The 144,179-nt window shown below is 42.3% G+C and overlaps 1 protein-coding gene across 1 annotated transcript; it reads right to left on the bottom strand.

Moving 5' to 3' along the window:
* Positions 1-9,699: 9,699 nt before the first annotated feature.
* On the bottom strand, positions 9,700-109,413 carry LOC115166490 (metabotropic glutamate receptor 4-like). Its single transcript, XM_029720384.1, has 3 exons — positions 108,868-109,413; positions 14,888-15,104; positions 9,700-9,743 (listed from the first exon to the last, which is right to left on the bottom strand). Exons 1-3 carry the CDS (start codon positions 109,411-109,413, stop codon positions 9,700-9,702), a joined length of 807 nt encoding a protein of 268 aa, XP_029576244.1.
* Between the last annotated feature and the right edge of the window lie 34,766 nt (positions 109,414-144,179).

Raw genomic sequence — 144,179 nt, forward strand, 5'->3', positions numbered from 1 at the left:
AGGACGGCTGTTTCGCAGGCTCAGATGCTTTCTCCGGTGAGATACATTCAGCCTCTTGCGAATTGAAGGAATATTATGAAAGCAGAAAGATGTCATTTTTGAGGGGCTGACTGGCTTCCTTTGGCATCCACGAGTACACGGAACTGGCAGTGCAAGTACATCACATTGAAAACGTTATTTTATCCCTGGTCCATCTCTAGCGAATATGCTTTGTAATATGACTCCAGCACCCCTTTATCCATCAGGAATATTTAAACATACACATGACGGGCAGTGAGAAATGGCCATGTACTGTGTGAAGTCTCTACGGGGTCTATAGGTGCAGCCAGGTATCATTGCTCAACATGGTAATGTAGAGGGTACTACAGGTTTAGTGTCTTCATTTGATCACTCTTTTGTTGCTGAGAATTTGCATGAAATGCAGATGAGCTTAGTGATTTACATAAATTCACTGAAAACCCACACTAACAGGTGGTTATATCAACAGTATTACACTTTTCATGTAGCCTACGTTTGGCCAGCTAATAGCATAACCACAGATCAAGAGACATTATGGACTGCAGGATTATTTTGCTGTAACAAAATAGGTCAAATTAAGATCCTACAACTATCTGAACAAGAGGAGGAGGGTCATAAGAATGTATCTTCTTGCCTTGTGAACTATAATGAACCAGGCCGCCAATCAGAAGATGGTTAGAGATAAGGAGCCAAAGGATCCTGTGGTTCAAGTGGTAAAGATATAGTGGCCCATCTAATATCTTTCCATATTTAGCCCATTTCCTTGTTTTTGTACGAAGAAGATTCAAACCAATTACATCTGCCTCTGTGCCTTGGGCAGGCAGGTGTGATGCTAGAGGGTTGCAAGGAAAGATATATGATTAGAGCTGAATCTTGGCCAACAGCTATACCCCACATATACACACATGCACACAGATGTACTCACACGTGCACATCTAGCACTGAATAATCCTGGAGTTCCTTACCCCCTGTGTACAGATGCACAAGTGAACAGGTGCAGTGTTCTGTTATAATTAGATAAAATAAACCCTGAATATGCTACCATACAAGACTATCTAATAACAATATACGGTGTGGTGAGTGGTGGGGAAGCTGTTAGATAACCCCTTGAAACATGGAATCTGTTCCTCAACATAAAACATACATGTACACCATGCATTTTTAACCACTGTAAAACGTATGAACCACAGAGCCAACTCTTGGTCATAAAATACAAATTGCATGATTATAACACCATTGAGCACATCATGGGGAACGTTACTCCCATAATGAATAACCTGGAGCCCCTGGTCTGACTATATAAAGCTGGGGAGTCCCCAGACCCTGATCATTCCCTCAGCTGTCACAATGAAGCAATGATACTGAACTACCATCCAGCCTCATACTGTACCAATTCAGTTCTTATTCTCAGCTTATGCATATACAGTTGAATTTGGAAGTTTACATACACTTAGGTTGGAGTCATTAAAACTCATTTTTCAACCAGTCCACAAATTTCTTGTTAACAAACTATAGTTTTGGCAAGTCGGTTAGGACATCTACTGTGTGCATGACACAAGTAATTTTTCCAACAATTGTTTACAGACAGATTATTTCACTTTTAATTCACTGTATCACAATTCCAGTGGATCAGAAGTTTACATACACTAAGTTGACTGTGCCTTTAAACAGCTTGGAAAATTCCAGAAAACTATGTCAGGGCTTTAGACCTTGCGAAGATGCAAGAGGAAACAGGTACAAAAGTATCTATATCCAAAGTAAAACGAGTCCTATATAGATATAACCTGAAAGGCCGATCAGCAAGGAAGAAGCCGCTGCTCCAAAACGCCATAAAAAAGCCAGACTACAGTTTGCAACTGCACATGGGGACAAAGATCATACTTTTTGGAGAAAGGTCCTCTGGTCTGATGAAACAAAAATAGAACTGTTTGGCCATAATGACCATCGTTATGTTTGGAGGAAAAAGTGGGAGGCTTGCAAGCCGAAGAACACCATCCCAACCGTGAAGCACGGGGGTGGCAGCATCATGTTGTGGGGGTGCTTTGCTGCAGGTAGGGGCTGGTGCACTTCACAAAATAGATTGCTTCATGAGGAAGGGAAATTATGTGGATATATTGAAGCAACATCTCAAGACATCAGTCAAGAAGTTAAAGCTTGGTCGCAAATGGGACTTCCAAATGGACAATGACCCCAAGCATTCTTCCAAAGTAGTGGCAAAATGGCTTAAGAACATCAAAGTCAAGGTATTGGAATGGCCATCACAAAGCCCTGACCACAATCCCATAGAAAATGTGTGGGCAGAACTGAAAAAGCGTGTGCCAGCAAGGTCCACTAACCTGACTCAGTTACACCAGCTCTGTCATGAACTTCTGACTCACTGGGAATGTGATGAAAGAAATAAAACCTGAAATAAATCATTCTCTACTATTATTCTGACATTTCTCATTCTTAAAATAAAGTGGTGATCCTAACTGACCTAAGACAGGGAATTTTTACTAGGATTAAATGTCAGGAATTGTGAAAAACTGAGTTGAAATGTATTTGGCTAAGGTATATGTAAACTTCTGACTTCAACTGTATCTGTGTTTGATAAGTAGCATATAATGTGGTATTAAGGCAACATGAGTCAGTGTAAAATAATGCTATTATTCACATTTCTCAAGTGGTGTTAAGTAACTGAAGCAGCCCTCTCAGAGACAGAGTGCTATCAACAGCTGCGTGAGCAACCTGTCAGACTCTGAATTTGTATCCTTAAAAATTCCATTAGAGAGAGAGAGGGTGAGAGAGAGGGAGAGAAAGAGGTTGAGACATAGAGAGTAATCAATGAGTTATATGCTTGCAAATCACCTTGTAGCCCAAACTGTAGCGCATACAATCAAGTGACAAAGCATGCCAAAGAAAGGTTTCTGAAATGGCAATTTGCAAGAAGACTGCAGAGACAAAGTAAGAATGATGGCTTTGATTTAAGGTGGGTCGACGTATAAGGGGCTTTTGTCTCAAATAAGGCATGCAAACAATGCTATAAATGATCTTACAGAGCCTAAGGACAGAGGCTGGGATTCAACCTCACCTGCCATAACAATGTTTACACAGTGACTTTGTTTACAAACGAATGCCCACACACACAGTCCATTATGTATGTTGAAGACGACACATTGTGCTGCGTCAATATAACGTCAAAGGTCCATAGAGAGAATGAGTAAATTATTTCCAGAATAATCAATTCAAGCACATAAATGTAGCCTAATCAGGATAATAAAGTTCACCAGGTGGGCCTTTCTCCACTTAGCCAGATTTGATAGCTGTTTTATTGCCACCGGGATCAGAGAAAGACTAGTAGACCATCTCCAGATCCAACAGATTTAACGTACTGTATGTGGACACAATATCATGAATTATTCCAGCTCCCTCTTACATCACTTTCGATTATTGCTACCTCACATTGACGTTTGCTCGTGAGTTAACCTTTGAGCCGCATCTTCCCTGTTTTTCACATTTCATTTGTGAATGTTTGCTGTGTCTGTGAGTCTCTCTCTGGTTATATGTGCTTATATTTGCTTCGGGCTCCTTTCAGCAAATAAACTACCAACCAACTGTCCTTTTGTTGATGAAACAGCCACAGCTGTATAGATACATTCTATAAAGCAGTACCACTTTGAGAAGAAGCTGCGTTTCAGGTGGCGAGATAGTTTGCGGCAGCTCTGTGGAAATCCTTATGTACTGTGAACCCTGACCAATATCCTAGAGGGTGTAATGGGATACACTGTGATTGGGAACAGAAATGGGAAAACAACTTGCTCTCTGGTTTTCAGTTGAGCTGTATATAGTCCATATAGGGCCCCTCTAGACTAGGATATAGGTTTGTCCAGTCACAGCAACACAGCACTATACTCCTGTATATAAAAACAAGTTACTCTAATGGAACTACTACAGTACACCAAACTATCTAAATCTAAATTCCACCCACAACCACTGAATGTTAAATTTAGTGGCATACTGTGGCTCTTTTGCAAAAAAAGACATTCAGTTGAAAAGAAAAATGTTAACTTGCTGCACCATACATTCCAGCACAGTCATTTTTGGCCATCTTCCAAATTATGTTTTATTCTACCATCTAAGGCAAGTAAGACAAATACACAAGACGCTCTATATCACAGCAGTAGCAGTCTAATAGAGATGTTGGGTACTACATGTCACAGCAGCAATCTGCTTATCCCTAACGCTGGGCAGAGGAGCTTTCTGATCACCAGTCACCAGACGACACATTATTCAAAGGCCTCAGATCATCAAGAGGCTGATTACTGCCACCCCTCGGTCTAATAATTACCACTCCAAATTAAATTACATACAGTAAACACATTGCTACAAGACACATTGGATTAGAGTCAACAGTGGGGATGTTGGAGGAATCTGAGATGGTTAATAAACAGATGTAAATGTGATATTTTTTACAAACTGAGTGAACGGCTACAATCAAAATGACTGTGTAGAAATATATAGAAAGTCAAGAATATCATGTGAAAAAGTCAATAATGCTAACATGTATAATGACAAATCATTGTAAACATTATATAAAAGTAACTGATCTTAAGCAGTTTGACTTGCACAGTGCACTTACATACATGAACATACATGTTCCCTTACTATGCATTTTCCACATTGTGATGTGGGGCAGCCCCTCTCTGTGTACCTTGTCAGGGGGGTTAGGCCGTGGTGGGACAGAGTAAAGCCCAGCAGTACAGACTCTGTCTCTGTTTTGCTGATTAATGAGAGGCCACATCCCTCCATCTCTGTGCTGGCCACTCCCTCTATGATGAAACGGGGCCTCTCTGGAGGCTTTGTACAGGGCCGGCTCTAGACATAAGCGGTTGCCTTCAGAAAATATTCACAACCCTTAAAATTGATAAAATGGCAACAACAAAAAAAATTACTGTGGAATTATGTTTTTGGAATTTTTTACAAATTAATTGAAAATGAAAAGCTGAACTGTCTTTAGTCAATAAGCATTAAACCCCTTTGTTATTGCAAGCCTAAATAAGTTCAAGAGTAGAAATTTGCTTAATTTGCTTAATGTCAAACACATATTCAACCACAAAGACCAGGGCGTTTTTCCAATGCCTCGCAGAGAAGGGCACATATTGATAGATAAAAAAAAGCAGACAGAATATCTGTTTGAGCATGGTGAAGTTATTAATTACACTTTCGATGGCGTATTAATACACCCTGTCACGTCCTGACCAGTAAAAGAGGTTGTTTGTTATTGTAGTTTGGTCAGGGCGTGGCAGGGGGTGTTTGTTTAGAGTGTTTTGGGGTTTGTTTGGCTATGTTCTAGTATGTCTATTTCTATGTGGTGTTTATTGGGTTGACCTTCAATTGGAAGCAGCTGCTCCTCGTTGCTTCTAATTGAAGGTCCTATTTAAGAGGGGTGTTTTTTGGTGGGTAGTTGTTTTGTGTATAACTGTATGCCTTACAGGACTGTTTGTCGTCGTTGGTTTTTGTATACGTGTGTTTTGTTTTGGTTTTCCTTCTTTCAGCCAAATAAAAAGAAGCTGAGTATACACATTCCCGCTGCATTTTGGTCTAATCAATACGACACCCGTGACAGAACTACCCACCACAAACGGACCAAGCAGCGGAGGAAGGAGCAGCAGCAGAGCTCTGTGGAGTCATGGACATGGGAAGAGATTCTGGATGGGGCAGGACCTTGGCACCAGGCTGGGGAGTATCGGCGCCCTAAGGAGGAGCTGGAGGCAGCCAAGGTGGAGCGGCGCTATTATGAGGCATTATACGCACCGAGAGGCAAGTGCGAGAGGCAGCCCCCCAATTTTTTTTTTTGGGGGGGGCACATGGGTAGTTTGGCTGGGCCTAGGGTAAGCCCTAAGCCAACTTCCCGTGTTTATTATGGGGAGCGTTTGGCAGTGAGAGGACCGGTGTATGCGGAAGTGCGCACGATCTCGCCCATGCGCACGCACAGTCCGGTGCGAGCGATCCCAGCTCCTCGCAAGTGCCGTGCTATAGTGGGCATCCAGTCGGGCAGGAGTATGCCTGCACAGCACATCTGGCCACCAGTGCGCCTCCTAGGCCCAGGCTACCCTACGCCTGCTCTACGCACGGCAGCCATCAGGCCTCTGCACAGCCCAGTTTGCCCTGTGCCAGCACTCTGCTCGTGCAGGGCTACTGTTACCATCCAGCCAGGACGGGTTGTGAAGGCGGTGCGCTCCAGACCGCCGGTGCCTACTCATGGTCCAGTACGTCCTGTTTCCGCTCCTCGCACTAGCCTTGAGGTGCGTGTTTCCAGTCTGACGTCTTCAAAGCCAGCACCACGCACCAGGCCTCCAGTGCATCAGCCCAGTCCAGTACGTCCTGTTCCCGCTCCTAGCACTAGCCTTGGGGTGCGTGTCCCCAGTCTGGTACCTCCAGTACCAGCCCCACGCACCAGGCCTCCAGTACGTCAATCCAGTCCAGTACGTCCTGCTCCTGCTCCTCGCACTAGCCCTGTGGTGCGTATAAATAGTCTGGTGTCTCCAAAGCCAGCCCCACGCATCAGACTTTCAGTGCGCAGTCCCCGTCCAGAGCTTCCGGCGACAGTACCCCGTCCAGAGCTTCCGGCGACAGTTCCCCGTCCAGAGCTTCCGGCGACAGTTCCCCGTCCAGAGCTTCCGGCGACAGTTCCCCGTCCAGAGCTTCCGGCGACGGCCTACAGTCCGGAACCGAGAGAGACAGCCTACAGTCCGGAACCGAGAGAGACGGCCTACAGTCGGGAACCGGCGCAGCCAGAGTCGCCCTCCAGTCCGGAGCTCCCAGAGTCGCCCGCCAGTCCGAGGTCTTCAGCGATGCGCCTTAGTCCAGAGACTTTGGGAGGAGTAATATATAATAACCAGTTAGCGGGGGTGGACAGGTTAGGTTGGGGAGTAAGGCCGGAGCCTGAGCCACCTCCGTAGGAGGAGGTTGTTTTTTGTATACGTGTGTTTTGTTTTGGTTTTCCTTCTTTCTGCCAAATAAAAAGAGGAGTATACACATTCCCGCTGCATTTTGGTCTAATCAAAACGACGCCCGTGACACACCCATTCACTACAAAGATACAGGCGTCCTTCCTAATTTAGTTGACGGAGAGGAAGGAAACCGCTCAGGGATTTCACCATAAGGCCAATGGTGACTTTAATGTGTTTAATGTGTGATAGGATAAAACTGAGGATGGATCAACAGTATTGTAGAGTGAAAAGAAATCCTGTACAGAATAAAAATATTCCAAAACATGCATCCTGTATGGCACTAAAGTAAAACTTCAAAAAATATGGCAAAGAAATTCACTATGTCCTGAATATAAAGCGTTATGTTTGGGGCAACACAACACATCACTGAGTACCACGCTTTAGATTTTCAAGCATGGTGGTGGCTGCATCATTTTATGGGTATGATTGTCATCGGCAAGGACTAGGGAGTTTTTTAGGATAAAAATAAATGGAATAGAGCTAAGCACAGGGAAAGTCCTAGAGGAAAACCTTGTTCAGTCTGCTTTCCAACAGACATTGGGAGACAAATTCACCTTTCTGTAGGGAAATAACCTAAAACACAAGGCCAAATAGACACTGGCGTTGCCTACCAAGACGACATTGAATGTTCCTGAGTGGCCTAGTTACAGTTTTGACATAAAATCGTCAAACCAAGCCTTAAATACTGAGTAGGGAGGGATGTTTTTTCTGTTTGTCAAGATTGACATACTCTACTTGATTGTGGTGTTGAAACTCAAACCATAATAAGTGCTCAAAATTGGTAACCGGTATGCAGTTATAAATTGTTTATTGGTTGTGTGTGGTGCATTGGAACAGAAACCTGTTGGTGGAAAATTCTTTGCATAATATTTTTATATAATTATAAATATTGCAGCAAAATGTTAAATCTGATTCCCCTAGATGATCATTGTCTTCATCCGACTCTGATCGTAATGTAATCATACAGGCAGGGAGAGTGAGCTCTTCCGTGGTGGTTGGCGAACCCTCAACCTTATGGCCCGTTAGCCCTGTGTGGCATTGACTATGCCACAAAACCATGCTGAAGTGGTAAAACGATGTTCATGAACACAGGATTGCTACAGTTATTTATGGTTGTAAAAAATAAAATAACAATTAATTTTATGAGGGGGAAGAGTGTGATAGGGGAGAGTGTGCAATTTGTTTTGCAGGGGGAGAATCACGTGAAAATATTTTTCACATGGTGGAGGGGGTGCATTTTTTTTATTACCTCGAGTTAGACCAACATACCTTGTGACATAATCTACAGTATCAATGTACTCTGAGTACAATGACAAGTCCAAAGTATGCTGACTTCAATATAACATCCTACAAACAGTGTAGTTTGGGTTGTTATAAGGATCAGTGAAAAGGGCCCTGCTGTCAATATCATTAAAGTGCAGGGTGTAATGGTCTGGCGCATGGAGACTTGGAGTGCAAGGACCTTTTGAAGTTGAGTGCTCACAACAGGGAAAATTCAGCAGTACAGGGCTGGGTGAGAGGAATGCTAATTGGAGATGTCATGGTTTGGTGGGTATTCATAGACGTGTTGGATTGCTTCCTGTTGCCACAGTGAATAAGAAGCCAAGTAATAATGATGGTTCAGCAGGTTGGCTTGGCAGCTAGATGGTGTTTTTACTTTCAGGCAGAGATGCTTGAAAAGCTACAGTACATTAACCTACCATTTTGTCTGTCTATCGGTGAAATGAAGTGAGTTTGGAAGTTGCTGCTTCAGTTGAACTGAGCTCAACCTGCAAGAAATGAGCTCCATCCTGGCTAATCTATGGTAGCCTATACTTGGAACTCCCTTTCTGGAGGCTCCCCATGGTGCTCTCCACCTAGGGGCTCCAAACTATAAATCGCTGAGCCGGCTGAACTCTCCTCATATTAACTCCTGCTCCACAGGGCTGAGCCAGGGAAGCAGGAGGGCTCTGCAGGGACACTCCTCCGCTCCCTCCGCCACTGGTCTCTCTCCAGAGATAGTTACGGTACAGTATAATGTGCTACAGCTTGGCGCTGGCAGAGGAAAGTGGTGCAGTGGCACAGAGAGCAGTAGGCATGTCGGTAGTGATTACATTCAGCCCCAGCGGGGGTCAGAGGTCAGGCTGAGCGTGTGTGGTCTGCTCCCTGCTCGGGGCTGACTGTATTCCCAACGCTGTGCTACGCCCACTGTAGTTCCGGGGCAGACATGCTCACTTCTACTTCTCCCTCTCAGTTCTCTCTTGCTTGCTCACTTTCTAGCTATTTCTCATTAACGATTTATTGTCGCTTCATCAACACCTTTGCAATCCCATTGTAAAAATTGCTTTGGTTTAGCCAGAAAGCTGAAGATAAATGTGGCCCATTTTAGGACACTGACACTCGTAAGCTGAGAGGACATGGTGTCAGCAAGGACAAGCTTCATCAGCACATGAATCAGTCATAATAATGACAAAATACACACGCACAACAGGCCATTTGTGCACATGGGGGACAATGTACACAAACAATTATCCTCTATGAAAAATGTGAATAAATAAATTACTGTTTTCTATTAAGATATAAATTCATTAACATGGATAATTCATTCAGAAGCACTGACCTGTTTTGCCTCCCCATATTTGAATAATTCATGCACATTACATTACAAATCAGTATCCACTTATTTTAAGATTACGCTGCCAAATACCCATCAACCTGGGGCAGATTTGAGGCCAGGGAGGCAGAGCTGAATGGCTAGCAAACAAAAAGAAACAGAATCAGTTATTCCTTACAATGTCCCAGGCATGGCTATACTACTGCAATGTGAGAACACCTTCCAGACCTGTGCAGAATATAGTTGTATTTTGAAGTTTATTTGAAAATACCAACTTTTCAAGTACTCGTGCCATGGGCGTCGTAAGGATTGGACCAAGGCGCAGCGGGTAAGGTGCTCATACTTAATTTATTTGATGAAAACACTTAAACAACATGAACGTACGTACAGAAAATAACCACCCGCAAAACACAAGTGAAACAAACCCCAACTAAATATGGCCTCCAATTAGAAGCAACGAAAACCAGCTGTCTCTAATTGGAGGTCCTACCAAAACCCCAACATAGAAATAGAAAACATAGAACCTAAACCAAAAACACACAAAACAAACACCCCCTGCCACACCCTGACCAAACTACAATGACAAGTAACCCCTTTTACTGGTCAGGACGTGACAACTCGAGGTAGTCGAATATACTGTAGTTTATATAGAGTTTCAACTAACTATTTTCTTTGATTTTCAAATACAGGTCTCAGAAAAACAAATATTATTTGAAAGTATGTTGCAAGTTATTTAACAAAAAAATATGTTTTTGATGGCTGCCAGGTATGAAGAACCAAAAATTAGGCTAAATATATGATCATAAGCACCTGGTCTGGAGGGCTCTTATATACACTGCTCAAAAAAATAAAGGGAACACTAAAATAACACATCCTAGATCTGAATGAAATTATCTTATTAAATACTTTTTTCTTTACATAGTTGAACGTGCTGACAACAAAATCACACAAAAATAATCAATGGAAATCCAATTTATCAACCCATGGAGGTCTGGATTTGGAGTCACACTCAAAATTAAAGTGGAAAACCACACTACAGGCTGATCCAACTTTGATGTAATGTCCTTAAAACAAGTCAAAATGAGGCTCAGTAGTGTGTGTGGCCTCCACGTGCCTGTATGACCTCCCTACAACGCCTGGGCATGCTCCTGATGAGGTGGCGGATGGTCTCCTGAGGGATCTCCTCCCAGACCTGGACTAAAGCATCCGCCAACTCCTGGACAGTCTGTGGTGCAACGTGGCGTTGGTGGATGGAGCGAGACATGATGTCCCAGATGTGCTCAATTGGATTCAGGTCTGGGGAACGGGCGGGCCAGTCCATAGCATCAATGCCTTCCTCTTGCAAGAACTGCTGACACACTCCAGCCACATGAGGTCTAGCATTGTCTTGCATTAGGAGGAACCCAGGGCCAACCGCACCAGCATATGGTCTCACAAGGGGTCTGAGGATCTCAGCTCAGTACCTAATGGCAGTCAGGCTACCTCTGGCGAGCACATGGAGGGCTGTGCGGCCCCCCAAAGAAATGCCACCCCACACCATGACTGACCCACCGCCAAACCGGTCATGCTGGAGGATGTTGCAGGCAGCAGAACGTTCTCCACGGCGTCTCCAGACTCTGTCACGTCTGTCACGTGCTCAGTGTGAACCTGCTTTCATCTGTGAAGAGCACAGGGCGCCAGTGGCGAATTTGCCAATCTTGGTGTTCTCTGGCAAATGCCAAACATCCTGCACGGTGTTGGGCTGTAAGCACAACCCCCACCTGTGGACGTCGGGCCCTCATACCACCCTCATGGAGTCTGTTTCTGACCGTTTGAGCAGACACATGCACATTTGTGGCCTGCTGGAGGTCATTTTGCAGGCCTCTGGCAGTGCTCCTCCTGCTCCTCCTTGCTGCTGGGTTGTTGCCCTCCTACGGCCTCCTCCACGTCTCCTGATGTACTGGCCTGTCTCCTGGTAGCGCCTCCATGCTCTGGACACTATGCTGACAGACACAGCAAACCTTCTTGCCACAGCTCGCATTGATGTGCCATCCTGGATGAGCTGCACTACCTGAGCCACTTGTGTGGGTTGTAGACTCCGTCTCATGCTACCACTAGAGTGAAAGCACCACCAGCCTTCAAAAGTAACCAAAACATCAGCCAGGATGCATAGGAACTGAGAAGTGGTCTGTGGTCACCACCTGCAGAACCACTCCTTTATTAGAGGTGTCTTGCTAATTGCCTATAATTTCCACCTGTTGTCTATTCCATTTGCACAACAGCATGTGAAATTTATTGTCAATCAGTGTTACTTCCTAAGTGGACAGTTTGATTTCACAGAAGTGTGATTGACTTGGAGTTACATTGTGTTGCTTAAGTGTTCCCTTTATTTTTTTGAGCAGTGTATGAGTCTTAATATAGCCTATAGCCTTGAATTAAATACATGAGAGACATGGAATCACCTCAACATTAGAGTAGACCACTTTTCCGACTCAAAATGACCAACACATATATTTTCATAATGCGTGAGACACAAGGAGGTACACTTGATATCAAATTCTTATACATGTGTAGTAACTTTATGATTATTACAATAGCAACATAGTTGTTACATAGGATGTTCCTTTGTAAATGCATAATAATGTAGTACTTACATAAGTGGAATAAGGAACAGTATTTACAAAAAGTCTCAGCTTATTGCTATGCAACTAAAATGCAATAACCAAAGTATTATGTAACCTAACATGCTATTAAAATGTTGCTCCAAAAGTAATTACAGTTTTATTACACAGGCACAAGAACAGTTTAATGTTAATTGTTACTGAAAATGCTTACAGTAACAAAATGTGGCTAGTAGGTGCAAAAAGTAAACAAAATAATGAGGCACGATTTCGCCTGGTATTGAAAATGTGCTCTCTCGTAGGGACAGTTGGAGATCGAATTTGAATATTGAAACAATGTTGCAAATGTCGGAGAGACAGACAGTTCAAGGTTTATTAAAATCTCCGATGTTGAAAACTAAATGTTAGTCTAAAAGAAATGTGAGATAATGTCTAGATGCTTTTTCTAGTGGAGATCAAGTGTATAACTTCCCTGGCTGGGCTGATGAGACAGTGGATTGCGCAGTCAGATGGAACAGAGTAAATAGGCATTTTAACGTCATAGATGTAGCCGGTGGTAACTTGTATAATAGACAACGGCTGGAATCCGCTTTTAACCAATCAGCATTCAGGATTAGACCCACACGTTGTATAATACTATTATATTTAACAGTTGTTGTTTGATCTGTGGATGGAATGCTCAAATGGAACAGGTATTTTATGATTGTCATTTCCTTTCATTTGAATTCTGCTGGGTCACAACATTTGAACTACCCTGAAAACTACAGACCTCTGCCTCTAATGCTTCCTAAGGAGACACAGCTAAAGTGGCATAATGCCATACCTGAGCACCTCCAAAGTAGATGCAGGCCGTTGAGTCAAATAATACTGCAGAGATACAAGCACTCAAAAGGTAAATTGTAATTCCCAATGAGTTCCCCTGATTTGTTTGGTTCTGTTCCTTGAACAAAGCAATTATTCAAGGACTATCTCTCACCATGACATCTGCTATACACATAAAGGGTCAAGTGCCATTCAATCTATGTTAGTGTTTGCATTGCATAGAGATGGAATCATTTAGCAGCAAACAATTGATTGCGCTTTCAAGCCAGTGGCTCTTAGGTAAATGAAAGTGCAACATTATGTACAAACATGGCATCTATGGTAGCCCTTGACATACGTACCCATATACAGGTTGAAAATGGCAGATTTGGAATGTAGTGGCTGTACAGTAAAATGCTATACATGACATCAGAGCTCTGGCTCTGCGCTTCAAAGCGTTGTATTGGTTTTGACTGACAGCCGTTCTGAACTTGACCACCGCACATGACAAGAAGTTGCCCCCATCCCTCCCGGTAATTGGGCAACTTTTGCAAATGTTTTGTTGTCTGAGTGAGGGAAATGCTGTAATTCAAGATGACTCAATGTATTTTGAAGGATGAGACATTGAGGATTATAATAAATACTGCTTTGATGTCATACAAGAAAGCCAAACAGCTGTGAGTCCAAATGTGCACAATTCCAAATCATAAAACTCATGCCATATACTGTGTCACTATGTTTAATGTACAGTTACAAGATGACACAGTGTCATACCCTTGGTTGTTCTGAACAGAATGAGCCTATGTTTGTTTTATTACATCTAAATGCAATCATGACTCCTTTCTATGCTCACCAAAATTACAATCTGTTTCTCTGAATTGCCTTGTGACAGTTTAACACTGTAAGATTGTATTTTATTTGGCAATAGAACAAGCTTTCAAATGATGCCCACCTGACCCAGATTGTGATTTAAGATGGCCGTTATTGTATAGCGTAAACAACAACTGTAACTGCGTGATGGCGGGGATGCAGGGTTGTGCTCCAAACAAAACAACAAGTGTGATAGCTCTAATTCCTCAACGGCACAGCTAGGTAAGCTCAAAAAAGTACCTTGTAGTTGATGACTCTTCTTTGAGTCATAAAAGTGCATTGAAATTGCTTAGGGACAGTGCCCACTTTGGAGAGGTGTGTGGCCACTTGAAGACACCAGTTAGTCCTCTCACTCAAACCCTTGTTGTTTTTAGGTCTTATGTTGCACCTACCCCACATTTTACAGGAATAGTCTTGTTATGTTACTGAATGTATCCAGAGTATTTTCAGAGTACAGTAAATGTAAAATGCACATAAAATCAACAGTGTAATGTTTAGATTCAGTCAGTCTTGTGTCAGATTTACTCACATTTGATCTAGAAATGTTCCCATTATCTCCAAACTGTTCCCTTTCAATTGCTACAATGATTATGCATTTCATATTTTCTGTAAGAAACATTTCAATTTAGCCCTGTCCATATATGCCAATTCCCACGAGTGTAAAGGGTTAAGTGATTGGTTTCATTGCAATATGCCAAATTCAACCATGATAATGGTGTATCCATATAACTAAATGTAGCTTTTTCATGCCCATAAACTACAGAACTTTAGCATTGCCACTTAAAAGCATATTCCCCCATCAATACAAATCTACCTCATTTATCAGACAAGTTATCAGGTTAGCGACACAGGACATCGGTAAGTTTCCATACCTGACTAATTTGTGAAGCCATGTGATGCCATTATAGGTTTCTGATTGCAGGAGCCAATAATACATCATATTTCTCTAAATTAGACCCAGCATGCATGTGGAACAGTGAAAATAATGTTCAGGAGAGATGGAGATGACTCACCGTCTTCACGGGACTTCTGTATGAAGGCATCCACACCGCTTTCTCCATAGTTACCCTCTGATGCTACTGTGGAGACGTAATTCCAGCGCATGGCTTTAACTATGTCCACCATGGCCTGTGCCTGGTAGGTGTCCGGGGGCACGACGCGGGAGAAGAAGTCGTAACGCGTGTTATCGCTCAGCTCCGGAGCCGTGGAGGCATAGCTCACCTGGGGGATCTGAGGAGAGAGTGAACAAGAGAACATGGTGTGAGCACATACTGTACTTCCAGTTTATAGCACAGGAGGTTGGTGGCACCTTCATTTAGGAGGACAGGCTCGTGGCAATGGCTGGTGTGGAATGGTATCAAATACATCAAACACATGGGTTCCATGTGTTTGATGCCATTCCATTCGCTCCTTTCCAGACATTATTATGAGCGGTCCTTCCCTCAGCATTCTCCACTGGTTTATAGTATTGCGATATGCTAGGAGGAATGTTGGAAGTTAGAACATCTGAATTATTCACAATTATTCATTAATTGCCACTTATTACAATTGTTATGAGATTTTGTTGTTATGAGTTGTTATGAGATTTTATCAAGTCGGCTCTTGTTCAAGATTAGTACTGTAGGTAATTTCTAATTTACAGAGGTAATCAACACCTTGGTGAAAGCCTTCGCTTTGTGAGTAGGCTGTCAGCTCTTTGTTTTCATATTAGTCCTCTGGCTTACAGAATATATGTTAATAGCTGAGTTGCAAAATGTAGAGGCTTGATTAGCTGTGTTAAAATCGGACTTATATAATGTTGAGGCTTGATTGGCTGTGTAAAAAGCTGACTTATAGAATGTAGAGGCTTGATTGGCTGTGTTAAAATCGGACATTATTTAAGGGGTAAGTGCTTGTAATAAAAGAGACAAGAGATCCATTGTAATAAAACTAGTTTGTAAGGGGTAATTTCATATAAAGTAAATCTAGTACCTAAAGGGAAAGGTCTTTGGTCGGATGATGGTAACATAATTGAGCACAGTGTATCACACATTTATCTGAGTTGTTTCATTAACCACCCCTCTCATTTCTCTGATGTTGATCAATACTATCAAACGATAGACGTACACCATGCTTGTAGGGTCAAATGATGAAGTATAGAGATACATTCTGGGTTTATCAAATTTATATGGGAATAGTGTCAAATAGCTGATGAAGAGGTAGGCTTTCCTGTTCATTCAGGTTACCGCTGAGTAAATGGACTGAGGTGATAATCTGGATTTTACTCCATCTATGGAGGGTGTACCTCAGAATAATGTCTACTGTATTATTCTTCTGGGATATTACACTTCTGTACACTGAAAGTTTGACACCTAAAGAGAGTTGATATAACTGTTTCAAAAATGAAGAAAATCTACCACAAACATTTTGCCTCTGTCTGCTCACTCTCACAACTATACCTATACCTACTATACCTATACCTACAGTACTATTACCTCAATTAGCCCAACAAACCGGTGCCCCCGTACATTGACTCTGTACCGGTACCACCTGTATATAGCCTCGCTACTGTTATTTTCACTGTCATTTTACTGTTTTCTTTTTAAATTTGTATTTCTTACTTTATCTATTGTTTACCTAATAGCTATTTTTTACTTAAAAATGTCACTGTTGGTTAGGGCTTGTAAATAAGCATTTCACTGTAAGGTCTACTACACCTGTTGTATTCGGTGCAGGTGACAAATAAACTTTGATTTGATTTGATTTGAACTATGTGCACAGACTTGGAGCTGCTATGATGTTATATAGTACTCTGCAAAAGTGAGCACAGCATTTCTCAAGAGTTAAAAAAAACTCTGAGATTAAAGCTCAAAGTAGAGATGTTGTAGGCAAAGTGGTATTCGAGTCAATCAAGTAGCACAAAAGCTATGAGCAAATTAAAATGTGATTCTCACAGACTAGTAGTGATTCATTTGTGGGTGAAAGGTGTTAAGAGACAAGGGCCTTTGTTCCAGGGCCTGTGATAACACATTTTAAAGAGCAAATTAAGGCAATTAACACCCTCTCTAGTAGAAAACTACCTATGTGGAATATTAGAAACATTTCTTCTAGTGTCAAAATCGACTACAAAGTGTAAATAGGATAATTCTGGTCATAAAGTCAGTCTCGTCCAAAACTGAGATTAGCGAGATAATTAGGAAAAAAATGGTATGTCACAGAATGAAGTGTACCGTAACAGTTTTCATTGGGTTGGGTTTATTTCAACCCTGCCCACAGCAGGCAGGACCCAAGTAATCATCAATTTCAGCGCAGCTGCACAAGACCCAATCGTAATGCTCATGGTCAATTTGGTTTGACAGTCGATATACCTATGGGGCTAGTTAAAGACCATCAGTAAATAATGCAATTTATATAGGACAATATTTCAAATACACTTCAAAACCTAAAACCAACCATAAATTGTATAAAATAATTTCAAAATATTGAAAGCATTTAATGAGACAACTAAAACGTTGTTCCATCTACATTAGTGCCGGGACGATACCAGTAACGCGATACTCGTTAGTATCGTGGCAAGGAAACAAAACACGAAGCGGAATTAAGGAAAACAGCTCCAATGTTGTAAACAAACATCTATGTTGTCACCCAGAGTCACATTTATTTATTTTCCAAGCTATAGTGCACAATATTTTACATCTATTTTTTAAACGACCAAACAGTTTGTTCTGCTTCGTGTTTTCATTTTTCCATGGAAATAATATTGCGGTACTGGTATCGTCCCTGTCCTAATTCACATTATTGTAATTTATTGACCGTCGCTAACTAGCCCCACAGATAGACTATCCAAAGTCAAACCAACTATTCCACGGTTGCACACCAGCCGGCTGAAGCTAATTGGTGAAAAAATATGACTAGCCTGCTAGCTATTCTAGGTGACTTCAAGACATAACACCTGGTTAGACTGTTTCAAGTTATCTAGAAGGGTGAGTGACTGTAACTGTGTACTGTTTTGGCAGAGTGAAAGTGCCAACACTTCCCATGTTCGAACAAACACAATAGACACTCGCATAAAAGCACGCCTCCAAGACCCAAATCTTGATCTCAGTTGAACTTCCTAATGAGGAGAATTCAAACCAAGGCTAAATCAAGAACTTCAGTCCTCCTTTAAAGTAACTTGACAAGGCAGTCTTGTGTTTTCCCAGCATTCACAAGGGCAACATATAGACTTTTTATTAGTAGAGAGAACAAGAATATGGTGTTAATGTACAGTGCATTCAGAAAGTATTCAGACCCTTTGACTTTTTCCACATTTTGTTATACTACAACGTTATTCTAAAATTGATTAAATTCTTGTTTTTTCTCATCAATCTACACACAATACCCCATAATTACTAAGCAAAAACAGGTTTTCAGAAATGTTTGCCTTTTTTAAAATAAAATATCACATTTACGTAAAGTATTCAGACCCTTTACTCAGTACTTTGTTGAAGCACTTTTGGCAGCGATTACACCCTTGAGTCGTCTTTGGTATGATGCTACAAGCTTGGCACAGCTGTATTTGGGGGATTTCTCCCATTCCTCTCTGCAGATCCTCTCAAGCTCTGTCAAGTTGGATGGGTGAGCGTAGCTGCACAGCTATTTTCAGGTCTCTCCAGAGATAATTGATCGGGTTCAAGTCGAGCTCTGGCTGGGCCACTCAAGGACATTCAGAGACTTGTCCCGAAGTCACTTCTGCATTTTCTTGGCTGTGTGCTTAGGGTTGTTGTCTGTTGGAAGGTGAACCTTCACCTCAGTCTGAGGTCCTGAGCGCTCTGTCTCAGCCTCCAGTATTTATGCTGCAATAGTTTGTGTCGGGGGGCTAGGAACAGTCTGTTATATCTGGAGTATTTCTCCTGTCTTATCCGGTGTCCTGTGTGAATTTAAGTATGCTCCGTCTAACTCTGTCTCTTTCTCTTGGAGGACCTGAGCCCTAGGACCATGCCTCGGGACTACCTGACCTGATGACTCCTTGCTGTCCCCAGTCCACCTGGTCGTGCTGCTGCTCCAGTTTCAACTGTTCTGCCCGCTGCTATGGGACCCTGACCTATTCACCGGACATGCTACCTTGTCCCTGACCTGCTGTTTTCGACTCTCTTTCTCTACCGCACCTGATGTCTCTAACTCTGGATGATCAGCTATGAAAAGCCAACTGACATTTACTCCTGAGGTGCTGACCTGTTGCACCGTCTACAAGCACTGTGATTATTATTATTTGACCCTGCTGGTCATCTATGAATGTTTGAACATCTTGGCCATGTACTGTTATAATCTCCACCCAGCACACCCAGAAGAGGACTGGCCACCCCTCAGAGCCTGGTTCCTCGCTTGGTTTCTTTCTAGGTTCCTGCCTCTCTAGGGAGTTTTTCCTAGCCACCGTGCTTCTACATCTGCACTGCTTGCTGTTTGGGGTTTTAGGCTGGATTTCTGTATAGCACTTTGTGACATCGGCTGATGTAAAAAATACTTTATAAATACATTTCATTGATTGATTGATTGAAATTTGATTTTAGTTTTGGAGGCTAGGCTACCTATTTCATTATTTCATTCATAGATCAAGCATCAGCACTCATTCTGATCTCGTTCTCAATGATCAGTGCTTTAGTTTATCATGTTGCTGTCAACCGGTTCTGAATTTGCGATGCACCTGACTGTCCATGTTTTTCTCTGCAACAGCCTTTGGATTTGAACGTTTGAAAAGTTTCGGTGTGTGTACTAGGCTATTTGATTTAATTTATACACATTACATAACCAAAGCATGTAGACACCTGCTCGTCGAACATCTCATTCCAAAATCATGGGCATTAATATGGAGTTGGTCCCTCTGTGCTGATATACTGCAACACCCTCCAATCTTCTGGGAAGGCTTTCCACTAGATGTCGGAACATTGCTGCAAGGACTTGCTTCCATTCAGCCACAAGAGCATTAGTGAGGTCGGGCACTGATGTTGGGCAATTAGGCCTGGCTCGCAGTCGGCCTTCCAATTCATCCCAAAGGAGTTTGATAGGGTTGCGGTTAGGGCTCTGTGCAGCCCAGTCAAGTTCTGCCACACCGATCTCAACAAACCTTTTTTGTATGGACCTCGCTTTGTGCACTGGGGGCATTGTCATGCTGAAACAGGAAAGGGCCTTCCCCAAACTGTTGCCACAAAGTTAGAAGCACAGAATCGTCTAGAATGTCGTTGTATGCTGTAGCGTTAAGATTTCCCTTCACTGGAACTAAGAGGCCTAGCTTGAACCATGAAAATCAGCCCCAGACCATTATTCCTCCACCACCTTTACAGTTGGTACTATGCATTGGGGCAGGTAGCATTCTCCTGGAATCTGCCAAACCCAGATTCATCCGTCGGCCTGCCAGATGGTGAACCGTGATTCATTACTCCAGAGAACGTGTTTCCACTGTTCCAGAGTCTAATAGTGGCAAACCTTACACCACTCTGGTCTACCCAAGAAAGCCATTTGTCAACTGCAAAACATACATAATTCTTCAGCACGGGTACTCTTGGTCTCTGCACTAGTTTTAAATCAATCCACAATTGTGCACCCCAATACATGTCAGACATACTGTTATGTTATGTACCCAGTAGGTCCCTCAGGTCCTCTGGCACTGGCCTTTTAACTATCCCAAAGCCTATGACCAAGAGTCATGGAGAGGCAGCCTTTAGTTACTATGGCCCCAGCCTCTGGAATAGCCTGCCAGAGAACCTGAGAGGGGGCCGAAACTGTGGACATATTTAAAAGAGATGTTAAAACACATATTTTTATATTTTTATTTTCCTTAGGGTGCCTTTTAGTTGTTCAGTTTGTGTCATTCTTTTGTTTTTTATGTTATGATTGTCGTGTAGTAAATATTTCCGCTTTTATTTTCATAGATTTTTATTCGTTTTTTCCTTTAAAGCACATTGCATTGCATTCCTTAGTCTGAAATGTTCTGTATAAATGAAGCTTCATTTTATTTTATTTGACAAGTTGAAAGTCACTGAAGTCTACAGTGAGGCCTTTCTACTGCCAATGTTTGTCTATGGAGATTGCATGGCTGTGTACTCAATTTTATACACCTGTCAGCAACGGGTGTGGCTGAAATAGCCCTATCCACCAATTTGAAGGGGTGTCCACATACTTTTGTGTATACAGTGTATGTTACTGCACTTTGGTTTCACTAATAAATATGTTGAAATGGAACCAAATTATCTGTTTCTGTCTTCAGTCCTTTTTAAATAGCATAGATGGGCTATATGAGCTAAGGTTGAATGTGATAGTCTGCCTATAACCAGCCTGAATAGGCCTATATCTCCATTTGTATTCTACTCAGAGTTAAAAGAAGTTAATCAAATTGGAAATTAGCTATTATCAGGCTGGTTAATGCGATTCATGTCTGTTGAATTTGGAAAAATCCACTCGCACTCGGCCCCATCCCACCTACTCAGCCAGTCAGGATCCGATACGTGCTAAATAGTATGTGACGATGAGTACATAGTATGCAGTTTAAGTATGTAGTACCCTAGTATATGTATTCGGACAATGCCAGTATCACTAATATTTGTATAAATCTGCTCATATTCTAAAAAATCCTAAACAGAAGTCCCATCTTTTAAACTGGAAGAACTTGTCCCGATTGGTATTTTTAAATCACTGATGAATGATCTTGAGACTAATTCCCTGACCTGTCAATGTTTTTGATTTTGTTATACTCTTGTGAATTCTATGGTTTTTACTAGATTACTTGTAGTTTTTCATGTTGTTTGTCTGTAATTTTTGTAGTGACTTGGTGCTGCCTATCTTGGCCAGGACGCTCTTGAAAAATAGATTTTAAATCTCAATGAGCTCTTCCTGGTTAAATAAAGGTTAAATAAAATTAAAATACAAAAATACAAAAATCTTTGTACACTGAAGCTACAGTACCACTCTGTGTCTGTTCACACTGAACTGTAATAGCCACTGTCCGTCCTGAATCATTTATTTGAAACAGGGTGAGTCGTGGTTACCTGAGGAGAGAGATATGTGTGAGCTATGACTCATGCTGCTGAGTTCAGCTCTGCGTACTATGTTCCGGAATGAACTGAGGCATTTTCGCCAGTCTGTAGATCAGCGGCAAAACCTCTGCAATACAGGAGTAGAGTTAACCTGCCCAAAACCTGCAACTACAGTACAGTATTCCTCTGTGGTCTAGTCTGACTGCTGTAGCGCTATCCTCCTTCCCTTCTCTCCTCTCCTCTCCCTGCCTCACACTGTAGTTGGCTTTGATGTGTTCAGCTGCAGCTCCCATTGATCCTGCCACTAGTGTGTTCACAAGCTGCGCCCAGTGCCTGCAGCCCCTAACACCCACGTCAGCCTTCCTCCCGCCCCATATTCCTCCATCCACACGGATGTAGCGTTTAAATTATGCAAATTAACAACAGCACCACAGTAGAGCCTCATTTCAAGTGACACCTGGAAAGTAAGTCACTATTTAAGTATGGTTTTGTCCCTTAAGAGACATCATCTTAATCCTTGGAATGTTAGAGCAAAGATGTGTCATGACTCGTCTTGTGTGAGCAGAATACCATGTAGGTGGATGTGCTTGATGTGTAATGACTGATGGTAGAACATGAGATGAGTCTGATAGGAATGGTCCTTAGTCCTGTCACCTCAACTCCTTGCTCTACCCTGACAACAGGCCAAGCCATCCTTCCAGCCTGAAAAGGCCACTGTGTGTGTCTCTCTGGGCACTCTGTGTCTCATCATTTTAGTGCTTATGGGGACAGTCCAAAGTCAGTCGTGTCTGTGGTCTATGGCACATGTCCAGAGGGCTCCCTAGGAACCGACAGAGGTCACCAGACTTAAACAGTTGGCTGTGATGGAGGGGGCAGAGGACGACAGAGGAAGCATCCTACAGGACACAGATTCAAGGAACACTGTCCTCACACTTCACCTCCCAATCTTTGCTCCACTTTTGTCTCTTTTGAGGTTAATTGAAACTGTTTCCTGTCTCCTTTGAAAGGAAAATAAGTGTTCTGGCTTTGAAGAAATGGAGAAACTTCAATCTGTGTTCTGCTCTGCCTCCTAACTGAACATCATTAAAGGGGCTGCTAAACTGTATTTGGAAACTGCTAACAATGTCTTATTTTAGAGCGCTTGAATATTCACTATTTCACTTTCATTTAACTCATCAAAGACTTTCACCTACATCCAACAGAGTTCTCTCTCAAGGATGTGATTGCATTGTACTGCACAATTCTTTTTACTATCCTAGTGTGTTTTCACCTGTGCTTTTGTGTTACTTTGAAAGGAAATAAATATATAATAGTATGTCAGAAAAGACAATGGACTGTTCCTGTCACACGTTGTGGGGTTGCGGTGCCACCCACGAGGATCACTCAGACTTTCCTCCCAGGGGAGCTTGTCTAAACACAGAACACACATAAACCAGGATAGCTGCTGACATCACGCATCAATGTAGACTACCTGCAAGCCTCGCTTCTATTGTTCCTCTACAAAATAACCGTTCTTAGCTCTTCAAGCTTTAAGAAAATGGCTCAAAACTTTGCTAGAGTAAAGATGTATGGGACTATCCAAATGAAGTATTACCAAGACTATGAAACATAGCATTTAAGTTTTGGGGTGCTTCATCAATCCGGTAAGAGCAAATGGACTCCCTATACGAGTTGGAGTTGATTACAGGGTAGCACAATGACATTAAGCTAAATGCTGTTAATTGCTAAATGTTGAAGAGGGAAGAGGGATATATACATGTTTTTGTTTATTTTTCAAGCAATGTATGGTGGTGTTACCACGACAACTCTGGGAAATATATCAGCCAAATAAAATGGCTGTAGATATTCAGGGACTATGTGTAATGTTTCATTTCTCACATGATCGATTTTTCCTCCTGTAACAATCACTACATTTCAGCATCATGGCAAGAAGCAGGATAGGCTGAGCTTATCATGTTTTTCGTTTGTCAGATTTCTCACTCTCTCTCCCTCTCTGGAGTACAGTGATAGTACTGAAGCCGGATGTTCTCATTGAACACAGGCACTTCCATACTTTGACAGAAGGAATTAAACTCCCCAGCCAAGCTCCTCTCTGACCCATGAGAGAACATGAGTTAAGACAAACTAGAGAAACCTTTGCTTGGATAGAATATTGTACCATGCACACATACAGCCCAGAGAACACATTTTCCATCTAAAACCATAGGCACTGCCAGGTGTATCAATGTGGCTTGGAATCCTATCAAGGTCAAAGACAGATACCTAAAAGCAGATTCCTATATATAGAGAGTTGGGCCAATGTGGATTCTGTCTGAACCTACCGAGAGAGCTAGTTTGTCTTCCATAGCCGTTGCTAAGTGAAAATTGACACTTCCTCATTGTACTGTTAATTTCTGATAGTTTTCACAACCTATGAAGTGAAAGCAGATATGCAATTTGTTGACACCACAACACAGTACAGACTTGGACACACATTACCCCGAATGCAATAGAAACACTGTGTTTTGCTTGTTTACAGTGGGTCATTTCATAGGGAATTGTCAGAGGAGCTCTCATATTGTTACATCACCAGAATTTCAAGAATAAAAGTGTATTGTAAAATACAACGGATAGGTGCAGTAAAATACTCTGTTGTTTAACTGGGTCAGCCATAGTAGGACTCATGGTGAAATGTTTTCAGCTTGTCAGCTCAGGGATTTGAACCTGCAACCTTTTGGTTACTGGTTGAACACTCTAACCGATAGGCTACATGTACCTGTCGCTAACATGGAAGTTGTTCTAAGACCTGGCCAAACTCCTCATCCACTTTCTCTTGGACTAAATCAGCAAAGCTTTTTGCCCTCAATAGCCAGGTGTCCACTGACATAAACCTGATCTCCTTTGCTGAAAACTGACATTTCCCACAGATTTGTTATAAACATGATCAGAAAATTGAGGGAAAGGCAATGGTGTCTAGTATCCTCCCCAATTTGGGAATGAACCCCCTTACCCCTCACCCCTCCCTCATCCCTCCACATCCATTTGATTTCTAATGGGCTTGTGGGAGAAATGCTTAATTACAGCGATGGAGTCTCGAGCAGATTTTTTTTATGCAGTTTTAATGTTCAAATCGCTTGCTTTTGAGTTCATTTGGAACAACATCAATGCAGAAGTAATGATGTTCATTAGAAGCCTACAGAAATAATATACATCTGAACTGTGTGGCTGGCAATGTAACATCTGAAGCATTATGGCTGGCACTGAAACTATTTTGCTTGGTGAATATTTCAGTCAAGTCTGTTTGTCTGACTGTGCATTTGCCAGCCAGGCAGTGAAACAAATAGTACAGGTTTACGACTTGAAGTGATTCATGTCTATTTGATATGGATGTCTGAGACTGGTGAAGTTAGCTACCAGTCTGCCAGGTGGCTGTCTATCCAATGAATTGTGCTTTACTGCTGTTCCAGATAGTGCTTTCTGGCTGTCACTATATATCCTTAATATGTACTAAAACGACCGTCCGAACCTAATACCCAGGGTAGGCTATGTCTGTGGCTCTCTTTGTCGTGGTAGAGCAGCACATAGGGATTTAGTCAGATGCCCCCACCAACCCTGTACCATGACGACACACACAACGACAGTTTCACTTTATCTGCCAATCTCCCAGTAGGGGTCTGCAGTCGAACATGGGCTAGATTGTTAGTGGTACGCGGGGGGCTTCACACATGTCTGTCAGGTTCAGTTATTGGCAAACCCTGTCACGGCAAGTCCATCTGCTCTCAGTCAGCTCTCAGAGGGTTCCTGCAGAGCTGAACACCACATGCTGCAGCCTCCTCATTCGCCTCAGTCCCCAAGCTCAGGTTACAAACGATGGAAACTTCAGACACCTTCAGACACAGAGCAGACTCCTCCAATAAATTAAGAAGCCTCCAAGGAGAGGTACTGTAGCTACTGGGTGGGATTCAAGGTCTCCCATTGCCTGGTGTTTGGCTGACACAGAGTGAGGGATACTTTTGAGAGGAAGGAGAAAAGGGTTGCTCTACAGTGTCCCTGAAGTGTCAACTAGTGTTCAAAAAGCATTAGCCTTCAAATAATGGTATAGACGGCTTCTATGGTTGATGATGTGTCCCACCTTGCTTCCTAACTGCATCGTCAACATCAACTCATCTTAAAAAATATATATATGGTATGTGGCAGAATGAGACAAATTCTGCCAAATTTAGAACTGACTCAACAGACCCACAGTCCTCTACACAGGAACATGAACAAAATATATTTCTCTCTCCTGTCATTTTTGCAATCCTCCAAGCAGCAATAGCTTTGTCATAAAATGCCTTGTTTGCTCTGTCTCAGGGTATGAGAGATTCCTTAACACAAACTCCTCCAGCAGCAGGCAGGTGACTAGAGACCCTGTGCTCCAGTCTGTGCTACCGGTGTTGTCCATCCTGGTTATAATGCTGAATCACAGAAGATTTCTACTTCTACCAGTAGACTCTTTGGCTTGACCCTATACTGACTGTATGCCGCAGACCCATTCTCCCATCTGGGACAATAAAGTAACTGCTATTACTTCTGTCTAATCCTGTGAACTACTGGAACCAATGCACTAAATACTATGAAAACCACACTATGATATTTCATTGTGTTTAACTATGATGGATATTGTGAGGCTTGGGGAGAAAGATGAGGCCTGGGGACCCAAAGAGGACAAGTCCCTCTCATAGGATCATTTGCAGCTCTTGGCTCGGAGTCCATAATTAATAGATGTTCTGCCTAGAAAGCTGAAGACTCGAGAACAGGTTTTGCACTGCATAATATCAAAAGGGACACCTTTTTATCACCACCGTTTCAACTTGTGAAAATGTCAAACGCCCAAGTATAGGGAATCTCTTTATTTTATACCTACTGTATCTCTGACAGTTATTGTGTACTGTACTTTTCTCTAAAGCCCATTGCAGTGTTAACTGGGTGATGAAAACTGAGTGGTGAAAGTTATGAGTTATTATTTTTTTATTAAAAGTTTAAGAAATGAATAGCTCTGACAATGAACTTTGAAATTTGTTGCTAGCCTCCTAAATATGATATATACTACCCTCTCACATGGCATTTCAGGTGATATACAGTAATTACCACATATACAACGACAGAATGGTTATATATTAGAGTATTACGTCAAATGATTTGTGAGGCACTGTCAGCACAGGTATTATTTGATGTTAGTCATCACACCGCACTAGGCTACCTCTAGTAGCTCTTATCCCATCTTAAGAGCCATTGAAATGTCACTTATTAACCACTGTGCATTGCACCATTTAGGATCACCTGCGTAAATACTGTATACTATTCACTGAGTAGATGAGAACACTCACATTACAGAAAGCATCACTAAGCAAGTCATGCCTGAATAAGCTAATCTTCCAGCTCACTCCAGAATGGCGAAAAAACACAGCTTTACAACAGGTTTGGAAGGCAGTCAGTCTATTTCCGCTCCGTAGCATCATAGCCCACAGCATAAGACAACTGGGTAACCTGAGCCAAGTGGAATAATTACTATGACCAATAGTGACGATGTAGGAGACTGATGCCAACATTTTTTAAATTGTGTCTGAACAAATCAGCGCTTCCTCTTCCCTGTTCAGTGGATGACACCCATGCTGCTTAGCTTCAGGTCTGTGACAAGCGTTTTCACAGGATATGGGAGATGACAGATGTTGTAGCATTATGGTGAAGGGTCTTACTAATCAATACTACGTGAGCTTCTCCTATATTTCATGAAAAAAAAATATTGGGCCATGAATATGCATACTGTAGCTGTGTGAGGGCATAAAGGGACTGCCCACATTAAAAAATACTATAGTATACTATGTTATAAATACTATAGTATTCACTGTAGTGCTTTTGCTGACTTTACTGTAGTATTCACTGTAGTATGCTGTAGTATTTACAGTTAACTATAGTATTAAGTGTTTTTGTATACTACAACATTCTATAGTAAGTACTACACTTGATCAAGGGATACTACAGTGTGTAGTATAGTATTCTACAGTACACTACAGTTCACTATATAATTCTACGGTAAGTACTGTAGTATTCTATAGTAAAATCTAGTATTTTTTCATGTGGGTATGGGCATGATGTATTGTTACAGATACTGAGCAGATGATATAGGGTCTTCATCTTAGACCTGCTCAGGTAGTAAACTGTTGTATGCAGTAGTCTTACTTAAGTCTTAGCTATGTGATTGTTGAGTGTTCACTAACCAGCAGGTTGATTTAGAGGCATGCAGCCATTACCAGAGAATGATGGAATCCATTTGGCGCCATGGTACATTGTTTCCTCCTTTAAAAGTTGTGTCATACCTTCTGTGGCACGTCATTTAATTGTCAGCCATTTTTTCTGTTACTGCAAATTATTGCTAGTTTGACCACCAGAGAGCATCTATGAGAAGCATTTGGTAGTATTCCGTTTTGGCATTACCAGAGATTTTAAAACCTTTTTTGTAATAACATAATACAGGGGATTGATTTTAAGAAATTTGGATTAATTAATTGTATTAATATAATGGTGTTTCTATTCAGTGAAAAATGAACAATGAAACACTCAGGGTTTCCGTTAGGATGGAATGGAAAATATGGCACAGTACAACGTGACGGTCGGGAGTAGGCTACAGGATTGGAGGATTCTAAATTGTTTGCCTTCATTAGACAACATTGTTTCAATATTTCTGTAAATCAGTGATATTTATACCCATAGTAATTCGTTATGGATCCATAACTAAATCAACATCTGCATTTTGAAAGAGTATTTTTGTATCATTATTTTATTAAGGAAATATGTTTATTTGTTTATTAGGCTACTGTGCTGTCTACAATACATACTGTAGTAAACATGGGAAAGTACCTTATTCCTTACATAAGGGAGAGCAGGCCATGTCTGTACTACAGAATGCGGGCACGCGGGGGACTGGTATTATTTCAGAGTTGTGATGTCTTCACTATTATTCTACAATGTAGAAAGATCCTGGAATGAGTAGGTGTGTCCAAACCTTTGACTGGTACTTGCTTAATTCATTTGATTAATATTATGTTTTTTCTATTCCAACAAAAACGAAAAACCCTCTGGGTTTCCATTCGGATGGAATGGAAAATATGGCGCTGCACAACATGACGGTCGGCAGTACAGTGCTGGGCTATTTAGCTAAAGAATGCCCACAGGGCACGAGGAAGGAGTAAGCTGTTCTTAACTGACTTGCCTAGTTAAATAAAGGTTCCACTAAGAGCATAACATTTGTGCACCCTAATTTTCTACTTCTTGTCTAACCAATACCCACACTGAGATTTAGTGAAAATAAAAATCTCATTGATTTATCAAGACCAGTCCCCATGCTTGCCTTAGAGCAGCGTGAAACTGTGCTAAAATAGTTGTAGGCTTTTGCTTTTAACTTCAATATGCTCTTTTAATAAATAAGACCTACACCATTTTTAACAGCACATTACTCAACACTAGTGAGACTCATTTTGCCTATGGTAGGCCTACAGTATATCAAAACCTTATTTTTTTCAATGACATGACTCTCTGCCAATAATTACATTTAGAGGATTGGAGGATTCTAAATTAATATCTAAGGGGCATTTTCCGTTAGGATCTGTGAGAATATCTGAGAATATCTAAAGGGCTTTTATATCATTCTAAAATAATTAATAATAATAATAATCGGTTTGTTTAGAAAGTAATGATATTTTGGAGATTTAGTTTTCATTTAACCTAGAGTGAGCGAGAAAAAGGCAATTCTTTAACATGGGGTGAGACATTCTCACTAATTTGTAAATAATTTCGACCTAATGATTCGTCTGACAAACAAAGAACTTTGCGTCCTGCAGGCCCAGGCATGGCTCAACGCTGGCGAGACATTCAATAATGTCATCTTCACAGACGAATCAACCGTGGCCCTTGAGGAATTTGCTCAAAATTGCTTAAAAAAAAGGAAGAAGATCAAGCAAGCCGAGTCCTAAGCATCCGCTCAAACTCCATGTGTGGGGGGCAATTTCTCACCAGGGACCAGGCCCATATTTCATTTTTGATGGTAAATTTAGCTATTTACAAAGCAAAAGGTACATAAAATGTTGTAGCCTACAATTTACGGACTGTTATGTGTTCCACAAGAATTCACTCTTGTCTCCTTTTACAGGTATCATGGCTCAAGATTTCTTTGAGGAAGAAATCATCAAGAGATATGCTGGACCCTATGTCAGAGAGGTGTTTCTGGGTACACATCGTTTCTTTCAAGGTAGGATTATTTACATGTATATTTCTACTTTTGTACCTAATGTCTTTTTTTCTTCTCCAAATGCAGACAATGATCCAAAACACACTGCCGCCCAGGTTTGCATTGCAAATGAGGGCAAAAACTGTGTCAAGACACCAGCAGAGTAAGAAGACTTTTATGTAGTACAATAAAGGTTAAATAAAAATAAATAAAAGACCTACAACACCTTCGGTAGGCCTACAGTGTATCTACAAATATTTTCTCATCTCTACATGTAGGTCTCCTGATTTAAACCCGATCAAACTTGTTTGGCATCAACTGAAAACATTCATCCATAACTCTGCCAAGCCGACAGGAGAAGATGAACTGGTCAAGGCCATCAAGATGTTTTGGCTAGAGAAATTGATGATACAACAATGCAACAAATACATTGATCATCTCAGCAAGGTTTTACCTGTGGTCGTGGAGCTGGGTGGAAGTGTGACTAAAATGTAGTTAATATAAACATCCACATTTTAATGTATTTTATTTTATTAAACAACTTCTTAGGGATAGCCCCCTTTTTTCACATTTTCGCCTAAATGACATACCCAAATCTAACTGCTTGTAGCTCAGGCCCTGAAGCAAGGATATGCATATTCTTGGTACCATTTGAAAGGGAACCCTTTCAAGTTAGTGGAAATGTGAATTTAATGTAGGAGAATATAACACAATAGATTTGGTAGAAGAAAATACAAGAAAAAAACAACCAGTCTTTTTCTACCACCATCTTTGAAATACAAGAGAAAGGTCATAGTTATTGCCATCACTCTGGTTATAATTACAATAGTGTCCACAAGATGGCAGTAGTGTATGTGAAAAGTTTCAGATGGATAACTTGAAAATGAGTGAACAACAAGACTTTTAGTTTGAAGTCCCCAGGTACATTTGGGCAAATCGTGAAGAAGACATTCGCATTCATATTACATTTTTCTGCAATAATATCGTCAAATCTGTATACTTGAACTTGGATTTAGCTTTCCAAGTATTAGTAGCCATATTATAAGTTCAACATTTGCAAAACAACCAGTTTTCATAACTTCATAACTCTGAATATCCTTATACTTTTTGTCCAAAATTAAAAGGCTTGCTGTCGAACAAGGTTAGAAGCTACATTTTACGACATATATATGGTTTCCGGAAGCTCCCGTAAAGCCCAGCTCATTGGCTATCTAGCTAGCTTTGTTTGACCCTGATTTGTGCTGATTTGACAAAGATACAGTTGTTCAAGTGATTGCCGCCTGCGTCATCGGCGTGCCATGAAGGCGTCGCTCTCTGACCAAATATGGTGTCCTATAGGATATACTACACCCCTAATGAAATAGTGAAGTCTTGCTACCTTCTAGGATCTCTGAGGAATAGATAGAAATGTGATTTGACTCATTCAAACAACGTTTAGGGTGAGATTTTCACAGATTCCTTTCATTGCAAATTTGATTTGATTTATTTTATTTTTTATTTCACCTTTATTTAACCAGGTAGGTAAGTTGAGAACAAGTTCTCATTTACAACTGCGACCTGGCCAAGATAAAGCAAAGCAGTTCGACACATATAACAACACAGAGTTACACATGGAGTAAAACAAACATACAGTCAATAATACAGTAGAAAAATAAGTCTATATACAATGTGAGAAAATGAGGTGAGATAAGGGAGGTAAAGACAATAAATAGGCCATGGTGGCGAAGTAAATACAATATAGCAATATAGTGCTCAAAATTGCTACAGAAAAAAAGGAAGAAGATCAAAAAGATTAACGAAAGCATAAAGATGTTGGTGAAGAAATGCTGTTTTAAGTTAGAAATGTAACACTTGGATTAGTGATCTGAACGCGCAAACAAAACGGAGGTATTTGGACATAAATATGGAGTTTATCGAACAAAACAAACATTTCTTGTGGAAGTGGGAGTCCTGAGAGTGCATTCTGACGAAGATCAGCAAAGGTAAGTGAAGATTTATAATACTAATTCTGAGTTTTGTTGACTCCAGAACTTGGCGGGTAACTGTATAGCTTGCTTTGATGGCTGAGCTCTGTACTCAGAATATTGAACAATGTGCTTTCGCCGTAAAGCTATTTTGAAATCTGACACAGCGGTTGCATTAAGGAGAAGTGTATCTATAGTTCTTTCAATAACAGTTGTAAATTTTATCAACGTTTATGATGAGTATTTTTGTAAATTCATGTGCTTATTCACCGGCGGTTTTGGAGGCAATACATTTTCTGAACATCACGCGCCAATGTTGGATTCATGAGAAGATTATCTTTAAAATGGGATATTATAATTGTATGTTTGAGAAATTTGAATTATGAGATTTTTGTTGTTTTGAATTTGCCGCCCTGCTATTTCACTGGCTGTTGAATAGTGTGTCCCGCGGGTGGGACGTGTCCCAGAGAGATTAAGTTATTTCATATAGGTCTAGGCTCCGAATAAATAGACTCCAAGCCTTCTTGTTGTTTGTAAAGTCAAATTAAAATGAAGATTATTGTTGAAATGAATTGCTCGACTGGTGTAGGTTTTCTCCATCTGTTGGTGTGCAACACTTGCATAACAAGTTATCTATATTTTCAGCACCAGCCACTGTTCACCTCCTATTGATTACGCTGCTGTTGCCGCCAGTTGTTCTTTTAATTGAACCTTTATTTAACTAAGCAAGAACAAATTCTTATTTACAATGAAGGCCTACCCCGGCCAATTGTGCGTCGCCCTATGGCACTCCCAATCACGGTCAGATGTGATACAGCCTGAATTAGAACCAGGGACTGTAGTAAAACCTCTTGCACCAAGATGCAGTGCCTTAGACCGCTGCGCCACTGGATGTGGAAAGATAGATTCAAATGATTTGTTGCAAGTTGGGGACGGGGGGTTCACACTTATCTCAAGTTGGGGAGGGGGGAGGGGTTTCACACTTAGCTCGGCTATTAGACAATTCTTTAGTAAAGGTTGAATAGTCTATTGTTCAGCTAATAGCCCATCCTGCTACGCTTGTGAAAAACTAATAATAATACTTTTTCCCCTTTACACATGTTAAAGATTCCAATTGATAAAGTATTTTTAGCCACAATTTGCCCCAACCCCAATTAATACATTTGGGCACAGTCGATAGCGTGCTGGACTTCGAGCTAGAATGTTGAGGGTCCAAAACCTGCTCCCTGCTTGTTTCAATACATGATTATGCCGGGCTCTGAGCAAATAGCCTGGATTGTTACTCCCATCTCATTCCTCGCTCTGTTCCACACATCATTAAACACGCTTGTGAGCGTGCTAGCAGGATGTATTATTTTTAATTCTGTATATATATGAATTACAAATCAGCCATTACTTAAATCATGTTTCTAGTCTATTGCATAGTTACAATGTGTAATAATTGATGTCCCAGGGGCAGGAGTGGTAAACACTGTTGAAGTGTATAGTTGTAATACATACATGCAGACACAGCATCATTCAAATAATGGAGTTTGATACACCTGGTATTGGATATAACTGAAAAAAACTTGCTAAATAGCGATGTTCGTAAATTAACTTTATGACCAAAAATATGCACAATTGTTTGTCTAACTAACATATTCCTTTCAATTGTACATTTTTTGCTTGACTCATAATGACTTTATAACTACTTACATTTGCTTCCCCCGTAATGTTTTGTCAGCCATTTTTGCTGAAGAAAGTCACCAAGGACGGGTGGCTCGCGTCAAATTCGTCATTGGATCCACTCGATATGATTGGTCATATAAAAACCTTGGGACCAAATGCATAATGAGTGCTCTAACTCCCCCTTGTGGTGGTCTGGAGCAATGAAGCCGTGACGCTGGGTACCGCAGTGTAAACTCGCAACTTTTAAATGTTATTGACTCTTGGAAACAGGGTGACAGCCCTCTGCATTAGACGAGAAACATCCATCACAACCAAAAAGGGATGTGCACATCAACCTTTCTCATCCATTTAAATCACACACATGAACACACACAAACGCATACACACACAATGTGAGACAGTGATACTACATTGTTTGAGTTTGCATGTATCACTGTGTCTCATAGTGGAAAGAACAGACAGGGTATACAGGATAATAATTGATTTCCCATTCTGGCTGAGTGGGCCATTTCCATTTCATTTCCCACTCTTTGTAACAAATAGGCATCTCATTTTATATACTTTGCCATAACAAAAAATACAAATGCCGGGGATGAATTGAATGTATGAGGTCGCCTGGTACCTATTGTTTCTTACCTTTTGTGAAAGTATCTACACACTGCTGGATACATGGGCGTGGTATTCCATTTGTTAAGGAATTGCAATCATTAATTTGTGTACTGTCAACTGTGATTAATTATCTCATTACAGATTGAATTATTACTTGCATTAAACATGCAAATTATCACAAATGAAGGTTGAGGATGCTCTGAGATTTGAACAAAAATGTCATTTGTGATTAATGAATCGCTGCAGATACAATAATACACTTGTTTACCACATAAAGGGATGGGAGCCAATAGAAAAGTGCAATTAGTGCTAAGAGATGACAACATCAGCTCCTGCCTCTGCTTATGCCGAATTGGACTTGCTGATTGATTCACTTTGATTGAGATCATTCTTTGAATAATAATAACTGTAGAGAAATGTAGGCCATATTCTCTGAAATCTAAATGCATCATTGGTTCCATTGAGGATTTACACTTAATACTTACCTTAATCTGTTTTAGGTATCTGTAAAGTAAGCTATTGAAATGCCACTTTCTTGAGTGAGGGGCCCTGGCAGTTTCATTTCAAACATATGATTAAATCTGACCTGTAATGAACTGACTGGGAGGCCTTGTGCTTAGAGAATATAGATCTATTTTGTATCAAGAATCTCTTGCCACCGCCTCATTCTCTTTCTATTCCCCAGGCAACGGACATTTTCTACTGCGATGGTTTAAAAAATAGCCACTGATGAAACAGAGTAAGCAGCATGCCAAGCTGTCCTTTGAGATGTGAATTAACTTAATGTTTCAGAGTGAGAACAATTCATCTTTCATTCTTGCTCAATGTAAGAGCAGTATTATATATATTCTTAGATCCTCACTAACACAGATACAGCTTGATCCAACACTGAGGGCATTATTAGCATGTATTTACATTGCATATCTTCAGGTGAGTTAGCAGTGAAAGTCAAGTCTCACACATCGAGATAATGTCACAATTAAAAATGTATCCTCTGAAAAACAGTGTTTTTTCATTAGGACAATGTATGAAAATCTCAAATAATTTATAACGTCATTCCTTACCTCAACTCAAATTTCAGCCCACATATAATGCTACCATAAAACTGACACATATATGGAATATATATATACACTGCTCAAAAAAATAAAGGGAACACTTAAACAACACAATGTAACTCCAAGTCAATCACACTTCTGTGAAATCAAACTGTCCACTTAGGAAGCAACACTGATTGACAATAAATTTCACATGCTGTTGTGCAAATGGAATAGACAACAGGTGGAAATTATAGGCAATTAGCAAGACACCCCCAATAAAGGAGTGGTTCTGCAGGTGGGGACCACAGACCACTTCTCAGTTCCTATGCTTCCTGGCTAATGTTTTGGTCACTTTTGAATGCTGGTGGTGCTTTCACTCTAGTGGTAGCATGAGACGGAGTCTACAACCCACACAAGTGGCTCAGGTAGTGCAGCTCATCCAGGATGGCACATCAATGCGAGCTGTGGCAAGAAGGTTTGCTGTGTCTGTCAGCGTAGTGTTCAGAGCATGGAGGCGCTACCAGGACATCAGGCCAGTACATCAGGAGACGTGGAGGAGGCCGTAGGAGGGCAACAACCCAGCAGCAGGACCGCTACCTCCGCCTTTGTGCAAGGAGGAGCAGGAGAAGCACTGCCAGAGCCCTGCAAAATGACCTCCAGCAGGCCACAAATGTGCATGTGTCTGCTCAAACGGTCAGAAACAGACTCCATGAGGGTGGTATGAGGGCCCGACGTGCACAGGTGGGGGTTGTGCTTACAGCCCAACACCGTGCAGGACGTTTGGCATTTGCCAGAGAACACCAAGATTGACAACTTCGCCACTGGCGCCCTGTGCTCTTCACAGATGAAAGCAGGTTCACACTGAGCACGTGACAGACGTGACAGAGTCTGGAGATGCCGTGGAGAACGTTCTGCTGCCTGCAACATCCTCCAGCAACCATTTGGATCAGTTATGATTTTTCTCTCAGGCAGTTTAGTCTAGAAGGTCCAGGCACATTAGCAGGCCAGTATGTTGTATTTTGTCAAGATAATTTGTCTAACAGAAACATGCTAAAGCAGGTGGCATTAGCATGTTTGCACAAGTGCAGAGGAAGTTGTATCCATAGTTTCCGCGTTTGGTTTCCGTGTTTTAAAAGTGTTCGAAAATTTGCTGGATATGAAACGTTTGAGTATCCCCTTAATAATAGTAACCTACAATAACTGGTCAGGAAGGAACATAGACTCTGCAGAAATGCTTGGAGCTATGTAGCAATATGGAGGCTATTATATATTTATGTTGTTGTTTGACTGTTTTTGTCTGCACATGCAAAGATTCCCATTGGAGGTACTAATAGAATTAGAATTAGAACTAATAGAATTTCTTCTGAAAATGAGGGGACACATAAGAACAGAGGTACTCCTAAGTACTTCAGGAACTGGTACATGACTAGAGAACACTACAGGGCAGCCATTATGGGCAAAGCTAAAGCACACAATTTGTAGTTATGGAGCATCTTGTGATTGCAGCTTCTGAGTGCCCTAACAGTGAATAAATGGTGGTTATTGTGTGGTCGGATAGAACAAATATAACCACTGCATGGGTCTCTGTAATCCTTGAGAACACAGGATTCCACACTCACAGAGATACAGTACTATAACATGCAGTAAATACTGCTGCCTTGACCAAACGAGTAGGCTAATTATCACACTGACCATGTAGGAAAGCATATCCTCTAGCCTGTCATTTTGAAAATACACGTTTTACCTGTGAAAATGCTAGGTCCCATACTTCTGATACAAACATTACATTCATTCAGATAATAAATGAATAACACATTCATTCAAATAATGATTATGGTTGTGATGAATCATTCTCAAAGTGAATATTGAACATAGCTAGGGTATATGGCTTTATTGTAGACCACTACTACAAAATACTATGTGAGTCAACCTTGTTTTATCCTCTTGACACCTTGTTAGCTGTGTGTGATTCATGTTGGGGAATCAGTCATAGCAGGACAATAATGGGTCTCCTCAATGGAGGCCCCATCTGCTTTGAAAAAGCAGATTAAATGATGTGTTGAATAATGCATCTTTGGAGATAGTTAGGGGGGAGGAGAGAGAAACGAGGAAAGATTAATGGATACTTGGATGAGTGGTAGCAAGGTGGCTGTAGAGGTGCGGTATTGTGGCTGAGGATCCTGGCTGATTTGCAGCATTATTCTCATGTGGAATTATCACAAACAGCTCTAGCCACCTGCCATAGTGTTAAAGGGGTAAGTACTGTAGCAATGTGACTGGACTCCATAATAACAGCCAGATCATCTATCCTATTGTATGCGAGGCATCTCGGGTGTGAATAAACGGCTGGTCTGACAAAGCTCTGGATTACTATATTTATTAAACTCGTCTGAATCATCACCAAGCTGCGAATATACCATGTTAATTCCCAGAAAATGTGTTGCTTGTTATTAACAACCCAACAACCAAACCATGTTGGCATGCGGTGGCGCTGGGAATGATGTATCACCATTATCAGTGTGATCCATTAAAGCCGGCTGGCCATGCTGTGTTAGGCTGTACATCTGGATCTCTCAGCATGATGAATGGAGATAGGATACTGATGGAAGATGTGGTATGACATCATTATTGCTTGGCCGAAGCAGTGGGAATAGGAATGCTAGTTAGAGACAGAGATAGTGTGGAAGGTAAAACGTCATCTGATGTTGGAATGATCAGCTCTAACCTTTAGGGCCAGAATAAAACTGCTGACTAACCTAAGTCAGCCAACTTGAAGCTAACTATGCTTGTTATAATCCCTCCACAAAGTCTCTCTTACAGTGTAATATGAGGAGAGAACTTGCCAAGCAGACTGCTATCATACACAGAGTAGTATCAACACTGGTCCTAGGCAAAGAGTACACTCATAGAAAAAAAGGTGCTCTCTGGAACCTAAAAGGGTTATTCTGCTGTCCACCATAAGAGAAAACTTTGGAGAACCCTTTTTGGTTCCAAGTAGAACCCTTTTGGTTTGAGGTAAAACCCTTTTCGGTTCCATGTAGAACCCTTTTCACAGAGGTTTCTACATGGAACTCAAAAGGGTACTTTTTTCTAAGAGTGTAGTATCAACACTGGTCTTAGTCACAGAGTAGTATCAACACTGGTCCTAGGTACAAATGTAGTATCAACACTGGTCCTAGGTACAATGTAGTATCAACACTGGTCCTAGGTACAAATGTAGTATCGACACTGGTCCTAGGTACAATGTAGTATCAACACTGGTCCTAGGTACAAATGTAGTATCGACACTGGTCCTAGGTACAATGTAGTATCAACACTGGTCCTAGGTACAATGTAGTATCAACACTAGTCCTAGGCTGATCAATGACAATTTGAAACAGCAATAAATCCTTCAGCCATTGAAACATTGTGAAGGGAAGGGGATAGAAGCCATTAGAATGCAAATTAAGAAAGAAGATGAGCATGTCCTCCCACTAATATCTTCAATTATTGCTTATTAAGATACAAAGGAAGGCAATTTGCTGGTCCCCCTCGCCTCTCCGAGGCAACCACAAAGCTCTCACAGTTTGAGAAATCATTACTACGATCTACTCCCAACCTGGCAGAGAGAACATTTTGCTTGTGCAGAGGACTTTAATGAATCTAGCCACAAATAAGAACATGCTCATTGTTCCTTCAATTCAATTTCAAATAACATTTATTTCCTGCGAGGGAACTTCATGTGTGGCTCACAGCTGCAAATACGGACATTTAATCCAAGTAAAAATTCCCTGTCTTAGTTCAGTTAGGGTCACCACTTTATTTTAAGAATGTGAAATGTCAGAATAATAGTAGAGAGAATGATTAATTTCAGCTTTTATTTCTTTCATCATATTCCCAGTGGGTCAGAAGTTTTACATTCACTCAATTAGGATTTTGTAGCATTGCCTTTAAATGGTTTAACTTGGGCCAAACATTTCGGAAGCCTTCCACAAGCTTCCCACAATAAGTTGGGTGAATTTTGGCCCATTCCTCCTGACAGAGCTGGTGTAATGGAGTCAGGTTTGTAGGCCTCTTTGCTCACACACACTTTTTCAGTTCTGCCCACAAATTTTCGATAGGATTGAGGTCAGGGCTTTGTGATGGCCACTCCAATACCTTGACTTTGTTGTCCTTAAGCCATTTTGCCACAACTTCGGATGTATGCTTGGGGTCATTGTCCATTTGGAAGACCCATTTGCGACCAAGCTTTAACTTCCTGACTGATGTCTTGAGATGTTGCTTCAATAGAGCCAAATAATTTTCCTCCTCATGAAGCCATCTGTTTTGTGAAGTTCACCAGTCCTTCCTGCAGCAAAGCACCCCCACAACATGATGCTGCCACCCCCGTGCTTCACAGTTGGGATGGTGTTCTTTGGCTTGCAAGACTCTCCCTTTTTCCTCCAAATGTAACAATGGCCATTATGGCCAAACAGTTCTATTTTTGTTTCATCAGACTAGAGGACATTTCTCCAAAAAGTACGATCTTTGTCCTCATGTGCAGTTGCAATCGGTAGTCTGTCTTTTTTATGGCGGTTTTGGAGCAGTGGCTTCTTCCTTGCTGAATGGCCTTTCAGGTTATGTCAATATAGGACTCGTTTTACTGTGGATATAGATACTGTTGTACCTGTTTCCTCCAGCATCTTCACAAGGTCCTTTGCTGTTGTTCTGGGATTGATTTGTACTTTTCGCACCAAAGTACATGAATCTCTAGGAGACAGAACGCGTCTTCTTCCTGAGCTGTATGATGGCTGCGTGGTCTCATGGTGTTTATACTTGCGTACTATTGTTTGAACAGATGAACGTGGTACCTTCAGTCATTTGGAAATTGCTCCCAAGGATTAACCAGACTTGTGGAGGTGTACATTTTTTTTTCTGAGGTCTTGGCTGATTTCTTTTGATTTTCCCATGATGTCAAGCAAAGAGGCACTGAGTTTGAAGGTACACCTCCAATTGACCCAAATGATGTCAATTATTCTATCAGAAGCTTCTAAAGCCATGACATCATTTTCTGGAATTTTCCAAGCTATTTAAAGGCACAGTCAACTTAGTGTATGTAAACTTCTGACCCACTGGAATTGTGATACAGTGAATTACAAGTTAAGTAATCTGTCTGTATACAATTGTTGAAAAAATGACTTGTGTCATGCACAAAGTAGATGTCCTAACCGACTTGCCAAAACTATAGTTTGTTAACAAGAAATTTGTGGAGTGGTTGAACAACGAAACCTAAGTGTATGTAAACTTCCGACTTCAACTGTATACTGTAGGTGTTGGTTGCCCAAGCAACCAATGCACACACAATGTATGCTTTATGTCATTCCTCAAAATTAAACAAAATTCCTCATCAAAGTTTTACAGTGAATGTTTGATCTCAAATTAATTGACATTATGTGAAGAAAATATGACCCTGTATTAGTTTTTGTCTTCATATAACTACTTTATGAGGTGTAATAGTGTGCAGTCACCTAAAACAATATGGTAGTTAGTAGTTATCAAATACTGTACATGGGATAGGAGAAGGCCCAAAGTTCTGGTCTATTAAAGGGCTGTATTTCAATGTTTTATGAAACCTCCATTGTGAACCAATGTAATGGACACACTGGACTTATGTAGGAACCTATTCATGCCTTCTTTCCTGCACTCTGTTCAGAACCTTTTTGGAAAAATAACAAGGAGACACAAAAGTATTACATTTCAACACAAAAGAGGCAATGTTCCCTTTTTGCCATAAAATGCAATTTTCCTAAATAATTTCCTGAATCATTCCATAATTGTAATTACCCTGAACTCTACCAGGTGCAACACTGAATAAGGGGCAAAAAAGGGTATGTTATTTGACTATAAATATAGTTATTAGGGACATGGCGTACACATATTATATTTCTGAATGAAAGCGGACTTCTATCAAGGTCTAGAGAAAGTAATTCATTTTCATTTTTTGGGGTAAATAGATGAAGAAAAAAAATTGCCCCAAGACATGTTTAAGGCACTATAACAATGATAACACTGAGCAAGCTACCCACTGGGAACCCACCGGTTTAAAATCAACATTGTTTCCACATAATTTCAATGAAATTACATTGAAACAACGTGAAACAGATGTTGAACTGACATCTGTGCCCAGTGGGTACATTCTTACAGTATGAACCCCCACATTATTTTCACCACTGGAGGTTCCCATTGACACAAAGTTGATCAATGATGAATAAATCAATACTGGCTGCTATCTCATGTATCCCCTGTAGCTCCCAACAAAGAGAGGATAGAGAAAGGGACAGAAATACCGTAGTTATTTTGTGGTGTTGTGGTGTTTTTTGTGATGTTTATCCCAATGTATTATTGTGTGTCTTCCATTTTCATTACCAAAATAATTATACTATCCTCAAGGGATCTCTGTATAAGGGCACAAGGCGAAACCCAGATGCAGACACGGGAGGCAGATGGTTTGAGTATTTGATATTTATTAATAATCCAAAAAGGAGTAGGCAAGAGAATGGTCGTGGACAGGCAAAAGGTCAAAACCAGTTCAGAGTCCAGGAGGGACAGTGTTGCAGGCAGGCTCGAGGTCAGGGCAGGCAGAACAGTCAGGCAGGCACAGAGTCCAGAAAACAGGCAATGGTCAAAACCGGGAGAACTAGCAAAAGAGAATAGAAAAGGCAGAAGCATGGGAAAAACACGCTGGTTGACTTGGAACATACAAGACGAACTGGCACAGAGAGACAGAAAACACAGGTTTAAATACCAAGGGGATCATGGGGAAGATGGGTGACACCTGGAGGGGGTGGAGACGAGCACAAGTACAGGTGAAACAGATCAGGGTGTGACACCCTGGACATATTATTTAAACACTTTTACATCACCTATATTGTTCTAAGTATGCATAACATCGAAACACAATGTGATAAAATGCATCCTATTTGCAACTTCCTCACACAGACCTTGCACCCCAAAGCATGATGTATCTGTTTCCAGATGAACTATTCACACCTTTGGGGCATTTCATCTAAGGAAAAACACCCTAGGTCAGCCGAAACCAGGCTGAAATATGGCTATAAAAAGGAAAGGCACGGAGAAACAAGATGGAGGGAAAGACATTGGTATTTGCTAGAGCATCCCCCTCTCTCCCTGTGAGGCAGTTCATTAGGCAGCCCCTTGACAGCAAGCCCAGCTCAATGCTCTGATACTCTGAAGGAGAAGGAAGATATAAGCTTAGAGAGGTCATAGGTCAGTGTGGCAGTGCTCAGATAAAGACTGAGACAAGGGAAGTGAGTTAACAGCCACACACAACATTACCACAGTACATCCATCAATGTACCTTTTTTAGCTCGGTGCATAAGGAAACATCTGCACTGTGCGGTGTTTTTGGCAACCCAGATCTTCCGAATTGATGAACACAGTGTATGGAAGGAAGCCTCTGAATCATTTGGACTGTGGTCCTCACTACACAGACAGGTCAGTTTGGACTGATACAGGAGTGTGATCTGACGTGATTTCAACTGGAAATGATGTCCATTACTATCGGCAAAGAAATTACACTCTAAGATGAGTCGACTGCTAGTTTTGATATCATTTCTTTGTGGGACATATTGCTGAGCGAAATGAATGACACCCCTAGAGAGTTGGGCTGGTTTATGGGGAGGCTTATAAATAGAGCTATGGGATGATGAAGGGTGTGTGATGGCGGCGTACGATTCTCAGTGGTTTCAGACTGACCCCACAGAAGAAGAAAACTCTCTCTAGTCCTAAGTGGGTCTATGTTGTAGAGCAGGGGTGTCAAACTCATTTGACCGCAATTGGTCTTCACCGAGGTCCGAACAGCCGCACTTAAAATGTTTCTTCGCCGCCAAAATAGTCCCATTTTCATCGCTTTAAGAATTGTCTATGCTCCCTGACTGTCTAGCATTTGATGACTGTCAGCAAGCTGGACAGAGTGAAGAGACTATAAATGTAGGTCCATTATAATTTTTACACAGTTTCGATTTGGTTTTAGTCTACCCCCCATCCCCCTGGATCCGGATCTAGATCTTTGACACCGGATGTAGAGTTTTTTGTAAACACAGCCTGTACAAACATGAAATTTGATCCAACACATGATTCAGCACAACCAGATTCAATCAAATCTGATTCAACACATGATGGCAAGACGGTATGTAGGTATGATTATAATTGCAAAAAGGAATGTCTCAATTCTTAACATCAAGGGAATATATACAGACAAATCAATACAACAGAACACAATCCTACAGGGGAGATGGAAAATTGAGGATTTACAAAAGAGGAAATAGATGCAGCAAAGTATATGTACTTAGTAGTTAAAGGGAAAGTGAAATGAGAGGCTCCTTAAGTACCTTTGTGTCCTGTGAGCTCAACATGACTAAAGTGGCCCCTGGAGAAAGGTTATCCTGTCTGCATTCAATTCTCTGTCTCTTACTGCCAACCGCCTAAGAGCCTCCCCAAATTAGTGCAAGCTAGACAGACTTCAGATATTCTTACAGTTCACCAAGTGTGCATTGATTATTTGAGTTGTGTCTTTGAGTTGTATCATTTATCAATGTGCATATCCACTGTTGTAGTACCCGAGACCAGTCTCAGTCTATAGTCCGGTCTCGAGACCACATATTGAGTGTCTCTGTCTTGACTCGGTCTCGGAAAGTAAGGAACAGAATGCACTTTTTGTAAAACACAAAGGGCCAGAGGTGTAGTGGAGGGTTTATGCAGGTATAAACCATACACCCAATTTCGTTTCAGTAGGCATTGCGTCGACTCACTTCTTAATCTCTACTGATGCGTATCAAAGTACTGTAGTGGAGGTATACGACTTGTCAATTATGGAGTACAATAGAGAAGTCACGCACAAAGTATGCTTTACAATCGCAAAGCACGTGAAATATATTCACATTCGTGCCGCACACATAGCCTAGTTTCAGCGGAATAACATCTGCAGGCAGCAAGGGTGTGCAGCTGGTTTTGGCATGGAGCAGCTCACAGAAGAATGACATCGGTAGGGTAGGAAAGATGTTTCAATTTATGATATCTATCAGTAAATGCTAACTAAGGCAACAATGGGTATGCAAACCAGGTATTGAACAGGTTTAGTCTGAAGTGTTGATTAGTAGGCTATTTGTGATGCGCAATTGTCATCATGCACTATTCGAATCAGCGGCATAGACATAGATGGACCTGGATGGACAGAGGCCCACCCAAACATTGTTTGCTGCTTCCATTCGGGAGGCACTGTTTCAGTTACAATAACTCAATATTTTGGACAAAAATGGACGAATGTAACTAAGGCTGGGAATGTCAATATAATCAAACTAGCAAGGGCAATGATCACAAGTCAGTCATAACATGGCTAATAGGCTAGCATATCTATTTATGTAGCAAGTTAAAAACACGAAACCTAACATTAGGTAGATAGCTAACTAGCTGCTAGGAGGATGTCATCTCATGCCATTGGAGGAGTGGGTGAGTGACTTTTTCCCCTCATATCATTTTTTGGTGGCTATACACAACTAGAGATGCAGGTGTCATTTAATTAGCTGGCAAGAACTTGAACAATTGTTTTCCAGTTAGCCTATCTCTTGAGTTCGCAAATTCACTCTGGCTATCTACTCCAATTTCAGAGCACTCTCGTCTGAGTGTGCCAGAGCTCAGAACAACTGATGAATTTAGGAACGCACAACACCCGCTGAATATGACCGGTGTTAGCAAACGTAGGCAAAAAAAGTCATAGTCAAGAATGCTCCAGATAACATGTAAACAGCCTAACCAGCTCTGCTACGATGAGTGAAATGGTCAGAGTGAGGTGTTCTCTCATTTGTGTCTGGAAGTAGCTAGCTAGCTAGCTAACTTTAGCCAGTTAGCTTGGGTGCTTGATTGGGACAAGCATACATTTGCAGGCAAGCTACAGAAGGACGAGGATGCTACAATTCCCCATCGTTTATCAGTGCAATTTTGAGACAGTTTATCTAATGTTCCTTCATTAGATTGGATCTTATCTTGCTCTGGCTAGCATTAGTTGTTGATCTTGTTGTTCTTGATGTGCATAACTGTCCTATTGTTTGATCAATAGGACAGCGCACCGGTAAAGTTCCCAAATGTAAGAGGACTCCTGTGGTGTTTACATACAGTATTTGCAGAAATCCATTCAGGTGTATTGTGGTTTCTGGTAAATGCATTCTAATGATTTAAAGTTGAGCTGTTGCAACTGCCTGTAAAACACAGTCCAGTTCAAAGTGAATGATGGCAGGCCCGTGTGGCAAATGGCTTGTTTGTATAAAGGCATACTGTAGCTCTGACTGGCTATAGCACACTGGTATGTATATCGTCTGGACCTGGACAAGACATATGTTTTTATTCAGTTTTATTTCCTGCAGTGTCTATTAATTGTCCAAACGCATGGCTGCTTCCCACTCTATATTACGATAGAATTTTCAAACGTCTTAGTATATGTCATTCCCAAACATTATATGAATTTATGAAAACATGAAAATAACCATTTCTAAGAGGTAACTTATCAGAATTTTTTTTTTAATTGTCCTATTCTCCCTGCGGGTGTATATTACAATATTTTAATAAGTTTCATGTTACTAAAATGCTTTCAGTTCCACTTTAAATGCAACACACATAAGTTATTTTCAAAGAGATGGCTAACAACAGCAAGTGCGCTGAAATAAAAATCACAGTTCCAGTCACCAGATGATGATAGTTTGAAACTTAACTTCTTGTTGAAAGTTATTCTTGAAAAGGGAGAAGCTAACAAATTAGCAACAACATCCTCTTTGATAACCCCTGATGCAGCCGCTGCAAACTAGCTGACAACAAAAATTTAGCTTAGACCATGGGAAAACTATTGCTTGCTATTGCACAGTGACCAGAAGTTTCCATATGTTTTTGTAAAAACGGTCCCACCCATTAAGTCAAAATGTGATTGGTTGATTCCAGTCACTCCTAAATTTAGCTCTAGTACAGTTGAATGGCAGATGCCTTTATCTAGCTTCTGATGGCCTAGGCAAGGGCTGAGTCAGCTAGCTAGATTTATCTCCCCAGAGACCAGCAAAAAAAACCTGATTAGATATTTTTTTCTCTTCAGTTGGCAATCGCCTTCTGTAAAAGGAAGGTGACTCAATTACCACCCCATCGACCGGGGGATTGTGCGATAAATCTCCTGGAGGGTGCTGCACTTCCCAGGAGTCACGTGTATCCTCTGTCACAGGAGGAAACGGCGGCTATGGAAACATATGTCGCTGAATCTCTGGGACAGGGATACATTCGGCCCTCCATTTCACCTGTCTCCTCGAGCTTCTTTTTTGTGAAGAAGAAGGATGGAGGTTTACGCCCTTGCATTGACTATCGAGGTTTGAACCAGATTACTGTGAAATACAGTTACCCGCTACCTCTGATCGCCAGTATGACAGAGTCATTGCCCGGGGCGCGCTTCTTCACAAAATTGGACCTCAGGAGCGTGTACAACCTGGTGCGTATCCGGGGAGGGGATGAGTGGAAGACGGCATTTAGCACTACATCTGGGCACTATGAGTACCTCGTCATGCCGTATGGGTTAATGAATGCTCCATCCGTCTTCCAATCATTTGTGGATGAGATCTTCAGGGACCTGCACGGGCGGGGTGTAGTGGTGTATATAGATGATATTCTCATATACTCCACCACCCGCGCTGAGCATGTGTCTCTTGTGCGTACAGTGCTTGGTCGACTGTTGGAGCATGACCTTTACGTCAAGGCGGAGAAATGTCTGTTCTTTCAACAGTCCGTCTCCGTCAGGGGTGGAGATGGAGACTGACCGCATTTCAGCCGTGCGTAATTGGCAGACTCCAACCATGGTAAAGGAGGTGCAGCGGTTTTTAGGGTTTGCCAACTACTACCGGAGATTTATCCGGGGCTTTGGCCAGGTGGCGGCTCCCATTACCTCCTTACTGAAGGGGGGACCGGTTCGGTTGCGCTGGTCGGCTGAGGCGGACAGAGCTTTTGGTAACCTGAAGGCTCTGTTTACCACGGCTCCAGTGCTGGCGCATCCTGATCCCTCCTTAGCGTTCATAGTTGAGGTGGATGCATCCGAGGCTGGAATAGGGGCTGTGCTATCTCAGCGCTCGGGTAACCCACCAAAACTCCGCCCCTGTGCTTTCTTTTCGAAGAAGCTCAGCCCGGCGGAGCGAAACTATGACGTGGGGGATAGGGAGTTGTTAGCTGTTGTCGGGGCTCTGAAAGCGTGGAGACATTGGCTTGAGGGGGCTAGACACCCTTTCCTCATTTGGACTGACCACCGAAATCTGGAGTATATTCGGGCAGCGAGGAGACTGAACCCTCGCCAGGCTAGGTGGGCTATGTTTTTCACATGCTTTTCTTTCACTCTTTCCTATAAACCAGGTTCCCAGAACGTCAAGGCAGACGCACTGTCCCGGCTGTATGATACAGAGGAGCGGTCCACAGAGCCCACTCCCATAATTCCAGCCTCATGCCTGGTGGCACCGGTGGTATGGGAGGTGGACGCGGACATCGAACGTGCAGAACCCACTCCCTCCCAGTGTCCCGTTGGGCGCGTGTACGTGCCGTTTGATGTTCGCGATCGTTTGATCTGTTGGGCCCACACATCACCCTCCTCTGGTCATCCTGGTATAGGTCGGACAGTGCGCTGCCTTACGGGGAAGTACTGGTGGCCCACGTTAGCTAAGGACGTGAGGGTTTATGTCTCCTCCTGTTCGGTATGCGCACAGTGCAAGGCACCTAGACATCTGCCCAGAGGGAAATTACAACCCCTTCCCGTTCCGCAACGACCGTGGTCACACCTATCGGTGGATTTTGTGACGGATCTTCCCCCGTCACGGGGTAACACCACGATCCTGGTTGTTGTGGATCGGTTTTCTAAGTCCTGCCGTCTCCTTCCTTTGCCCGGTCTCCCTACGGCCCTACAGACTGCGGAGGCCCTATTCACCCATGTATTCCGGCACTACGGGGTGCCTGAGGATACAGTCTCTGATCGGGGTCCCCAATTTACGTCTAGAGTCTGGAGGGAGTTTATGGAACGCCTGGGGTTCTCGGTCAGTCTTACCTCAGGGTTCCACCCCGAGAGTAACGGGCAGGTGGAAAGAGTCAACCAAGAGGTGGGTAGGTTTCTGCGGTCCTATTGCCAGGACCGGCCGGGAGAGTGGGCATCATTTATCCCTTGGGCGGAGATGGCCCAGAATTCCCTACGCCACTCTTCCACTAACCTTACCCCTTTTCAGTGTGTGCTAGGGTATCAGCCGGTCCTGGCACCATGGCATCAGAGTCAGATCGAGGCTCCTGCGGTGGATGAATGGTTTCGGCACTCGGAGGAGACATGGAACGCTGCCCATGTACGTCTTCAACGAGCCATCAGGCGGCAAAAGGCGAGTGCCGACAGCCACCGCAGTGAGGCCCCGGTTTATGCACCGGGGGATCGGGTCTGGCTCTCGACCCGAAACCTGCCCCTTCACCTGCCCTGCCGGAAGCTGGGTCCGCGGTTTCTGGGGCCATTTAAAGTCCTGAGGAGATTGAACGAGGTTTGTTATAGGTTACAACTTCCCCCTGATTATCATATTAACCCCTCGTTCCATGTGTCTCTCCTCAGGCCGGTGGTGACTGGTCCGCTCCAGCAGTCGGAGGTACGGGAGGTTCCTCCGCCCCCTCTGGACATCGAGGGGGCCCCGGCATATACCGTACGAGCCATTATGGACTCCAGACGTTGGGCGAGGGGCCTTCAGTACCTCGTGGAGTGGGAGGGGTATGGCCCGGAGGAGCGAAGCTGGGTACCGGCGGAAGACATCCTGGATCCGTCGTTAATCCAGGATTTTCACCGTTTACGTCCGGATCGCCCTGCTCCCCGTCCTCCGGTCGTACCCAAGGCCGGTGTCGACGCGCTGCTGGAGCCGCGCGTCAGGGGGGGGGTACTGTCACGACTCCCGCCGAAGTCGACCCCTCTCCTTTTTCGGGCGGCGTTCGGCGGTCGACGTCACCGGCTTACTAGTTGCCACCGATCGATGTTTCACTGTTCGTTTGGTTTTGTCTTTATTGTGTACACCTGTTTTGATTTTCCCTAATTATGTTCATTATTTAAACCTCTGCATTTCCTGTTTGTCTTGTCGGTGATTGTTTGTCTGTTTTGTGTAGTTGGAGGTGTTTTCTCCAAACTATGTATTTTGATGAGAAGATTGATGGATAATTTTAGTAAACACGTTTTGTTCACCTTTATTCCTGTGTCCTGCGCCTGACTCCTCCACTTATCTAAGAAAACCATTACAAAGCCAGTTAACCTCTAGGGGCTATGTGGGACGCAAGCGTCCCACCCCTGGTACACCCTATCAACAACAGGTGAAATATCAAGAGCGCCAAATTTGAAAACAATTAAATGTCATAATTCAAATTTCTCAAACATACAACTATCTTACACCCTTTGAAAGATAAACATCTCCTTAATCTAACCACGTTGTCCGATTTCAGAAAGGCTTTACGGCGAAAGCATAAAGTTAGATTATGTTAGGAGAGTACATTGACAATAGCTGTGTGTAATGTTTTGTCAATTCAAAGACAGGCGTCACCAAAAGCAGAAAACCAGCTAAAATTATGCACTAACCTTTGACAATCTCCATCAGATGACACTCCTAGGACATTATGTTAGACAATACATGCATTTTTTGTTCTATCAAGTTCATATTTATATCCAAAAACAGAGTTTTACTATGGCGTTGATGTTGAGGAAATCGTTTCCCTCCAATAACCGCCAGTCAATCAGCACAACAAATTAAATAATTACTATTCGAAAACATTGGTAAAATATTATATTGTCATTCAAAGAATTATAGATTTACATCTCTTGAACGCAACCGGATTGCCAGATTTAAAAATAACCTTACTGGGAAATCACACTTTGCAATAATCTGAGCACTGCGCCCAGAAAAATACGCTTTGCGATACAGACTAACCGCCATGTTGGATAGATCTAAAATCGAAAATACTATGTAAATAATCCATTACCTTTGATTCTCTTCATCAGATGTCACTTCCAGGAATCTCAGGTCCATAACAAATGTAGTTTTGTTCGAAAAAGCTCATAATTTATGTCCAAAAAGCTCCGTGTTGATAGCACATGATCTATGCCCGCCGGACTTCTCTTCATGAACGAGGGGAAAAAAATATTTACGTTCGTTCAAACATGTCAAACGTTGTATAGCATAAATCATTAGTGCCTTTTTTAACCAGAACATGAATAATATTCAAGGCGGACGATTGCATTCTCTTTTAAAACGTATTGGAACGAGAGTACCCAACATGAACTCGCACGCCAGAGTCTAATCGGCCACCACCGTTCCAAGGCTCTTGTTCGGTCAGATCTCACAGTATAAGACTCAAAACACTTTGTAAAGACTGGTGACATCTAGTGGAAGCCATAGGAAGTGCTCAACGATTAATAAGCCCCTGTGTGTTTCAATGGCATAGGCTTAAAGGTAATTCAACACATCAGGTATCCACTTCCTGTCAGAATTTGTCTCAGGGTTTTGACTGCCATATGAGTTCTGTTATACTTACAGACACCATTCAAACAGTTTTAGAAAATTCAGAGTGTTTTCTATCCAAACCTGAATAATATGCATATTCTAGCTTCTGAGTTGGTGTAGGAGGCAGTTAAAAATGGGCACATATTTTTTTCAAAATTCTCAATACTGCCCCCTAGCGAACAAATTCTTATTTACAATGACAGCCTAGAAAACAGCCTAGAAACAGTAGGTTAACTGCCTTGTTCAGGGGCAAAACAACAGATTTTTACCTTGTCAGCTCGGGAATTCAATCTAGCAACCTTTCGATTACTGGCCCAACGCTCTAACCACTAGGCTACCTGCCGCCCTAGGTATTTGTTGGTAATAATTTGTATAGTGGCTCTATTTTCCCTCAGCATGCATTTGTTCACTATTCTGAATGTCTAAAGAATCCATATGTTGTTCTGAAATATGAACACAGAAATACTGGACATTTTCAACTCCTATTATGTGGTGATTTGACAAAATTCCAATCATATATTGAATCCTGAATTGGACTCGCATTTTTCTGGTCACGGCCTTGACTTGGTCTCGTACCCCTTGACCCCTCCTGGTCCGGGTCTTGACACGGCTTAGCTGGGGACCATAACAAACCAAATTTGAGGAAAACTCTCAGCCACTCTTACTCTCCCTTCCGGGATGGCTAAAAGGCCCTCCCCCGCTCTTTCTTTGGCAAGTCAGATCACGACTCAATTCTGTTTCTCCCTTCCTATAGACAGAAACTCAGACAGGAAGTACTGGTGCTAAGGCCTATTCAACACTGGTTTGATCGGAATCCATGCTTCAAGATTGTCTTGATCACGCCGACTGGGATATGTTCCGGGTTGTCTCTGAGAATAACATTGACGTATACGCTGACATGGTGACTGAGGAAGTGTATAGGCGATGTTGTTCCCACTGTAACTATTAAAACCTACCCAAACCAAAAACCATGGATAGATGGCAGCATTTGCTCAAAGTGGAGACAAAGTGGAGTCGCAATTCAATGGCTCAGACACGAAACGTATGTGGCAGGGAATCAAGACAATCATGGATTACAAAGGGAAAACCAGCCACGTCGCGGACACCGACGTCTTGCTCCCAGACAAGCTAAACACATTCTTTGCCGCTTAGAAGATAACCCAGTGCCACCGACACGGCCCGCTCCCAAGGACTGTGGACTCTCGTACTCTGTGGCCAATGTGAGTAAGACATTTAAGCATTTTAACCCTCGCAAGGCTGACAGCCCAGACGGCCTTCCCTAGTCGCGTCCTCAAAGCATATGCAGACCAGCTGGAAGGAGTGTTTATAAACATATTCAATCTCTCCATATCCCAGTCTGCTGTCCCTACTTGCTTCAAGATGTCCATCATTGTTCCTGTACCCAAGAAAGCAGAGGTAACTGAACTAAATAACTATCATCCTGTAGCACTCACTTCTGTCATCATGAAGTGGTTTGAGAAGCTAGGTAAGTATCATATCACCTCCACCTTACCTGCCACCCTAGACCCACTTCAATTTGCTTACCGCCCCAATATATCCACAGATGTTGCAATTGCCATCACACTGCACATTGCCCTAGCCCATCTGGACAAGAGGAATACCTATGTAAGAATGCTGTTCGTTGACTAGAGCTCAGCATTCAACACCATAGTATCCTAGCGTCCCACCCGTGGTACATACTATTCAACAGCCAGTGAAATAGCAGGGCGGCAAATTCAAAACAACAAAAATCTCATCATTCAAATTTCTCAGACATACAACTATTATATCCCATTTTAAAGATAATCTTCTCATTAATCCAACCACATTGTCCGATTTCAAAAAGGCTTTACGGCGGAAGCATAACATTAGATTATGTTAGGACAGCGCCGAAACAAGAAAAACCACACAGCTATTTTCCAAGCAAGGAGAGGCGTCACAAAAAACAGAAATACAGCTAAAATGAATCACTAACCTTTGATGATCTTCATCAGATGACACTCCCAGGACTCAATGTTACACAATACATGTATGTTTTGTTTGATAAAATTCATATTTATATCAATAACCCCATTTTACATTGGCGCATGATGTTCAGAAAATGTATTGCCTCCAAAACTAGCGGTGAATGAGCACATCAATTTACAGAAATACTCATCATAAACGTTGATAACATTTACAACAGTTATTGAAAGAATTATAGATACACTTCTCCTTAATGCAACCACTGTGTCAGATTTCAAAATATCTTTATGGCGAAAGCACATTGTTCAATATTCTGAGTACAGAGCTCAGCCATCAAAGCAAGCTATACAGTTACCCGCCAAGATCTGGAGTCAACTAAACTCAGAAATAGTATTATAAATCTTCACTTACCTTTGCTGATCTTCGTCGGAATGCACTCCCAGGACTCCCACTTCCACAAGAAATGTTGGTTTTGTTTGATAAACTCCATATTTATGTCCAAATACCTCCGTTTTGTTCGCGCGTTCAGATCACTAATCCAAAGGCATAATGCATGAGTGCAAAACCCGAGATGAAAAGTCAGATATTTCCATTACCGTTCGTAGAAACATGTCAAACGATGTTTACAACCAATCCTTAGGGTCTTTTTAACATAAATCTTCGATAATATTCCAACCGGTCAATAGCGTTTTCATTACAGAGGAAAAAGAAGGAGCGGGCGCCTGTGTGAGCGCGCAGTAAACAACTCATTGGTCCCAGGCTTGAGACAGCTCTTATTCTCTGCCCAGTAACAGTAGAAGCATGAAACAAGGTTCTAAAGACTGCTGACATCTAGTGGAAGCCTTAGGAAGTGCAAAATGACCACACAGACACTGTAGTTAGGAAAGGCAATCAGTTGAAAAAACTACAAACCAGTTCCTGGTTGGGTTTTTCTCAGGTTTTTGCCTGCCATATGAGTTCTGTTATACTCGCAGACATCATTCAAACAGTTTCAGAAACTTCAGAGTGTTTTCTATCCAAATCTACTAATAATTTGCATATCCTACCTTCTGGGCCCGAGTAGCAGGCAGTTTAATTTGGGCACGTTATTCATCTGAATTTCTGAATACTGCCCCCTGTCACCAAGAAGTTAACCTCTCTAGGGTAGGGGGCAGTATTTGCACGGCCAGATAAAAAACGTACCCGATTTAATCTGGTTATTACTACTGCCCAGAAACTAGAATATGCATATAATTATTGGCTTTGGATAGAAAACACCCTAAAGTTTCTAAAACTGTTTGAATGGTGTCTGTGAGTATAACAGAACTCATATGGCAGGAAAAAACCTGAGAAGATTCCTTACAGGAAGTGGCCTGTCGGACCATTTCTTGGGCTTCTACACTCTTTATTGAAAACTGAGGATCTCTGCTGTAACGTGACACTTCCTACGGCTCCCATAGGCTCTCAGAAGGCGGCAAACCGGTGAATGATGTCTTTGCAGGCCCTGGCTGAAAAACAGTAGCGCATTTGGATAATGGTCGATCAGAGAACAATGAGACTGAGGCGCGTGCACGAGGCGACACCATGTTTTTATTTTTTCATCTTTGAACTAAAACAGGGTTTCCCGGTCGGAATATTATCGCTTTTTTACGAGAAAAATTGCATAAAAATTGATTTTAACCTCTTATGGCTAGGGGGCAGTATTTTCACGGCTGGATAAAAAACGTACCCGATTTAATCTGATTATTAGTCCTGCCCAGAAACTAGAATATGCATATAATTATTAGCTTTGGATAGAAAACACTCCAAAGTTTCTAAAACTGTTTGAATGGTGTCTGTGAGTATAACAGAACTCATTTGGCAGGCCAAAACGTGAGAAGATTCTGTACAGGAAGTACCCTGTCTGACCATTTATTTGCTTTCTTTGACATCTCTTCCAAAAACTAAGGATCTCTGCTGTTACGTGACACTTCCCACGGCTCCAATGGGCTCTCAGAGCCCGGGAAAAACCTGAATGACGTAATTCAAAGCCCTGGCTGAAACAGACAAGCGCTTTTGCTAAGTGGTCTATCAGAGGACAAAGGGCTTAGGCGCGGGCACTGGCCGCCCCCGCCTTTCTGTTTTTCTCTCTGTTTACAGACACGCAGATTCCCGGTCGGAATATTATCGCTTTTCTACGAGATAAATTGCATAAAAATTGATTTTAAACAGCGGTTGACATGCTTCGAAGTACGGTAATGGAATATTTAGACATTTTTTGTCACGTTATGCGCCATGCGCACGACCGTGATTTACCATTCTGATAGTGTCTAGAACTCACGAACAAAACGTCGCTGATGGAACATAACGATGGATTATTTGGGACCAAACCTACATTTGTTATTGAAGTAGAAGTCCTGGGAGTGCATTCTGACGAAGAACAGGAAAGGTAAGACCATTTTTCTTATAGTAAATATGATTTTGGTGAAGGCTAAACTTGCCGGGTGTCTAAATAGCTAGCCCGTGATGGCTGGGCTATGTACTTAGAATATTGCAAAATGTGCTTCATCCGAAAAGCTATTTTAAAATCGGACATATCGAGTGCATAGAGGAGTTCTGTATCTATAATTCTTAAAATAATTGTTATGCTTTTTGTGAACGTTTATCGTGAATAATTTAGTAAATTGTTAGTAAATTCCCCGGAAGTTTGCGGGGGGTATGCTAGTTCTGAACGTCACATGCTAATGTAAAAAGCTGTTTTTTGATATAAATATGAACTTGATTGAACAGACATGCATGTATTGTATAACATAATGTCCTAGGTGTGTCATCTGATGAAGATCATCAAAGGTTAGTGCTGCATTTAGCTGTCTTCTGGGTTTTTGTGACATTATATGCTACCTTGAAAAATGGGTGTCTGATTATTTCTGGCTGGGTACTCTGCTGACATAATCTAATGTTTTGCTTTCGCTGTAAAGCCTTTTTGAAATCGGACAGTGTGGTTAGATTAACGATAGTCTTGTCTTTAAATAGCTGTAAAATAGTCATATGTTTGAAAAATGGAAGTTTTCGGATTTTAGAGGAATTTGTATTTCGCGCCACGCCCATCATTGGATATTGGAGCAGACGTTCCGCTAGCGGAACATCTAGATGTAAGAGGTTAAACAGCGGTTGACATGCTTCGAAGTACGGTAATGGAATATTTAGAATTTTTTTGTCACGAAACGCGTCGGGCGCGTCACCCTTCGGATAGTGTCTTGAACGCACGAACAAAACAGAGGATATTTGAACATAACTATGGATTATTTTGAACCAAACCAACATTTGTTATTGAAGTAGAAGTCCTGGGAGTGCATTCTGACGAAGAACACCAAAGGTAATCACATTTTTCTAATAGTAAATCGGAGTTTGGTGAGGGCCAAACTTGGTGGGTGTCTAAATAGCTAGCCCGTGATGGCTGGGCTATCTACTCAGAATATTGCAAAATTTTCTTTTGCCGAAAAGCTATTTTAAAATCGGACATAGCGATTGCATAAAGGAGTTCTGTATCTATAATTCTTAAAATAACTGTTGTGTTTTTTGTGAACGTTTATCGTGAGTAATTTAGTAAATTCACCGGAAGTTTGCGGTGGGTATGCTAGTTCTGAACGTCACATGCTAATGTAAAAAGCTGTTTTTTGATATAAATATGAACTTGATTGAACAAAACATGTATTGTATAACATAATGTCCTAGGATTGTCATCTGATGAAGATCATCAAAGGTTAGTGCTGCATTTAGCTGTGGTTTGGGTTTATGTGACATTATATGCTAGCTTGAAAAATGGGTGTCTGATTATTTCTGGCTGGGTACTCTGCTGACATAATCTAATGTTTTGCTTTCGTTGTAAAGCCTTTTTGAAATCGGACAGTGTGGTTAGATTAACGAGAGTCTTGTCTTTAAAATGGTGTAAAATAGTCATATGTTTGAGAAATTGAAGTAATAGCATTTCTAAGGTATTTGAATAACGCGCCACGGGATTCCACTGGCTGTTGAGTAGGTGGGACGATTTCGTCCCACATACCACACAACACATTGGTAAAATATAGTACGATCCAAGGCCCTTTTCCCCCGATTGTTCAGTTTGGCCGGGCGACCAGCATGAAGATGAGTCTTGGTGGTTCAAAACTTTTCCATTTAAGAATGATGGAGGCCACTGTGTTTTTGGGGACCGTCAATGCTGCAGACATTTTTTGGTACCCTTCCCCAGATCTGTGCCTCTTCACAATCCTGTGTCGGAGCTCTACTGACAATTCCTTCGACCTTTCGGCTCGGTTTCTGCTCTGACGTGCACTGTCAACAGTGGAACCTTACTGTATATAGACAGGTGTGTGCTTTCCAAGTCATGTCCAATCAATTGAATTTACCACCGGTGGACTCCAATCAAGTTCTAGAAACATCTCAAGGATGACCTATGGAAACAGGAGGCATTTGAACTCAATTTCGTGTCTCATAGCAAAGGGTCTGAATACTTATGTAAATAAGTTATTTACATAAGTAATAAGTTTTATTTTTTAATAAACTTGCAAAAATGTCTAAAATCCTGTTTTCTCTTTGTCATAATCGGGTATTGTGTGTAGATTGATGAGAATGAATATTTATTTAATCCATTTTAGAATAAAGCTGTAACGTAACAAAATGTGGAAAAAGTCAAGGGGTCTGAATACCTTCCAAATGCACTGTATATTCAAGCAGTGCACGGCCTCCCTGACTACAGCTGACTTCCCTGTACCCAGAGAGTGCTGTGAATAATAGATTGTCATTGACATAAGGCCAGTTCTACTGGGGATCTGTCTGTTGAGCATTTTCATCAGCCACTTCTCACAGACACTGTTTTTCCCTTCCGGTCCCTTCTTTGTTTGTCTAAACATTCATCTTATTTGATCTATTGCTTTAGAACAATGCAAGACCTTTAGAAACTCAATTGCATTTCTTTGAGAACCAAAAGTTCTTAGAGAATGAGTGCAAGAGAATCCTTCTCTCAAGTGAAGGCACATATCGATGAAGCAGGCCTGTGACTTTGAGGCCATTGATTTTGGTTTTACGAAAAGGTCAGGTTTAATCACTTACAATTGCTCTATGCCAGCTTTGATCAGTTGAAACGCAAGGAGAACAAACTGTACTGGATGAGGCTGTGGCCCTTTTTCCTTTTTAATATGGAAACCAACCAATGACTGTTATGGCAATGATTCACTTCATTCACAACTCTTCTGAAGCCAAGTGTGAATTCCAGGTACCAGTGGCAGAGAGTCAAAGAATTAGATAATATGTTTTGTCGATGAAATGTCCCTTTGGTCTAATCATGATGTGTATAGGGATAATCCAATTACAGTATGTTCTATCATTAACCCTTCAATTATTAAGCCACACTCTAGAGAATCATAAAATGTATCTACGCTAACAAAGTGCCATTCACTGCATACAAACCCCCTCACACCTCCCACCAAACATCCCAGCCCCCATGCTGTTAGATTGTTGACAAATAATTCAAAGGAGAATCCAGAGGAATGCATGCTCGTGATGCAATTACAGTTGCAAATAAAGTCACAGAATAATGACAAACACTCTCCCCCACAGAAAATCCCATTTGGTTGGTAAACAGCCAGAAGTGGAAAAAACATTTGCTAATGTATGATATCAATCACTGACTTCTGCACTACCCCGCCCCATTATGCTTTTTACTGAGAACGAAGGCAGGCTAATCGCAGTAACTCGCTGACATGTTTGTTGTGAGTGAGCTGCTGAGCGCCCGCTTGACTCAGGCTTGATTTAGACTTCAAACCAGTTTCAGACTTGTATTGACATCCAGTAGTATAGGCTATAGCAGCGTGACTACCGTCAAATCAAATCAAATCAAATTGTATTGGTCACATATACATATTTAGCCATTTTTTTGTGGTTGTAGTGAAATGCTTGTGTTCCTAGCTCCAACAGTGCAGTAGTATCTAACAATTCACATTCACATCTCAAAGTAAAACAATGTAATTAAGAAATATATAAATATTAGGATGAGCAATGTCAGAGTGGCATTAACTAGAAACAGTATAATACATGATATACATATGAAATGAGTAAAACTGTATGTAAACATGATTAAAGTGACCAGTGTTCCATTATTAAAGTGACCAGTGATTCTATGTCTATGTACATAGGGCAGAAGCCTCTAACATGCCAGGTTGAGTAACCGGGTGGTAGCCAGCTAGTGACAGTGACTAAGTTCAGGGCAGGGCACTGGGTGGAGGCTGGATAGTGATGGCTATTTAAGATTCTGGAGTGCATCTTTAACTGCAAGGCATGTTTACATATCAACACCACAGGGGTGAAAGAGTGAAAGTAATTATATCTTAATGCATACCCACTGGGCACAGACATCAATTCAATGTCTATTCCACATTGATTGAATGTAATTTAATTGAAATACATGGAAACAACGTTGATTCAACCAGTGTGTGCCCAGTGGGTAGGTTTTGGTAACCCATTAAAAGTGTTTCACTTTAGAGGGATTTTCCATACAGTTTGGCCTTGAATAAGATGTTTGCAATCCCCTCCACGAACATTGCAGAACTGTAGACATTGGAAAGATTTGGAAAGTTCAAATAAGAACACAATACAGTATATTGTCATAGAGTGGCTGCTGCAGCTAAGAGAGAATTTACTGGGGTAATGTTTCAGAAAACTCTGCAAAAGCTGCAGTGGTAATAAAGACTTAGCTATATCACCAGTTGATTACTTCAGGTTTCAGTGTGTATTGAATTATAGGGTTGCCAGTAATCCTGCCGGTTCTTTATTACACACTGATTATAGAGTATATCAGAATCGACCTTTATGTGAACTTCTACACATTTCCTGCTCTCCATTCATGACAATGCAACCACACTCAAGCTAGCTAATACTCCCTCAGATATGGTAATTGACCATCGGTAAACATTATCTATCAAGCAGTCGCACAAAGAAATGCAACTTCAACAAATTGCTCTCTCCTAATAATAATGTGACATGATATTTGCATGATAATTGGAAACTAAGACGCTTGTTTTTTTTACTTCCCCTCCTTTTGTTATAAATGCCATCTCCTACAAATACATGTGAAGTATTGCAGCCGGTTCTTTATTTAAGTGTGTTTTGCCCATATTGTAACTGCCAAGCTTGGACACTACAGTAAATGGATGAAATTACAGAGGCTGCAGCTTGGCCACAGTGGCATTTTTTTATTTATTTGAAAGCATGTGTGAAAGGTAAAGGTCAGGTATTTTAAAAAGCAGAGAACATAGCATCATGTGGAAGGGCATCATGTCATGTGACACATTGCTCCAAGGTAAAGACTATGTTGAACGTAGATGGACTCATAAGGCAATCTCTGGAACATACAGTAACACGGCAGCTCAACAAAAGAAGTCCTTGCAGACCTCCCGAGTGGCGCAGGGCACTGCATCGCAGTGAAAGCCGCATCACTACAGATCCTGGTTCGATCCCAGACTGTGTCGCAGCTGACCGGTAGACCTATGAGGCAGTGCACGATTGGCCCAGCGTCGTCTGGGTTAGGGGAGGGTTTGGCTTGCCGGGTTGTCCTTGTCCCATCGCGCTCTAGCGACTCCTGTGACGGGCTGGGCACAATGCATGCTGACACGGTCACCAAGTGTATGGCGTTTCCTCTGACACATTGGTGCAGCTGGCTTCCGGGTTAAGCAAGCATTGTGTCAAGAAGCAGTGCGGGTTAGCGTAGTTGTGTTTCGGAGGATGGATGGCTCTCGACCTTCGCCTCTCCTGAGTCCGAACGGGAGTTACAGTGATGGGACATGACCGTAACAACCAATTGGATACCATGAAAAAGAGGTAAAAAATATATATATATTTAAAAAAGTCATTGCAGGCTGTGCCACACTCATCTCTCAGTTATATCCTCACATTTCATGGGGAGTCACAATACACCACAACTTTCTCACTTATTACAGGCTTACAGCAGAGAGAGCAGGTGATGATGGATCAGGGCTGAGGCTGAGCTTATGGTGGCTGAGGCTGTGGGTAATTGAGTAGTTCAAAGACAGAATATGAGTGGAGGTTATTTACAGACAGAGAGTGACTCCTGAGGTAGCACAGAATGAGGTCCAATACTGGTTGCTGCAGGTAATCCTTAAAGATGAAGACCTGGAAAAAGCCCATTGGTCCTTCTCTGACCCGTGAACCATCTGCCATCTTCTGACCTCCACTTATTTTACCAGAGGAGTGATTGTGTGTGTGTGTGTGTGTGTGTGTGTGTGTGTGTGTGTGTGTGTGTGTGTGTGTGTGTGCGTGCGTGCGTGCGTGCGTGCGTGCGTGTGTGCGTGGACAACACTATGACCACCTCAGGGACTTCTCACTCTCGAAACCTCTTTGAATCCTTATCACAGCACCAACATAGAGAGAGTTTGAGAAGTAGCCTAATGGCCCAGCTCAATTATGAAAGCTTGCCATTTCAGCATTCTAAACAACGCCACGGTGCCACTGACTCAGATTTATTAATCTCTGCCATGGCACTTTGTGGTAATGTAGTTTATTAAGGTAATACAATTAAGTCATTGGCATCAGTTCCGAAAAAGGACTAGAAAAAGAACAGAGCAATTTAAATGATTCTCTTCCTGCTTAAAAATTGAAATGCCAGGAAATGCATGTAGTTAATTGATTGAACTTTCAAAAAGTACAATGCACATGGTGTCTCTCAGTCTTGTGACCTTTACAAGTGATCTATAAACTCTATTCTGCTGATTCATAGGTTTTATCCCCAGATACAGACGAAATAGACAATGGACACATACTGTATCGAATCAATACATTTACTGGGTGTATTCCTCACCTCCACCCCATTTCCTCAGAAGTCGAAAGGACAGATAAGTTGCGTAACCACAACCATGTCTAATATCCAGTGGTGTAAGGTACTTAACTCTTAAGGATCGGACCCTTTTTTAACATTTTTGCCTATAATGACATACCCAAATCTAACTGCCTGTAGGTCAGAACCAGAGACAAGGATATGCATATTCTTGATACCATTTGAAAGGAAACCCTTTGAAGTTTGTGGAAATGTGAAATGAATGTAGGAGAATATACCACATTAGATCTGGTAAAAGATAATACAAAGAATACCCAGGCCACTAGATGGCAGCAGTGTATGTGCAAAGTTTTAGACTGATACAATGAACCATTGTATTTCTGTTGAAAATGTTGTGTCAAGACTACCCAAATGTGCCTAATTGGTTTATTAATAAAATTACAAGTTCATAACTGTGCACTCTCCTCAAACAATAGCATGGCATTCCTTCACTGTAATAGCTACTGTAAATTGGACAGTACAGTTAGATTAACAAGAATTTAAGCTTTCTGCCAATATCAGATATGTCTATGTCCTGGGAAATGTACTTATTACTTACAACCTCATGCTAATCGCATTAGCCTACGTTAGCTCAACCGTCCCGAAGGGGACCCACCAATCCTGTAGAGGTTTTTAATATAGAGAATTTTAAATGTTTTATACTTTTACTTTTACTCTCAATACTTAAGTATATTTTAGCAATTACATTTACTTTTAATACTTAAGTATACTTAAAACCAAATACTTTTAGATTTTTACTCAAGTAGTATTTTACTTGGTGACTTTCACTTTTACTTGAGTAATTATCTATTAATGTATCTTTACTTTTACTCAAGTATAACAATTGGGTACTCTTTCCACCACTGCTAACTCAGCAATGTAAAACATGTACTTATTGAAAAGCCTCTGTACTTTCTACAGAACTTAAAAGTGTACAGTATGTAGCCTTGAAAATCATCAACACACAGCTCAGGGACTAGACAAGCTATTCATATAAAGAATGAGCAATTCTGTTTCCAAATGTTGGACTGAATGAGATCCTAGAGCACGAGACTCCTATGCACTTGACGGAGTCTCCATTGAGCGGAGGCCCTGATGACTTGAGTCACACATTACAGAGAGCTTTGTGAGAGAGGACGCCTACTCTGCATACCTGGGAGAGTCTGTTGCGTTGAAGGATCTCTCTCACATCTTACACATCTAATACTCTGCATCACTTTATCTGCCCTCCTGCACTCTGCCAGTTTCAGTCAGACTGATTCAAGAGATTTATCAAAGCGAGGAAAATACAAGCAATATATTGGGCTCCCTATCTACCGCTCCAATATCTCCCTAATAGTGACCTTGGTCACCCTAGTTTCAATGGTGTTTGAGTTTATAGTGGAATCGGAATAGAGGAGACAGGGGTAGAGAGAGGGAGACCTGACCTCTGTTAGATGCACTACCAGATTAGAGTGCCTTGGTGATGGAGACCTCTCAATGGCTACAAAGACCAAAGCCTTTGATTACGTTTATGTTTGATTGATTCCCCTCCCCAAAATATAACAATCCCTCTCCAGGCCATCCATCAGGGACCTGTATGGTGCAGTTTACCCCTTCTCCACTCCAATGACAACACAACTCACCAGAGTGTAATCTTATTGAAATTCCATGAATGGTGTTGAGGCCTGGAGAAAGGTGTTGCCACATAGTGGATATTAACCAACACATAACATCTGCTCAGAAATACTCAATTCTTTACCATTTCACATTTGTAAAACATTTGTATCATATATTGAATCTCTGTACAGTATGCATTGCATCGTAGCTCTGTGAAATGTATGTTAATGCTAAGTTACAGTCTGAATGGCAGCCCCACGGTGTATTTGATACTAGTAATAAATTAAATCTGGTGGTGCTTTTGACACCACAGCTGAAATATGGCAAGCTACACCTGACAAACGGCAGCAAATGCCATGCGGCACTCATTTTGGCTGTCAGCTGTCACTATGAGGAGCTAGAAACATGGCAAACGCCGAAAAGGACCGAAGAAAAACAAACTGCACCCCTGTCACTCTGTTTACAGCGTTGTTTATTTGGTTTCACTCTCATGGATTGTTGGGGGAAGGGTGCAAAGCAGAAAACGTATTGCCTTTGATTGCATCAGTCTTTATGGCATATGTGTACTCTCAATCTGTCAATCTCAACAAAGTAATCCGAGAGGAAACTTGGTTTCTCCATTTCCCCTCCCATCTATCTTCTCATGGCTGCAGTTCAGGATTTTATGAGGCTGAGGAAAATACGGTTATGTCACATCCCAAATCAAAAGATAAATAAATTATATCTCACAAGGGAGCAGGTTCACAATGTAATGTGGAGTGGGGCCTCTATCTGTGGAATGACACGTACCCAGGGCCCAGTTACAGCCCCCCTCTTCCCTCCACCCTATGTGTCTCTCTCAGTCAACAAAGTAGGATGTTACTGGTCGCCCTGACATAAAGGACATCACATAAAAAACACATTAGTCTGAGGTTATGGGCTTCTTATCTGTCTACCACAGCCAGTGTGTGGTGTAATTAATATATTCACCAACCATAGATTATGTGAAAACATTTAAATCCTCGCTATACCCTCACTTTAACAAGTGAGTCATAGCTACCTTCAGACATATCTTTATAACTCAGTTTTAGCACCTTTGTTCATAGGAAATTCTGAAATCAATCTTTAAAGGGGCTGTAACGATTGGCGTCGGGTGATGGAGAAGCGGACCAAAACGCAGCTGGGAGCGAACACATGTTTATTCTTACACTGAATAAAACACTTACACAAAACCAAGAAAATGCCTGATCATTAACTGCTCAACAAAAAGAGACAACAACCCACAAACATCGTGGGGGGAAAAGGAACTTAAATGTGATTCCCAATCAGACATAACTAGCGACAGCTGTCTGATTGGAAATCACCTCCGAGCCCAACATAGAAATAAACCACAAAGAAAGGCTATAACAAAACATAGAAAATAAACCATAGAAATACCACACCCTGACCAAAAATAGCAGAGTTCCCCTGGTCAGGGCGTGACAGTACCCCCCCTCCAACGGTGCGTACTCCCGGCGCACCAACCTAAAGTCTATTAGGGGGGGGACCGGGGTGGGCGCCTCACCCTCGGTGGAGGCTCTGGCCCCGGGCGTGTTTCTCCCCCTGCCTCCACCCTAGCCCTACCCCTCTGGCCCGGACTGGACCACGGTGGAGCGGCATGCTCAGGCTCCGGAGCGGAGCCGCCGACCGGAACAGGACTGGTCACCGGTGGACCGGACACAGGCCGTGCCGGACTGTGGACACGCGCCGTGGGCCTGGTGCGGGGAACAGGGACGGGCCGGACAGGACCGGGGACACGCACCACCAACTTGGTGCGGGGAGCCGGGATGGGCCGGACTGGCCTGGGGACACGCACCACCAACCTGGTGCGGGGAGCAGGGATGGGCCGGACAGGACTGTGGACATGCACCACTAACCTGGTGCGGGGAGCAGGAATGGGCCGGACAGGACTGGGGACACGCACCACTAACCTGGTGCGGGGAGCAGGGACGGGCCGGACTGGACTGGGGACACGCACCACTGGCTTGGTGCGGGGAGCAGGGACGGGCCGGACTGGACTGGGGACACGCACCACTGGCTTGGTGCGGGGAGTAGGAATGGGCCGGACAGGACTGGGGACACGCACCACTAACCTGGTGCGGGGAGCAGGGACGGGCCGGACTGGACTGGGGACACGCACCACTAACCTGGTGCGGGGAGCAGGGACGGGCCGGACAGGACCGGGGACACGCACCACCAACCTGGTGCGGGGAGCAGGGACGGGCCGGACTGGACTGGGGACGTCTGGCAGCTCGGGACAGTCTGGGCAGTCTGGCCACTCCGGCAGTTCAGCGCAGTCTGGCCACTCCGGCAGTTCAGCGCAGTCTGGCCACTCCGGCAGTTCAGCGCAGTCTGACCACTCCGGCGACTGTTGACTGGCGGGCTGCTCCGACGACTGTTGACTGGCGGGCAGCTCCGACGACTGTTGACTGGCGGGCAGCTCCGACGACTGTTGACTGGCGGGCAGCACTGTTGACTGGCGGGCAGCTCCGACGACTGTTGACTGGCGGGCAGCTCCGACGACTGTTGACTGGCGGGCTGACGCACTATAATCCTGGTGCGTGGTGCTGGTACCGGATATGCCAGCTTGGGAACACGCACCTCTAGGCTAGTGCGTGGAGCGGGAACAGGATATATAGGACCATGGAGGCTTACTGGCGGTCTCGAGCTTAAACCTGGCATCGCCCTTTCTGGCTGAATGCCTACTACCCCCTGGTAACTGCGGGGCGCTGGTATAGCGCGTACTGGCCTAAAAACACTTGGCCTTGCCATAACACCCATTACCCCGAAGCATAAGACCTGTCCATTAACTGGCCTCCGAGAAACAGTCCGGGGATTTGGCCTAGGGCTCCAAACTTGCCCCGCCAAACTACCCATATGCCCCCCCCCAAAATTTTCTTGGGGTTGCCTCTCGGGTTTAATCGCCAGTCGTGTTCCTCGGTAGCATTCCCGGTCTTTGCTCCATTTCCTCCATATATCCAATCCAAATTCCCTCTGCTCCTTCCTCTGCTGCTTGGTCCTTTGGTGGTGGGTTGTTCTGTAACGTTCGGCGTCTGGTGACGAGGAAGCGGACCAAAACGCAGCTGGGAGCGAACACATGTTTATTCTTACAGACAGAAATAACACGGTCAAAACAGAGAATAAAACGTATCGTTACTGCTCAAAGACCAGGAGACAACAACCCACAAACATCGTGGGGGGAAAAGGAACTTAAATGTGATTCCCAATCAGACATAACTAGCGACAGCTGTCTGATTGGAAATCACCTCCGAGCCCAACATAGAAATAAACCACAAAGAAAGGCTATAACAAAACATAGAAAATAAACCATAGAAATACCACACCCTGACCAAAAATAGCAGAGTTCCCCTGGTCAGGGCGTGACAGGGGCAATCAGCAGTTTAAACTAGTTTTAATGTTTTGAAGCTATATTGTGTTTGTTAACATTTACTTTCTTTACAAACATTGAAGTAAAACAAGCTTATTTTGGGTTCTGACAGGGTACGACAGTTGAACTAAGCTCATGATGCATTAATAAGTTATATTCTTCAAGAATCAATCGGTACATATGGGTGTAACAACTGCAGATTTCCCCTTTAAAATGCCCTTTTTAAAATAACTGCATTTACTCTTGACTTTGATCTCTTACATGCATGAAAGATCTTGATCAAAACAGAATCAGTGAAAGCCAGTATTCAATTATTTTTGGCACACTTTAAAGTTAAAAACAGGAGACAGCTGAGAGAACAGAGGAAGTTGACATGTGGTGCATGCTATGAGGGCCCCATCATCAAGGAGCCAGGGGAATTAGCTATCACAGCCTAAATAACCAGTCAATACTAAAACTGCATACTATCATAATCATTGCTTTGATTTGTTGTTACAGTAAGACACTCTTCACCTTCACTTTTTTTTACCTTCATTTAACTAGACAAGTCAGTTAAGAACAAATTCTTATTTACAATGACAGCCTACCCAGGCCAAACTCAGGCGACACTAGGCCAATTGTGCACCGCCCTATGGGACTCCCAATCACAGCCGGATGTGGTACAGCCTGGATTCAAACCAGGGACTGTAGTGACACCTAATGCACTGAGATGCAATGCCTTAGACCACTGCGCCACTCGGATCACTCTGATCTTAATTTGACCAGTTTCTCATAGCAGGAAAATAATCTTGCAGCAACAGGAAATTAGAATTATTGTGTGGATTTAAATTATTTTGAGTTGGAGTTGATACATTTTTAGTTAGGGCAATGAAGTCTGACACTTTACAGTGAAATTACAAACTTTACAAGCCTTTTTTAACCTCAAATACACTACAAGTTTGCATTTCCTGCTGCGAAAGACATTTCCTTCAACAACAAGGTTATCAAATTAAGATCCTACATCTGTAGTATTTAGTGTCAACACCACATGTTCTCATCTCTCGTGGGCTTTTGTCTAACCCTGGTTTGGAAGGGGAAAATGGCTGACGTTTTATCATTCAAATTCAGCAGATGTTGGTTTGCTAAAGCGTATTTCTATCATGGATTGTATCCATAGGACAGGTAGAGGTTATCTCTCCTGTAGGCATCATCTCAGCTATGTTGACGATACACTAGCTACTGGCCTTCTGTTACTGATGAGTTCAGCTCTGCCAAATAGCCAGGGCCTCTGCCCTGAGCGCCACATTGGATCCTTTGATCATCTTGTCTCAGTGGAAGGCTGAAGGTTGAAGCCAGGTCCTTGGCTCCCTGCTGGAGATGTTCACAGTTCCTAGCAGCTCCCAGCAGCTCCCACCCTGTCATATTAAGTCCCCCCGGATCCCCGGGACCGACAGGGGATTAGATTAGCCCGTCGTCTAGCTGGGTAGAAACCTCCATGCATGCTGGAGTGAAAATGTCAGGGTACAACATCAGCCCTGGGTCATAGGGAATGTCAGCAGCACTTGGCAACAGTGATGATAAGGGATCACATGCTATCAACATTCTAGCAACAGTGCTGAATTCCTTGTCCATTAAGTATTGCTATTATGACTATGGTTCCAAAAATGTTGCACTTGTTATATATGGCTTTGATATTCAATCATGTCATATCTGAGATGAATTTGTTTCAAAACAAACTTAAATATTTTATTAGCCTAGTATATAATTTCTTATTATAAGCAGTCAAATGCATTTCATAAAGCTTGCCAGTAATAAAGTTGGCTATAAAATGGTGTCAAACAAAAGAGTGATTTGCAGGTAAACAACCAGTATCAGAACCTGCCTGAGGGAGACTATTAATTTACGCTCATCTGCTTCAGAATCTAAATTTGTCATATTAATCTTATTCCAGTGACTGTGCCCCTGTCTGTGCTCTGTTATTTATCAGCTGGACTGACGTGTAGAATGGGCACACAGTAGACAGAGTAGGGAACATGGTATCTGGGTAAACAAATTACTCAAAATGAAGAGATCCATCAACACGTGAGGGGCTGGCAAATACCAAGCCGTCAGACCCCTAAATGAAAGTCATTAGTCAGTCTGCCGTGATCATTTGACTGCATGGAGCTGCTCTATATAACATACAGCCAGGCAGGCCTAACCTGCTGTAGGGGAGTGGATTTACTGTAGGTGCTATTAATAACAGGTAAGGTAGTTTTGAAGAAGTAGTGCAAAGATACAGCCATGGAGGTTGGGGGTTAAGAGGCACTAGCTCAATGGCTCAGATAGAGAACACTTAGACAAAGCTCCTCTATGCTGGACCAGCTGGCTTGGCTATGGGAGCACATCACAACACCAATTAATCTGAAGTAATGGCTAGTATATTACCCACAGTCATTTATGCCCATCTTGATGGATGGATGGAAAAGATAGTCAGATAGCTAAGTTCATGTGAAAAGTATCTATCGATTGGTTATCAGATAAACATCTCCGTGCCTATTCATTTTTTTTCTGCAACGAGAAAATATTATTGAAGTTTCATCAAACACTTTGTCAATGTGATGGTTGACAAAGTGAGCTGCCAAAGCGTGTCACATTTAAGGCAACAGGCTGAGGGTGACGGAAGAATGAGAAACAAACTGTGCGTTATATCTGTGCAGAAAAATACTTCAATAAATTGTTGAGACGAGTGCAATGCAATCAGATCAAACTGTTTGACAGGGAGTAGAAGTGTGATGTCACCTTCTTCACCTTCCACTGGGGATTTCAAAAACTGGCAGTTGCAATAACTGTTTTAAGCATGCTTCCACTATGCCTTGGGTTGCTGAATCACTCTGCACGTTAATGCATTGGACACCCGAGCCCTGGGGAGGGTCCATATGATAACTGTGCTTCTACTGGACAGATCTACTGTAGTGTAACCAGGGATGTAGGGCCGGCTCTAGCCTTTCGGGGCCCTAATCTTGCCATATGCGAGATTGTTATCTGACATGGCTAATTGAGTGATGCACAACCAAATTGATGATGCACAACCACATTTTGAACTTGCACCTTGTGTATTCTACTATTTTAACTCTCAACAGTAAGTTGAGACCCCGTTTAAGTCCCCCATCCCCCTTGAGCTTCAATCCCTGTCCTTAAAAAAGCTTAACTGGTAATTAACATGTTCACATGTCAACTGCATGTTCTGATTCCTCCGAGCCCATCACCGCCACCACAGAGCACCGCCACCACAGAGCACATATAAATAACTCCCGCCATTACACAGTATACCTCGTGACTGTGTCGCTCGTGACTGTGTCTCCAGGCCTTTGCTATCACTGGGTATCCAGTTCACCGTCTTAAGCTGCTCCTCTGCCCCCCCATTCTATTTTCTCTAACATTGTTTGATTTAATTATGTTATCTATATTTGTCTTGTCTGCTCTTCTTGTGCAGTAGTGTTACAGCTGCACACAGAGATGCTTCTTTGGTGAAGTAGGGCATCTCTACTTAGTTAGGGATGACAGAAAAACTGCGGAAGGATTTCTACACTCTATTGTCGTATTCTTTTCTTGCCAAACAAATGCAGACACATTTCCCTTTTCACTCTCTCTCCCTCTTTCATTTTCCAAACCCTCTCACATACTCACTCAGCACATTTAGCTGCACCAGTTTATCTTTGCTGTTTCGCCCACTGAGGATGAGAAAAAACAGAGGCATTAGGGCATGTTGCTGTTAGAGAGGTAAGCCCTCATAGATATCCCATTTTGCAAAACAAACATGACGACCAGAGCTATAATTACAGTAGAAGTGATTTCATTAAATATGGGTCATTTCATCAGTAAACTTCTGGTCTGCCCAAAGTAAGCACCGAACCCTTGGGAGTGATTCTGAGGTTTAACAAAACTTAGTATAATATTTATTAAGGCAGAGAAAGAGAAAACCAAGAGTAAAACATTTAGAGAAAAAAATGGGGGTGGGAAATATGTACAAGCAAATGAGAGCGTGGGAGAGGACTGAAGCCTAGAAGAGACATGAGCGATATGGTATAATGGTCAGTATGGCAAGCCAGGAGGGCCACATTTGCCCTAGGGTTTCCTTACCACTCTCAAATGGTTCTGCCTCTGCCCCCTACCGTGAGCAGCAGTGAGCCACTGGGCACTGGAGCAGTTATCTCTCCTCTGCAGCACAGCCACAGCCCTTACAGCTGTTCCTCGTGGATGTGATAGCTCACACGCCACCCGGGGGATAGAGAGGGGCTGAATGGCGGATATAAGTGACACAGTGTCAAACTGGGCTACAGGACATGCTCATCCCCAGCGGTACACAGCTATTTAATATAGCCAAGCTGTTGGGGCCTCTCAGACAGGCTAATGTGACTGAATACCTGCTAAATGTTCAGTGGAGGTGGTATCATATCAGGATTGTTGGCTTTCTGTCAGCCCATCTGGGAGGTTGGATGACGGTTGAAGTTTAGGCATCTGCTCCTGTAATGATTTAAATTCATGTAGCACACTAAGACAAAGCATCGCCTGAGTAACAGTCGCCGTTATCTGAACATCTGTAAAACCCCAGTGACTAACTCAAATGTATCTTCTCTTTTTATTCCGTATATCAGAAATGCACATATACAGCAAATTCTTAGATTGAAAAATCCCCTGAGGTAGATAAACTGAAATGCGTGGATTTCTTTCCTTTTGATATCTGACCAATGTGGCTATTTCAGGAAAACTTTAAGAATCCTTGAGTTGTTAGCAATATTGCAATTGGGGAATTGATACACCATCCTAACATGTTATCTCCTGAAGCAAAGTTGTAATTATGTATGAAGTAGTCCTTATTAAGGGCGTTTTGGTACCCTGGTTTGGTTCCTGGAGCGTTTGTGGGAATTCTACAGAATACGTTTTGCTTTCACAAGACCTGAAAACACCAGTTCCAGGGTGCGATTAGTAAGACGCACATTCTAAATGACGTTAGCGAGCTAGCTTGCTTACAACGGGCAAAAAAGTTATCCTTGACCTGCACTGTCATGTCACAATACCTGGATCTTAGACCCGCTACTCACGCAGGTCCAGGATTCGTTTCAGCCAGGGTTCGTTTGCGTTTCACACATGCTTTATAGCATGGATCAGGGTACCAAACGCTCCAGATCTAGATCATAAGAGGAAATGTGAAAGCTCCCTAAAAGTACATTCTGGGATTCAAAAAACAAGAAAACAACTGAAGACAACTATCAATAGTGGCGCAGGGGCTCCCGAGTAGCGCAGAGGTCTAAGGCACTGCTTCTCAGTGCTAGAGGCGTCACTACCAACCCTGGTTCGATTGCAGGCTGTATCACAACCAGCTGTGATTGGGAGTCCCATAGGGCGGCGCACAATTGACACAATTGGCCTAGTGTCGTCGGGGTTTGGCCGGGGTAGGCCGTCATTATAAATAAGAATTTGTTCTTAACTGGCTTGCCTGGTTAAACAATACGTTACAGTTGTCATTCCGCTTGGCTGTTAAACTGTACATTTTTTGGCCCTTACAATCAAAGCCCTCCTGAGTGGTGCCGCAGTCTAAGCAGTCTAAGGCACATTGCAGTGCTAGAGGCATCACTAAAAAACCTGGTTCATTCCCAGGCTGTGTCACAACTGGCCATGATCGGGAGTCCCATAGAGCAGTGCACAATTGGCCCAGTGTTGTCCGTGTTAGGGGATGGTTTGGCAGGGGGGGTAGGCCGTCATTGTAGGTAAGAATTTGTTCTTAACTGACATGCCTAGTTAAAAAAGGTCAAATAAAATGGCTAAAAGGCTAACAGGAGATGCAGTCCCAGTCCTCCATTCCTTGTCTCCAATATACACATGTTCCTTCAGTTTGCTTCACCACACTAGTGGTGAGGAAGCCTGGCTTCCTCTAAGCTTGTTGAGGTCTATTTGATACACCTAAGCATCCTCTCATGGTCAATAATGAAATCGGTTGGAGCCCGGGCCAAAGAAAACGAATAGTGGTTTTATTTGGGGAATAGAGAAACAGAAATTCATGTCCAAGGCTTGAAGAAGATCATTTCACACCTTGTTGAACCATTTTAAATGGTTCTTGCTCAGATTCAGTTGGCAGAGGTGGGCTTCTCTCTGGACATTTCCATATATGAGATTCTCCCTCTATCATCCTAGTTCAGGCCTGAAGTCTGAATTGCGATGGATAGGTGAGGTGAGATGCAAAATGTTTTCCCTTATTCTATTTCGCCCCCACATTTTAAGTCAGAGTCAGCCTCTACGTGATTATGAGGGGTTTCTCCAGTCCCTGCATGCTATGGGTAAACTGTCCAGTAATATCTGATTATTTGATTTAGTTGAGAAGATTTACCGTCCACTCTGCTTGTAAATGGTGCACAGGGGAGGCAAGGAAGACAAACCTTAGGCTCTGCTGACATTTCTGCTGTAGAAGAGAGAATTATAATACTTCCTTCCCAGGAATGCATGACTGCACATGTATTCTGAATCATAACTCAGCACTGCTTACATTTATTAAACATCGCCCTGCTCTCATCAGTGATGATAAAAGAAACATTAGCTTCTGGAAATGTGCCGATTATTGGTGTAGGAACAAGTCATTATTCTGTTCCGATTAATAGAACATTGCGCAACCTTTGCACCGAGCTTTTCATAACTTATCTGCTGACTGTGATTGCATTCAAGATTCTTAAGCCCACAGTACAATTTTAGAAAAAGGGGTTCCAAAAGGGTTCTTCGGCTGTCCCCATAGGATAACACACCGCCCATATGACACACCGCCACAGATCATGACGGACCCTCCACCTCCAAATCGATCCCACTCCAGACTACAGGCCTTGGTGTAACGTTCATTCCTTCAACGATAAACGCGAATCCGACCATCATCCCTGGTGAGACAAAACCACGACTCCAGTGAAGAGCACTTTTTGCCAGTCCTGTCTGGTCCAGCGACGGTGGGTTTGTGCCCATAGGCGACGTTGTTGCCGGTGATGTCTGGTGAGGACCTGCCTTACAACAGGCCTACAAGCCCTCAGTCCAGCCTCTCTCAGCCTATTGCACACAGTCTGAGCACTGATGGAGGGATTATGCGTTCCTGGTGTTTCCTATTTATCCCTGTGTTTCCTGTCTCTCTGTGCCAGTTCGTCTTGTATGTTTCCAAGTCAACCAGCGTTTTTCCCATTCTCCTGCTTTTTGCATTCTCCTTTTTCTAGTCCTCCCGGTTTTGACCCTTGCCTGTTCTGGACTTTGTACCCGCCTGCCTGACCATTCTGCCTGCCATGACCACGAGCCTGTCTGCCACTCTGTACCTCCTGGACTCTGATCTGGTTTTGACTTTTTGCCTGTCCACGACCATTCTCTTGCCTACCCCTTTGGATAAATAAACATTGTAAGACTCCAACCATCTGCCTCCTGTGTCTGCATCTGGGTCTCGCCTTGTGCCTAGATAGTGTTGTTACACGTGTTCTGCCACTGCGAGGATGATCAGCTGTCCATCCTGTCTCCCTGTAGCGCTGTCTTAGGCGTCTCACAGTACGGACATAGCAATTTATTGCCCTGGCCACATCTGCAGTCCTCATGTCTCCTTGCAGCATGCCTAAGGCATGTTCACGCAGATGAGCAGGGACCCTGGGCATCTTTCTTTTGGTGTTTTTCAGAGTCAGTAGAAAGGCCTCTTTAGTGTCCTAAGTTTTCATAACTGTGACCTTAATTGCCTACCGTCTGTAAGCTTTTAGTGTCTTAACGACCGTTCCACAGGTGCATGTTCATTCATTGTTTATGGTTCATTGAACAAGCATGGGAAACAGTGTTTAAACCCTTTACAATGAAGATCTGTGAAGTTATTTGGATTTTTACTAATTATCTTTGAAAGACAGGGTCCTGAAAAAGGGATGTTTCTTTTTTTGCTGAGTTTAGTTAGTCATCAAATATTGATGATTCATTTTCCATAGCTGGCTACTGGTTTAATTCCTCCCAGCTAGAGAAACCGTTGTCAAGGTTGACTCAGTTGGAATGATCAAATCAGTAAACATTTCTGAGATGTCTCAGAGATAAAGGCAGCCCCCTTGTTGGTTACGGTCTGGATTTTCTGTATCGCAGATGAATAAGTTATGTAACACTGATTTACACAGCATTTTGGTTTATATCACCTCCACACCTGTGACTGCTGGCTCTTAGACCTACTCTAGAATTTAATAGCTCATCTTTATTTGCCAGAGGTATTTGGACGGTGCTGAGATGTACTGTGTGCCGGTGGGACAATTTATACTCTAATTCCCCTGTCCAGGAGAGCTATCCACATACTGTATGAAATAATGGGTTCACTATATCAGAGCCTGCCTAAGCCAGCAGCAGGTACCCTAGAATTCCTCTAAACAGAGAATACCACAGGGATGTTGATGGTACAGTAGTCTACAGGGTATTTGAGCTTGAGCAGGTCTCTGATTCCTAGCTGAATATTTACCAACTGTTGGTCTCACTGGTCACTTCTGATTGATATCCACACCACAACCCTCACATTATGCTCTGGGCAATTCATATTCACTCTCCTCTAGTCTTCTAGCTGTTCAGATACTGCAGTCTTGACAGGAATCATGGTGGAGAGAAGGAAAGTAATCCATCCTATAGCTAGTACTTTTCATCTATCTCCTTTTTCTCGCTGTGGTTAAAGTATGGCATTGGATCATAAATGCACGACTGTCTCCTCAATGTCTTTCTGAGCCATCAATCATGGTCCACTATCATGTCTTTTTAAGATTTGTCACAACATGTTCTTGAGACTTCTAGACAACTTCCTGTTACTGGCAAAAACCTACTCTCCCTTCCTCATCTCTGTGATCCTCTGTTAGCCGTTTGCCCCTGCCGCCAATGGACCATAAAGACCAAGGGTTTGCGCAATATTACTGTTGTTAAAAATGTAGAACCTACAGTTATAAAGCAAACAAAGGGAGGAGAGTCATTATTTCCCTATTCAATCCCCTCTAATACTTTATTTAAAGCCCACAGGTATAGTGCATTATGATGTGGTTAGAATTTATGTATTTATGTATGACCTCCTTATAAGACAATACATGTTATTATGTACACACCCTATATCACCTTGCAGTACGTCATATGGTGCCCTATAAAGGCTGCTCTCATGGTGCTGTTTCTAAGCCTGCTGACGCATAGCTGATGTAGTTTAGTTGATTTACTTCACTACAGAGAGATGCCTAGCTATGTTGCTACAGACTCCCAGCTGAGGGGGCCACAGCAAGGGGGATCTGGGTCGATGCCCTGTAATATGCACTGGTGCACAGCAGCCTTGCCAACTTCAAGAACAGCCAAGCTTTTAGTCATCCTAGTGGTTTTAGTTGGTAGTCTATTCTCTCACTCTCCGCTATAATACTTTATGTTCATGCAGTTGCAGAGTTGCTTTTGCAGGATATTGTGTCCTTTTCCAAGCTAGATTGGTGAAGAGAAAAAAACAGAGCATAACCATTCCATCACCCATCAAATCAGCAGTGTTTTGAACAGACCGATAAACAAGAAGAAGATAGTTCCCTTCCTCCTGGTAGTTTGGCTGGATATTCCATTTCAATAGTTATTTCTGTACAGTAAGCACAGGGGAGCTTTGAATTTATTAACTTCCTCCATGGATAAACCCTCCACTAAAATGTGTAGTTTATTCAGCAAATTGGGCATCCTTTTATTTTGATTGGATAAACAGTTTTGCAAAAATGAACAAACCCAGAGTCACGCTCTCTCTCCGTTCTAATCGAAAATCACTTCCTGCAGTTCTCCTGCTGAATCACTCTTAAGTTATCCTTTTTTCTCTTGATTAAAATGTTGTTGCTCACATATTCTGAATTAGGTCAGTTTCACTGTAGAAAAAAATGATTCAGACTGACAGGCAGAAGCTGATTGGGTTATCTAAAGCATTAGACACTGAATAAATGAGGAAAATCCCTTCTGTGTCTCAATAATGAGCATGAGGGCGTTAAGATAACAGTGTTTATACTAGCAGCACTGAAAGGAGCCTGGCTTTTCTGCTTACTCATCAACACAGATGTCGTGACCGTTTAGGAATGAATGAAAGAGAATGAAAGCCAGAGTTGGCAGCTCTCAACGGTTAGTGGTTCACACTCAAAAATAGCATATTGCTGGGGGCATTTGTTACCAAACTGGTATAGATATGGGGCGTCTGGTGTAACTTAATGCCATATAAGTCCACATCTAATGCAAAGGCTTTAGTTGCTAACATGGGTCTTAGTGCATCCTTACACATCTTACAACTCTGAGTTTGTAATTGTATATGTATGCTGGTTATAACCAGAGATACTGTATATAATGACAAGGTAGTTTTGTCTCCGCCCTTACAATGGGAATAGTTGTCCTAAATGTGGGGAGGCAGATAAGTCTGCTTATCGATCTGCTTATTGCTGTTTTCCTGTGTGGACAGATTTTGACCTGAGTGGATCCTCTCGCTTTACCTCTTCCTTTCTGTTATAACCATAAAGAAAAAGGACATCTTTGTATCTGTGCCATTATAGCGTCTGTGACAGCATGGGCAGCGCCTTTGAGGCAATCTCCATTTTGAAGTAGGCCGTTTTCTTCTTCATGATTGGCTGATCTCTCCTGATGACCCAGTTGGACATGACTCCAACAGGGTCACCAGGAGGGATCAGCAAATGAAGTTGGAAATCCCACCCAGTTAACTACATTAAAATGGTGGAAGCCCTCATTGGTGCTGCCCGTGCAAATACGGCCTTTGGCCACTAGAGGCCTCTATCATACTCTATGGTTATAACCTATGGCAGTTGGGGAATGGGAAGATGACATGTCAGCTAATGACATGTTGTGGGGATACCATAGCATGGGGATTTGAGCCTGTCATTTAACTGCATGGCTAGGGTAGTGTAAAAAGCAGTGTTACTCAGATAGCTATGGGCTCTTGATTGCTCTCACATCCATTTAACCTGACACAGGAGGACACAAGCAAAAAGCACGGACACCCTGACTACTTCCTGTAATCGGCCCACGCTGCAGAGAAGCAGCTATAAGAGAAACAAGCTATATTCTCCTCTCAGTGCATGAGAATCAAGTCTCCTTCTCCTCCCATCTCTACATCCAGGCAGGTCAATATTGATGAGGGGAAGCATCCTGTTTTCATCTTGCTATGAAGTGCACAGGGGGATAGGGGTAAGGAGTCCTCCCAGATTGAGGATCAGTGTTGGAATTCATGAATCTTTGAATTCCAATACTGAGTCACAGTTACTGTTTTCTATACAGTTGATACTAAATCCCCCAAAATATGAAACCATGACATCCTTCTGAAGTACAACAGGTACACAGGTAGACTTCAGATTGGATCTTATCTGCAAACATTCCACTGTATCCTTGCCAGCAGAGCAAATGCTACATTTCCTATTCCCCAAACCACACACCAAGACAAATCCTGACTGGTCTGGTCTGCCTTGTACTGCACTATCACGTTTAACGGCCCGTTTTTTCCTAATGTTCGGGTACAGCACTGTACACTCCGTCCACACTGGACCTTTGTGCCGATGGGCATAACAGTGGCATTGTGGCACTCTTCTGTCCTCTTTCCTTTCCCACAAGTGGAAAAACACAGACCTTACACAGGGACAAAAAAAGGGAATGACAGACCCTGAAATATACAGCTCTTTCTCAACCATGCTATCACTGAGACCAGCGCTCTAATCCATTACCCCAGACGCCTACACTGTAGGGGATCAGTGGGAGACCAATACACACAAACAGAAACAAAGCCTCAAGACTCAGCCCACATTTATATATTATTCCCTGGCATTATCTGGAGGAGGTTTAGGAAGAGAAGGTGGGTAGATGTACAGGCAGTAGGATCCAAGCTATTTCTCTTTATTGTTCAGTGGCATCAGAGCTTCAACAAGAGCAGGATAGAGTATATGGCCCAACAAAACAATTTCTTTGACTATTTCAACAAAGTTCAGAGAGTGCAAGATGGATCTCCTTGAGTGGTCCTTCCCTGTTGCTGTGCTTTTTTTCTCTCTCTCTCTCACTCTCTCTATTACCTCTTCTTCGTCCAGTGTCAGAACTGCCCCAAGGTTTCCCTCGAGCACAAACAATTTGGAGCCTACTCACTCGCCCAAGCAACTAATTACGCGAATGCTTTAATATTGGTCAAGAGCCATTACAGATAGCTCATAAAATGTGGAAGTTGATAATGAATATAGCGCTGAGGAGGGTCTGGAAATGAGGGATAGTAGCACATGGTCACATGAGGAAAAGCATATTGTAAGAAAAAAGGGAAAAGAGGGCGTTGAGCTAACAGGCAAGGAATGAAAGAAAACCAGATTACGTTTCTTCAGCTCTGGTTAACACCTTTAACTGAATGCTTCTGTCTAATCTATGGCATGAAATGAAAGATGCTAGACAGAGGAAAGTAGCAAACCTTTTTTGTGAACGGTAAGAGGGGTGGGAATTTAGTCAAGGAGGGGTTAGGTATGAGGCTGAGGATGTCCTAAAATGGACACTATGAGTAACTTTGTCTCATCAACCAAATGATGATGGAAATCTATCAGATATGATTATGTTATGCATCATCTGGAGTTCAGCATTGATGTGTAGTGTAAGGATGACATAAATGCACACACAGTAAGGATTTGTTTTATGGCAGAAGCATCACATAACACTAAATATGAGGACACATCATATTCCTCCAAGCCTTTCTAACTGAGTTTGCAGCACACCCACGCATATATGAGTTGAGTGATTTCTGTCATTGAAGGGAGTGAGTGGTGATGTAGAATCTGCTTGGGGGCTTGTGGTTGCCTTGCATCACATGCTACTGTGATAGGAGCTCTGCTTAAGAAAGCATATAAATGTGGGTAATGGCTTCTCTTTTCATTATGTCCAACCAGCCTTAGGCCCAGGGGTATTTCTAGATGCAGACAGAATGAGTTTGCAAGTGACAGTTGTGAAGAGGCAGATTCTCCACAGAGCAAGAGGCCTCTGTGCTTACGTTGCGCCATTTGCATGCATCAGTCTGTAAGGGCTGTCCTACATTTACCCTTTCACTAATGAACATCTTATATACCATATAAGCCACTTCAAATGTATCTGACCGGTAAAGTGGGTTACACAGGAAGCGCTTTGATAAACTCAAAGAGGCTCAAGTATGTCAAAGACGATCTATTATATTGAAAAGATAGTCAAGTGACCGCTCTAACAATGGAAATACATGTCTTCAAAGATGGAAGGCAGGCAGGAGGAGGCGAGATCAGGTTGGACCATTCTAGCCAATGTTACGCGTGTGAACGACAGGCATAACTCCAATATAATGTTGTTTTTTCTAAGTTGGCAAAGGGCCATCTGCATCCACTTATATCAGTGCATTCGTAACAACCTAACCATTATGACATTTATTTTTGATCAAATACGCCTCATGAAGCAATGACATTTTTTGTTGACCAAATTCGACACTCTCTCATTGACCTCCAGAAACCCTCTCGCTTCACCTCTTCCTCTCTGAGTATGTCCTCATTAGTATAGTGAGATATGGAATATGTTTTAGTCTACTGCACCTGGGACCTCAACTTTCCATACTTGCCTTTAATATGAAATGAAAAGCCAGATAATTCATAATGCCGGTTTTCCATTTTTTCCACAGTTGCATTTACTGATATGGCCTGTAATGTTGATAGGTGAAAACTTAAAACACTCAAGAACGAGCGGCTCTTCCAGCCAGGCAACTTTTCATCTAAAGCACAAGAGACTGAGGAATGCACAGCAACATTAAATAATTCAATGCAGCCTGGGCCGTTCATCTGCCCTCTGTGGTTTAAAAGCCTCTGACGGAGGCTATTGATCTGTGTGCTTTGGCTGGGCCACACCAGATGTGTTTACAATCACTGGAATCAGATCATCACATTTACAGGGAGATGTAGACCTAGAGTTTGCTGACCTAGAGTTTCCTGTTTTTTGTTTTGATAACTTTGTTCTCAAAGATACATGTACATCCGGATTATTCTCTTCCACATATGCATTTTAGATGTCTCTCAAGATGATATGTGTCATAATCGTCATTGAAGGGGGACCAAAACGTAGCGGGTAAAGTGCTCATCTTCTTAATTTTATTAAAGAAAACACTTAATCAAAATAAACAAATGACAAAAACAGTCCAGTAAGGTGCACAGACTATACTAGAAACAACCACAAGTGAAAACAAACACAACTAAATATGGCCTAAAATTAGAGACAACAACAACCAGCTGCCTCTAATTGGAGGTCATTGCCAAAACTCACATAGAAATAGAAAAGCTAGATTAAACATAGAAATAGGAAAACTAGAACCTAAACCCACAATACCCAAACACACAAAACAAACACCCCCCTGCCACGCCCTGACCAACTATAATGACAAATAACCCCTTTTACTGGTCAGGACGTGACAATATGCTCTACAAGAGAGAGGACGGTGCATGGTTTTGGTACTTCTTTGACATAAAAACACTTCTGTCAAAATGGAACTTCAAATCTAACTTTTTTTTTATCTCATTGGCATTAGGACATGTCTAACTTTTATCCCAATTTAAATCTAGGATAACGTGTCTCCTGGTAGTTCAAAGCTATCCCCACGATATCATGAGATTTAAATCCATCTTGGATATCCTTTAAATACTTCAGACTGATTACCATCATTTAATTATCTATAAAAAGCAATTAAGAAGCCTTTTACTGAAACACTCACAAAAAAATGCATTGTATGTGTGACAGGCCTCTTATCTTATTTGCAATTGCAATCAACTATTAAACATGTCCTATCTATTACAAGTAAAGTCTGGCACTAAATGCATTTACCTTTACATTTCTTCCAGTTCATATAGGCTCATTGTTATTAGCCAAACAATGCGTAATCAATTACATAATCAGACTATGACATTTAAAATTGAATTGCATGAGTTTGCACGGATGAAATTAAGATAAGATCTCTGAAACATTGATCTGTTGAAAACAGTTATAACAGATTGTTAGGGAATACACTACACAGATGGTATTTTTAGTGTCTGGTGTAACTGTGCTCTTTAGTCATCTCACTAAACACTAGACTTGCCAAGGACTGTTTGCATTGAACAGCAGCATCATAAAGTAATGTAAATAGTTCTGTAGTTTATAAATCTGTGCCAATTATAATCCATCCACATGAAATCCATCTAATCTGCAACTATTAAAACACCAGTACATTGCAGACCCCCTCTCAGTCCTCATAAACACTACACTCCCCTGGTCCACCTTGCATGACCATAACCTCATAAATTCCTGTCTCCATTAGTTAGAACCTCAACGCCACTGGTTTCACAATGATCGTACAGGAGCTTTTTAAAAACATGCCGCAAGCTTTCTCAAAAGGATGAGGACAATGCGTTCTGTATGAAGCACAGGCTGCAGAGCCAGACCTAAAATGAATAAGTGAGCTGTCACGTGAAAAAGGCTACACCCCTACCTGGTCCCACTCACACCTACACTGCAGATCTGTCTCTCACTGGAGCTCATCAAAAGAAAGAAAAAGGCACTGCTTAAATCCCCAATAGTCTAGTTAAATAGTTCATTCCCCTTATTTTGTCAGCTAAGTTGCAGAAAAGAGAAGCAGGGCGGTGAAAGGAGCCGGTAGCACATCACTGTGTACGCCAGTTAAGGGGCAACAGAGAGAGAATGTGTGCGTACGCTCCCGCTCACAATTACTCTGAGCCAGCTAATATTGCTAACGTCTCTAAGCCATGCAGGGAGATTGGTTCTGGGTTTTGTGTCTACCCTTTCCCTTTCCTTTCCCCTTCGCCTCTTGACGCTGATGCACACAGGCAGCTCACTTCTCAATGTCCCAGCAAACCAGCCCTTTTCACCTGAGCAGATCTTCGAAGTTTAAAATCTGTTTGGAAGGAGAGTGAGATAGAAAATGTAATGATGTAATCTGTATCTCCAGAATAAGAGTTACTGGTGTATCTGTTTGTTCGAGAAACTGATGGCCATCTCCTTCTGCCTCTGGCTGTGCATCTGTAAAAACTTAAACAGGAAAGTATTCTTGACAGCTTTTTTGATGTAATGTCTAAAGAGAAAAATGCACCAGCTACAGGCCTACTTCCATTTCGAAGCTACTATTATAAGAAAATCCCACTTAGTAATTAGTATTTCGTCATCTCCTCTATGACTTTCTTTTTTTGCAAAGAACAACATGGTTTATGGATGGGGGAGGTTTTGCTTGAATATCAACATCAATATGTTGGAGGTCAAGATCAAGTTCAAGATCCAAGATATCCATTCTCAGAAAAAATTGTCAATGTCATTGCAACATTTGATTGAGTCCACCTCTTCAAGGAATTTTGGCAAAAAATAAGTATGGTTCTTAGAAACCTGCATGTACCAGGACACTTCATGTTGTGTTCCATCCATCAAAGCAGCAGATTATGATGGACATGCACATAACGTGGCCATTACCAGGCCTCCTATAGGACCATATCAAACACGTTTCCCTAAGAGCACTGACACATGTCACATAGCATTACTAACCCCATTATGGGCAGTGACGGGAGATGTAGTCAATGCTATTGCTCAGTCAAATTAGGTTTGACAGGAAACAGTTTTTGCGTCAATCTTCTCTTATTTGTTATTCGTGGTGACGGACTGGAAAACATAAATACACAGTATGGTTTTATCAGATTTTTCTTGAAGACATTCTAGTGGTTTAGAATGTATAGGTAGAGGTAAGAATACATGTTTTAACATAAATACCACTGTTCTGAGCTTAGTGTAGCCTATATTTTCCCCAGTTTTGTAAAAGTAGTACATTCAATTTAAATTAATATTTACTTGTATTTAAGCATCATGGTTGACTTTGGACTTTTAGCAGAACAGTCTGTCTCCCTCAGACTAAAATGAATTCATAATAACTAATTGTTTGCCAAATAAAGCCCAGTTGATATAGTAGCTTCATTGAGCTCCGTCTGAGCCAGTCTATAAGATTACCTCGTCTTAGACTTGCTGAGTTTTCATATTCCCCTTCCACTTATCCCATATATCTTGGTCCGATATTAATTTTCTCAGGCTTTGAGATGAAAATCAATGAAGGTGTCAGAGCACTCGGCCAATGATATGAAGCACTTTGTTTCACACGTGTTTGTTTTTGCCCGAAGCAGCAACAGCAGCAGCCGGCCCCATTGAAAGCATCAGTGTCAAGATCTGATGCTTCTATTTAGACTCAGTAATTGATTAAGTGTGAGAACAGTACACAGACAGGTAATGTATTCAGTGAGTCAATGCCTCTGCCCCTTACACCGCCATGGCACACACTGTAATGGCTTTTAGAGGGGCCCCAGACCAGACTGATGGTCTCAAACAGGAGACGAGTGAGTGGCTGTTAAGATCTGTCTTGTTAAGGGAGGCAGTTTGTCCCAAGAGGGCATGCCCGGTGGAAGTAAAGAATGGACCGTCCTGTTTATAAACAGAGGTTATCCACCAGGGCGGTAGAAAATTAGACTTCATCTTGTTGTCAATCAGCGTAATGGTTATTGGTAATAACATTTGTGCTCCCTCACAAGAAATGTGGTACAGCTGCAATGACTTTAAGGTTTTTTATGGTCCTTCGAGCGGTATGGTTTTACATGCAAAGAGTGTGGTATGTTGTTGTCTACCTATTTCAATTAACTTATTGTAAGTCACTCTGGATAAGTGTCTGCTAAGTGACTACAATGTTAATATCTGTATTGAGACAGTGAGAACTGGCATTAAGCAAGAAGCTGTGCATATATACAGTGGGGGCTGAAATTATTGACATCTTTGATAAAGATGAGCTATAATGACTGTATAAAATAAATAATTTAAATACTGAGCTATATTGTATGCTCCAAAAAAAATTAGAAATTATATTATTTTATACTAATACAATTGCTCAGAGAAAGAGATTTTGTTTAACAAGTAACACTTTTTTTCCTCTCACAAAGGAAGGTGTCAAAATAATTGACACTCCTAAAGATTGTTATAAAGAAGCCAAAAGTTCAGTATTTGGGCCTATATTCCTAGCACACAATGACTACATCAAGATTATGACTCTACAAACTTGATGGATGCATTTGCAGTTCGTTTTGGTTGTGTTTCAGATTATTTTGTGTCCAATAGAAATGAATGATAAATAATGTATTGTGTATTTTGGAGTCACTTTTATTGTAAATAAGAACATAATATGTTTCTATAATACGTTTCTAAACACACAAGTTTGTATAGTCACAAGCTTGATGTAGTCATTGCATGCTAGGAATATGGGATAAAGTTATCAACTTTTGACTACTTTATTTATAAATATCTTTAGGGGTGTCAATAATTTTGACCCCTACCTTTTTGAGAAAAAAATATAGTACTTGTTAAACAAAATCTCTTTCTCTGAGCAATTGTATTAGTATAAAATTATATAATTTCCCATTTTTTTGCATACAATATAGCTCAGTATTTGAATAAGTTATTTTATACAGTCATTATTGCTCATCTTTATCATGGGTGTCAATAATTTATGACCCCACAAGATCTTACCTCCCACATACAGTGGGAGGTAAGATCCTACAGGGGCAGGCAAATGGAGAAATGGAGAGGAACTGTATCCAATTAATAATGTACATACTGTACACTATTCCTGAAGTACTGGGAAAAAGTAGTGAGAGGGTCAGAGACTGGATGAGAGATATATGACAGCTTTTGGACTCACTCACCAGACAAAAACAATTAGCTATTAATGAGACTTCAGCTAAAAAAAAAAGAAAAGCAAGGAGGACAATATTTCAACCTGAACCTAAAAAGAATCCAGGTATATTTGATAAATATTTATTCTCTAAAGAAACAGACTGAATAGCATTGTTGTACAGTGAGGGATTTTTCAGTCACCCTACCTCAAAAGCAACAGAGACTACTAAAAAATCCAGCCGTGTAAAACTCACAAACAAATAAATCACTTTATTTATGCAAATATTCCTATATCCTTCGTGCACTCGGCAGCAGTTCTTCCAAGCTCCATACTGTGTTTAAAATGGGCTAGCCTACAGTTGCATGAAATGGCATATGGGCAAATGAATGGACTTCGTCTCTTTGTCTCTGATTCTGTTATTAGTGAAATATTTAATTTTGCAACAATAACCTAATAGCCAACCTCTTGATTCAGTTGAACACTTGAGAAAGAGCTAGAAGGGCAACAGTGTCCCACTGTGCAAACATCACTGTAAAGCTTAAGCGCTTTTCAATCTGGTTTTAAAGTGCCATTCAAAGAGGATTATAACGCCTCTCATGTTTGCCCTGTGACTCTGATATCTGCTGTATTTTATTGAATTCATGTCAGATAATCAAGTTACACCTCCAAATGGTCCAGATGCACTGCATAACGGAGAAGACATAGTGAATTCTCTGTGAGAGCTGCATTAAATACATGTACAATGTTACTTCACATCAAGTCAGAAAGATTGTTATTGTTTCACCAGATGTCGTAACATCGCTTTGCGAACTCTTGAGGGTAATTAAGTGACCTCCTCAAACGGCATCCTCTTCTACGGCTATATTGCTATGAAGACACATTGATTCTTTCTGTTGGTTGTCGGTTAGTTTTGTTTTATAAAATTTGATGAAGTAATGCAAATACTGTTGACCTTTACCTACAGGTACTTTCCACTATTAGAAGCTGTTTTCATTTTATAAAGCCATTGCATACCATTTTGTCAGCTACGTCTTTTACAAATACTGTATATTTATCATGACACAAGGCATGCATCCCAGATGCAGACACAGGAGGCAGATGGTTGGAGTTTAAGATGTTTAATAATCCAAAAAGGGGTAGGCAAGAGAATGGTCGTGGACAGGCAAAAGGTCAAAACCAGTTCAGAGTCCAGGAGGTACAGAGTGGCAGACAGGCTCGAGGTCAAGGCAGGCAGAATGGTCAGGCAGGTGGGTACAGAGTCCAGAACAGGCAAGGGTCAAAACAGGGAGGACTAGAAAAAGGAGAATAGCAAAGGCAGGAGTACGGGAAAAAATGCTGGTTGACTTGGAACATACAAGACGAACTGGCACAAAGAGACAGGAAACCCAGGGATAAATACACTGGGGAAACAAGCGACACCTGGAGGGGGTAGAGACAATAACAAGGATAGGTGAAACAGATCAGGGTGTGACAGTACCCCCCGCCCCAGGGGCACCACCTGATCCTACCTGGGCGCATACCTGGCTGACCGGGGTGTCGGCAGTGAAAATCGGTGATGAGGGCCGGGTCTAGGATGTCTTTAGCAGGGACCCGGCACCTCTCCAACGGGCCATAACCCTCCCAACCAACCAGGTACTGGAAACCCCTGTCCCGTGGTCGAACCCTCAGGAGGCGTCTCACCATATACGCTGTCTGGCCATCGATGACCCGGGGGGAGGGATGGGCCTGGAAACAGAAGACAAAGGACTGTGAGACACGGGCTTAATCCGAGAAACTTGGAAGGTAGGGTGAATACGGAGGGTACGGGGTAACACAAGATGGACAGCAGTGGATCTCAGGACTCTGGAGACAGGAAAAGGACCAATGAAATGGGGAGACAGCTTGCGGGACTCTACCCGAAGGGGCAAATCCCGAGTGGAAAGCCATACCCTCTGCCCATTGCGGTAGCTGGGAGCTGGGGTCCAGCGACCATCCACTTGTCGACGATACATGGAGTTGGTCTTGAGAATAGCCACCCTGGCTCTTCTCCAGGTACGTCGACAGCGCAGGACAAACATCTTCTGCTCTTGTTACGGGAAGAGAGGAGGCTGATACCCCATGGAGCACTCGAAAGGGGAGAGTCCCGTGGCAGAACAGGGAAGGGTGTTCCGGGCATACTCCACCCAGACCAGTTGACGGCTCCAGGTAGTGGGGTTGGTTGAGACGAGGCATCTTAAGGTGGTCTCCAGGTCCTGATTAGCTCGCTCTGACTGGCCGTTTGATTGGGGATGGAATCCAGAGGATAGACTGGCCGATGCCCCAAAAAGGGTGGAGAACGCCATCCAAAACTGAGATGAGAATTGGGGACCCCGGTCAGAAACCATATCCACCAGGAGACCATGGATCCGGAAGATGTGCTGCACCATGAGCTGGGCCATTTCCTTGGCAGAGGGGAGTTTAGGGAGAGGGATGAAATGAGCGGCCTTAGAAAACCGATCCACCACTGTCAGAATGACGGTGTTGCCATCAGACGGGGGAAGCCCAGTGACAAAGTCCAGAGAAATATGGGACCAGGGACGATGAGGGACCAGTAGTGGCTGAACAAGGCCAGAAGGAGCTTGCCTTGGAGTCTTGTTCTGGACGCACACCATGCATGCGGCGACGAATGCAGAGACTTCAGGAACCATTGTGGGCCACCAGAAACGTTGTCGAAGGAAGGCTAGGGTACGGCGGGAACCAGGATGACAGGTTAGCCTGAAGGAATGAGCCCATTCCAGGACCCAGGACCGGACTGAGTTGGGGACAAACAGCCGGTTGGCCGGGCCCCGTTCAGGTCCAGGCTGGGAGCATTGTGTGAACCTCAATACCCCAAATCCACAGTGGCTGCTAGGCATGAGGTAGGGAGAATGGTTTCGGGAGAATGGTTTCGGTGACCGAGGGTATGGCAGAGGAACTGTATAGGCGAGAGAGAGCGTCAGGCTTCACATTTTTGGACCCTGGGCGGTAGGAAATGGTGAAGCTGAATCTGGTAAACAGAGCCCACCAGGCCTGCCTAGAGTTAACTTCTTAAGTTAACATTTAACTTCTTGCAGATCAGTGGGACGGTAGCGTCCCACCTGGCCAACATCCGGTGAAATTCCAGAGCGCGAAATTCAAACTACAGAATTATAAATAGTTAACTTTCATAAAATCACAAGTGAAATACATCAAAATAAAGATTAACTTCTTGTTAATCCAGCCGCTGTGTCAGATTTCAAAAAGGCTTTACGGCGAAAGCACACCATGCGATTATCTGAGGACAGCGCCCCGCATACAAAAGCATGAAAAACATATTTCAACCAGGCAGGTGCGACACGAAACTCAGAAATAGCGATATAATAAATGCCTTACCTTTGATGATCTTCTTCTGTTGGCACTCCAAAAGGTCCCAGTTACATCACAAATGGTCCTTTTGTTCGATAATGTCCTTCTTTATATCCATAAAAACTCAGTTTAGCTGGCGCACTTCAGTCAATAATCCACCCAGTTTCCCTCCATCAAAATGCATACAAAATGAATCCCAAACGTTACTAATAAACTTTTCCAAACAAGTCAAACAACGTTTATAATCAAACCTTAGGTACCCTAATACGTAAATAAACAATAAAATTTAAGACGGAGAATCGTTATTGTCTTTACTGGAGAAAAATACCAAAGAACGTGCTCTCATTCACACGCTTGGAAACACTACAGCCAAAATGGGAGCCACCTAGAAAAACTACCATTTCTGGCTCATTTTTCCAAAAACCAGCCTGAAACTCTTTCTAAAGACTGTTGACATCTAGTGGAAGCCCTAGGAACTGCAATCTGGGAGGACTTCGCCTTATAATAAAAGTGACAGCCATTGAAAATAGTGGTAGGCTGTTTTTTATTTTTTGGGGATGGTTTGTCCTCGGGGTTTCGCCTGCCATATCAGTTCTGTTATACTCACAGACATTATTTTAACAGTTTTAGAAACTTTAGAGTGTTTTCCATCCAAATCTACCAATTATATGCATATCCTAGCGTCTGGGCCTGAGTAACAGGCAGTTTACTTTGGGCACGCTTTTCATCCGGACGTGAAAATACTGCCCACTACCCAAGAGAGGTTAAGGTGCTTGGCTGTACGGAGATATTCCACATTTGTATGGTTGGTCCAGACCAATAATGGCTGTTCTGCTCCTTCCAGCCAGTGCCTCCACTCTTCCAACGCCATCTTGACCGCCAGGAGTTCTCGGTTGCCTATGTCGTAGTTCCTCTCTGCAGAATTGAGACGATGAGACAGGAAGGCACAGGGATGATGATTTTGGTCCTGGGCAGATCGCTGGGACAGGATGGCCCCCATTCCAACATCAGATGCATCCATCTCAACCACAAATTGACGCAGCGGGTCCAGATGGATGAGGATGGGTGCTGTTGTGAACCGATGCTTCATGTCCACAAAGGCTTTGTTGACAGCAAGAGATCATTTGAACGGTACTTTGGGAGAAGTGAGAGCTGAGAGGGGGGCCGCCAGGGTGCTGTAACCCCGAATGAAACGGAGGTAGAAGTTCGCAAATCCTAGGAAACTTTGCAACTGCACCCTGGAAGTAGGTTGAGGCCAATCCACCACTGCTTTCACCTTTCCAGGATCCATCTGGACATTACTCTCAGCAATGTCATATCCCAGAAAAGCGATTGTAGAGCGGTGGAACTCCCACTTCTCGGCTTTCACAAACAGTTGGTTCTCCAGGAGGCGCTGAAGGACCTGCCTGATGTGAAGAACATGTTCTTGGGCAGCCCGGGGGGGAAAAAACAGGATGTCATCAAGGTAGACGAACACAAAATGGTTGAGCATGTCCCGGAGCACATCATTTACCAAAGCCTGAAAGACTTGGTGAGTTGGTGAGTCGGCATGACCTGATACTCATAATGTCCACTGGCTGTGTTGAAGGCTGTCTTCCACTCATCCCCTTCACGTATCCGAACCAGGTGGTAGGCATTCTGAAGGTCCAACTTGGGAAAAAGGGTCGTCCCCTGGAGAGGTTCAAAAGCTGAGGAGAGGAGTGGTAAGGGGTAACAATTTTTTACAGTAATGTCCTTCTTCTCCACAAAGAAAAACCCTGCGCCGGCAGGAGATGCAGACAGACAGACGGCCCCAGTAGCCAGAGACTCCTCTATGTACTCCTCCATAGCTTTGGTCTCCGGCCCGGATAGAAAATATAGCCGACCCGAGGTGGTGTGGTGCCTGGGATAAGATCAATGGCACAATCATCAGGACGGTGCGGGGGTAAGGAAGTTGCACGTGCCTTACTGAAAACTTCAGGTAGGTCATGGTACTCAGTGGGAAAGACAGAAACATCCAAAGCCTTGCTGATGTCCTGAGGATGACGTCTGGGGGAAGGCTGTGCTGCTTGAAGACAGTGGGAATGGCAAAATGGGCTCCAACCCATGATGGAGCTTGTGGTCCAGTCAATAACATGATTAAGTTTTTGGAGCCAGGAAAACCCCAAGACAACAGGAATATGGGGAGATTCAATGAGGAGGAACTGTATTGTCTCACTGTGGTTACCGGAAATCCATATTTGAATGGGCACAGTACAATGGGTGACTCCACCTATTGAGTGGCCGTCCAGTGCCCTGGCATCCATGGGAACCAAGAGAGGTTGAATGGAAATACCTAGCTCAGAAGCAATAGTAGCATCCATAAAACTTTCATCCGCCCCAGAGTCAATAAGCACTCTGAGAGACTTAGACTGGCCTCCCCACAGCACATGCACAAAGAAAGGTGTGCGGGTGATGGGAATTAGGGAACTCCCAGTCTGGCTCACCAAAGTACTTGTACCCACCAGAGACAAGGGTTTCCTAACAGGGCAGTTAGCTATCTCCTGCCCCTCCACAGTACAGACAACAGTTGGAATTCTGCCTACGTGAGCGTTCCCCAACCGATATCCTAACTCTTCCCAATTACATAGGCTCAGGAGAATCCAACTCATCCGTCGTTGATAATTCACGAGGGAGCTCAGGTGGCTTCGGGTCCTCTCGGGAAAACTGCCTTTGTGAACTTCCGGATTCCTTCGAAGGTGAGCGAGCCATAGCGGGTGAACGAGTGTGCCCGAGGCCAGACCTCCTCTCACTCCTGCGTTCCCTTAAGTGCCCATCAATTGTAATGGTTAGGGTGATGAGGGAGTCGAGATCCACCGGCAATTCCCGAGCAGCTAGCTCATCTTTTACCACCTCGGATAATCCATGAAGAAAGGTATCGAAGAGAGACTCCAGAATCCAGGCACTCTCGGCGGCCAACGTGCGAAAATCAACCACATAGTCTGCCACACTATGGGAGTTTTGACGTAAATCAAGAAGTTTACTGGCCGCCTCTATCCCAGATGCCGGAGACTTGAATACCTTCTTCACCTCCGCCATGAATTCCTCCAGATGACAACAAAGGGTGGATTGCTGCTCCCAAACAGCCGTGGCCCAAGAGAGCGCTCTTCCCCACATTAGCATAATAATAATACATAATACGCTATCTTCAATCGGTATGAAGGGAACGAAGATGGCTGTAGCTCAAAAATAAGCGAGCACTGAGAAAGGGAGCCCCGACAGATACCAGGATCTCCAGAATATCGCTCCGGAGGGGGTAAGCGGGGTTCTAGGGGAACAGGGGTAGGCTGTACCAACTCACCACTAAAAGGAAAAAAATGCACTGGGAGCTCAGGGTCTCTCAGGAATTGCAGACAGCCTATGAGTTAACTCCTTAATTAGCTCCATAGTAGCCTTAAACCCTTGGTCGTGGCGTTCTGTCAGAGGACTAAGCCCTTCCAGAAGGTCCTGTAACAGCTCCTCATGTCTCCTAATGGTAGCTCCCTGCAGGGAGACAGCGTGGCGAAACTGGTCCAAGTCTGCTGTGTCTGTCATGGCCAGTTCGTACTATCATGACACAAGACGAGACCCAGATGCAAACACAGGAGGCAGATGGTTGGAGTTTAAAATGTTTAATAATCCAAAAAGGAGTAGGCAAGAGAATGGTCTTGGACAGGCAAAAGGTCAAAACCAGTTCAGAGTGCAGGAGGTACAGAGTGGCAGTCAGGCTCGAGGTCAAGGCAGGCAGAATGGTCAGACAGGTGGGTACAGAGTCCAGAACAGGCAAGGGTCAAAACCGGGAGGAGACAAATACACTGGGGGAAACAAGCGACACCTGGAGGGGGTGGAGACAATAACAAGGACAAGTGAAACAGATCAGGGTGTGACAATATTTTCATATTTTCTCTGGAAAATTACTCATGCCTTTGCTATTTACACAGAAACTCTGGGGAGAACTGAGATGGCATTAACAAGATTATCACCAAATCCCCTTAAGATTCAGATAATAACGTATCTGATCAGAGGGGTTTTCTCCCATCCTCAAGTTATTCTTAGAACTTGTCTAATCCAAATAAAGAGTGTCAAGTGTCACTAATTTTATGTTATTTTCTAGAAACACAAAATATCAGCATGTTTAACAGGAGTGGCATGTAACAATTGGTCTATCCTAAATAAAACTTAATTTAAGGGTTGTCAGGTATAAATGTAATACTTTGCACAAGCATTTTAATAAATAAGACTGAGATTCAATGAGTTATTAAAATTCCTTTTGTTTGACTTTGGAAGTGGTTAGAAGTACATTGCTTCTTTAGATTGTCTGTGCTTTCCTTTCTGCAATGTTAGGCACTGGACTTACTGTACAGCCAAGCTCTAGCAGAGGTCAATGGAAACATTTGCCTTGATCTGATGTGCTCTAGACTCTGCCATATAATTAAACAGACTTAGAAGTAAATCTGGGGTCAAACAGAAGACAGAAGCTTGCCATCTTTGAACACCTGGAAACAACCTACCTGATTTAGAAAACCCTGAACAGTCAAATTAATTGTAACCCTTCTGCAATGATTAAACTGACCCTTGATTGGCATTGTGAATATATCTCATTAGTTGCTGTGTTTAGGACAGCTGCCAATGACACTAGGCAGTGCTTTCTGTGGTTCTGAGCCTGTGGAGCGTGCCTTGGTCTATGGAGAGGAGAGGACTGGCCAACATGTCAACCTGGCATATTAAATCATTAAAAGCAGGGCTGAGGAGCTGCAGTGTCCTTGAGGATGACCCTAGGATTACTGGGCTGACATATCCAGCCAGCCACACACTCACTTCACCTTCCTCTAATGGCCTCTCCACAGCTGGAGCAGTGACAGCAAACACAGAAAAGAGGGGTTCAGATCTGGAGGGGAATGTAAAGGTTTGATCGATCGTCTCAAAGGTGAAAGGGTCTGTTTATTGTGGCAGGCTATCTCTGAGGGGACAGAGCTGCCCAGAGCTACTCAGTTATGATTGAGATAGTTGTGGCAGTAAGGTACAGACAGTTCCCATGCAGTAGGGAGTCAACCTGTAAATAACCATTTATCTTACTGCACATACAGTATGCTTTCACCACTGTCGCTGGATGTACTTGGAGACCTTCCATTCATAATTACCCAAGCCATAGTATGCGTCTGAAATGGCACCCTATTCCCTACATAGTGCGCTACTTTTTATCAAAGCCTGCATAGAGCTCTGGTCAAACGTATAGTGCACAATATGGAATAGGGTGCCATTTCAGACCAAGCCATAGAGTGATCAAAATAACTATCAGATCAGATGATCTATTCAGGATGTGAGTCAAGTAAAGGTACAGTGAATAAAGTAGACCTGACTACGATAAACCACCTCAGGACGTGCCACACCACTACAGGGTCAACGTTGAAAAGACACAAAACAGAGTTTCTTAGGAACAAGATTTCACACATGACCTACCTAGCCTCTCTGGGCTAGGTGGGACGTTAGCGTCCCACTCTATTCAACAGCCAGTGGAATCGTGTGGCGCGAAATACAAATACCTCAAAAATGCTATAACTTCAATTTCTCAAACATATGACTATTTTACACCATTTTAAAGACAAGACTCTCGTTAATCTAACCACATTGTCCGATTTCAAAAAGGCTTTACAGTGAAAGAAAAACATTAGATTATGTCAGGAGAGTACCCTGCCAAAAATAATCACACAGACATTTTCAAAGCAAGCATATATGTCACAAAAACCAAAACCACAGCTAAATGCAGCACTAACCTTTGACGATCTTCATCAGATGACACTCCTAGGACATTATGTTATGCAATACATGCATGTTTTGTTCAATCAAGTTCATATTTATATCAAAAACCAGCTTTTTACATTAGCATGTGATGTTCAGAATTAGCATACCCACCAAAAACTTACGGTGAACTTACTAAATTACTCATGATAAACGTTGACAAAATACATAACAATTATTTTAAGAATTATAGATACAGAACTCCTTTATGCAAACGCTATGTCAGATTTTAAAATAGCTTTTCGGCGAAAGCACATTTTGCAATATTCTGAGTACATAGCTCGGCCATCACAGGCTAGCTAATTTGACACCCACCAAGTTTGGGGCAACCTAAACTCAGAATTACTATTAGAAAAATTGGATTACCTTTGCTGTTGTTCATCAGAATGCACTCCCAGGACTTCTACTTCAACAACAAATGTTGTTTTGGTTCCAAATAATCCATAGTTATATACCTCCGTTTTGTTCGTGCGTTCAGGTCACTATCCGAAAGGTAACGCGCGAGCGCATTTCGTGACAAAAAAATTCAAAAAATTCCATTACCGTACTTAGAAGCATGTCAAACGCTGTTTAAAATACATTTTTATGTTATTTTTCTCGTAAAATAGCGATAATATTCCAACCGGACAACGTTCATTCAAAGACTGAAAGAAAAAAATGAAGAAGTCTCGTGAACGCGCATCTCAGTCTGACTGTCCCCAGGCAGGCCACTTACAAACTCTGCTGCTGTACTTTGCCCAGAGACAGCAGACACCCCATTCCACTTTCTGGCAGCTTTAGAGAGCCAATGGAAGCCTTAGAAAGTGTCACGTAACAGCACAGATGCTGTATTTTTGATAGAGATGCAACAGAAGGACAACAAATTGTCAGACAGGGCACTTCCTGCATGGAATCTTCTCAGGTTTTGGCCTGCCATATGAGTTATGTTATACCATTCAAACAGTTTTAGAAACTTTAGAGTGTTTTCTATCCAAATCTACTAATTATATGCATATTCTAGTTTCTGGGCAGGAGTAGTAACCAGATTAAATCGGGTACGTTTTTTATCCGGCCGTGAAAATACTGCCCCCTAGCCCAGACAGGCTAGCAGCCTCCAAGAAATGTTTAGCATCTTTTCAGGCCCACTTAACTGAGAAACGCTTGACAACAAACCCCTTAGCTGGGCTTGTGCTGTGGTCTGATTAAATAAGTACAGCTACAACTAGTGGGTCAGGGCACAATCCTAGCAAAAACTCATGTATTGCACTGTAATCAGCTGAATTCTTTGTTATTTCCTAGTGGTCTATCCTTTGTGTTGCAGTGTTTATAGGTAGCCAAAACCAAGTACCGTGTTATTTCAGGCTACCATACTGGTGCTCTTGCATGAATGGATCCTCGTCCGATACAGTGATAGTGGATACAGACGCCTTTTTTCAAACTTCTCAACTATTGTCTGCAAGAGCCCAGATGAGATAGCCCATGTACCAAAAACAAACAGCATTTTGGTACATTTATCTTAATTTAACTGTCACTGCCTCAACCATGTGTGAAATCAATACCAATATGGACCAACTTTCCTTCCATCGTGTAGTTTCAAACATTGCCTTTCAACAGCAGGAAAAAGACGAGGGTACAATTTCAGGAAACAGAGTATGCTGTCACAAAAGTTCCCAGCCCCAGGTTCAATACCTACGAGGTGTGTTGTGTTTGTATGGGAGGGGGTCCTCACAGCTTGATTTTTAATAATTGTATGGGACAAATAATACAAGTGACATAGGAGTACAACACAAGCCAGGGTGTGGGATCTGTGTAGGGATTTATTAGAGGCTTTGTCTCTTTTACTGACTGAAAGAGGTCTGGGAAGAGATCATTAGCCAGTAAATGAGAAGTAATCCTTCTCTGACTGTCTGCTAATGTTGGTGTGTACTAGAGGTCGACCGATTATGATTTTTCAACGCCGATACCGGTACCGATTATTGGCGGGTCAAAAAGGCCGATGCCGATTAATCGGCCGATTTTTGCGATGTATTTATTTGTAATAATGACAATTACAACAATACTGAATGAACACTTATTTTAACTTAATTTAATACATAAATACTATCAATTTAGCCTGAAATAAATAATGAAACATGTTCAATTTGGTTTAAATAATGCAAAAACAAAGTGTTGGAGAAGAAAGTGAAAGTGAAATATGTGCCATGTAAAAAAGCTAACGTTTAAGTTCCTTGCTCAGAACATGAGAACATATGAAAGCTGGTGGTTCCTTTTAACATGAGTCTTCAATATTCCCAGGTAAGAAGTTTTAGGTTGTAGTTATTATAGGAATTATAGGACTATTTCTCTCTATACGATTTGTATTTCATATACCTTCGACTATTGGATGTTCTTATAGGCACTTTAGTATTGCCAGTGTAACAGTATAGCTTCCGTCCCTCTCCTCGCTCCTACCTGGGCTCGACCAGGAACACATCGACAACAGCCACCCTCGAAGCAGCGTTACCCATGTAGAGCAAGGGGAACAACTACTCCAAGTCTCAGAGCGAGTGACGTTTGAAACACTATTAGCGCGCACCCGCTAACTAGCTAGCCATTTCACATCGGTTACACCAGCCTAATCTTGGGAGTTGATAGGCTTGAAGTCATAAACAGCGCAATGCTTGAAGAATTGCGAAGAGCTGCTGGCAAAACACACAAAGGTGCTGTTTGAATGAATGCTTACGAGCCTGCTGCTGCCTACCATCGCTCAGTCAGACTGCTCTATCAAATATCAAATCATAGACTTAATTATAACATAATTACACACAGAAATACGAGCCTTTGGTCATTAATATGGTCGAATCTGGAAACTATCATTTCGAAAACGAAACGTTTATTATTTCAGTGAAATACGGAACCGTTCCATATTTTATCTAACGGGTGGCATCTCTAAGTCAAAATATTCCTGTTACATTGCACAACCTTCAATGTTATGTCATAATTATGTACAATTCTGGCAAATTAATTGCGGCCTTTGTTAGGAATAAATGGACTTCACACAGTCCTCAATGAGCCAGGCGGCCCAAACTGCTGTATATACCCTGACTGCTTGCACGGAACGCTAGAGAAGTGACACAAATTCATGTTAGCAGGCAATATTAACTAAATATGCAGGTTTAAAAATAAAGAAAGGCATTGATGTTTATGGTTAGGTACATTGGTGCAACGACAGTGCTTTTTTCGTAAATGCGCTTGTTAAATCATCACCCGTTTGTTGAAGTAGGCTGTGATTCAATGAGAAATTAACAGGCACCGCATCGATTATATGCAACGCAGGACACGTTAGATAAACTAGTAATATCATCAACCATGTGTAGTTAACTAGTGATTATGTTAAGATTGATCGTTTTTTATAAGATAAGTTTAATGCTAGCTAGCAACTTACCTTGGCTTCTTGCTGCCCTCGCGTACCAGGTAGTCAGCCTGCCATGCAGGCTCCTCGTGGAGTGCAATGTAAGGCAGGTGGTTAGAGTGTTGGACTAGTAACCGGAAAGTTGCAAAAACGAATCCTCCCTGAACAAGGCAGTTAACCCCCGTTCCTAGACCGTCATTGAAAATAAGAATGTGTTCTTAATCTGACTTGCCTAGTTAAATAAAGGTGTAATATATATATATATATATATATATATATATATATATATATATATATATATATATATATATAAAAATCGGCAAATCGGTGGCCAAATATACCGATTACCGATTGTTATGAAAACTTGAAATCGGCCCTATTAATCGGCCATTCCGATTAATCGGTCGACCTCTAGTGTGTACGTACAAATGTTTTGAGAGGGTGCGTGTCTTATTGTTTATGCCCTTCCATTTGTTCTGTCCTGACATTGTTCTCTATTATGATGTAATATCAGAAATACCATGAAAATGTAATACGTTACTATATCTCTTAGTTTCAAGACAAAATTTGTGAAACTTTACAAAACAATTTAACACATAATATATGCTGAAGGTCACTAATGCACTAATGTAATAGAAAGCTGATAAATCTTCAAACTTTTGAATTAATATTCTGTGTCCTAGTTATCTGATGTTCAAATGTTCATTTGTAACGGAACATCGTGACTGCCTTAGAGAAGAGAGAGAGAGAGAATTCCTCTGTGTGATAGAGGGTAGATGATTCATAAAAGCTAGCTACCATGTTGTCCGATGTGCACATCGACTGGATGATGTCCAAGCTTCTTACGGTAGCCTGGGGGAGCCCAAACTCACACTAGTCTAGTGTATAAAACTTTATGTTATACTAGGGAAATTCTGTTTCCATAGTTAGGGCTGACAGTGAAGACTTGTGAAGAGCAGAATCAACTGCATAATCAAAACAGTTCCTTTGTGAGAAGGTGTTAAAGTTCACAGTTAGCCATTGTTATGTAAATAGAGGCTGAAAAGTACCAGTGGCCTGGATTAGGCTCCAGGTGAGAGCATGTCGGCCGGAGCCATGGTCCAGTGAGACACGGGTCCCGGCCCACGTAGATGGAAACAGAAAAGTCTGAGCCTTTAGGATAAAACAGTTGGATGTGCACCATCTCTGTCACTGCTTCAGGCTAGGTAGAGGACATGGGATGGCACAGGAGGGAATTGAACCGACATAGAAAATCTTAGATCAACACAAGTTGACTCTCATTATGCAAATATTGCAGAGCATTTACATTTGTTATTGGTTATGTTTTTACAGTCATAATTCAGGCAATGTCTGAATGTGTGCAGGGATTAAAACAGAGAGTATGTCAATATAGCATATTAGCTGATACCGTCACTCTGATGTAATACTTGCAGTGTTGGGGGTAACGTATTACAAAGTAACGCATTACAGTAATAATATTACTTTTTGCGGTAACAAGTAATATAACAGAGTGCTGTTCCAATTTGAGTAATTAATATTACTGTTACTGATCAAAGATAGGTCGTTGTTAGTTTTTAACTTTTTCATCATTCTATTCCTATTACATTTATTGATCCAAATAAAATATTTGTTATAATTATTATTCCCTCTCTGTTGACGCAATATAAAAAAATTCCCCGCCACAGATTCTAATTGTTTTCGTCCTGTGTCTGATGTCCTCTCACCAAGTTCCTGTTAAAGCACGCATGCACTACTACTAACTGCTTTAGTGAGGGAGATGAAAAATGGCAGAAGCGTCTAAAGCATTGAGTTTCTCGGCGTGGAAGTATTCCCATTACATTGATTTGGTAGGAGAACAAAATGCCAAGAATATTGTTGTAAAATGTAAACTGTGCCCAGGCAAAAAACACCTCTCCACTGCTAGAAACACAACCTCCAATCTCTTGAAGCACCTGCAAAAGCAACATGCCAAGACAAAACTCACAGCGAAAGACCCCCGAGGCCTGACCACTGCTGCTGAAGATGACTGTAGGCCTACCTCATACAAGCAACCAAAGCTTGATTTGAATGGTTCAGGAGGAAAATCTGTAACCCAGGGAGAGCTTAACAAGCTTGTAGTTGGGTATGGAGGCTAGTTGTGTTGGTGTATAGGCTTACCTAGTGTAACGTTGACATCGTTTACATTGAGAGCAACGTTTTGGGGTGTAATGCAAAAGTAATATAACGAGTAGTGTAACTAAATACTTTTCCCAGGAAATAAAGTCATTTGTTACTGTTAAAATGAGTAATAGGTAATATATGACCTTTTTTGTTGTTGTAACAACCCCAACACTGGTCACTTCTCCATTAAAATGTCACCACTCCAAGACTCTAACAGTCATTGACCACATTAATTCAAATATATTTCACCTACCAACAACCGTCTGGTCTGTCTCTCCATCTGTACAACAAAACATCTATATGTGATGTATCTCCAGGCAGCAGGTTACAGAATTTGATTTGGTTGATAGACAGAATTTCCGGGGGGGGGGGGGGGGGGGGGGGGGGGGGGCAGCTGCAAGCCACTAATCCTGACTTCTTTTCGAGGGAACTGTGGGATAGCTGGACTCTGTCTTGGAGATGTGGTGTCACGACTCCCGCCGAAGTCGGCTCCTCTCCTTATTCAGGCGGCGCTCGGCGGTCGTCATCACTCTACATGTATATTATCCTCTGTTCCCCGCCATGTCTGTGTGTGTAATTGTTCGTTACATGTCATGTGTGACGCTTCATGCTGGTTTTTCGCCGGGTCTTGTTTGGAACCTGTGGTATTGTATGCTGTACATTATTTGTGTGACGAGTGCGCTATTCGCTTTTGCCTTTGGCGGGAGTGTCGTTACGCAGTTGCGTCTGACTGTTTTCCTTCTGCCAAATAAAGTGTGCCTGTTCACTCATCTCTGCTCTCCTGCACCTGACTTCAGTTAACCAGTTGCGCACACTCCTGACATGTGGCTGTTTAAAGAGTAATAGGAAAAGCCTGAACAGGGTAATACCTAGGCTTAGTGGTGTTAGATTTGGAGACAGGGGGAAAGCAGTAGTGGCAGCTCTGAGACATTCTCACAATGTATCAGATGGCATCAATGGTATTGAGGAGTTCTTGAAACTGACTCTTTCAATTTGTGACACTGTAAATTGTTAAATCAAAAGATTGATTCAAAGAGTGAGCTTCAAGAAGAGTTAAAGAAGCCATGTACAGTAATTGGAGAAAATACAGTATATTAATAGCATGACTGTAACACTGGATTTTCTCCAAAACAATCCCGTCTTTTCACAAGGGGAAGGGTATGAGGTTATTCGATAAACACAAAGTGTTGTACACTATTCATGTTGTATGTCTAATGTGTTAAAGAATAAATTAATGTAGGTATTATGCCCTGAGAATACACAATGTCAAATCAGGGCTATTCCACCATAACAGAGTGATGCTGAGACTCCGATTTTTCACTTTAAAATGATTGCTAAGTTAAACTAACCATACAGCTCTATGCACAAGGATGACTTTCAACAATGTCTACTGACATTTTAACAAAAATAAATCTACTTGAAAAACAGTGCAGATGCAAAGTTTGGTAACAGAATGACCAACAGCACAAACTGTAATTCTGTTACCAAACTTTGCATCTGCACTGTTCATTAATTAAATGTGTTTTTATATGCATAGATTTGTATTGTTTGTTTAACTTTGCAATCATTTGTTTTTGTTTGGCATACATTTTAAAGTAAAAAAGATATAATGGTGTGGAATTGCCCATGACTATGCTGAAGGTTACAACATCGGAGCTGTTATCACAGTTGTAGCTTGTCCTGTGTGTCTACCAAAGCACTATATATCTCCTTTGCTGTTAAAACCAGTGCTGCTGGTGTTAGTCTTTACAGACGTGTAGTGAATCATTTCAATTACCTCTCTCATAAAGAGGAACAGACCCAGAAAATTAAACCATCCTCTTTAAAAAAAAAAAAAAAACAACTTGACATCCTCCCCACCATGCCGCGTTTCCTCGGTAGACCTGCAAACTTACACTAATGAAATGCCAGAAATTAATGAGTGAAACCTGGCATCTCCTCACAGCGACCAGTACACATGTGGAGACCACTGCACCGTGCCCCTTTGCCATTACGGCTGGTGATTAGCAGCTGGTGTTCCAGCTTCCTGTGTTGGGACTCGGATAGATGAAGATAAAACAGAGCAAAACTAAGAGGCATGTTTCTGGGCACTCATCCCTTATTGCTGTACTGGGAATTGGCAACTGGGGCCAGGGTCGGTTAAGCGACTTGAGTCTGAACTAATCCTGACTGAAGGAGCTGCTCCGCTGTGGCCGGAGCTCTGCGTGGATGGGAACAGCCGCAATGAACAGTGAGAAAGACAGCTGCAAGGATCAGGTCTGCCCCAATTGTAAAAGTCCTGTTGAGTGGAACGGATAAAACCCTGGAATAACCACTGGTCTGTAAACCTTCAGAAAACAATTGCTTGCAAGTCTTTTGAGCCTTTTGGTTTGCTTCCCTTGTTTGCTTTGCTTTCACAGGATTTTGAAAGTCACAGGCGAGTAGAGAATTCCCTTTTTGGAATTATTGGGCATGGATGGGCGGGGTAAAGGGATGGAATGGTTGGCTTGAATGATCTGATGTAGTGTGGCTGCACCAAATTACACTTAGTGCAGAATAGTTTTCCACTTAGTCAGAATCAATTCTCCTGGCCAGGCCTCTCTCCTGAATTGCCACAGAGCTACGACGCTGAGGATCCGTGAAGGTGACAGGGCACACCTTGGGAGGCCTGTCTCAGGGTGATAAAGAGAGCTACTGGCTACTGAGGTAGCTACTGAGAGCGGAGCTAATGAATACTACACACTACACAAGCCAAACTAGCTGTGGTGCAGTCCGCTTCAGTATTCATCTTCATTCAGTCTAGTTTTGCCAAATACTCAGCTACTGTCTTGACCAAAAAATTCTCAAAGACATATCATTGAAAATCATTCTGATTCCACACATTCCCTACAGCAAGGTCTTTGTACAATTCCCTGTAAAAGTCTGCACAGCAATGTAGAGCCATCCTGCACACAGAGCAGAGTCATCCTTTCATCACATATTCTAAATGTATTTATTTTTGTATTTTACAGCCCATGATGGTTCCTGCGGTAATCTAGAGTGAACAGTGTCTCAACATGTTGAGATGCTGAGAGGAGGAAGGTACAGCGCCTGAGGGTGTCCCATCTCTGTCTCTAATGAGGAAAGAGAAAGGGCCGCAAGGTCTCTCTGCTTCACAGACAGCACAACAGACAGCTAGTTAACCCTCCTCTTACAGCTACCTACAGGCACCCCTGTCATCTCCTCTAAGCTCCTCTCACCTTCCTCCCCTCTCATCTCTGAAGGCATCCTCCCTTCTGCTTAGAAGGCAGAGGTAGACACGTGTGTAGGCTGTTTGTGCCGTAGCAGACTGTACACCTGAGTGGAAGTGGCCGAAGTGCCCCTTTCCATCTCTGAGAACATATGCTTGTCTCAGCGACACAACAGAACCCACAATCATGACTGCCCATGTACATTGTGACAGTTACAGTGCTGATACAGTAGCCTACACAAGACCGAGAGAAAAGCTGATATGCACGAAGCCAGAAATGCATCTCCAAGACATGATCACAAAGCTAAAGCCAGCCTCATCATGACTGGGTAATAAAACGCATTCGCTACAGCGTCAAAACCAGCCCTGTGCTAATTAGCCTGGGCGCTAGCATACTTTTCTCCTGCTTATGTTGCAGTAAAAGACCCAACTGGTGAGAACATCACCGAGCATGAGCAGACAGGGCCAACCATGGAGGGAGGGAGCTTTCAAACCCCAACTGGATCCCTAGGCGGACATTACGCAATCTGGAAGTAAAATATTCATGCAGCACAATAGGGACGGGATCCTGCCTACTGCTCGGGAGTGCTGAGTTAGCACTTTACCGAGCCTCAGCCACTTTAAGACTGGGAGAGGGAAGTAGGGAAGAAAGAAAGAAGCATTCTGACAACAACAGCACGCATGCAGTGTGTTATGGCCACTACCATTAGGCTCATAAAGGACATGGCAAAGAACAGTAATAAGAAGGGTTGTAACCCACATTGATATGTAAGTGTTGAGCTTGCCTTGCGTGTTCAAACCAAGCAAAATATGGATGAGTCAGATCCCCTAACCCATGTACGGGAAATAGTTGACTCACCAAGAGTTTCCTGGGTATAACTTACAGTATGTGGGGCTGGGACAGCCCTATCCTCAGCTAGTCTGCAAGGGCTGAGAAGCTCACTTACTTTCTAGTTTTAAAATAAATAAAGTGCATTTTGAAGTGCAAAAACCTGCAAGTGTCCATGTGGAGCTAGAAACAGTCAGTAAAGGCTCTCTGACCTATACCGAATTGTAAAGTAAGTGTACAGACTATATCTTTATTCAGAGCTCACCTAGTGACCTACACTAATCTGTGTACTACTTGGCCATCAGCTCTTCATCATTGCACTGAATTAGAAACCAGTGCCATCTTCTCCAAACATCTTTCTGAAGACTGCCTCCCACTTTGATCAACCCTCTCACCACCATCATGCAATCATCTGAAGAACACACTCATTCCTGGATGAAAGGGGAAAAAACGTAGGTTGTGCAGATTAAAGATATCAGGTCAAGCTCTTAAAATCATTAGAAACAGCAGAAGTATCTATCTGCGGAGTGGCAATACCACCTAATTCACTAAAGAAGAGGAGTCCTTATATGGAGCTAATTATGGTGACGTGATCCAGTGCCAGTGCCAGGCAGGCTGAGGAAGGCCAGCATGATGTGAGCATGGCACTGGTTATCAGAGGCGTCATGCCCATATGGGGGGGCACAAGGGCACATAATTATTTATAAAAAAGATCTCTCAGCTGTATTTTGCAGAGGGGGCACACTGACTTTACCAGGCAAAAGAGTACCTCCCCTATTCTTCCTAGTCAGTGGTTCCTTCCAAGGTGCACCACAGAGCAAAAATATTCTAGGCAGGACCCTAGATAGTCTAGTGAGTGCAGACAGTATCGTCAGTGGAGGAGGAGAGAGTGTTGAGTGACACACACAGCGTTTGATTTGATCTTCCGGTGATGGGCAGGACTCGCAGGATGTATGTTTGTAAATGGATTTGATCAAGCTATGTAGCCTATTGATTCCTCCTTGATGAATAAATAAAAGTAAAATGTTTATTTGTTTCTCTGTAATACTAGCCACTAGCAATTTTATGAAGTTGGCTTTAGCTAGCCTCGCCATCTAGATACGTTCCCAATCTCCCAACTAGCTACCAAGTCATTTCAGGCTATCAATCAAGTTAGAATAGTTTGTCTAACTATCTTAGCTGGCAAGGTTGCTAGACTTTCGAAAAGGAAGTATTTCTAAATGTACTGAAAGAGACTCACATTCCTTTCAATCTTTTACCCAGAGTTTAGCAGAGATACATAGAAGCATATTTAGGGTTATGATACGATATACCAGTGTTGCAGTTGGAACTAAACTCCCAAGGCATAAAAGTTCGTAAATAATCAAAGTGCATCATTCATTAAAATGACAATTGAACAGATAAAGAGGTAAGCTTAGCTAACCTAGACATATATTTATTTTTTTACATAGAACTAGGCATAAGGATTGCATAGAATTAGTCTCTCTGTCATAGGCGTCGATGAAAGGTGACCAAAACGCAGCGGGTATAGTGCTCATCTTCTTTTATTATTAATAAAGTGAACACTTAAATGAAAACATCAAACTGACAATCAACAGTTCTGCAAGGTACACAGACTATACAGAAAGCAACCACCCACAAAGACACAGGAAAAACAGGCTGCTTAAAACCTCTACGGGCTAGGGGGCAGTATTGAGAATTTTGGAAAAAAATATGTGCGCATTTTTAACTGCCTCCTACACCAACTCAGAAGCTAGAATATGCATATTATTGTTTAGGTTTGGATAGAAAACACTCTGAATTTTCTAAAACAGTTTGAATGGTGTCTGTAAGTATAACAAAACTCATATTGCAGGCAAAAACCTGTGAAAAATAGATTTAAAAAAATCAGAATTTTGTGACTGTACTATTTAGTGTCATTGTTTTAAAGATACCACAGTGAGAAAGGATTCAGTTCGCAACTCCTACGGCTTCCACTAGATGTCAACGATCTTTAGAAAGTTGTTGGAAGCATCTGTGATGAATACAGACCGAATAAGAAAGCTTACAAGTTGACACGTCATCACTTCATTTTTTGCGCCTGCGCATGAATCTGAGAAGAGTGTCTTTGTCATTATCGTTTATTCTAGACACTTGATAGGTTGTGTGAAAATATTACCGATGTTTACTGATGTTTCACGTTAAAAATGGACCAAAAGATTAATGCTAAACAACGTTTGACATGTTTAAACAAACGTAAATAGATTATTTACTAGGTTTTCTTTAGCTTTTCGACGTGACTTTACACTGCCCACCTCATTTTGTGGGAGCCTACTGAACGCTAACTATTTGGACATAAATTATGAACTTTGTCAAAAGAAACCACATTTGTTCTGGACCTGGGATCTCTGGCAGCGCCTTCTGATGGAGATAATCAAAGGTAAGGGGATATTTAGAATGTTATTATCGATATTAGATGATGCTAATGCTAACGGTATAGCTTAGCTTAGCTTAGCATATAGCTTATTGTTGTTAGCATAGTACCCAGTTTATGCAAAATGTGATTTCCCAGTAAAGTTATTTTGAGATCTGGCCATTCGGTAGCAATTACGAGATGATAATATATTATTCTTTGAATGACAATATTATAATTTACCAATGTTTTCGAATAGTAATTCCGTGATTTGTAATGCTGGATTCACTGGGTGCATTCGAGCCGAAAAAAATTCTGAATTTCACCGCGACTGTAAATGCTGTTTTTGGATATAAATATGAACTTGATGGAACTAAAAATGCATGTATTGTATAACATAATGTCCTATGAGTGTCATCTGATGCAGATTGTCAAAGGTAAGTGCATAATTCTAGCTAGTTTTCTGTCTGTTGATGCCCTTCTTTGAATTGGCTAAACATTACACGCAGCTATTGTCAATGTACTCTCCTCACATAACCTAACTTTATGCATTCTCCGTAATGCCTCTGAAAATCGGACAGCGTGGTTAGATTTAGGAGATATATCTTTCAAATGGAGGAAAATAGTTGATTATTTGATTATTTGAAATGATTACTCTTGCAGTTTTGAATTCCCCGCCATGGTCACATGACAATGAATCCCAATACCGGGATTAGATCCTGCCCCCTGGCCTCAACAGGCTAAGTATGGCTTCCAATCAGAGACAACGAAAGACACCTGCCTCTGATTGGAAGCCATACCTGGCCACACATAGAAAAATAAACATAGAAATAGAAAACTAGAACCAAAATCCCCTAGAACAAAAAAAACCCAAAACACACAAAACAAACACCCCCTGCCACGCCCTGACCATACTACAATTACAAATGACCCCTTTACTGGTCAGGACGTGACACTCTCGATTGCAGGAAAAAGGTTGTTTTTTTTACATAGAATTAGGCATAAGGATCACATAGAATTAGTCTCTAGATTGCCGGAAAAAGCTGTTTGAAAACTACAAAATTCTCCAACATCTGGAGGGGGGATCGGCCCCACTTTGTACCACCCACTATTTATCCACACGTACTTTGATCCCCCTTTAAATATAATGCTGGTTATTATATCTTTACAACAGACACAGAGGACTGCTACTGCCAGATACTGCAGTAGAGTATCTCCTGATGGTCCATCTTGACTTTAAAGGGATACTTTGGGATTTTAGCAATTTGGCCCTTTATTTACTTGCCCAGAGTCAGATGAACTCGTGGATACCATTTTGATGTGTCTGTGTGCAGTTTGAAGGACACGTTAGCATTAGCGCTTGGACTGGAAGTACAGTATATGGTAACAGCTAGCATGCTTTTGTTCTTTGAACATCATTATATTTTAGCGACATTATAACACAGCCAGCATATTTGCCCATTGGCCTGCCTGGCATTCCCATGACAGCTTTGTGTCGGCATTATGAAAGGGGCCTGTTGTGTTGTGTTTTGATTTAACTCTGGCACATGCTGATCTTTAATAAGTGTTGAACAAGCTCAAATGGTCACATGATTGACTTGGTTTATTTAAGTAGAGGCAAAGCACCACTAAGGACTCTTACCAAATTAATGTCATTATGGAGAGAGGCTGAGTACTAATGAGGAGCCTCCAAAATATGTCTGGTTTCAATGGGACTTCTGTAGGACTTACAAACCACAAAGACCACATCCAACTGAGGTGAACACAGACACAGGTGTCCAACATGCAGAAGACTAGACATTTAGGTTTATGATTTTTGATTGGTTTAATGAAGGGTGTAAACCTATTTGCCCATACAAGAGGGACATTGTGCATTTTTACAGATACCGATAATTCGTGAAATGTGAGATATTGAATACGCCCCAAGCTACACTATGTAATATCACCTAAGAGAGAAGACATGGGGTAAAAATACTAATATAGAAAGCGGTGATTGTTTTTGCTTGTTTTATCACATCAACATGTCCATATTGTTGGAAAATGGGACAATAGATATAACCTTTCTGCTTTCATGAAAACACTTGCAAACCCTTTTTACCAGAAAAAGCAACCTAACCTTTTATTGACACCCATCACAAAGAATTGTACATGCTTCAGCCAATTGCATCACAGATCTCAGTCACAGTGCTTTCATAGTAGAGTATATCATCTCAGAGCAAGTGTGCTGCCAGCCTACAAACGCCTGTTGGGAGACACTACTTTCATAGCCACCACCATCATTCACAGCCATTAACCAATAAGTGTAAACTGAAAGGCACTTACCCTGAAGAGCCGCAGGATATTGGCAACCATGATTGACACAGAGCTGGCGGAGGCCCCGATGACACCCACCACCCTCTCAGGCTTGGTGATGATTGGCGGCCCACCGCTCAGGCACTTGATGTCCGTCCCGTCCTTCTCGATGAGCGCCTGGACGAAGGTGAGCGACTGCTCCAGGGCGTGGGTGTCCCGGGAACAGGTATCCAGGATCCTGGCACCCAGAGTGATGTTGGGCAGCAGCTCATGGTCGTTGTTGATGCGGTCCAGTGCGAACAGCATGGCCTCCAGTCTGTGGATCCCCTTCTCCTTCTTCAGCTCCCCACAGGCTTTACCGTCGTTGCCTCTGGCGTGTACCGGGAAGAGGCCACCAAGAGAGATATCCCCGTCTATGCGGATGGAGTTGAGGTGTTTGTGGCCAGGTGTCTTTGGCTTGGCCCCCAGGACTACTAGGATACAGCAGGCCAGGAGCAGGACCTGACAGGGCCCAGCCAGACCACCTCTGTGACAGCCAGTCTGCCCCCTCTTCATACAGCTTCCCAGAAGATTCATGACGGAAGGCTAAGCTAAACCTGCATCCAACTAAATTTTTCCCTTTGAAAAATTAAGAAAAAAAATCCCACAAACAAATGTCCTGAAGGTCAGCCGCAATATCCTTCAGAGAACAGAACTCTCTTCAGAAGTCACTTCTCATGTCTCTCAGCTCTGACACCATCTCAGTAATACTAATTAGCTTTCTCTCTCTCTCTCTCTCTCTCTGCTGGTGCTGCTGCAGTCTACAGCTGTGACACCTCTCCCTCTCTCTCTCCCTCTCTCTCTCTCTCTCTCTCTCTCTCTCTCTCTCTCTCTCTCTCTCTCTCTCTATCCACTTCCTTGTGGGGTATTCTCTCTCCCGGCTGTTGGGGAATGTAGACGGTGTGGAGTTACTAAACAGTTTGGGGCGAGTCGGGAGTGGGTCCGTGGAGAGACATCTTAGGGAGAACAAAGGTGGGATATAAGCCTCCTCTTTTCTGCTTCTCCAGAGCCAGTCAGGGGTGTTTATCTTCTCTCTCTCACCCCCCTGGAGCAGGCAGAAAGTCTAGAGTCAGCCCAAGCAGGCCTGCAGGTACTCAGACATGGCCTCCCACCTCGAGCTCAGAAAGACAGAAGACTCCTGAAAGATTAAAGGAGAAAGGAATGAGATTCTGAGAAAAAGACAGGAGTAAGAGAGAGCTCTGTTTAAAAAAACAGATGAGATGAAATGGGATTTCATTGGATCAACAATAGATTTTTCCCAGTGTGCACGGCTTTGAAGGGATATGCGGCATATTACTTTCCTACATGGTCCTTATAACAATTACTGAGGCTCTCAATTGTTGTTAACTCCCATGCACTGCTTTCAGTTCAATGAAATATGAAATACATTTTTCACAAACTCTCTTCTGTGATAAAAGGCAGATAAGAAGCAGAGTCTACTTCTTCATTGCTTTTACATTTCATAAACATATCTGAGGATATGCAACAGCACTGGAGGGTCACGGTTTCTATCAGATAGTGGATAGAAATAGTCAAGCAGGAAAATCCCCAAGCCTACTGCATTAGTAGAAACGCCTGTTGGGATATTTCCATTTTACACCTTCGCTTCACTTGCTTTTAGAGCACTGTTATGAAGGCCATGGGCATAACTGATTCAGAGCCTAGCTGGCACGAGTGCATAGGCTGCTTCGTAAACACGTCCCACTCTCTTCATGTGGAGAGCAGACCCACTGGGCAAAAACAGGTTGAATCAACGTCATTTCAACCAAAACAATGATGTGATGATGTTAAATCGTTGATTGGATTTGCAAAAAGTCATCAACTTAAAGGCATTTAGTCTACCTAAATCCAATTGCATGGTGACATTTTTTGTTGATTTCACATTGAATTCACGTTATGTTGACAACTCAACCAAATGTAAATCAAAACTAGATGTTGAACTGACATCTGTGCCCAGTGGGAAGTCTCTCCATGGTGTTTTACCACAGGGTTATGAAATATCCTGCTTCAAATTGAGAATGCAGGATGTTCATAATCTAAGGAGGGATGTTCCAATCAGCCAATCAGTCCAACAGCAACTGCCTAACAGGCTTCCCACATACTGCTCTAAGCCAAGGCTGGCATGTCCTGTGATAGAGGATAGGAAGGGCACCTGGCAGGAAACAGGTCAACATAAAAGGAGATACATGCTGCTCCTTAACCCCAACAGTGGGTAGTAGGGTTCCTCTGTTGTGGCTTTGATGTCGCTGATTATAGTTACAGGACAGTACTAGAGAGTCTGAGGAAGAGAGTGGTCTAAGGGAATATATTGTTTCTCCAGACCCATATCAGCCAACAGGTTTTCTAGTATATAGTACTGGGGGCTTGAGGTTGGATAAAGATGTGCCGATATGGCTGCCTTAGCTTGCTGCCATGCCACGTGAATTAAAGACGGCACTGCAGGCACATGCAGCTTCTTTTATTTTCGCCATCAAATAGTAAAGACATCCCGCTCCAGTAACTGTACAGTAAGTAGACACAGAGAGAGGCCTAGCTGCTTTACGCTGGCTTCTCCTGTCCTGCTGGGATCCAAAAGGAGATATTTATATCGACACGCTCAGATCAGCCTCCTAAAACACAGCATCCATAATGGATGAAGGCTCAGCTGAAGCACAACATCTAGTTCTGGAGAGAGGGATGAACGGGGGAATGAGGCCTGAGGGGGATACAACGGACAAGGCTTTTGTTAAGGAAAGAGGGGGAGAGATGAAGAGAGATTGAGAGAGATGGAGAGATGAAGCAAGTGAAACAGATGCAGCACAGGGTCCATGGAGGATAATAAGGCTGGCTAAGGGAGACACTCACTTACTCACTTCCTTCTACATTTTACATTTACATTTTTGTAATTTAGCAGTTGATCTTATCCGGAGTGACTTAGTTACAGATTACTTACATTCATCTTAAGATAGCTAGGTAAGACAATCACATTATCATTGCCGTAGTAAGGACATTTTTCTCAATAAAGAAGTTATCAGCAAAATCAGCAGGCTACAATAAGGAAAAGACAAGAGCATGTTGTATTTCTTTTTCTAACGCCCAGGAAGCTCAGATTCAAAATCAGCTCTGCAAGCGTTATAATGTCAATATGCTTAGTTGTGACATTCATAAAATGTTTAAGTTATGTTGCACAATGCTTTCCCTTAATGTTGTAAGAATTAAAAAAGTCTGTTTTTATGACATTGATAGCATATTTGTTGTAGGTTTAACATAATATTCCACTGATGTTCACGCAATGTATATTTTTCCTCAGAACATTTGAAGAACGTTTAGAAAATGTTCTATTTAAGTGTTGCCTAATATTACTTCAACATTCTCAGCATGCAAATGTTTATCTATTTAAAGCAGATTGGAATACATCCCCATTCTGTTTCTCTCCAGATTTAATGGCAATTTGCATTTGAGGACTGTATTGTAGGTTAAATAGAGACACATGGTATGTTAATTTCATTCATATGACATTTGAACTGCATTTAATCATACAAACACAACAATATGTTTTACACTTCCTACAGTATGTTGACAATCTGCACATGTCGGGTTTGAACTCACATCATTAACCCTCCTCTAGTGGATAGCTGTGGTGTTGTGGGGTGTTTTCAGTCAAATATAGTTCATCAGGATACAGAACACAATTTGTGAGTTATTGAAATGTTCCCATTCTCTTCATATGCTTTGTACTTGTAACACTGTGTTTTATGATTTTCCTTCTTCATCACGTGTTGATGGTTTTATGAAACACATTCTGTCAACATTCTTGGAACATCAAATAAATGTTTTGTGCACCCTGATACAAACACTATCTGAATGTCAGCACAACTGGAGAGTTTTTGTGTTTTGGGAACATAAAAAATAAAATAATACATGTTTTTGATGTTATCCTCCTAATTTGAACTAAATGGGAATCTTAGTTAATGTTCTGGGAATGTTACCGGTCTGCTGCGTACCATGTGTATCCCGTACAAACGACTAATAACACTTCAAATTGAAACTTCAAACTATTAATTCCCCCTTGCAAGTTATGTATTTATTATGTCGCTTTCCTAAAGCCCTAACGTTCATTTACAGCCCAGTTTCATGTTTAACTTCCATGGTTTCAATTCGCTTATGCCAGTTTATAATGTTGAAAACGTTTGTTTCTATCTTTATTTAATGTAATGTATCTGCTGTTTGATCCTCGGGTGTTTAGGGGATCATGAAGAGGTTGTCTTAATTTCATTGAATCTCATTTCATATTGCTGTTATTTTGTTTGTGTTGCTGCGTCTTCTCCAGCCGGTCACGTGCTCCACTCAGCTGTGAGTCCTAGAGCAAAAGGTTGCCAGTATTTGTGGTCACAGGGTCGCCACTCCACTCACTCTGTGTGTACGTGCTGCTCTTCAGCTTTTGCCAGTGTTAGAATTGTTCATAGGGAGGCTGGTCAGAGCCTGGTAGACTACACCTGTGCCAAGATAGTTATATTGGCAGTAATACCTGGTTAGGCCTACTACTTAGGCCTACTGTAGTCATGTAGTTCTATTGATTTGTTGGTTTAGTCTTTTTTTTCTACATCCTTAATGTTCTACCACATAATAAATATCACTACACCTGATTTTACACCTTTTACTTTGCCTCCTGTTGCGTCCCACCCTTAAGGCTGTGAGTCCTGTTACCACTGAACAAATCTGTACCCAGAAAGTAATGATCCTACTTAGTAAACTGTACTTTGTTGCCTCAGCTACGAACAGAATTACAACATTATGTGGGTGGCCTGAAAATATAATATATTTGTCTTTCTCTCTACCCAGGTTAATCAGCTCTTTGGATAATTCTCTATGAAATCATAATCTACGCATGATCATTTGAGAAGCTGCAGGCCAGTTATCTGCAGGCCAGTTATTATTTCCAAATCTCCTTCCCCCCACGTTAAGATTACAAAGCTAATACAGTAACAAGGAAGGTAATTATAGCGTAGTGGCCAAACAGTGCAGACAAATAAATAGCTTCAGCACAGGACAATCCTCCTTAAAATGACAAGAGACCAGATCAGAATAACAAGCCCTGGAACTATGGCACAAGGCAGGAAAAAGTCCCCCATATCATATCTCCCATTCCCAGGAAATAAATCAGATTGAATATTGCTGATTCTTCCTGAGTTTCCTCTTACTCTCTCTTTCCCTCTCCCTCTCCATATCTTTCCCTTTCCCTCTTCCTCAGTCTCTCACCCCCCCCCCCCCTTTTCTTTCTCTCCCTCTCTCTCTTAGCCAATGTGGACACAACAATCGTGTGCCTGGGCCGTGCCCTTCGTTGTCAGCGTCGGAGACTACACGCAAGTTGGCATCTCCACCAGATGTCTTAGTCACAGGACCCAGATAGGGAGAGGAGATCAACATCAGCTGTCTTTCTGTCCAAGAGGACTAGGAAGTATAGAGGGAAATTGCTGACTCTACACAGCAACTCTGTGGGAATTGAACTGTTTGTGCCATTATGGGCCGTCTTAATACCTGGCTGGTGTATACAAACAGATACAAACAGGATGTATTAGCTGCAAACAAATGGCCCGTGGACCAATATGTCTGTCTGGATGGAATAGGGAGCCAGAGCAGGGGACACAACACTGTTAAATTTCAGATCCCTTCGCTGATGCCAGGTAATGCCATGCACTGTGCTAATAGGGCCGTCAGAGTGCGGTTGGGCAGCCATGCGTCTGACAGTGATATCCTTATCTGACAGGAGACTGCTGTTTGGCCGTTATGCTTCGCCAGCACTCATACTTAGGCCCCAAATGGGCAATAGGATCACAGTGGGGAGCAGAGATGAAATATTGTGTCTAGGGAGAGCACAAATAGGCTTTTCTGTCTCGTTGTACACAGTACTGGTGTATAATGCTCTTCAGTGTCAATATAGGATAAGCAAGTGTTTTATTGCCTTGAAGACAAACATATCTGCCTTGTTATATCAGGAAGGGCTCATACCACCCTTTTGTTGGCATACAAACAAATATACACCCACATACATCCACCGACACACATACAACAACCTGTATCCATCGCTATCCAAACTCAAAAATGTTAGATGGGGTGAAGATCTCATCCCTACCAGACATGGAGGAATCTATCTCCAAAAAGTATGTCAGATACTTTAAAGGTTATAGAACAAAGCCAGTGAGATCAACCACCACTGGTGTTGCATTGGATGCTGGCTATGACTGACTGTCACTTGAGTGGGAGAAAGAGAGAAAGTATTTCCTCACTGTCAGAGACTGCTAGCAGTGACATCCTAAACATGTACAGACATGTAAAAGCAATCTCAAATCAGCATGTGGCCACATGTTTAAGACAGGTGCGGAAAACGCTGTATCTTTACTTGCATAAAGGATGTTTTTTAAACACCAGCATTAACAGATTTACATATTGAGAAAAGCAATTCTAATTTTGAGGGAGAGAGAAAGAGAAAGAGAGAGAGCACGATGGAGAGAGTGAAATTAAAAGAGAGAAATAGAAAAAGAAATAGAAAGTGAGAGATGGTGTTGTCTTTAATGATAGTTCTCAATAAAAGTCAATCCCTGCAGATTGTAAACTGTATATCTCATCCTTCCCCGGGGACACTGAATAAAGTCAGATTGCAGCAGATGTAGCCAGATTTGTGTTACCTAACAGTTAATCTATTATTAATGAATCGGTAACATGCCAGAAGGTCAATCTGGGACACAACACAGGATCTTTTTCAGAAATATGACCGGCAAGGAAAATAAATGACACACACTATACTACAATAATGTATTATAATCTTGGCAAGTATCACAATTTATTGTGAATATGTTCCTTGCACAATGAGTCAGAACAGAGGTAGTGAAAAAGAAGGGAGGAGGGGAGGTGAGAGAGAGATGGAAAGCTCCATGGAGTGTGCACCATGTTCATTACATGCATTGTAACTCCGTATTATGCTATCTGCATTCATCCCACCTCTATAATAGACATCAGACACTCACCTCAAAGCTAATTCCCTTCCCGGGTCTGCTGCCCTATTCATAGACTCCCTCTATCCTCTATAAGCTCACTCACACAAGGATGAGGGATATTGGGAAAAATAATGTATTCACTAATTAACAGTTCATGAAAAATGCAATTTTCATTAACAAACAGTCTGCCCTGCTTCCTCGGGCTATAGATAGAGGATGATACGATGTGTGATGAGTCTGGTGACTCTCAGTGTGGGGGGACCCAGTATGAGCCTAAACAACAACTATTTGCCACATCAAACATGATTACAACACTGTGTCACACCGACAATTAGACCAGGAATTTCTAACTATAAACGGCATATTGAGTTGATAACGGCTAACAAAATTCATCACAGAAGTGTCTTTCTAGTTAGCGCTGTCCTTGGTGCAAGTGTTGGTGGTATAAGCAACCATAGTACAGTATAAAGATAGGCAAAAACTACTTCTCCAATTGAAATCACTGATCTCGCTTGTAGGCGATGTCATGGCAATGTTGGCTAGCTAAGCTCATGCACAGAAACACATCATCGGGTCTAACGGTCATCTCGCGCCGAACTGCGCAATGTGCAGGTCATCACATTAAATGCACTCCTTCGATATACACTGAGTGGACAAAATATTAGGAACATCTGCTCTTTCCATGACATAAACTGATCAGGTGAATCCAGATGAAAGCTATGATCCCTTATTGATGTCACTTATTAAATCCACTTCAATCAGTGTAGATGAAGGAGAGGAAAAAGAAGGATTAAGAAGGATTTTTAATCCTTGAAACAATTGAGACATGGATTGTGTGTGTGCCATTCAGACAGTGAATGGGCAAGACAAAATATTTAAGTGCCTTTGAACAGGGTATGGTAGTAGGTGCCAGGCATACCGGTTTGAGTATATCAAGAACTGCAACGCTGCTGGGTTTTTCACACTAAACAGTTTTCTGTGTGTATCAAGAATGTTCTACCACCCAAAGGACATCCAGCCAACTTGACACAACAATGGGAAGCATTGGAGTCAACATGGGCCAGCATCCCTGTGGAATGCTTTCGACACCTTGTAGAGTCCATGCCCCGACGAATTGAGGCTGTTCTGAGGATAAAAAGGGGTGCAACTCAATATTAGGAAGGTGTTCATAATGTTTTGTAAACTCCGCGTAAAGTTGTTTTTGACAAAAAAATTCAAGTGTGTCAGTTTGTCACTTTCACGAGGTTGGAGTAATAAAATGTTCAACTACTTAACACATTGGCTCAAATCAAACGTTGAGCCTTTAGATTTTGCGAAAATTAACAACTAAGGAAGAATGTTTCACATCTCTCAATGACTTTAATTCCAGTTTGTCACAAATTATTAATTGATATGTTGGATTCACAACTCCATATCAACCAAAAATCTAAGTTAAAGAACAGGACTGAATCAAATCAAACTTTAAATGCACTTTAAATACATTTTAATTTGATTTAGTACTATTCTTTCACTTAGATTTTTGGTTGAGATGGAGACGTGAATCCAACATATCAATTATTAATTTGTAGACAACTGGAAGCCAGACTAATTCAGTGGAACCATCCAATAAGAAGATACAGCGCCTTCAAATGTTGATATATTGTTGTGTTGACAACCAAACAATATCACTAATTATCATTACATTTGTAATCAACCAGCTTGAAACCTTAGGCCTATTGTATTGTCTTGAATTGAAACAATAGCTGTTGATGATTTTGAAAAATGCTATAGGACTAAATAGCATCATTGATGGTGTATAAGTGATAAAGTATGGTCACATTTCATTTGCTCTGTTAAACTTACCCTTTGGAAAGACTTTGATAGTAACAGTGAATCTATCTAGTTTTTAAGTGGAGATCTCTCAACAATCATTCTCATCGTAGCATATTGGTAATAGTCAGTGACAGCAGTGCTGGCCTTGGTTAAACCCTGGATAGGAGATCAAAGGGTAGCAGTAGATAGATCAATTCTCCAGTATGAGGTGCTGCCCAGCCTATTGTTTCTTTTTGTCTGATAGTGGATATAACGTTGAAGATCTGATGTTGTTTTAAAGGTACAAATTCAACATATTTTAAGGTTTGTCTATGTTGACATTTGGTTACCATGATGACAATCTCGTAGTTGAAATTTCACACTCAAAACAACTGTTTACTGTACATTGCTGACTTTTTTCAAATCCAATGTATTTTCCACGTAGATTCCACAATGAAATCCGTTGACAAATTAAGTTGAAACAACATTGATTCAACCATTTTGTGCCCAGTGGGAAACCAGTGAAGCAACTAGCAAGACAAGCTAGTAGCAGAAGTTCCATGCATGTCCCACTTTGCTTGGGCAAATTTTTCATGTCGCACCACAGTTTACAACAAGCTCTTTGAGCCTGGCTTGTCTATTCAAGAGGCTAACACTGCGGTTTACCATAAGCACTTGAATATAATGTGCCCTAAATGTGCCATGTAAATGAGATGCAGTGAACCACTGCAGCATACTCACCCAGCTGCAAGGCTCAATCCTCATATTATACTGTAGGGGTTGCGCTACAGACCTACTCAAACAGCACTAGATCAAGCAATACATTTGCTTTGATGATAATGCAATACATCATTTCCAATGCTACACAATATTAATATGAGGATCACCTAATGCTCTCATAAATCAGAACGGCGAGGCTTGCAAAATGGCTGACATGACACCATACAGCTCCCAGCGAGGTGGGACCAAGTCACTAATATTCGAGTCACAAGCAAGTCGCAAGTCACAAGGTCCGAGTCCCAAGTAGAACATTCTAATAGCAAGTGAGTCGAGTCACAAGTCAAGTAAAAAAAAAAATCTATATATGCAATGACATGTTCAACTACAAATTGTTATCTATTTATTGAGGCTACCAGACAGCCCTTTTCATTATTTTGTCTACGACACATTTTGATGATGTAATTGTAAAATAGGGACCACGTAGCAGTCATAAGGGCATGACATCATTTTTTCCCTCATCAATCTACACACAATACTCCATAAAGACATAGCAAAAACAGGTTTTTAGACATTTTTGCAAATGTATTAAAATATAAAAACAGAAATATCTTGTTTACATAAGTATTCAGACCCTTTGCTATGACACTCGAAATTGAGCTCAAGTGCATCCTGCTTCCATTGATCATCCTTGAGTTGTTACTTAGACACAGGCAGTAGTGTTGACACATAACATTGGCTGTGTGTGATAGCTTGTGTGAGTGAGTGTGCATCACCTGGTAGACAGCTAATGATACAGGATCATTACGCAAATTGTACGCAGCATCATCTTGATATGTGTGCAAGAAAAGTTCAACATTCACCTTCTGCTACCATTTCTGTCAAGCATAGCTACAACTTGATGCATACGTTCGATAAATATCAATGAATGCACCGCACAGAACGCAATGCAACTGCACAGACAACACTGCAAAGGCTGCAAGGCAAACGTAGCCTGTACTTATGGTGTTCCAAAACGCAATGATGCTGTAGGTGTGATCGAGGCGTTACGGCCCATTTTCACCAGATGCGCCGTCAGCAGGAAAAGTTCCACCCCCATTCATTTTCAACGAGTGCACGCAGGGATCGTTGGAAGTTGAGCGGCGAGAACCTTACTAGCGGAGCCGTGGAAAAAGTTCAGCACTACTGAACCATGAGCATTAACCGTTCAGGTGAGGACTGAGGACCAGATGTATTATTATTTTTTCTTTATTCTTTTCCTCTAACCCTCTAACACCCCTCCCCTAATTGAAGTAAACTAATGGACAATAACACTTAGGCTTCTACTTCTAGCTTATACACACTACATACATTCTACGGACACAGTATATTTTTCTTTTGTTCTTTTTAGTCCCATCCTTCAGCTACCCTTAACCCCTCCCATATATCTCTGAAGGTTATCCAGTTTCTATTTGCCATATATTTTTCAATTGTGCTGTGATGTTTCACAAAAGTTCTGAACCTATATACATTTTACGGACACAGTATATTTTACATTATATAAATATAAGTATATTTTACGTTATATAAATCTATCCGGGAAGAAATGGCACCGACAGATAGGGTAGCCGTGCTTCTAGTTCTTAGGCAACTTTGCAGTATTTAGTTTTTTTATGTGTTATTACTTACATTATTAGCCCAGATTTTTTGGAGTGTTATTACAAGAAGAACTTTTGGATATCAGAGCGGCAGTAACTCACCAGCATTACCAGCTATACGACCAGGAATACAACTTTCCCGAATCAGATTCTTTGTTCGTACCCCCAGGGCAATTGAACTGATTCCAGAGGCTGATCCAAAACACCGCCGGTGGAGAAGAGGTATTCGGAGTGGACTTCTAGTCCGACTCAGGAGGCGTGCACACCACCCACCGCTTCCGAGTATATTACTCGCTAATGTTCAGTCTCTGGATAATAAAGTTGATGAGCTCAGGGCGAGGATTTCCTTCCAGAGAGACATCAGTGATTGTAACATACTCTGTTTCACGGAAACGTGGCTCTCTCGTGATATACTGTCTGAGTCTGTACAGCCAGTTGGGTTCTCAGTTCATCGTGCAGACAGGAATAAATATCTCGCCGGGAAGAAGGGGTGTATGTTTCATGATTAACTACTCATGGTGTGATTGTGATAACATACAGTGACTCAAGCCCTTTTGTTCACCCAACCTATAATACCTCACAATCAAATGCCAACCATATTACCTCCCAAGACAATTAATTTTGGTTAAAGTCACAGCCGTATATATTCCCCCTCAAGCCGATACCATGACGGTCTTCAAAGAACTTCACTAGACTTTATGCAAGTGGAAGCCACATATCCTGAGGCCACATTTATTGTAGCTGGGGACTTTAATAAAGCAAATTTGAGGAAAACGCTTCCGAAGTTCTATCAACACATTGACTGTCGTACTCACACTGCTGAAACACTCGACCACTGCTACTCCAACTTCCGGGATGCCAACATGCCCTCCCTTTGGCAAATCTGATCATGACTCGATTTTCCTCCTCCCTTCCTATAGTCAGAAACTCAAACAGGAAGTACCCGTGCTAAGGACTATTCAACGCTGGTCTGACCAATCGGAATCCACGCTTCAAGATTGGTTTGATCACATGGACTGGGATATGTTCTGGTAGCCTCCGAGAATAACATTGACGAATACACCGATACGGGGACTGAGTTTATCAGCAAGTGTACAGGAGACATTGTACCCACTGTGACTATTAAAACCTACCCTAACCAGAAACCGTGGAAAGATGGCAGCAAACGCACAAAACTGAAAGCGCCATGGCAGTGTAGTTATTCCGTCCGTAAGGCAAACAAACAGGCAAAACTTCAGTACAGAGACAAAGTGGAGTCGCAATTAATAGCTCAGACACGAGCACATGAAGTGCTTTGAGAGGCTTGTCAAGGATCATATCACCTCTACCTTACCTGACACCCTAGACCCACTTCAATTTGCTTACTGCCCCAATAGACCCACAGACAATGAAATCGCCATTGCACTGCACACTGCCCTATCCCATTTGGACAAGAGGAATACATATGTAAGAATGCTGTTCATTGACTATAGCTCAGCATTCAACACCATGGTACCCTCCAAGCTCATCATTAAGCTTGAGGCCCTGGGTCTGAACCCCACCCTATGTAACTGGGTCCTGGACTTGCTGATGGGCCGCCCCCAGGTGGTGAAGGTAGGAAACAACACCTCCACTTCGCTTATCCTCAACACTGGGGCCTCACAAGGATGCGTGCTCAGCCCCTCCTGGACTCTGGGTTTACCCATGACTGCGTGGCTACGCGTGCCTCCAACTCAATCATCAAGTTTGCAGATGACACAACAGTAGTAGGCCTGATTACCAACAATGACGAGAGAGTCTACAGGGAGGAGGTGAGGGCCCTAGGTGTGTGGTGCCAGGAAAATAACCTCTCACTCAACCTCAACAAAACAAATGGTCCACCCACAAAGACATTGGGATGAAGAAGGTGCAACAGCACCTATTCAACCTCAGGAGGCTGAAGAAATTTGGCTTGGCACCTAAAACCCTCACAAACTTTTAAAGATGAACAATTGAGAGCCTCCTGCCTGGTACAGCAACTGCACCGACTGCAACCGCAGGGGTCTCCAGAGGGTGGTGCGATCTGCCCAACGCATCACAGGGGGAAAACTTCCTGGACACCTACAGCATCCGATGTCACAGGAAGGCCAAAAATATAATCAAGGACGACAACCACTGGAGCCACTGCCTGTTCACCCAGCTATCATCTAGAAGGCGAGGTCAGTACAGGTGCATCAAAGCTGGAACCGAGAGATTGAAAAACAGCTTCTATCTCAAGGCCATCAGACTGTTAAATAGCCATCACTAGCATATTAGAGGCTGCTACCTTATATACATAGACTTGAAATCACTGGCCACTTTAATAATGGAAAACTAGCCACTTTAATAATGTTTACATATTTTGCATTACTCATCTCATTTGTATATACTGTATTCTATTTTATTCTACTGTCTTAATCTATGCCGATCTGACATTGCTCGTCCAAATATTTATATATTCTTAATTCCATTCCTTTACTTTAGATTTGTCGGTATTATGTGTATTGTTGTCAAATTGTTAGATATTACTTGTTAGATATTACTGCACTGTTGGAGCTAGAAACACAAGCATTTCACTACACCTGCAATAACATCTGCTAAACGAGGTGGCAGCGTAGCCTAGTGGTTAGAGCATTGGACTAGTAACCAAAACGTTGCAAGATCAAATCCCCAAGCTGACAAGGTACAAATTTGTTGTCCTGCCCCTGAACAAGGCAGTTAACCCATTGTTCCTAGGCTGTCATTGAAAATAAGAATTTGTTCTTAACTGACTTGCCTAGTTAAATATAAAAAATAAACATGTATGTGACTGGATAGTTATCTACCTTTTTTCTTCTTTTTTGTCCCACCTTTCAGCTCCCCTCAAACCCTCCCATCTATCTCTGAACACCATCCTGTTTTGATTTCTATTTGCCATATATTTTTCAACGGTGCTGTGATGTTTCACAAAAGTTTTGAACTTTTCTTTTCTCATAGTTTCGACAGATTGTAAATTAAATATACATTTTTTTGCTAAGAGTATTATTATATTATTGGTTGACTATGACTTTTCAGATCACCCAGCAGTGCTATTTGCAGAGTTAACTCCTGGTAAATGTTGCAATTCTTCATGAACCTGTGACCAAAAACAAGCTACATATGGACAGTACCAAAACAAATGATCTAATGATTCTGTCTCTTCGCAGCAAAATCTTCAGAGCTGGGATGGTTATATCCCCCATATATATATATATATATATATATATATATATATATATATATATACACAGTGGGGGGAAAAAGTATTTGAACCCCTGCTGATTTTGTACGTTTGCCCACTTACAAAGAAATTATCAGTCTATAATTTTAATAGTAGGTTTATTTGAACAGTGAGAGACAGAATAACAACAAAAAAATCCAGAAAAACGCATGTCAAAAATGTTAAAAAATTATTTGCATTTTAATGAGGGAAATAAGTATTTGACCCCTCTGCAAAACATGACTTAGTACTTGGTGGCAAAACCCTTGTTGGCAATCACAGAGGTCAGATGTTTCTTGTAGTTGGCCACCAGGTTTGCACACATCTCAGGAAAGATTTTGTCCCACTCCTCTTTGCAGATCTTCTCCAAGTCATTAAGGTTTCGAGGCTGACATTTGGCAACTTGAACCTTCAGCTCCCTCCACACATTTTCTATGGGATTAAAGTCTGGAGACTGGCTAGGCCACTCCAGGACCTTAATTTGCTTCTTCTTGAGCCACTCCTTTGTTGCCTTGGCCGTGTGTTTTGGGTCATTGTCATGCTGGAATACCCATCCACGACCCATTTTCAATGCCCTGGCTGAGAGAAGGAGGTTCTCACCCAAGATTTGACGGTACATGGCCCCGTCCATCGTCCCTTTGATGCGGTGAAGTTGTCCTGTCCCCTTAGCAGAAAAACACCCCCAAAGATACTGTATCCACCTCCATGTTTGACGGTGGAGATGGTGTTCTTGGGGTCATAGGCAGCATTCCTCCTCCTCCAAACACGGCGAGTTGAGTTGATGTCAAAGAGCTCCATTTTGGTCTCATCTGAGCACAACACTTTCACCAGTTGTCCTCTGAGTCATTCAGATGTTCATTGGCAAACTTCAGACGGGCATGTATATGTGCTTTCTTGAGCAGGGGGACCTTGCGGGCGCTGCAGGATTTCAGTCCTTCACGGCGTAGTGTGTTACCAATTGTTTTCTTGGTGACTATGGTCCCAGCTGCATTGAGATCATTGACAAGATCCTCCTTCTGGGCTGATTCCTCACCGTTCTCATGATCATTGCAACTCCACGAGGTGAGATCTTGCATGGAGCCCCAGGCCGAGGGATATTGACAGTTCTTTTGTGTTTCTTCCATTTGCGAATAATCGCACCAAATGTTGTCACCTTCTCACCAAGCTGCTTGGCGATGGTCTTGTAGCCCATTCCAGCCTTATGTAGGTCTACAATGTTGTCCCTGACATCCTTGGAGAGCTCTTTGGTCTTGGCCATGGTGGAGAGTTTGGAATCTGATTGATTGATTGCTACTGTGGACAGGTGTCTTTTTTACAGGTAACAAGCTGCAGTTAGGAGCACTCCCTTTAAGAGTGTGCTCCTAATCTCAGCTCGTTACCTGTATAAAAGACACCTGGGAGCCAGAAATATTTCTGATTGAGAGGGGGTCAAATACTTATTTCCCTCATTAAAATGTAAATCAATTTATATAATTTCTGACATGCGTTTTTCTGGATATTTTTGTTGTTATTCTGTCTCTCACTGTTCAAATAAACCCACCATTAAAATTATAGACTGATCCTTTCTTTGTCATTGGGCAAACGTACAAAATCAGCAGGGGATCAAATACTTTTTTCCCCCACTGTGTGTATATATACATATATATATACTGCTCAAAAAAATAAAGGGAACACTAAAATAACACATCCTAGACAACAAAATCACACAAAAATAATCAATGGAAATCCAATTTATCAACCCATGGAGGTCTGGATTTGGAGTCACACTCAAAATTTAAGTGGAAAACCACACTACAGGCTGATCCAACTTTGATGTAATGTCCTTAAAACAAGTAAAAATGAGGCTCAGTAGTGTGTGTGGCCTCTACGTGCCTGTATGACCTCCTTACAATGCCTGGGCATGCTCCTGATGAGGTGGCGGATGGTCTCCTGAGGGATCTCCTCCCAGACCTGGACTAAAGCATCCGCCAACTCCTGGACAGTCTGTGGTGCAACGTGGCGTTGTTTGATGGAGTGAGACATGATGTCCCAGATGTGCTCAATTGGATTCAGGTCTGGGGAACGGGCGGGCCAGTCCATAGCATCAATGCCTTCCTCTTGCAGGAACTGCTGACACACTCCAGCCACATGAGGTCTAGCATTGTCTTGCATTAGGAGGAACCTAGGGCCAACCGCACTAGCATATGGTCTCACAAGGGGTCCGAGGATCTCATCTCGGTACCTAATGGCAGTCAGGCTACCTCTGGCGAGCACATGGAGGGCTGTGCGGCCCCCCAAAGAAATGCCACCCCACACCATGACTGACCCACCGCCAAACCGGTCATGCTGGAGGATGTTGCAGGCAGCAGAACGTTCTCCACGGCGCCTCCAGACTCTGTCACGTCTGTCACATGTGCTCAGTGTTAACCTGCTTTCATCTGTGAAGAGCACAGGGCGCCAGTGGCGAATTTGCCAATCTTGGTGTTCTCTGGCAAATGCCAAACGTCCTGCACGGTGTTGGGCTGTAAGCACAACCCCCACCTGTGGACGTCGGGCCCTCATACCACCCTCATGGAGTCTGTTTCTAACCGTTTGAGCAGACACATGCACATTTGTGGCCTGCTGGAGGTCATTTTGCAGGGATCTGGCAGTGCTTCTCCTGCTCCTCCTTGCACAAAGGCGGAGGTAGCGGTCCTGCTGCTGGGTTGTTGCCCTCCTACGGCCTCCTCCACGTCTCCTGATGTACTGGCCTGTCTCCTGGTAACGCCTCCATGCTCTGGACACTACGCTGACAGACACAGCAAACCTTCTTGCCACAGCTCGCATTGATGTGCCATCCTGGATGAGCTGCACTACCTGAGCCACTTGTGTGGGTTGTGGACTCTGTCTCATGCTACCACTAGAGTGAAAGCACTGCCAGCATTCAAAAGTGACCAAAACATCAGCCAGGAAGCATAGGAACTGAGAAGTGGTCTGTGGTTACCACCTGCAGAACCACTCCTTTATTGGGGGTGTCTTGCTAATTGCCTATAATTTCCACCTGTTGTCTATTCCATTTGCACAACAGCATGTGAAATTTATTGTCAATCAGTGTTGCTTCCTAAGTGGACAGTTTGATTTCACAGAAGTGTGAATGACTTGGAGTTACATTGTGTTGTTTAAGTGTTCCCTTTATTATTTTGAGCAGTGTATATATATATATATATATATATATATATATATATATGTATGTATGTATGTATGTATGTGTGTATATGTTTGTGTATATATATATACATATGTGTATATATATATATGTGTGTATATATATATATATATGTGTATATATATATATATATATGTGTGTATATATATATATGTTTATATTACATTATATTGGATGCAAGAATTTTGTATAATAAATCAATTTGAAAAACCCTAAGTTTTGAATCCGGCGTCATTTGTGTATCAGTTCATAAACATGTACCATGGAATCAGTAATCGAAAATCTCTTCCCAGATATTTTGCAATCTGCATGGCACAGCTGTACATTTTTTGGTCCTTAAATGAAACTGGAATACTTTTTGATTTATCACAATTTTCTTTAACCAATTTTGGCAGGGCTGACAGACAAGTTCATTAATTTCTCCCCCTTCCACTTGCCTCTTCCATTTTTGCTGTAATGCTGCAATTAGTTGGTTGTAATTTTGGATATAGCAGACATTTCAATATATTTGTGTTAGCTGCATGTGTGACAACCTCACCAGTCCTATTTATGATGTCCTTTACAAATATTAAACCGTAAAAAAAATTATCCAAATATATATTTTTTATAATTGGTATATTTTATTTTATGTACAAAAGCTGAAGAACATATACGCACATCCAGGTACTTTCCGCAGGTGCTGGAGTTGTAGGCAAACTCATGGAAATCAGAAAGGAAAACAGCTAATTGGCACTCCCCCACGAGCAAGCAGGAAGGGTAAACGTCAGCCCAGCCATTACCCTAGAGAGCCACTAATGTGGCGATCAACCAATCCCCTCACATCTGACTCCAGAGACCAATCCAGAGCCGGAGCGTCTTCTTTTTCGAGAAATCACGATGGACGACGTCATCGAATGAGCCGTCATCACGACCACCACCCACCTTGCGTCCCCGCAATAAATGCAGGAGAGGACTACGTAAGAAGACAGCAACACCCGAAATCCCCGCCCCACACACAGTAATAAACCTGTCCAACAGGTCTATATCTGATACATGTTCGTCTGCCCTAGGTAAGGGACTATCATTTGTCCCAACATCATAGGCCAAGGACTCTGATACAGTTATAGACTTTCAAAAGTTTTTCCGCAGTTTGAGATTGACTGAGTTTTTTGGTAATGGGTTTGCTCCCTATGCACCTGCCAATGTTAATCTATTGAACAATATTAGTAACCAGACAGGAAACAGTGCTAATATTTTCCCATTGATAACCTGAATGACAATGAACCTGACTCTCGCTCTGAGGACATGACAAGGGAAAATATATATTTTAACAGGAAAATAACATTTTTACCACGTAAAAGAAATCCCTCTCTTGAAACATATTGCGACCTAGTTGAGAAAGATGTACATAATCTCCTGGCTAAGAAAAAAGAATACAAGGTATTCCACAATATGTCCAAAGCAGAGAAAGGATATCTTATGGAACTGAAAAATGACTCCAGTATCATCATAAAACCTGCCACCAAAGGAGGTGCAATAGTGATACTAAATGCAGCAGACTATGAAAAGAAAATTCTGAGACAACTTAGTGATGATGAATTTTACAAAAGACTCCCAAAGGACCCTACTAATCAATTCAAGTCTCAGATCCATGATAAATTGTTTACATTTTTGAATGAAGGGGAAATTACAAAGACCGAATATGAGATTATGAAAATTGACTGCCCAACTACACCTCTCATATACTCTCTACCCAAAATTCACAAGAGCATGACACCACCTGTTCCAGGCAGGCCCATTGTGAGTAGTAATGGATCTCTGACAGAGCCCATTTTGGGAAACTCTGTGCTATCTCCCTCCCCACTTATACTAGAGATGTTTTGAAATATGTGGACTATATACCTGAAAATTCTATTCTGTGTACTTTTAATGTTACCAGTCTATATACTAAGATCCCGCAACAGGGCGGCCAAGATGTTCTACCTCAGTGAACGTCCCCCTAATGCTCTACCCAGCACCAATTGTATTGTGGACTTGGTTGAACTGGTACTAACCTCCAACTATTTTCTCTTCAGAGGAGACTACTTCCTCCAGACCAAAGGGACAGCGATGGGGAGCACTATGGCTCCTAATTATTTTAACCTGTATCTAGGAGTGTTTAAAAAACAGGTGGTACTGAATCCAGACCTTAACCCTTTTCTCTCCAATATTCTCCTAATTTGGAGATATTGGATGATATTTTTGTGATCTACACAGGCACCCAGGAAGAACTTTTGGAATTCCATCCTTACCTAAACTCTATGAATGAACACCTTCACTTCACCATTAACTATGACCTATCACAAATCAGTTTTCTTGATGTGATGGTTATTAAGGACAAACCCTCCCTCTCTACAGACCTCTATAGGAAACCTACGGACAGGAATGCCCTCCTTAGAGGTGACAGCTTTCATCCACGTCCACTTATTAAAAGTCTCCCTATAAGTCAATTCAGTCGTATCAGAAGAATATGCAGATCTGATGCTGCTTATCAGAAATGGACCACGGACCTCACACACAGATTTAAGGAAAGGGGGTACAAAGACAATTGGGTAAAACATGCCAATGATCGTTTTGAAGGTCTAACATAGGTGGAAAGCCTTCAATCAAAAGTCAAAGAAAAAGCAGAACATGTCCCATCATGCTTTACCCAATACTCATCATTGGGGGAGGCATTTAAGGAGATTATCAGGAAGGACTGGTACATTATTGATACTGACCCACAATTGAAACCCATTTTTAAATATCCCCCACATATGGTTTTTAAAAGCCCCTGAAACGTGAGAGATATTGTGGTTAAATCTGATTACCCACCAGAGAAAAGGGAAGCTGTTTTGGACAAGGTTCCAGAGGGTAATTACAAATGTGGCCAATGTGCTCAGTGCAGCTTTACGTACAAATATAACTCATTTACCCACCACCGCACAGGTCAAAGACTTAAGATCAAGGGCCTGATTACCTGCATGTCCACCAATGTTATTTACATGTTGAAATGTCTTTGTGGTCTGTCTTACATAGGGAAACCCCATAGAAGCCTTAAGACACGGATCAGTGAGCACCGCAGCAATACATGGACGGGCGAGTCAAAAAATCTGGTTGCTGCTCATTTTGTACAAGCTGGACATCCAATTAGCTCTCTGAGATACATTGGAATAGAAATGGCCAAGATGTCACGCAGGGGAGGGGACATTGAGGGGAAGGGAATCTTTCTGAATGCACAGGCTCAACACACTGTCTCCTCGTGGCCTTAATGAGGAGTTTGACTTGAAACCGTTTTGATAGTTTCAATATGTCTAAATTGTGTTTTTTTTATCCTAGTTCAATATTGTATGTATATTACTGTAAATATTGATCACACTCCCTGTGTATAATCATATATTTTGATACATTCAATGTTAATATTGTGAAACTATGTTACACATTTTTTACCTCCTGTCTCAGGAAGTGATGTCACTGAGTACTGCCCCTATATATAGGACCTTCCACCCACACCTGGGATACGGATGCCTGATGAAGAGCAGGGCCATAAGCAAATAGGTAAACTGGGATATGACCAAAGAGTCATACTCTCATACTGTTTATTATAGCTTATAAGAGTCTACTGACGCACCCATGCATCAATCTAAGATTTTTTTTTTAAAACACTCATCAAAATCCATCACTTTAACCTGTTGAGGATCTTATCCCGATCTTATCCCGGTATTGGGATTCATTGTCATGTGACCATGGCGGGGAATTCATAACTAGACATATACACAGTGCATTCAGAAAGTATTCAGAACCCTTGACTTTTTTCACAATTTGTTATGTTACAGCCTTATTCTAAAATGGATTAAATAAAACATTTTCCTCATCAATCTACACACAATACCCCATAATGACAAAGCAAAAACATGTTTTTAGAAATTTTTGCAAATCCATTACAAATAAAAAACTGAAAAACCTTATTTACGTAAGAATTCAGACACTTTGCTATGAGACTCGAAATTGAGCTCGGGTGCATCCTGTTTCCATTGATCATCCTTGAGATGTTTCTACAACTTGACTGAAGTCCACCTGTGAGAAATTCAATTGATTGGACATGATTTGGAAAGGCACACACCTGTCTGTATGAGGTCCCACAGTTGACAGTGCATGTCAGAGCAAAAACAAAGCCATGAGGTCGAAGGAATTCTCCGTAGAGCTCTGAGACAGGATTGTGTCGTGGCACAGATCTGTGGAAGGGTACCAAAAAATGTCAGCAGGATTGAGGGTCACCGAGCACTCAGTGGCCACCATCATTCTTAAATGGGTGAAGTTTAGAACCACCAAGACTCTTCTTAGAGCTGGCCACCTGCCAAACTAAGCAATTGGAGGAGAAGGGCCTTGGTCAGGGAGGTGACCAATAACCCGATGTTCACTCTAACAGAGCTCCAGAGTTCCTCTGTGGAGATGGAAGAACCTTCCAGACAACCAAGCATCTCTGCAGCACTCCACCAATCAGGCCTTTATGGTAGAGTGGCCAGACGGAAGCCACTCCTCAGTAAAAGGCACATTTTACACAGCCTGCTTGGAGTTTGCCAAAAGGTACCTAAAGGACTCTCAGATCATGAAAAATAAGATTCTCTGGTCTAATGAAACCAAGATTGAACTATTCGGCCTGAATGCCAAGCATCACGTCTGGAGGAAACCAGGCACCATCCCTACGGTGAAGCATGGTGATGACAGCATCATGTGGTGGGGATGTTTTGCAGCGGCAGGGATTGGAAAAGTAGTCAGGATCGAGGGAAACATTGATGAAAACCTGCTTCAGAGCGCTCAGGACCTCAGACTGGGGCGAAGGTTCACCTTCCAACAGGACAACAACCCAAAGCACTCAGCCAAGACAACGCAGGAGTGGCTTCGGGACAAGTCTCTCGAGTCCTTGAGTGGCCCAGCAAGAGCCCGGGTTGAACCCAATTGAATGGAAAGACCTGAAAATAGCTGTGCTGCTACACTCCACTTTCAACCTGACAGAGCTTGAGAGGATCTGCAGAGAAGAATGGGAGAAACTCCCCAAATACAGGTGTGCCAAGCCTGTAACGTCATACCCAAGAAGACTCCAGGCTGTTTTCGCTGCAAAGGGTGCTTCAACAAAGTACTGAGTAAAGGGTCTATATACTTATGTAAATGTGATGTTTCAGTTGTTTTTTATTTACATTTGCCAAAATGTCTAAAAACCTGTTTTTGCTTTGTCATTATGGGGTATTGTGTGCAGATTGATGAGGATTTGGGGGGGGGGGGGGGGGGGGCAATCCTCTCTCCCTACAACTTGACGTTCACGCTGCACCCAATCCTATAGCTGTACAGCAAATCAGCAATCTGTTCGCTAGCTATTTCACCCGACCCATGTTGATTGACAGTTTGCTGGTCCAATCAGAGGGCCGAGTGTGCAATTCACAAGTCAATCTGTTGCACGTTATTTTTGCAAGGGCGATGCTGCGGCTAATGTCTTTGGCTGCGTGGAGACTAATCCAAGGAGACTCTGTGCCACAAAATGAGTGACAAAACATTACAAAACCTGGCCAGCTCATTTGAAGTCATCAGTCTGCTTTGGTGTAAACATTGGCAGAGCGGACAGACATACAATTGAAATTGTTAATGACAGTCCAGACTCCAGACATTGTATCAGTGATCACCAATCACTAGGATCCCTTCTCTCCTTTCTAAACACCTCTCTTTCCGCCAAATAAATGTTGCAAGAATGTGCTTTTCAGTGGGTGCAAGACGAGTGAGGAGGAGTATTATTTAAATTAATGCAGACGATTTGTGTGTGTGTGTGTGTGTGTGTGTGTGTGTGTGTGTGTGTGTGTGTGTGTGTGTGTGTGTGTGTGTGTGTGTGTGTGTGTGTGTGTGTGTGTGTGGAAATTTATTCTGCAGCAAAAGGAAATTATTATGTGGATTATAATTACTGGACATTTTTGTAGGGGTTGATACATTTTTCATATGTGAAAATCAAGTCTGAAATGTTTAAGTGGAAATTACAATCTTCAGAAGCCTTTTTAACCTCTTACATCTACACGTTCCGCTAGCGGAACGTCTGCTCCAATATCCAATGATGGGCGGGGCGCGAAATTCAAACTCCTCTAAATCCGAAAACTTACACTTTTCAAACATATGACTATGTTACAGCTATTTAAAGACAAGACTCTCCTTTATCTAACCAAACTGTCCGATTTCAAAAAGGCTTTACAGCGAAAGCAAAACATTAGATTATGTCAGCAGAGTACCCAGCCAGGAATAATCACACAGCCATTTTTCAAGCTAGCATATCATGTCACATAAACCCAAACCATATCTAAATGCAGCACTAACCTTTGATGATCTTCATCAGATGACACACCTAGGACATTGTGTTATACAATACATGCATGTCTGTTCAATCAAGTTCATATTTATATCAAAAACCAGCTTTTTACATTAGCATGTGACGTTCAGAACTAGCATTCCCACCGAACACTTCCGGTGATTTTACTAAATTACTCACGATAAACGTTCACAAAAAGCATAACAATTATTTTAAGAATTATAGATACAGAACTCCTCTATGCACTCGATATGTCCGATTTTAAAATAGCTTTTCGGATGAAGCACATTTTGCAATAATGTAAGTACATAGCCCGGCGTTACAGGGCTAGCTATTTAGACACCCACCCAGTGTAGCCTTCACCAAAATCACATTTCCTATAAGAAAAATGTTCTTACCTTGCTTGTTCTTCATCAGAATACACTGCCAGGACTTCTACTTCAATAACAAATGTAGGTTTGGTCCCAAATAATCCATCGTTATATCCAAACAGCGACGTTTTGTTCGTGCGTTCTAGACACTATCCCAACGCTAAATCTCGGCCACGAGCATGACGCAAAATATGACAAAAAATTTCGAAATATTCCATTACCGTACTTCGAAGCATGTCAACCGCTGTTTAAAACCAATATTTATGCAATTTATCTCGTAGAGAAGCGATAATATTCCGACCGGGAATCTGCCTGTCTGTAAACTGAGGAAAAAACCAAAAGCCGGGGGCGGGGCGTGTCACGCGCCTAAGGCTTAGTCCATTGACTGACCACTCAGCTTTTGCTCTCGTGTGCTTCAGCCAGGGCTTTGAATGACATCATTCCTGTTTTTCCCGGGCTGTGAGACTCCATTGTTGACGTGAGAAGTGTCACGTAAGAGCAGAGATCCTTTGTAAACGACAGAGATAATAAAGAAGGGCAAGAAATGTTCAGACAGGGTACTTCCTGAACAGAAGCATCTCAGGTTTTTGCCTGCCATAGGAGTTCTGTTATACTCACAGACACCATTCAAACAGTTTCAGAAACTTTGGAGTGTTTTCTCTCCAAAGCTAATAATTATATGCATATTCCAGTTTCTGGGCAGGACTAATAATCAGATTAAATCGGGTACGTTTTTTATCCAGCCGTGAAAATACTGCCCCCTAGATGTAACAGGTTAAACCTCAAATACACTAAAACTTTTTCGGAGTAGGGGGCAGTATTCGGAAGTTTGGATGACTGAGGTGCCCAAAGTAAACTGCCTGTGACTCAGGCGCAGAAGCTAGGATATGCATATAATTGGTAGTATTGGATAGAAAACCCTCTAAAGTTTCCAAAACTGTTAAAATAATGTCTGTGAGTATAACAGAACTGATATGGCAGGGTGAAACCCGAGGAGAATCCATCAGGGGGGAAAAATTGTAGCTCACCACTCATTATAATGGCTGTCTATGGGAATATCAAAGGAATACCGCCCAGATTGCAGTTCCTAGGGCTTCCAGTAGATGTCAACAGTCTTTAGAAAGAGTTTCAGGCTTGTTTTTTGAAAAATGAGCTAGAATTTGTAGTTTTTCTATGTGGCTCCCATTTTGGCTGTAGTATTGTGGCGCGCACTTCGTTATTTATCTCCGGTAATGAACATACTATTCTCCGTCTTAAATTGTATAGTTTATTTACATATTAGGGTACCTGAGGATTGATTAGAAACGTTGTTTGACATGTTTGGACAAAGTTTATTGGCAACTTTTGGGATTCATTTGTATGCATTTTGAATGAGGGAAACCGGTGGATTACTGAATCAAGCGCGCCAACTAAACTGACTTTTTGGGGATATAAAGAAGGACTTTAGCGAATAAAACAACCATTTGTGATGTAGCTGGGACCCTTTGGATTGCAAACAGAGGAAGATCATCAAAGGTAAGTGATTTATTTTATCGCTATTTCTGACTTTCGTGACGCCTTTGCTTGATTGGAAAATGTTTGTAATGCTTTTGAAATCGGGGCACTGTCCTCAGATAATTGCATGGTATGCTTCCGCCGTAAAGCCTTTTTGAAATCTGACAAAGCGGCTGGATTAATAAGAAGTTAAGCTTTTAACTGATGTATAACACTTGTATTTTCATGAATGTTTAATATTACGCATTTTGTGTTTTGAATTTCGCACTCTGCAATTTTACCGGATGTTGGCCAGGTGGGAAGCTAGCGTCCCACCTACCCCAAAGAGGAAAGTTCTCCTGCAACAGGGTGATTCTACATCTGTAAAAGAAAAACAAGCTTCCAGGGGAGATACTTTGCAACATCAACAACCGAATGCTCCCACATCACGAAGCTGGAGGCAGCGATGCATCCAGGGCAGGTGGTGGCAGTGTCCCAGGGCCCTGAGTAGGCAAAGGCTATGCCTCTATTCTAGGGACAATTCCCAGCAGCTTTTGACGGGATAGGAGTGGAAGAGTGGGGGATGGATAGAGAAGGGGAGAGAGACCACAAACTGTATTAATGAGGAAGATTCCAAAGGCTTAGGAATCACACAATGGCTCTGTCACTGTTCTAGGGACACCTCCCAGCTGCTAAGAAGAGGGGAGTGAAGGAATGAAGGATGGAGAGAAGGGGATATATGACAAACTGTATTCGTGAGGAGGATTCCAAAGTCTTGGGAATGCCACGGTTGTTCCAAATATAGCCTGGGTTTATGGTCCTAAAAACAGCAGGCATGAATACTGCATCCCCTCTGTATTTCGCCACCTGTCGAAGAGTGTTAAGGCACACATGGATGGAGAAGGTAGGGATCTTTTGCATGAGATATTTTCCATTCACCTATGATGCTTTTCTACACCTGCAGGCCAGGGAAGAGGGATATACCTGAACATTTGCTTAGAGGAGAAGTCACAGAATGCATTGTTGGAAAACATTGTACATTGTGCTGTATTTCCACTGCAGATGGAGTACTGAGATTTCAGTATACCCCTAACAAGCTTACTTTCTTCTCAACAGATGAATTATTGCGTGAATCTGAGATAATTAATCCACCAAAAACATTGAGCTCAGAGCACAAACCATGCATATCAACAAATTCATTGACGCACATCAGCCCCCCACACAAAGACATGATGTGGATATGTACCCCATTCCAATTCGTCTTTAATCCAGTCATTTGCATGGTATTCACACACAGCTATGGCAGTTTCTTACACATGCTGCTGCAGTGTTGGCAAGCCTATGGCACATCATGCATTGGCTGGTTGAAGCTTGGCTGTGTGGCACGCTCCCCTGCACTCCTGAGCTGTTATCAGTTAGGGGGAGTGATAAGCTCTACAGCAGACTCACACAACTCAAAAACTGTTTTCTGAATTAGTAGATAACTGGCTCTTTTTCTGGGACTCCCCCACAAACAGGACCAAGCCTGGCTTGCTGAGAAGCCACGGACTCCATCCAAGCTGGAGGGGTGCTCTCATCTTATCTATCAACATAGACAGGGCTCTAACTCCACTCGCTCCACAATGAGATAGGGTGCAGGCCAGGCAGCAGGCAGTTAGCCAGCCTGCCAGCTTAGAGGAGTCTGCCACTACCACAGTCAGTGTAGTCAGCTCAGCTTTCCCCATTGAGACCATGTCTGTGCCTCGATCTAGGTTGAGAAAAACTAAACATGGCACTGTTCGCCTTAACAATCTCACAGGAATGAAGACCTCCTCCATCCCTGTCATCATTGAAAAAGATTGTGATAATATCTCACATCTCAAAATAGGACTACTTCATGTTAGATCCCTCACTTCCAAGCCGGTCATAGTCAATTAACTAATCACTGATCATAACCTTGATGTGATTGGCCTGAATGAAACATGGCTCAAGCCTGATTAATTTACTGTTTTAAATTAGGCCTTTCCTCATGGTTACACTAGTGGTCATATCCCCGCGCATTCCGCAAATGTGGAGCTGTTGTTAACATTTACTACAGCAAATTTCAATATACACAAAAGAAATGACTGCATTTTCGTCTTTGGAGCTTCTAGTCATGAAATCTATGCATCTACTGTTTACAGGTATCCTGGGACCTATACAGCGTTCCTCACTAAATTCCCTGAATTGCTATTAGACGTTGTAGTCATGGCAGATAATATTCTATTTTTTGGTGACTTTAATATTCACCTGGAAAAGTCCACAAGACCCACTCTAAAAGTTTTTCGGAGCCATCATCGACTCATTGGGTTTTATCCAACATGTCTCCGGACCTACACATTGCCACGGTCATACCCTGGATCTAGGTTTGTCCCGTGGAATAAATATTGTGGATCCAAATGTTTTTCCTCATAATCCTGGACTGTTGGACCACCATCTTATTACGTTTGAAATCGCAACAAATAATATGCTCAGACCGCAACCAAGGATTATCAAAAGCTGCAAAATAAATTCTCGGATAACCGAAAGATTCCTAGATGCCCTTCCAGTACAAAAATCTGTTAACCACCCAACCGAGGATCTAAATTTAACCTTGCGTAAGACCCTAGATGCAGTCATACCTCTAAAAACAAAAAATACTCCCTTTTATACAGAAACTACCCGAGCCTTGAAGCAAGCTTGCAGAAATCTGGAACAGAAATGGCTTTCCACCAAACAAGCCTGGAAAGACAGTGCTGTGCACTACTATAGTGCTGTGCACTTTAACGCTGCTCGATCAGCCTACTTTTACAAACTGATTGAGGAGAATAAAAAAATCTTTGAAGCTGTTGCAAAGCTAACTAAAAAGCAGCATTCCCCAGGTGAGGATGGCATTCACTTCAGCAATGATGAATTCATGAACTTCTTTGACAAAATGATTATTAGAAAGAAAATGACTGACTCCTCTTTGAATCTGTGTATTTCCCCAAAACTCAGTTGTCCTGAGTCTGCACAGAACTGCCAGGACCTAGGATCAATGGAGACACTCCCGTTTTTTAATCCTGTATCTCTCGACACGTTCACGAAAATAGTCATGGCCTCTAAACCTTCCAGCTGCCTACTGGACAGTATTCCAACTAAACTACTGAAAGAGCTACTTCCTGTGCTTGGCCCTCCTATGTTAAACATAATAAACAGCTCCCTATCCTCCGGATGTCTACCAAACTCACTAAAAGTGGCAGGAATAAAGCCTCTCCTGAAAAAGCAACTCACTGCCATCCTGAAGACAAATAATGTCTACAAAACGCTCCAGTCTGGTTTTAGACCCCATCATAGTACTGAGACTGCACTCGTGAAGGTGGTAAATTACCTTTTAATGGCGTCAGACCAAGACTCCGCATCTGTCCTCGTGCTCCTAGACCTTGGCGCCGCTTTTGACACCATTGTTCACCACATTCTTTTGGAAAGATTGGAAACCCTAATTGGGCTACACAGGTACGTTTTTGCCTGGTTTAGATCTTATCTGTCGGAAAGATACACTATATATACAACAGTATGTGGACACCCCTTCAAATTAGTGGATTCGGCTATTTGAGCCACACCAGTTGCTGACAGGTGTGTAAAATTGAGCACACAGACATGCAATCTCCATAGACAAACATTGGTAGTAGAATGGCCTAACTGAAGAGCTCAGTGAATTTCAACATGGCACCATCATAGGATGCCACCTTCCCAACAAGTCAGTTTGTCAAATTTCTGCCCTGCTAGAGCTGCCCCGGTCAACTGTAAGTGGTGTTATTGTGAAGTGGAAACCTCTAGGAGCAACGACGGCTCAGCCGCAAAGTGGTAGGCCACACAAGCTCACAGAACAGAACCGCTGAGTGCTGACACGCATAGCGCGTATAAATCATCTGTCCTCGGTTGCAACACTCACTACCGAGTTCCAAACTGCCTCTGGAAGCAACGTCAGCACGAGAACTGTTCATCGGGAGCTTCATGAAATGAGTTTCCGTGGCAGAGCAGCCGCACACAAGCCTAAGATCACCATGCGCAATGACAAGCGTCGGCTGGAGTGGTGTAAAGCTCGCCACCATTGGACTCTGGAGCCGTGGAAACGCGTTCTCTGGAGTGATGAATCATGCTTCACCATCTGGCAAACGGACAAATCTGGATTTGGCGGATGCCATGAGAACGCTATCTGCATGATTGCATAGTGCCAACTCTAAAGTTTGGTGGAGGAGGAATAAGGTTCTGGAGCTGTTTTTCATGGTTCGGGCTAGGCCCCTTAGTTCCAGTGAAGGTAAATCTTAATATTACAGCATACAGTGACATTCTTTGACAAATCTGTGCTTCCAACTTTGTGGTTACAGTTTGGGGAAGGCCCTTTCCTGTTTCAGCATGACAATGCCTCTGTGCACAAAGCACCTGTGCATAAATCGATGTGGAAGGACTTGACTGGCCTGCACCTCAACACCATCAACACCTTTGGGATGAATTGGAATGCCGACTGTGAGCTAGGCCTAAGTGCCCGACCTAACTAATGCTCTTGTGCCTGAATGGAAGCAAGTCTCGGCAGAAATGTTCTAACATCTAGTGGAAAGTCTTCCAAGAAGAGCGGAGGCTGTTATAGCAGCAAATGGGGGACCAACTCTATATTAATGCACATGATTTTGGAATGAGATGTTCGACGAGCAGCTGTCCAATAGGGCTGTGGCGGTCATTACATTTTGTCAGATGGTGATTGTCAAGTAAATAACTGCCGGTCTCAGAGTAATTGACTGTTAATTAACATAAACACATTTAGCTTCTCCTGGCTTACACGCATAGCCTACAAGCCACTGATGCAGACCTTTGGAATGAATATCTAAATTTTAAAAAGTCAAATAAATGAATGTAATATAGTCTACACCATCACAATAAATACATTATTTATTTTAGACAGGTGTAAAGAAACATGATATGAAGAAAATGTAATATTTTTAAGAAGAACAGAACAGGATACTCTGAGTTGTCCTTATGTTATGCCCTGATCTGGCTGTGCCATATGGCTGTGGCCTACACTAGTTAATTTAGCAGACAAGATTTCCTTAGAATTCTGTGGCATTATTTTATAGTATGAAGAATACAATTGAACATAGCTGAATTAAAAAATAAAGGATATTTTCTCCAAATTATTTGAGGGAGTGCGAACATGTGGCTATTCTGTGTTGAGCGGTTAACAAAGAAACAGTTATTTTAGTTGTGATACAAACATTGGGCTCTATGTTTTGATTTTTAATACATTCTAAAGCTACATGATGCGACTAATGAGGATTTGGAAAAAGTCACATGAAAGACATGAGCCCTGCTTTGTTATTTGCACAGTCTGCACACACAGGCTGTTTCTCATTCACAATTTGACAACCACTTGATAGTGCCTCAAATTTCCCCGCGGCATCCCCTTTGCGGGGCAGTAATGCACCCTAAAAAGATTTATGCATTTTGCGCCAGTGGCTGTTGTGTCCTTGGGCTGAAAATAATAATGATTATTCCCTTCTCCCGGCTGCATGCTCCAAAGCACCTATCACTCACATGGCTCTCTAAAATAGCTAAATTCTTATTAGCCAATGCCTGTCACGTAATCGGGTATTTCTCACAGGCTACAAGTGAAGACAGACACATCAGGGACGCAACTACACGCGTCCTTATCCAATTCCGAGGCGCATATTGAAGATATTAGAAGAACTGTCCACATTTAGTTTTGGTCAGCCAACAAGATAAGTAGGCCTAACGAAAAGCAAAAGCACTAGCTTATCAACTTTTGAATTATGGGGATAGTAGATTAAGTGCAAAAGTTTACCTATTCTGTGTAAGAAATAACTATTCCAAACATAGTCTGGGACAGTTGTGGGATGCGATAGATCCCAAATTAAGACAACCACTAGCATAAAAAAAATGTTTTAACCAATGAGGCTGACGCAACAGATCAGAACATTTACTTTAAAATGTTGATAAACTATTAGGATATTTTTTCACATTATAAGCGCAGTAATGCACACACAGCAGTAGGCTATAAGCGCAAATGTTCCAAAATGCATTCAATTTGCGGGAAAACACCATTCTCTAAAGTGACCGCAAATGTGAGTCTGCATTTAATGCTTTTATTCTAAAGATGCATTTTTATGGTGAAAATGATCTTCCACAAACTTGAAAGTCAAGCGTTGTGTATGTATGCCAGTAAGGCACTACACCCGTTGTAAAGCAGATTAATGTGCTTAATTTTAAGAAGTTATTTGGCCACTTTAGTTGTGATACAAACCTTATCAAAACATATAGGCCTATAGGCTAGGCTACATGAGGTGTGCGACTATGATTTGAAAAAGTTGCAAAAAAAAGACATGCTCTGTTTCTTGAATTACTACTCACAAGCTGGGCATCATTCACAAGTGATAATATATAATTCACAAGTGGTAGGCTAATATTGTCACCCATCAGACTATTCTTCATTTAATCTTGTCTTTACATATACTAAATAATATATGTGTGAAATTTGTTTTGATTTGGAATTGACCATTGTCATGCACCTGTCTCGAAACAGGTGCAAAACCCCCCCAAAAAACATGTATCTATGCCAACCAGGTAGGCTGTACTCCTGTTATAAAGAGAAGCAATATGCTTAATACTAGGAAAGATGAGAAGTACATTTAGTAGGCCCAGCCTATAGAAAACTGATGGGATCCTCCTCTTTTTAATTGAGGCCATCACTCTGTTTTCTTACACAATTGCATAGCGTATAGAAATGCTGCACAACATGAGCTCATGGGCTCTCATGTAGTGTTTGATTCGATTTTTCAAATATATTTACATTGTTGTCAGAGTGATTAGAGGGACGATAGAGTGCTGTGAGTAAAAGGCAGCTAGCAAGTTTGGTAGGCTACTAATGACAATCAGCAGCATCAGAGCCTGTGTTTCAGACATAAGGAAGTTTGTTTTACTTTTAAACTTGGACAAAACAGATATACTAGTTCTAGGTCCCAAGAAACAAATACTTCTGCTGCTTGATCTGACAATTAATCTTGATGACTGTACAGTCATCTCAAATAAAACTATGAAGGACCTCGGCATTACTCTGGACCCTGATCTCTCTTTTGACAAACATAGCAAGAATATTTCAAGGGCAGCTTTTTTCCATCCTCGTAACATTGCAAAAATCTGAAACTTTTTGTCCAAACATTATGCAGAAAAGCTATTACTGCTGACCTACAAAGCATTACATGGACTTGCTCCTACCTATCTCTCCAATTTGGTCCTGCCGTACATACCTACTCGTACGCTACGGTCACAAGATGCAAGCCTCCTTATTGTCCCTCAAATTTCTTAGCAAACAGCTGGAGGCAGGACTTTCTCCAATAAAGCTCAAATTTGAATGGAATGGTCTGCCTATCCATGTGAGCTAATGGTCTGCCTATTGACCGTTAGGACTTTACTGAAGACTCATCTCTTCAGTAGGTCCTATGACCCAGGGCTGCGAAGGTGAACGGCAAGGCATATGCTGTGTCTGCCTGGCCGGCCCCCTCTCCCCACTGAGATTCTCTTCCTCTGACTCTATTACAGGGGCTGAGTCACTGGCTTACTAATGCTCTTCCATGCCATCCCAAGGAAAGGTGCATCACGTCGTGCCAGGCTATACTCAACTTGAGTGGGTTGAGTCCCTGACGTAAACTTCCTGTCCGGTTTTGTGCCTCCTCGGGCTCGTATGGTGGAGGAGATCTTCGTGGGCTATACTCAGCTTTGTCTCAGGGTAGTAAGTTGGTGGTCTGTTGATATCTAGTGGGGGCTATGTTTTGGCAAAGTGGGTGGGGTTATACCCTGTCTGGTTGGCCCTGTCCGGGGTTATCATCAGACACGGCCACAGTGTCCCCCAATCCCCCATCTCAGCCTCCTCTATCTATGCTGCAATAGTCTATGTGCCGGGGGGCTAGGATCAGTCTGTCCTATCTGGTGAAATTCTCCTGTCTTATCTGATGTCCTGTGTGAACTTAAGTATATTCCCTCTAATTCTCCCATTTCTTTCTCTTTCTCTCTCTCTCTCTAACATCCCTAGAACCATGCCTCAGGACTACCTGGCCTGATGACTCCTTGCTGTTCTCGTCCCCAGTCCACCTGGTCGTGCTGCTGCTCCAGTTTCAACTGTTTTGCCTGTGGCTATGGAACCCTGAACTTTTCACCGGGCGTTTTACCTTGTTCCGGACCTGTTGTTTTCGACACTCTCTCCCTCTCCCTCCCTCTCTCTCTCCCTCTCTACCGCACCTGCTGTCTCGACCAATGAATGCTCGGCTATGAAAAGCCAACTGACATTTACTCCTGGGGTGCTGATCTGTTGCACCCTCTACAACCACTGTGATTATTATTTGATCCTGCTGATCATCTATGAACGTTTGAACATCTTGAAAAATGATCTGGCCTTAATGGCCATGTACTCTTATAATCTCCACCCGGCACAACCAGAAGAGAACTGACCACCTCTCAGAGCCTGGTTCCTCTCTAGGTTTCTTCCTAGGTTCCTGCCTTTCTAGGGAGTTTTGTCTAGCCACCGTGCTTCTACATCTGCATTGATTACTGGTTGGGGTTTTAGGCTGGGTATCTGGATAATAACTTTGTGACATCTGCTGATTTAAAAAGGGCTTTCTAAATACATTTGATTGAAATTTGATTGATTATCAGCAGTCTCTGTCAATATCACAGTGAGTCCCTTTCAGACAAACACGTTTCTGGTGCCGTAATGTTCCCTTTTCACTGCTATCATTACTAAAGCATTAAGCATGTTGAATTATTCCCAGAGCTAGAGCTCTGGCTAGCTGACGCCATCTGCCAACACTTGAGTCTCTCCTTTGTTTTCCGATTCATCTTACAGGGATCTACTCCCAGCTTCAAAGGGAACTTGGAGAGTCTTTGGTCTTGATGACATGGATTTCATCCCTGGACTAAAAGTTTTATAGCAGTGTTCTTTCCGTGTGAAATGTGAATATGGGAGATATGCTGCATGACTGGGGTGAAGCTGAACCACCCTGTTGTGGAGATGTCAGAAGGAGCCTGGGGAAGCTTAGTAAAGTGATTATTACTAGATCCTCAAAGGCTCTCGGGCCATAAGCCTCCACATGTCAGCTGAATTGGGAGGAAAATGTGCTCTTATAGAAATTAAACCTACATTTGTGGAAATCCTTCACAATTGATATCGTACAAAGGAAATACAGAATACTGGGGTAGTATTGTTACGTTGAGACTTCGCAAGTAAATATTTCAAAGGCAACGAGACTCAGTGACCACAAAGCCCAATAGAATTCTACATTTCAAAAACATAAGATCAGGTGAATGGCCGAATGTCATATCTCTCCAGCGTAGTGCCTTCACAGTCCCTGTCTGGCTGTTCATGCTCTGACAATGGACTCTGGGCTAGCCTTAGGGCCCTGTCATTCTCTGATCCAGCCTAGCCTGCCATGAAGAGGAGGGCTTTGAATAGAACCATCTGACTGACCTGGGCTGTGTCCCAAATGGCACCCTATTCCCTATATAGTGCACTACTTTTGACCAGAGCCCTGGAC

This window comes from Salmo trutta, chromosome 28 (assembly GCF_901001165.1).
Source record: "Salmo trutta chromosome 28, fSalTru1.1, whole genome shotgun sequence".
NCBI classification, from domain to species: Eukaryota; Metazoa; Chordata; class Actinopteri; order Salmoniformes; family Salmonidae; genus Salmo; species Salmo trutta.

Excerpts from the sequence above, each read along its gene's own strand:
- LOC115166490 (XM_029720384.1), bottom strand. The coding sequence starts at position 109,413 with ATGAATCTTCTGGGAAGCTGTATGAAGAGGGGGCAGACTGGCTGTCAC. Across the intron at positions 15,105-108,867 it reads ATATCCTGCGGCTCTTCAGG|ATCCCCCAGGTGAGCTATGC; the intron begins GTAAGTGCCTTT and ends CTCTCTCCTCAG. Across the intron at positions 9,744-14,887 it reads ACAGAAGTCCCGTGAAGACG|CCATTCAGCTCTGCCTCCCT; the intron begins GTGAGTCATCTC and ends TTTGTTTGCTAG.